The sequence below is a fragment of the Nuphar pumila genome, chromosome 17 (assembly GCF_984573655.1).
Source record: "Nuphar pumila chromosome 17, dmNupPumi1.hap1.1, whole genome shotgun sequence".
Classification (NCBI taxonomy): domain Eukaryota; kingdom Viridiplantae; phylum Streptophyta; class Magnoliopsida; order Nymphaeales; family Nymphaeaceae; genus Nuphar; species Nuphar pumila.
The window spans coordinates 18,063,576-18,207,754 of NC_143265.1; the positions used below are offsets into that span (position 1 = coordinate 18,063,576).

The window sequence follows — 144,179 nt, forward strand, 5'->3', positions numbered from 1 at the left end:
CGCGATACTTAAAAATTTACTTTTTCCGAGGAGGTACATGAAAACTATAAGTATGTTTAATTTTTAAAACATATAAAAATAGAAAAAAACATTAAAAATATATAAATTATGAATGTAGCATTTTTAGGTAAAAAATAACGTGACATTCATATTTCATGTGACTGTCTCTTTCTCTCTCTGTCCCATTCTCCCTTTCCCCTATTTCTCTTCTTCTTATTATTCTCACTAACCCTTTATTGCCTAGTTGGCTCTATTAGTCTCTTCTTCTTCTTCTTGAACAGCCTTCAGTGTCACTTGTAAACCTTCGGATATACTTTGAGGGTTTCCATTGCAAAATGAAATGAATATTTAATTGAATCTTACCTAATTAGATTTTGAAAAAAGTTGTCATATCCAATTCCAATTAAAACATCTAGCTGGTTGCACTTTTAAGTGAGTTGGATTTGGATTACTCAGCCAAAAACAACCACACGGATGCTTGTATGCGAAGGCTACACTTCCAAAATCTGATAGTTAGCAAAACTTTGTTTAAAACATATCTTTTCAGTAAATCTCTGAAAACTAAAAAACAAATGAAACTCCATCTTCTTCAAAAACTTGGTAAAAATAAGATCATGCTTTTAGAAAAAAATGTCTTGAATGTTAAGAATTACATTTACAAAAAAAGGTACTTCAAAAAAACACAATTCTTGATGCAATTGGACATATCTTGGATACGAATCACACTAACTCTTTAATTTGAACTCGTAGTGTGCGTGTTTATAGAGTAATGCTAAGGTGCTCTGGGAGTTCCTACTCCCACATACTAGAAATCATGGTTGTGAGTTGTATCTTCTCAATTAAACCTTATAGATGTATTCAACATAGTTTATTTGATATGAATCATACTTTGGATAATATTTATTGGATATGAAAATATGATTTTTAACTATACATGTATGTTATAATAACATGATCCAAAAACTACATAAGGACTATAGAAGAGATGAAATCTTCTAACGTAAAGAACTAAGTGTAACCATCCAAACTGAGGCCTCTTGAGCTCAGGTTCGTAAACGTCAGTTCTCAAAGAAAAATTATCAAAATAACCTCAAAATCATGCTAGAATTTTTTTCATTGGAACTAAAAGTCTATACACCCATTAATAACAATCGTTACCATCTAAATAAAAGTGTCACAATTACATAAGCAGAATAAACAAAAAATGCAATATGAATAACACTTTAAATGATGTAAAGTTTGGTGGCAGTTGAGTCAAGTACACGGTCAATTCCTTCGATTGTCAGTAATCCCTTAACCTACAGTTGTAATCAAGAGAGAGGGTGAGTCTATAACTCAGTAAGTTTTTATTTACAAATTAGACATGATCGTTACAAGTGTAGTGAGCTCTAAACTCTTAATCTTAGTTTAGTTTGCTAACTAAGCACATTTATTTTTTATAGATTTTACTCTCTTTATTGTTCTCTATCATCATTCTCAAAGTACACATTCACATTTTACTCTAATCAACTATTTCAGAAATAGCCTCCTTGAATGTAGCAATTCATGTAGACGACTTAGAGTTTATGACGTTGGCTAGACATATGAACCACTCACAACAACATAGTCCAAATCAGCCCAGACAATGGTCTCACAAGTGTTGCAGCAGTTCACCGGTTGTAAGCCAGAAGCCATAAAATATTCATCGGTAGCTAGTCGAAGAGCTTGAGAAGCTATACCTGCCCCCAAGGTACTCAAAAAATTATACCTGCCTCCAAGGTGTCGAGGAGATATACTTGCTCCTAAGGTTTTATAGTTTATATTACATCCTACATGTGTCTAGTGGGTAATGTCTTTATCCCCTAAGGATCACTTAGGATTTTTTTAGCAAATCCCAAGGTATAAACGAGGTACACATACCCCAAACAATGCCCTAGACCATGTCTCACCTAATAGAATTTTTTATCATGCTCTGTATTGTTATCCTATATACATTATTCTTTTAACTTTCATTTCTTGATGTTAGAGACTTATAGAATCATCAATGTATGTCTACTAACTAATTTTAACATGTAAAAAAATATCGTATATCTAAGGATAACATCCCATCATAGAGTCAACTCATTAAGTCATGATACTTACAATGCCCCTCGCAAGGTATAAGCATGACATTCTCGGAACATATCCTATCCTGAAACTCTACTCTCATTTATCAAAATCATACATCAACCTTTAATAACATTTTATATGCATCAATGTCATGATTATTTTCATACATGATATATTCATAATATAAATCATGTCACAAATCAAGAAACATGTAATATGTATCATCATATTTAAGCATCATACTGAACATCAAAGATATAGATTCCTAAGCATGCTAAACAATTGTTCTATTCAAAATAAATAAAAACTAGCATACTTATAACACATAGAATCACACTTTAAGATACTCAAACTAATAAGCATGGATTTTATTTAACAAAGGAGAAATTTGCAAATGTTCACTTACCTAGAATGCTTTAATTTTAATTTCTAAGGAATAACCCTAGTCTTTTCACAAATAGTGATCTGAAATAGACAAAAATCCTGTATCATCATTTAGTATAAGACCCGTAATTTTTCAAAAAAAAATCTAAAAAAATCTAAGAGGTATTTTATGTAAAAATAGGATATAAACCCAAAATAAGAAACAAATAGATTTCAATGAACCAATTATACTTATGATGTATATATCCTTACAAATATATGCTCAAATAGTCAGGGAGTCATAACTTCCTCCTTGAGTAAAATTAGGAGATTTCAATGATCCAACTTGCTTAGTTTTCTCGATGCGAAAAAAATGATGTACTCATAATTTTTTGCAAAAAATATCGATGAAACTCTGAAAATATGCGGGATCCACAAAAATATCTAGCGTGTTTCACAAAAATATCTAACCAAAAATATCCTATAGAATCATGAGGTGGGCTTCATAGAGATATAGAAGTTATTTTATTACTTGTCATCAAGTTTGGGTCTTATATCAAGTAAGTGGATTGGATTGGATCCACATCCCATGTGGGTCCAAGATCCAAAAAAAACTATAAATAGAGGTGACCCCCTCTCTTAAAAATTGTCCCTGCCACCTTCTCTTTCTCCTCTCTCTCTCTCTAGCTCCTCTCTTCTCTCTTGGTTCTAGCGTAGACCAAGTCCACTTGCAGTGAGCTTGGACATGTTTAGCTCAGGCTGAGCCCAGTTGGTCAAGATTCACTTGATCTACATGGTTAATTTTTCTCTCTTTTCTTTTGCTTTTGGTCTTAGCCTAAGTCAAACCTACTTGACCTATACTTAGCCTAGTTGAGGTAAGTTTGGACCCACTTGACCTAGACCGAACTCAGTTGAGACAAAACCCCTTGTCCCTGACAGCTTGACCTCCTCTACCATTCCATTGCTTAAGTCCAACCCATTCGACCTAACCTAGCCTAATTGAGGTAGGTTTGAACCCAGTTGGACCTAAACTAAGTCCAAACTAGTTCTTAGTTTAGACTTTGTTGGATCGTCGTTTCATCGAAAGTTGCAAGAGACAGTCCTGGTTGTGACTATATTGGATATAAAGGACATGTCGGTCATGATGTAGGAGTGCCTCAACCACCTCGTTGGAGCACCACCATATAACTTGGTAGGTTTGTATACCAAACAGTGCCAAAGGTATATTATTCTCATATATATGTATTTTCTTATGCTTTTGAGATTGTCGTCGCATCGAACAATGTTAAAGCTCTTATTTTCTGCAATATAAATGTATTTGCTTATGCTTTTGAGATTGTCATTGCATTGAACGATGCCAAGGTTCCTGCTTTTCGTAATATATATGTATTTGCTTATGCTTTTAAGATTGTTGTTGCGTCAAACGATACTAAGGCTTCTACTTTCCGTATATACGTATATATGTATTTGCTTATGCATTTAAGATTACCGTCGCGTCAAACGATGCCAAGGCTCTTACTTTATGCAAATATATATGTATTTGCTTTCTACAAGTTATTTAATTTAATTTTTCTCACCTAATATTAAATATATTTTCATTTATGGTGTCGCACTATATCGCATAGGCTCTTGCATATACTACATATAGTTATGCATAAATAAGCGTTCAAATGGAGATCAACTCTTATCGCCAAACATGATTCCATATACCGCACCTCGATCAAGATTTTGATTGACAAAAGAAGCTCCTATTAAAAAGGTTTCGCTCTTACGCAAAACCATTTTTTTCTTAAAAACCTAAGTCATTTGTGCATGGCCTAAGGTTCTAACAAACCATGATAGATGTGAGGTACGTACAACGATGCACATCTATCTTTGAGTTAAGTGTAGTGTTATCTCTGACAAACAGAAGAAGTACTGCCAAATTTTCTGAAAAGAAGTTCACCGAGCTTAAAAGAACGCAACACTTTCTTTGTCAAAGAGAAGAAGTGTTGTCGAATTTTCTGAAAAAGCTCACCAAGCTTAGAAAGTGTGTAGCATGTACTCCGTCAAAGAGAGGAGATGCTTCCCAATTTCTGACAAGTTACTTTCTATAAGTAAAAATGATCATCACGCTTCCTTCGTCAAGTAGAGAAAGTGCTGCAGAAATATTTGACAAAATGCTTGCCAAAACTAGTTTGAATGGAACGATAATGCCCCTGTTGTTGAAACCCTACCGAAATGGCTCATTCCACTTTTTTCTGTAAGGATACCCTACTCGCAAGGGCTGGTGCACCAGAGCAGTTGTTGCATCTTGACTAGGTCATGTGCTTGTTGCAGCTACATACATCGAGCAGTTGATTTGAAGTGATCATGATATATGCATGCTCATATAAAATACTGTTATACAGCAAGACTCGTAAGGACCGACATGTCGGAATTCGTTGTTCACCTAAAAGGGGTGAAGTGCTCATGAAGGTCGTAGATGCCGAGAGCAGAGTCATGCATGCATATTATGAAAACTTAACGATAGTCCTTTGACTACATGGTTGGACAATGCTTCAAAATACTAGATGGGATTGGGGTACATATTTCTCTTAGTGCAGAATATACTGGTTTGCCCTACTGGCATTTGAATATCCTATAAAGAATAGTTATGTCGTTGAACCCCTTCAGGACTATTGCTCATCGTAGAAGACGAAGATGATACAGTCGTGAGTGACACATATTTCTTATGAACTTCAAGGGACCTCCCTTGTCACTCAGGAGGTTTGGAGGTCAAGTTATCCTTAATATCTAAAGATTGAACCCAACTACTGCAGTAGATGATGCATCTGAAACAACCTAGTGGGTTTATTCTGGTATGAGTTCTACTTTCCCACCATGGATAGGGTTATCAGGCCTCTGGGGTATCTAAAATATATGGAATAATAAACTCTCAAGCATTGATGCTGAAATTCAAGCTTCTCTTATATACCAAGGGGTGAATGGTTAATATCGAAACAATGTATTAATTCTAGGTTCAACGATGTATTAATATATGAATGAATGTGTGTTATTCTGATGAGTCTTGCATAACCTTGTGAAAGGTGTTGAGATCGGTATAGTACTGGACCGATAGGGCAAAGACATGTGTTGTATCTGCATAACTAAACTAAGCTCAAGGAGCTCTCACTTGGATTTGTTAGATATGGCTATGCCAAGTCTTAGAGACTTGAGTTTTGATCATGACCTGAATGAGGTTTTCGTGATATATAAATGAATATTATATATATTTATTTATTTATTTTCTAAAACATGGTCGACCTGGTCTAGACTGAGTCAATCTGTTCCAAAGGCTAGCCCGACTCGGTCTTACAATAGTAGACCCGAGTTAGTCCATAAAAAATAGACCCAACTCGGCCTATCCTGGCCGAGTCGGTATGCCGAAAAAGTAGACATGACTCGATCTATCCAGACCGAGTCAGTCTACCAAAGAAAATAGACCCAACTCGGTCTGTCCAAACCGAGTCGGTCTGCTGAAAAATAGGCCCAGCTCGATCTATCCAGACCGAGCTATTTTTTCATTTTTGCTGGACTCGGTTTGGACCAATACCAGACCGAGTTGGCTTGGTTAGCTACTGACCCAACTCAGTTTGAGTCGTACTTAGACAGAGCGGATTGGCCGACTCGGTCTGCCATTATGTACAGATCGAGTTTGCCCGGTCACTCAGGGTCGAGACAGAGAGTCAACTCTCTCTCTCTCTCTCTCTCTCTCTCTCTCTCTCTCTCTCTCTCTCCCCCCCCTCTCTACAACGACTGCCTTCGGCAACCTCACGGTTGCAAGTGGCTGCTGCAGGATGAACCTGTCTCCTATCTTCCACCATGAACATGGTGGCATTGTCGGCAATCGCTGATTGTTGGCTACTATTCACCTGACATTTTTTTTTCTTCTCCGCAATAGCCGCTCATCGGTAAGCCAATTGTTGATGGTGAGGGCAGAGGGGACAATCCCCTCTGCGCCTCTCTACTAAGAGCAGCAGTCAGCAGGGTTCAACCACTGTCTCTACCATTTTTTTTATTGTCGGCAACCTACTGGTTGTCGATTGTGAGGACAGAGGGAACCCCCTCTATGCCTCGCCATTTTGGGAGTGCAGAGACAGGGCCAACAACTACACGGTTGTCGACTTCTCTTCTTTTTTAAAAAAATGGGACAATCAACATACTTGTTCGCCGACGGTGGCGCTCCTCTCTGCCCCTGCTTCTTCTCCTCTCCTCCTCGTGCTCTTTATCTCAATATTTTCCTCTCTCTCTCTCTCTCTCTTCGCCTCTTTGCTAAAATTGATATGGAGGAGAGAAGGGATCCTGATGGATGGAGTGTGCAGCAGATGAGCGAATCAATAGAAGGACCGAGCAGAGAACTGAAAAAATAAGAGAATGGAGAGAAAAAGAGTATCAGTTGTTTTTGCATTTCATAAGGTTTGCTTCGAGGCTTTTTGCTTGTGCTATATATATGTGTATATTCACATCCAGCACTGAGCTTAATTTATAATTTGGCATCTCTCGAATTCTCCTTATTTTGGGCTTGGTTTGACTTTTGGAATGCAGATTTTTAAAAGATATTTTTCAATGAAAACAAGGGAAAATCGTCAACCAAAGATATAAAAACCGACTTTCCACAAAAGTGGCGAGTACGGGTCGAATCCACAGGGAACGGGATACATTCTGAAATAAATCTAAAATAACACTTTATTAATATAACAAAGTTTACAACTAAGTCAATATTACAATTTAAATTAAATAACAATCTAAACTATGAAAATAAACTAAGCAGGAAGCTAAGTCTTCAGCAGATCTCCAGGGGCAAAATTGTCTTTTCACCACATGTGCAATTGCACTTCATCTTTGAAATACACCTGTAAACTTGTTCTAACTTATCAACCTACACCAATGAAAACACAAAGTCAGTGAACAAATTAATAATTAAACCTAAATTACATTTACAATTAGTTCTAAACTAATTTTACAATTAAACAATAATTAAATAAACATGAAAAACTAAAATTACACTGTCTAACTAAACTAACTAAGAAAATCAATCATAATTAATTTAAATACTGTTAATTCACTAACTACCATACTAGAAAATACGAAAATTACACTAAATCAAACAATTCACTAAATGACTGTTCTGTCCCTAAAGAATGCAAAAGTGTCTCTGACAGATTTTCAAAAATCACAGATTTGAGGAGTCAAACGAATTCCAATTTTTTCGAAACCACTTCTGTTCTGTAACTGACATATCCAAGAATCTGACACATTTTACAGATTTGAAAAATACGTTATGGATCTCTAGATATAAGCGTTTCAAAATCAGGATAATCTTGGAAATCGCAGGACCCAAAATTTGAAAACCCGAAAAAACTGTTTTCACAAAACGCTTAAAAACCAGACCAAATCAACTCGGATTGAGTGAAATTTGGTCTGCAGACAGTTAACACACAGATATGGAGAATAGAAAAATAATTTTCAGAAAACTCGAGAAAAATTCACATGAAATGATGAGTGCATGACAGGGTAAAAATCAGGTTTGAAATTCAGTGCACTATTCATTTATTTAAATCCACAATTCACATTTCAACATTAAACCATGAACAAGAACAGTCCTAAACTAATCTAAATTAATGCTAAACTACATCAAAAGGACAACAATTAAGCTAATTACAACACTAATAAAAGAACTAAACCACGACTGTTAAGACCTAATCTAAACTAATCCATAATTCTAATCTATTCTAAACTAGGTTATCAATCTACTTAAAATATCTACTTAAATGAGACTCACTACTCCTAAGATACTCTATCTAGTGTCACTACGAACTCATTAACTAAGTATCTAACTAACTAACTAAATTATGGTTACTTCTAAAACCGAATTAAAACAAACATCCAAATGTTAATGTAACTGTGGGTAGGAACTAACTAAAATCGACTAAGGTTAGTTGAGGTTAGTAACTAACTAAAATTAAGTAAATCTAAGGCTAATTAACTACCTAGGGTTAATCACTAACTAGGGTCGACTAGGTTAGTTTCTAACTAAGGGGGGTTAGGTATGGTTTAGTTAGAGGTATGGGTAATAACTAACTAGGATTAACTAAGTCTAAAGTTAATTAACTACCTAGGGTTAGTCGACTAACTAAAGTTAATCTAACTAAGACTAGATACTAACTATGGTTAACCTAGTAACTAGGGCTAGCTAATTACCTAGAGTTAGGAACTAATTAACTAGGGTTAGGGGTAGCTAGGTGGCGGTTACTAATTTAGATTAAACTATGGTCGGTTAGAGTAGATAGGATTAACTAAGGTTTTGACTAAGGCTAAATGCTAACTAGGGTTAGTTCCTAACTAATATAACTAGGGTTGAACTATCTATCTAAGTTAGGGGTACGGTTAGGGTTAAATAGGGTTAACTAATTAAGCTACTACTAACTATGGTTAGTTAGGTTAGGTTTACTAATTAGGATCGGTCATTAAGTAGGGTTAGCTTCTAACTAAAGTTAAGAACTAACTAAGGTTAATAACTAACTACCTAGGGTTAGCTAATTAACTAAGGTTAGATAGGGGCGGTTAGGATAGGGCATTGGATTGAGTTCACGCCACCCTCTGAATTATCTATTATAATAATTAATTAAACCTTACTAAAACAATAACGCACACATAATCTAATTCATAAATGAAATTTAACTAAGATCACTACCTACCTAAATGGCATACACGATTTTCTAATCTAAGCCTAATATTATACTTACTAAATTAATTAATACCTAATTAATACTAAATCAAACTATGCAAGTAGTAAATAGGGCTCTCAATGATAGACCACGAATTTGGTAGGGGACTTCCTCTCTCATTATTACCTTAATAACACCTTAGGAAAGTTTAATCTTCAAAAACCGTCCAGCCTTTAGACATACGTTTTTCCATATTTGCATTAAAAACAAGTAAGTCATTTTGAAACCTTTTTAAAATCACCATACACGATTTTGGCTGGTCTTAAAAGAGGATATAACATTTAAATTTTTGCCAAAATAGTGTAGACCAGTTTTAGAAAACTCTTTTGAAATTCAATCCACCTTTGAAAAAGTAACTCCTTGATAATTTGGCTGGATCTCATTGATTACAACCTTCCTTAATTCATTCCCACGAATTGGAGGGTTAGCATCATACCAAAAATGTCTTCTAACCTAAAAGACCACTTTGCCCCTCATCTAATTTACATTAATTAACTACCTATGCTAAAATAAAATTAATCTAACTACATTAATGTATATACATATCAATCAAAGGGCCTATAGGGAAGGATAACAAAAATCACAATCTATCTATATCAACTACTACACGCAACTCACAATACTAAATTAAATCTAAATTAACTAGAATACACATAAAAAATTAATGTACTAATTAACTTATGATTAAATATAAAATTAAAGACACCAAACATTAACTAATATACTATTTCCTACAGAATTTTAACCACATGAAATGAAACAAAACATTACATTAAACCTATACTAAAATATCAACTACACTATAGAAAACGACTAACTCTAATCAATAGCTAAATTACATACTACATTAATATACGTTAAAACTGGAATCTTAAAACTATGAAACACTAGAATAATCTAACTAATATGCAGTCAATGAAATATATAACATAGAACACGCTAAAACATAAATCGACTAACCTAAAATCAAGACAGAATTTCTATATAAAATACATCTGCTACCTGATTATCATCACCTAATCTAACCAGCAATTGAACTAATTTAAACTAACTAAAAGATATTTTATCAAACTAATATGCACAGAAAAACGCTACAACTTAACAACACAAAACTAATGATTTTAAGCAAAGCTACAAGACTCGATCTTCACAATTATAATTTAAATTCAACCAAAGCCAAAACGAAATCAAAATTAACATAAACTCCACACAATCAGACTTAATTGTTACTAAAAAACAGGGGGAAACACGCAGGGCTGAAACAGGAGATTCGATGGCACACGCATATACCCAAAACTCCAAAAGCACAGTGAAAATCATGATTCAATTAAAAGGACAACTCCTAAACACTTCTACATGCTGGTTAATGCACGAAACCACTATATTAAGGCGAACGAAAATATAAAAACACAACATACCACTCATGCACAGAATAGGTTGTAACTAGAAGCAATGGGTGAGAAGACCAACCTCCAAGACGATCTGACGACTGACGGGAAAGGCAGAGCGAACTTTGCAATGATCTCGCGCCACAAAGGACCTCGTTGATGTTGGAAATACACCATGGGACTGCATTAGGCTGCTGCAACACGTTTGAAGTCCACCGAAGATGGAGGATGAAGCCGATTCTCGATCGAGTGGCTTAGAAAACTAGATGGGGGTAGAGCTGGTTCTTCTTGTTGGAGTGTCTCGCACTTCCATGCAAGAGAAGGTGTCTCCAACCTCTGCTGCACCTACAAAACACAGCAAACATGGGATTAGCCAACAGGGAAGAATAAGAACTGAGAAGGTGTGAAAAGAAGGCAAGATAGAAGGCTTGGATCTCAAGCTTTTCTTCATGCTCTAATGGAGATGGCGTGAGGTGAGGGATGAGAAGGAGGGTGGACCAAAATTCATGCCCCTAGGGCATGAAAACCAAAGCAAAGACAAGAGCTCCATGGGTGTGTTCTCCTCTTTTAACGTTTTGGCTTGTTTTAGATTATTTTCAGAAAAGATGTTAAAAAGAAAATATTTGTTGGGCACCTCATGTAGGAGGGGTTTTTAAGAAAATATTTTATGATAAAATGTGAATGATCTGGCTGGAGTGGATCTCTAAGTGTTTTGGTCCAGATCCAAGGTCCAAATGGATGTTTGGATCCAAATCCTCCAAATCGGCTCCGAGGTTTGACCCGCTACACTGTAAATGCATTAATTTCCTCAAATTAAGTCCGATTTTGATGAAATTCTAACCAAAGCACTATAATATCATTATGCACCTAAGTGTATGCTTTAAGCCTATAGATAATGCATTTATGCCATGAAAAAGTGTTAATAAAACGTATAATTTATGCATCATCAGGGCTCAACTATGCATATAGCTTTTGCTAGATTATTGAAACAGGCATTAGAAAATGGTTTTATAAAAAAGAGGCTTATTTGAAAACTCTGTTCTTTTGTAACTGCCCAAGGCATATCCACAAACGGGCCCATGTTCGTGCATATACCGAAATGAGTGGATAATGGCCACTCATCCCAACATCTCCTACTTGACCATATATCTGTCGGCCTTGCTTCCACTATTGTGAACTTTTCATGCAATGATTACGGATTTCCATAAGAATTTGCCTCGTAATCACAAGTATCTTAATCCCATGTGTACCACATGTTTTGTGAACAGATCCTCAGAGATCCCTTTCATAAGAGGATCTGCTACCATGTCTGATGATGGTAGATAATTATCGATTATCTCATTTTGTTCAATCATATCATTTATATAGTGGTATTTTACCATTATATGCTTGCTTTTAGAGCTATCTGCCCCACTTTTCATCAAAGAAATAACAACCTGGTTGTCACAAAAAAAATATGTACAGGTTCAAATTCAAGATCTAATTTTAAATCACAAATGAACCTCTTAATTCATACTGCAAAGGTTGTTACTGCATTACAGGTAATATATTCAGCTTCCTGAGTATGTAGAGCCACATAACCTTGATTTTTACATGACCAGGCTACTGCACCTCTTCCAAAGAGGAAGATATAGCCAAAAGTAGATTTATTGTTATCTTTGCATCCTGCAAAGTCAACATCTAAATATCCGATCAAATCAAGTTTGTCAGATTGAAAACTCAACTGTAATCCTTTTGAGCCTTTCAAATATCGAAAGATTCTTTTGACAGCCTGCCAATGAGGCCAACTAGGATTACTTTGATATCTGCTAACAAGAGCTACTGCAAAACTAATATCAGGTCTTGTACAGAGCATAACGTACATTAAGCTTCCAACAGCCTGAGCATAAGGAACATCTAGCCTTTGTTGGTTTTCTCTTGGACAATCACTTTTACTTAAGTTCACTCCTTTAGCAACCGGAGTACCAATGGGTTTTGAGTCATGCATTCTATATTTCTTCAAAATATAGTCAATATATCTTTCTTGACTCAAGCTGAGAATTTTTAATTCTCGATTTCTGGTAATTTTGATTCCTAGAATGTATGAAGCTCCACCCATATCTTTCATTTCGAAGTTGATATACAACCAACTCTTTGTGTTGATTATCATATTATTATTATTTCCAGTCAACAAAATATCATCAACATAAAGAGATATTATGCAAAAGTGACTCTCACTTTTCCAGACATATACACAGTGGTCTAATTTATTGGCTTCATATCCAATCTTGGTTATTGCTTTATGAAAAGTCAAATACCATTGTCTTGGTGATTGCTTAAGCTCATACAAGGATTTTTTCAATTTGTATACTTTGTCACTATCTGTGACATATCCCTCTGACTGAAACATATAAATAGTTTCTTTTAAGTCATCATTCAAGAAGACAGTTTTTACATCCATCTGCCACGCATCTAGATCATAATGAGATGCTATGGATAATATTATCCTGATGGATGCAAACTTAGCAACTGGTGAGTAGGTTTTAGTGTAATCAACACCTTCCCTTTGGGAAAAACCTTTGGCTACCAACCTTGCTTTGAATTTTTCTATAGACCCATCAGCTTTGTACTTCTTTTTAAGAACTCATTTACAACTGACTGGTTTCCTTCCTTTAGGAAGATTAGTTAATTCCCAGACTTGATTCTTTTTAATGGATTTTATTTCTTCATCCATAGCGCTTTTCCATTCGAATGTTTCATGTGATTTAACAACATCAGAATATGATAAATTGTCAGTCATTTCATCTATATCTATTAAATAGCATAACTCTTCAGTTAGATACACATAATAATCATCCAGATAGGATGAAGGAGATCTAGTCCTCTTATGACCGCTTAAACTTTGAGAGGTAGAGGAGCATAGATCAGTTGGTTCATTGCCTAACTGATCCACAGTTGATTCATTGCCAAACTATTCATCTTGATCATCAAAATCATCCAGTAAATCAAAGGGATCCTCAGTAGGATCATTGGATTCATTGTTGAGTCCTTCTAGGAACTCAACAACTCTACTCTCAATCAGTCCCAACCTTTCGTTGTATAACCTGTAGCCTTTTGATCCTTTAGAATATCTGATAAAAATACCTCTAATAGATCTATTGTCCAACTTATCCATAGTTGGATCCAAGATCTTAGCATGTGCTATAGAACCACATCTCCTAAGATGGCTCAAGTCTTGTTTTCTACCAGTCCAACTTTCATACGGAGTTGTTGGGACAGCTTTGCAGGGCACTCTATTCAGGATATACATTGTTGCATTTACAACTTCACCCCAAAAGACTTTGGGTAATTGTACTCCTGCCAACATGGTTCTAACCATGTTTAAGAGGGTTCTATTGCACCTCTCTGCAACACCATTTTGTTGTGGTGTTCTTGGCATGATTCTTTGCCTGTTAATGCCAAGGTCTCTGCAAAATTCACAGAATTCATTTATGGTGTATTCACCTCCCCTGTCTGACCTAATTATTTTAATACATCTTCCAAGTTGTTTCTCAACTTCACTTTTATATTCTTTAAATTTTTCAAGAGCTTCTAATTTATATTTAATCAAGTACAAGTAGTCATATCTAGAGAAATCATCAATAAATGTTATAAAATATAGCATTCCACTGTAAGTTTGGACTCTAAATGGTCCACAAATATCAGTATGAATTATTTGTAACAATTCTTTAGCACGTTCAACATTTGTTGGAAAGGATTTTGTAGCTATTTTTCCATATATACAAGTTTCAAATTTTTTAAAGTATGTTTCATTAAACGTAGAAATTATTCTCTGTTGAGCTAAGTTTTTTATTTTCTTTATGCTTATATGTCCAAGTCTTTTATGCCATACATTTATATCAATGTTAAAGACACAATCAACATAAGAGGAAACTAATTCTTTATTATCACACAGTTTAAACATACCATGTTCTTTTACAAAAGTTCATTCAAATAAGACTATGTTATGTTTCCCTATTGTGACTTTCTCAGGAATGAATCTGATTTCAAATCCTTTTTTAGTTAATGCCAGGACATAAACTAAGTTCCTCCTCATTGAGGGTACATAAAAAACTTCATTAAGAAGGACACTTGTTTCACTTACATTAAGTCTATAAGACCCAATTCCACATACATCATAGTAGGTGTTATTACCCATATACACCATGTGTTCACCTGGACCTAATTCTTTCATGTTTACAGATCCATTTGTGCTTTTAGCTATGTGTCGGGTTGCTCCAGAATCAACCCGCCATCCTGAGAGTTCCTCATTTGCAAATAGGCATTCAAACACCACGCAGACAACTTCTTTATTATCAGGTCTTCTTTTGTTGTTTTGTTTCCCATGTTGTCCATTGTTCCTGTTGAAGGTCTTCGTCATTCAGTTCCTTTGGATGTGTCCCATCTTCTCACATTTAAAGCACTTTACTTGAGGTTCAGTTCTCTGAGGCCTTCTGGAGTTAATATCTTGTCTTTTATTAAACCTGTCGTTTCCTTTTCCTTTAAAGTTATTGTTGTTCCGTTTAGAGGGTACTTGATTGTTGGACGGGACATCTTGCGCTATCATGAGTTCTGACTTTTTGTCCTTGACCATGTGTTCTTGCTCTATCACCAATTGCAGAGGTAATTCATTAAGGTTTAGACTTTTAGTATTCAGCCTAAGTGTTGTCGTTACCATCCTCCAAGATACAGGCAGACTATTCAAGATGGTTGAGATTTGCATCCTGTCGGGTATCATGTTTTCAGCTATTGCTAAGTCTTTTGCCATGACTAACATACGGTTTACATGATCTACTACGTTGTCTGACTCTTTCATTTTATATGAATTGTATTGTTCTAAGAGTAGTTGAACATGTACTTCGGATGTAGTATCATATTTAGACATGATTGCTTCCATCATTTCATTTGTTGTTTCGTAGTCTTCAAAAACTCTAATCAGGTCCTCATTCATATAAGTCAACATAATAGTAGTAGCTATAAGATCCTCTCTTAAGTATTTTTCATATTTTTCTTTCTCCTTTTTTGACCCTATTTCTCCAGGATTTTCTACTTGTTTGTGTAAAACATATTCTAAACCCTCAAGTGTAATAGCTAATTGTATTCTTCTTTTCCAGATTGAAAAAATTGTTCCATTTAGCTTGTCAGTTTTGGCAAGTTCAGAAGCACACACACGACTAGCCATCCTATCTTGTTTTATTTTGTTTATAGTAATTTATTTAATTTTATTAAATATTATTATTATTATTATTATTATTATTATTAGGAAACAAAAAAATAGACCACAAATCAGTTTCAGTCTATAAAGAATTACATAAAAAAATTTAATAGATGCGGTCTTTAGCAGGAATTATTAAAAAAAAACAAGCACTAAACAGAAAACTTGTTTCTGTAAATTTAAATATTTTCAGACCTTTAAATGGGATTTTGATAAAATCACACGCAACCCTCTTTTAGCAAAAAATAATAAAAAGGGTATGCGGGTTACAATAAATTTTTTTTATAACAGTGTTTATGAATAACCCACAAAAAAGGAGAGGCTTCTGGGTAATTTCGACCACAGGGTATAAATACCTAAAAGTCGACTGAAAAAATTTATTTTTCAGTCGACTTTTCTCTCTCTTATCTCGAGGGTTTGTCGGAGATGCCGAGAGGCGATTTCGCGTTTTCGGCCAGGAATTCTGGCGGAAAACCTTGCCGTGTGTTTGGGTCAGTGCTCCTGGCTCAGATCTATCTCTGAGAGAAGACCCAAACCAAAACGCTGATCGGACTGCCGACTTTCGATGTTTTCTTTTTTTTCGGTGTTTTCTCAGATAAGTTCTCCGGTGTTTTATTTTGATTTTCTTTTTTTAGGAATGCTGGTGGATGTCTTCCCTACCGGTTACAGATTTCGATGAGGTGAGAGAGAAAACAAAAAAATGTCGGACAAAGGTCGGGGTCGCTGATAAAATAGCAACGGTTGCCGAAAAAGAAAACTGGCCACAAAAACAACGGAGGATAGTTTTCCTCTCTTTTTTTTTGATTCGTATTCTTATTACAGATTTCTATAAAAGAAACTATTCTCGCAGATATGATTTTTCAGATATGCAGAGGCAGTACAAAAATAAAAAAAAAATTAAGCAGCACAGTTCGAGCCCCGCTAGGGCCACATGATGTTTTCCTGTTTCGGGTCTCTGCTCTTAGAGTCCCTCAAGCGAGAGAAGAAATTTTTTTTTTGTGAATGTGCAAGTTTACAGTCACAAAAGAATAGAGGGCTTCCTGAAGCCCGACTAACCTTTCTCACTTTCCTTACAGGTTTTGATAGGAGGAAGTAGAAGGATGTTGTAGACTTCAAGGATCTCAACCTTATGCTCTGATACCACTGATGGATGAAGTGCATAGTAGATGAGCGAAGCAACAGAAGGACCAAGCAGAGAACTGAAAAAATAAGAGAATAGAGAAAAGAAGAGTATCGATTGTTTTTGCATTTCATAAGGTTTGCTTCGAGAGGCTTTTTGCTTGTGCTATGTATATGTGTATATTCACATCAAGCACTGAGCTTAATTTATAATTTGGCATCTCTCGAATTATCTTTATTTTAGGCTCAGCTATGCAGATAGCTTTTGCGAGATTATTGAAATGGGCATTAGAAAACGATTTTATAAAAGAGAGGCTTATTTGAAAACTTTGTTCATTTGTAACTGCCCAAGGCATATCCAAGAATGGGCCCATGTTTGTGGATATACCAAAATGAGCGGATAATGGCCACTCGTCCCAACAGATCCATAGCTTTTTATAGCCATGGGTGAGGGGAGTTACCTCTCACCCTCCTCTTGCCTTCTTTGAGAGGTGTTTCTCCCCTCCCTCTTCCCACTTTCCATAAGTGGGAAAGAGAGAGAGAGAGAGGGGGGGGGGAGGTAACCACCTCTCTCCCCTGTGTAAAACCGTCCTAAGTGGGTTACGCCCACCTAGGCAGTTTTACACTAAGAGAGGGGGGGGAGGGTGTCGTAAATGTTACCTGCCCTTAACCAGCAGCCTCAAACGGCTCCTCTGTGGTTGAGCTACGTAAGTGTCAGGTGGGCACCTTAAAATTTTCAATACAATGTTTGGGGCAAACATTATCAAGTTATCTTATAAACTTGTGTCTCTACTTTGTTTTCAAGTGTGTTAATGGGCATGTGGTTACATGAATTAGTTAAAAATCGGTTTTCTTTTACCGAACTTCTCAAGTTCAACCCTCTTTAGTGACAACTTTTTGAAATATGCTAAGGATCATCAGTTTAAAAACCGAATATGAATATGCATCCAATTGGATAAAAACCATATGTGACTCAATTTTTCAATCAGATTAAAAAAAAAATCCAGAACCAGACTAAATGAGTTCAGGTCAGTTGGATATCCGACCCTAACTTCTACTATATACATCCATAGCGTCTATGACCAGAGGTGTCAACCTGTCAGGTATGACTCCATCCTGACCCGTACAATATCTAGTAGGGTCAGAGTTTGGTAACAAACAAAGCCATCCGATTAACTATTTGGGTTGGACCCATGAGGTCCGGTTATTAAACAGGCCAGATATGGTTTATGAAATTTTACACCAAACCCGTATCTGACCCGAGTTACACTTAAAATCCATAAATTTTCAATGTAAAAAACTTTAGAAACAAATTTATTAGTTATGTACTAAGTTTGGTTTATGTAATCTTTATCACCTATGTGTATGTTTTTTTTTACGAAAGATCTGATCAGATCCAGATCCGGATCTGACATTGGCACCTCCTAATTGGATGGCTGGTTTTAGACCCACCCATTTTGGCGACCAATTGACACTCCTATTTGTGCTGACCCTAGTTAAGATTCCTTGTTGTGCCCCTGTTGTAGCCGGTTGGTGTCCATACGCGGTTGGTGCAGTGGAGCAAAGAGCCTCTTTCACCCTTTCTTTCACCTTCTTGTGAGGGTTTTAAGCACAAACCACCATCCGATATGCAATGGTTGATGGTACACAGAGCTTGTTAGGTGTAAGAAGGAAGGGAAGAGAGAATTCAAATATGAAACGTGGGATGTTTTCCTTCTTTTTGGAAAAAGTGGTTTTGATGACGTTGAATAGTCCCACATTGATCGTGTTTGAGTTTGTTGTGGGATTTATAATCCACATGTAAACTCTTACACTTGTTCCTGAGAACAAGAAGTTGGGATGACTACCACACACACACACGCGCGCCCATCCGCCGTGCCGAGCCGGGCCGGGCCGGGCTCGGGCTCGGGCTCGGGCTCGGGTTCGGGCTCGGGCTCGGGTTCGGGTTCGGGTTCGGGTTCTTTAGGGCCATATCCAATCAAGACCAAAGTATCTTTTTGCTCAAAGTTTCTGTGGATATTTGGATTCTTTAACGGATTATGTCCTTCCACGCTTTGTAACCATTTGTGGGTTGTAAAAGTGTGGTTAGGGCTGGGGTTACAACAAATCTGAGACGCACTTATTTCTGAAGAAGAGCTTTGCGGTTTTCTCTTTCCCTATTGCTCCCTCTCTTTCCTGAGTTATCCCGAAAGGGGTTTTTCTGCAACTTCGGTTTGTAGAGGTTGTTTTTGAAGGACGATCCGTCGGAGTGCACCGGTCTGATCGTCGAGGCTATTGTATCCTGGAGGAAGGACGTCGGACCCTGTTTTGCACTGTATGTGGGGGAGAATCTTCTCTAAGAGGAGTATTTTTGTACGCCTTAGCCGTTTATACAGTATTAACATGATTCTGTTGTTTATACTATGTTCTATGCATATGTTTGTTCATTTGCGTATGTCTGGACTTTGGTATATGGTGGAACCCGACATGCCTGCTCCCTGTTTATGTTTCGATCTGTTCAAAATCATGATTTGTATTCTGCTGCATATTATGATTTATATCATGTTTTATATCATGATTATGATTGTGAAACTGTGTGATCCGAAAATTGATCCAACAGAGCTCAGATGATTAAAAACGGCTCTCAATCTCAGCCTTTTATGTCTTTATTTAAAACGTAGGGCACAACTCCCTTGCTGACCCTCTTCTTCTCAAGAAGGGGATATTCACATCAACCGAGCCGAGTAGAGGGTTATAAAATCAGGTAACCCCCTTTTTTAATTATCGATTTTACCTTCCTGATATGCAAAACACCTCTTCTAGTTTTCCACTAACAAGGGTGCTTTATGCAGCGCCTTCGTTGTAAATGGTGGGAGTTTCTCAACCACCAAATCAAGGAAAGAAGAGAGCACACGGTGTGCAGCAACAAGGCTGCACACCAAGTGTTCAGTTAAATGCCTCAAAGAGGCTAAGCATACCTGGGGTTTTTAACCTGCAACGTCCCACCACATGGAGACGTGCACTGACAGCTCCTACTAAACCACGCAGAGCCCGTTTGGTGAAAAAAACAACGCTAAGTTTTGTTACAGAAGATTTGGTTATCGTGTGATCATAAGCACCACAAAACTTGGGTCCACATGGCCACACTAGCCAAAGGTGTGCCATGGCTCACACATTAGCTAACAAATTTTCCTCCTGATATTTGCTTTTGATTAGCTCCCTTCGACTTACTGATCTTCCAACATACCTTATCTTCAAGGCTCTCCCATCTCCAAACAAGCCCCTTCCAGACCCATGACGTTCTTGAAGCTGATATGATAGCCCAAAGACTCTTGTTACACAAAATATTTGCCTCGAACGAACTCAGCTATCTAGAAGGGATGAGTCGAAGGTCTAAGAATGCCAAATTAGCTTTGTTGGTGCCCTCCACTCGCCTAAGCCCAACACCACCTTCATCTTTCGGCCTATAAATCTTGCTCCACTTTCACCAAATGACGCGATGTTGGACACCCACACCATTCTGTAGAAAGTTCCTAAACATATGTTGGATCCAGGGGCGGCTCAAGAGAAGTTGAGGCCCTAGGCATATTTCATTGAAGGCCCAAATTTCTTCATTTTTTTTTTTTGCATTGGAGGCCCTCAACATGTGAGATATAAGCATTATATTTGTTTTTCATTCGAGGCCTAGGCGGTGGCCTCAAATCTCTAAGAGGCCAGCCGGCCCTGCTGGATACTAAAAATGAGAGAAGATGAGAGTTTAAAAGCCAACAACCAATGCAATGGCTGACTAGAAAGAATATGTCTGATTAAGGAAATCCTCTCAGTAATTGAAAGAGAACGAGCTTGACATTAGGGATGGCAGTGGGAAGGGGGACAAGGTCTCCACCCCCGCCCCGCCTCAAAATTTTATCCTCCACCCCCGCCCCGCCTCCCTGGCGGGGATGGATTTTATCCTCCACTCCCGCCTTCATCCCTGTTTCATGTCCTCCATCCCCGATCCAAACGGGGATGAGGCGGGGCGGGGCGGGGATATTGCGGGGAAAAATGGTCGGGGCGGGGATGAGGCGGGGATCGTGGCGGGGACGGAGCGGGGCAGGGAAAAGTGCACGTCCATCCCCGCCTCCACCCCCGGACGGGAATGGATTTTAACCTTCGTCCCCGCCTCCATCCCCGTTTCATAACCTTCATCCCCGGTCCAAACGGGGCGAGGCGGGGCGGGGCCCCGCTTTCCCCCGGTCCACTGCCATCCCTACTTGACATCAATTGATGTGATTTCGCACCTTGGAAAGCAAGATGTGAAAAATAAAATATGTATTGAATAAAAATAAAATCAGAAGATATGAAAGAAAGAAAGAAAGAAAAACACCAAATATATGTAGTTCGGCTAAAGACCTACGTTCACGAGAAAAAGCTCTCTCTCTTTCTTTCTCATTTATCAATCCTTCAAGTCACATATCTATATAGGTTCAAGATCCAAAACAAAAAACTTTATCTACAACTTATATAGTTATTAATCTAAGATAGTGATAGATTGAATCTTGTTTAATTCATCAAATCTTGAGAAAGTTATAACTGCAAATCTTTTATGAATTTAAGGTAAACCTTTCATATCGTCATAGATTTCAATACGCCCCCTCAAGTTTGATGGTGAACAAAGAGAACTTTCAACATGAAACTTAAAAATGAATGGTAGAATTCATGCAAATTGAAGGCATTAATTTTTGAGTGATGATAGAGCAACGAGTTACTATCTAAACCAAAGTCACTAAAAATGCACATGTTCATTGTAGTATAAATTTGCTGATGTAAACAAATTTGCAGCCTTTAAATTGATGAAAATGGATCAAGATCCGATACCATGTGAAAAATAAAATATAGATTGAATAAAAATAAAGTCTGAAAATACGAAGGACAAATGAAAAAAATATTAAATATATGTGGTTCGGCCTACATCTATGGCAAAAAGCTCTCCTACCCTCTTTCTTTATCATTTATTCAATCCCTCAAGTCATATATTTATAAAGGTTCAAAGGTACGCGGGTTAAAAATAAAACTTGTTTAACCCTGTTTTTGAAATATACAGAAATTTCAGGGGCAGCGGGGTCTTTTTATCCCTCGGGCTATATAAGCCCTAACCCTATCGAAACAACATATTATTTTTTTGGGGTTTTTCTTTTTCCTCTTTGGCGAAGCTCTAGAGCGATCGGAGGCGACCGGGGTGTTTTTCGGTCGTTCTCTGGCGGTGATGACCCAACTCTCTGGTTGGGTTTTCTCCTCTCGTTGCAAGCTCTCTTTGTGTGCAAACTCGTTGCCATTCCACTGGTGGAGCTTCCAAAAATGATCGAAAATTGATTTTTTGGCCTGTTTATCGGCGATGATGGCTCAACCCAGTGTTTGGGTTTGCTTCTCTTGACACAGGCTTTCCCTGCACGCAAACTCGAGGCCAAACAGTGGCCCAAAACTAGTTTTCTCGGTAACTTAGGGTTTTGCCCTTTTCTGACTTTCTATTTTAAGATTCTGTGTTCTAGTGAATTTTTTTCAAACAGGGAGCACCAGAAAAATGTCGGAGGTCTTCTGTCCCTGCTCGTTCGGTGGTGTCGAAAAAAATGGCAGTCGACCGATTTTATCCAGCGACAAAAAAAAATTGTCTATTTTTTTTCTTTCTCGGTCTATCTTTCTGTTTTTCCCTTTTTTCGTTTGGTTTGTAGAGACAAACAGGAAAAAGATCGCCTCTTTCGTGAAGAAGTCGAGCCTCTATTTGCCCTTTTGGGTTTTCAGAGACAGATAGGGAGAAGAAACGCTTCTTTCATGAAGAAGCTGAGCCTCTATTTGCCCTTTTGGGTTTTCAGAGACAAAAAATGTAGAGGAGCATACTTACCTATTTAACGCTTTTCCTTTTCCCGCAGGTTGAAGGTAGCACAGTTTGGGGAGCGTCTTCGAACCACGACTCTGATACCAATGTTGGATCTGGGGCAGCGGAAGCAACTTCAGAAGAAGCAACAATAGTTTGAAGTTCCCGAGTTATAGAAGAGAGAAGAAAAGGGGAAGAGGAGAATTGAATATCGACTTTGAGGTTTGCTTCAAAGGCCTTTCTCTTTATAGAGTTAGATTTCTCTGTGTATGTGTTTTAGGGGTCGAGTCTCTTGTATTTATAGCTTTCGGTTTCTCTCTCTCGGCTCAACAGTCAATTGAGAAAATTACGGTGAGTCCAAGGATTTTGATAAAGATAAAATATGAATTTTGAAATGCTTTGTAAAATTGTCTTTGCTTATCCATGAGCAGGCCTACTCATGGATAAGCATAACGTGCAGCACATGGCCACACACACCAATAGTGTCAACATTTCATAATAGATTGGAGAGTTGTAGTAGTCGGGTCCTTTCCATGGGCGGCACATTAGTCCTTATTAAATCTGTCCTTGCCTCTTTCCTTATATACTGGATGTCGTGCTTCCTGCTTCCTAATTTTGTGATTTATTACTTGGAGAAATTGATGAATACATTTTTATGGTTTGATTCTTCTTAGCATCATCATTTCCATTTGCTAGCATGGGATAAAGTTTGGGAGGGTGGTGGCTTTGGTATTAAACCTTTATCCGAACACAATTTTGCATCTCCCAAAGCAGGGATGGCCAGTCTTGTAGGCCCTTTCTAATCCCTGGGTGAACCTTGTTCAGCATAAATACCTCCTCCAGTCTTTTGTATGGTTTCCCAAAGCAAGGAAAGAGGTTCTCATGGTTGGAGAAGTATAATTAAGCATTCATGAAGACATCTCATGGCGTATTGGCAATGGTAACTCTATTAAGTTCTGGGTGGATCCATGAGCTAGTCCTAAACCTTTGATCGAATATCTCGAATGCCCATCACTAAATTTCTTATTCAGTTCCTCTTTCCTCTGACTGTGGCTGATCTTTGCTCCATAGATTCCGTTCAGGAGGTAGGCATTCCTCCTAATGTCCAGTAGGTCATCTATTCCTTGAGAGTTCTGAGATCTGAAGAGGAAGATGTGATTATGCTGGCCAATGAACCATCATTTGTCACCAGCAGGACTTGGCATCTCAATCGTAGACATCATCCGAAGCTCTCTATAATGAAAGTCCATCTGGTGCAAACATCATTTCCCGAGGGCAGTAATTACGCTGCGTCTGGCATTGGAAGGACGTCTCCTCACTCAGGACCGTCTGCAAAGACTTGGCTTTTCGTTGGCCAACATATGTATATTTTGTGGCAAGGAGGAAACAGCAGAACACCTGTTCATAACGTGTTCTCTGTCCCAGTAGGTATGGCAGTTTGTTTGCCGCAAGTTTAGTCGATGGTGTATTCCCACAAGATCCATTGGCCATTCTCTGAAGCATTGGAGCCACCAAAAATTCAGCAACAAACAAATTCATCAGGCCTGGTTAGTGGCTTGGGTGACAATTATCAGTAATCTGCCTACGAACTCGAAAATCATTATTGAAACTACTTGGAAAGCTCAGATTCAATAGCTCAGATTGATTATGGAAAACAGAGGAAGGCTAAGAGAACAACTGAAGCAGACTGTTAATCTCCTAAATTTCAATATGTCAAAGTTTGTTGTCATTCCTAAAGAGAGTAAAATAGTCTGGCTCAGTCCCTTGCCATTTTAGGAGGTGCTTACCATGATCATATTCGGTATGATATAAACACAAAAGACTCCAATCAACTCGATCATAAGCCTTGGTAAGATCCGTTTTAAACATGATAGACAAAATCTTACTGTGAGCAATAGAATCCACGAGTTCATGGGCCAATAGGATACTCTCCAGAATGTTGTGGCCTTTTAAAAAGGCTCTGTGGTTATCAGAAATAATGCGCTAACAAATAGGAGACATACAGGAGACCATTATCTTGATAATTATCTTATAAAATTTTTTACATAAGCTAATAGGTCTAAATTCATAAATAGTATGAGCGCCTTTTTCTTTAAGAATGAGGATAATGTGAGTGACATTAATGTTGGATGATATATGACCTTTCAAGAAGAAGTCACTAACAGCCAGTGTGACAAATATCGCGAGAAATTGCCTGAAAGTTTAAAATGGCAATTTCTCGTGAGATTTTCAAAATATCACAAGATTTATGAAAAAAACACAAATACCGTGATTTAAATGCGATATTTATGTTTTAAATGGCTATTTATCACAAAAAAAATCATGTACTTTTATTTTTAAATAACTTTTATTAATATTTTCTTATAAAAAATATTTTTTATATTTTTTAATTTATTTTTTTATTGCCGAGATTTTGCCAAAAAATGCAAGATTTATGATTTTTTTTCAATTTCTCACGAGTTTTTGAAAAATGAAAAATTGCCGATATAAAAACATTTCTCACTATGCTAACAACTACACATACGTCTTTTGAAATAATATACCAAAACGATGTAAAGAAACTACCTGGAAAGTCGTCCGAACGAGGAGCGCTATCACCATCCAAATCAAAAACCGCCTTCTTGACTTCCTCGATAGAAATAGGTTGCAAAAAGCTTGCATTCTCTTCCTGAAGGTCAGTCAAATAAAGGAGGGAAGCTAGCGGACCCAAAGAAGTGAGGAGAAAAGTATGTTGAAGCTTCCCTGAATATATTCTCACGACCAACCACACTTGAGCCATACTCTTTTTGAAGCCAATGGATTTGTTTGCGTTGATGGTTTCTGTTAGCCATAAGATGAAAGAATCGGGTATTGTGATCCCCTGCTTGAAGCCAGTGGCATAGAGCGAGTTGATGCCAATTGGCTTCTTCCATATGAAGAATATCAGAGAGTTCATCTTGCAGGAGAGATTCCTGTTCAATGGCCCTCTTAAGTCCGTCATCTACCTGAGATTGCAAATTAGTGATTGCTAACTGAATATGATCTTTACGAATCTGCAAATCCCCCACTGCTTGTTTCTTTCAATCTCTCAAATGCCTACAAACATTAGCCAACTTGGACGCCGGACGAAACATCAGGCATCCGTCCACAGGGATGTGCCAAGCCTGATCAACAACCTCCTGGCACCCTGCCATTGTAGATCACGAAGAAAAAAATTTGAAGAGCCTCTGGACTTCAGAATGAGAGATGGCATTGGGCATGATAACATTATGGTCTGACACAAATTTGGGAAGAGAAGTCAAAGTAGAAGCAGGATATCATAAGAGCCGGTAGTCATTAATGAAACACATATCCAATTTACTGGCTCTGAAATTGCTACCCATTTGCTTATTATGCCATATAAATCTGCATGATGGATATGACACCTCCATTTTGAAATCCCCTGAACTAACATGAAACAAGGAGGAGTCTTGATGTTCCGACAAGGAACAAGTGATGTTCCAATCACCCATAGCCAACCACTGCATGGGAGTCACAAGTCTTTATGGTCGACGTGAGAATTCGACCCATAGACTCCTCATACAACAAGCACATCAATCCCATTATCTGCCAAAACAGTAACTGTTAAATTTTGGATTGGATCATATCCAACTTGAATGTGACCCATATTGACATGGGCACATCAAAAGACATTCATTATGAACACATTATGGACCCATTATGGGCCTCCCCCAGATCTCCCTATAAATAGGAGAGATCTATGGTAGCTTGATGAGAACTACCATGAGGGCATAGGTGGTTGGTGAGTACCACAATCGTGTATGATATCTCTCTAGGTTCAAGGGTCTTGCTCACCTCTCGACATTCTGGCTTGAGCTCATTGAGAGTGTCAATTGGCTGAGAAGAACGCCGACTACTCGCATCCACTGAAGTGTCGTTTGAATCATCCAAGGGCACATTCGATAAGTGGCGCTTCCACGATCTATGTTATGCTAACATTGATTTATGAGTCCACACCACGCATCTGCTACGCATATTCAGGGTGTAGGTGTGTCGGCATCCATGTGACGCTTGCCAAAAAATTTTGTCGAAGTTGTTCTCCCTTGTTGGACTCCCATTTAGTTTTGGGATGTCAAACGACAAAGAAAGCATTGACAAGCGACCCACCGCCTGCTATAATCGTTTCAGCCGACCATTCGGTTGGTTGTCCATCAGCGACCGTTGAGGCAACCTTTACTGTATATCCTTAAATTTTGGCCATATCCGACGGAGGATCGACAATCCACCAGTGGATCTGAGTTCATTAACATATGAGGATCTTGTCTGAGTTATTTGAGCATCATTGGAGTTGTGTGAAGGAATTTCGACATGTTTTTTGGCGGCTCTATAGAATTCTAGTATAAATCTGTCTATGCAGAGTCTAGTGCCTTAATTTGCATTTTTCGGTGAACTGACATGGAATTCGGTAACGATGTCAAAATGAAAGTTGCTTGCAATTAACGGTGTCAAAACGAAAGTTGCCCGCAATTAAATTTTGAGCAACTTATGTTCAATCCTTGTTGGCATTTGAAATCTATAGCAGGATGTATTTCAAGAATAGCATTCTCTAACCCATTGGTGGGTCCGGGTGGGTCCGGGTGGATCAGGTCTGCACCCGACTCGACAAAACCTGGTGCAAACCCAAACCCATTCGAAGGACTGGTGGATTGGGTTTGTGCTTGATCCGATGGGATCTGGTCCGGGACCCAAACCTGTTAGGGGTTCCAAGTGGACTGGATCCATGATCGACCATGTCGAACCCGATCTACAACTCAGACCCATTGTGGGTTCTGGGTGGGCCGGGTCTGAGTTCGACCATATCGGTTCTGATCCAAGTCTCGAACCCGTTGTGAGATCCAGGTGGATCAGGTTTGAGTCCGACCAGGTCGAGGCTGGTCGAGGACCTGGACCCGTTGTGGGTTTCGGGTGGACCGAGTCTGAGTCTGACCCTATCAGACCTAGACTCGTTGAGATTCATGGTGGACCGAGTCTGGTCCCGACCCGTTGAAACTGGGTCTAGGACCCATTACAGTTCCTGGGTGGACCAGTTCAGTAACTATGGGTTGGATCAGGTCCAGAACCAACCCATTTAACCCATTAAGGACAAAACTGGTCCAAGAATCAAAATAGACCTTCTAGGACCGGTTCAGGGGTTCTTGAGACAGGTTCAGACATTCCGGAATCAATTTAGTTATCCTGAAAACTAGTTCAGGGTTTTTTTAGAATGGTTCATGCATTTTGTGACCGATTCTGTTTTTTTAGAAATCAGTTCGGGCCTTCTACGATCAGTTCAATGGTTTATGAGACCGGTTCGGGCCTTTTGTGACCGATTCAGGGGTTTTCCTGATCGTTTCAAGGTTTTGTGATCGGTTCAAGGCTTTTTGTGACCAGTTTAGGGTCTTTAAGGACCTATTTAGGTCATTTTAAGATCTCAATCCTGAGTATGACTTTAAATGCATGTCTTTGTCATTGATCTCATACTTTTTGGTAACTTTAACATGATAGAAGGTGTATTTTATGTTATTTTTTGAGTTATTCATGATTATTTAAGCATGAAATTATGAATGAATGCACTTTATTTGTGTGATGACATGCTTTACATGAATTTAAGATAAAAGATTTTGATCAACGTGGTTATCACCAAAGTGATCCGAGTTTTGTTGATTGAGGGTTTCTTGGACCGTGTTAAGATTGAAATTTGGTATTGAGATTGTGTGTGACCTTATGAAACAATGATTCTACCCAAAGGTAGGTTATTGTTTTTCAAATTTACACAGGGTGTAATAGTAGATGTGTATACTAGCCCATGAAGCATATTCGTACCTAAATGTACAATATTGAATTGCCTATGGTTACACAATCTGCTAGTTTAACTAATTGAAGTTAATTCTTTGATAATTGAAGAGGCAAAGCAGCTCAAAGTATTATCGTTTTCTCTAAAGTAAAATTATAATGATTCTTTTATACTTGCCTTAGAAAATGTAAATAATAAAGGGTCTCATATTTACCTTTTCGATATGATTCACACATAGAGCGATTAATCTTCTACTCATAAATAATCTTAGCCTATTGCTTTTGCAATAACGAGTGGTTGAAAATATTTGAGGTATCATCTCTCATTGTAGGACAATGCAGAAAAATTTGAAAGCCATTGAGGCAAAAATTATTGATTTAAACAAGATTTCTTCTCAGGCCATATAGATTAGAAGCTTTATTATGAGTCTTTGTATAACAGACACTATTGGGAGGCCACTAAAGATCTTATGTGCAACAACAAGAGCTCCACCTCATGGAGTTAAAATACTTTGTTGTTAAATAAAGGACTAAGAATCATTTAGTGTGTATTGATACAATCAGTACAAAAGAAATGACTGTGGATCTTTTTAGTAAAGGGCCAACACCGAGATTATATTCTCAACATGTGATGAGGATGGGTATGTTTGATTCCTTTTTATGTATATATGTGATCACATTTATGAAACTAAATTGATTCTCTATGGTTTTGTGCATTGTTGATTCTGTATAAAGTATCTCTTATTTGAGTATAGAGAATAACAAAATAACACTATAAAAATGATCAATAGAATAGGTCAGAGACCAACCCATTCATAAATGTATTCTTAACATGCTAAATACTGAAAATGAATAATGTCGTAGTACATGAAAATATGGCATCTCATATAGAGGCATTCAACGCTATGACTCATAAGGTTCATTCTTGTGATACAAAATAACATGTAAACCCACATGAAAATTAAATTGAGATAATGGTAAAGAACCACGATTATGTGAATTTTCATGTCAATGAGTCAAGTGGGAGAATGTTGAATTTTGGATCGAATCGAATCCAACTTGAATGTGACTCATATTGACATAGGCACATCAAGGGATATATATGAGTGTGGCTCTTGGGTTCTGGAGGTTACAAGACAATTATGAGGTCTCATAACTGTCAATTAATCTCTATTAAGGACCTCTACTAGTACCCATTATGGGGCCCCCTCAGATCTTCCTATAAATAGGATAGATCCATGGTAGCTTGATGAGGACTACCATGAAGAAATATGTAGTTGTTGAGTGCCACATTCATGTGTGATTTTTTTCTCTGGGTTCAAGGGTTCTGCTCACCTCTCGACATGCTGGCTTGGGTTCATTGAGGACGTCGATTGATTGAGAAGAATGCCCACCACCCGCATCTACCGAAACGCCCTTCAGATCGTCGAAGGCCACATCTGATAAGTGACTCTTTCACAATCCATTTTATGCTAACAATAACTACCTGAGTCGAGCTACATAACCCTTCAAACTAAACTTTATGTTTGTGCCATAAACATAAAATCCTACTAGAAGGAGAGGAGTCAAAACTGCCAAGGATTGAGGGAAACTCAATTTTATGACCGGTATTGCTTCCAATTGGAATGGTTTGCTGAACCACAATGTGAATAGAACTGAAACTTCTGTTCATAAATAATCTCTTGTTGAAAGGTATAGTGACCCATGATCGCAATTTCAACGGAAGCTTGGGGAACAAAATTAAGGGTAACAGAAACACAGATTCACGCAAAAGCCACTCGCTCTATGATGTGCCTATGGTCATCAATCCCAAGAAGGCTCTCTTGAAGGTAATCCCCAACATCTTTGAAAATGTCTCGTGTCCAACACTCGCCTGATAGGCCGGGGAGACGGACCCATAGCTGAACTGGGTTGGAAGCCTTCAGTTTCAACTCCATGCTGGGGAACCATTGATGAGCAATGTGTTGGATCATTTTTCGGATCACGCAGTTTCGCAATCATAATCATGATATAAATCATAATATGCGGTAGAATACAAATCATGATTTTCAGCAGATCGAAACAGAAGCAGAGAGCAAGCATGTCGGTTTCCGCATACAACCAAAATCCAGACAGCAGCATACGAACAAACAAATGTAAAGAACATAATGAAAACAGCAGAAACATGTTTAGATTATGTAATAGGCTAAGGCGTACAAAAGTACTCCCCTTAGAGAAGATTTGCCCCCACATACAGTGCAATCAGGGTCCGGCGTCCTTCCCCCAGGATACAATAGCCACGACAATCAGACCGGTGCACTCCGACGAATCGTCCTTCGAAAACAACCTCCAAGAATTGAAGTTGCAGAAAACACCTTTCGAAATAACACAGGAAAGAGAGAGAGCAGCAGGGAAAATGAGAAATAGCAGAGCTCTTCTTCAGAGATTAGACCGTCTTCGATCTGTCGTAACCCCAGCCCTAACCATGCTTTTATAACCCTCGAACAGTTACAAAGCGTGGAAGAAACCCGTTACAGAATCCGAGGAGACGTGACCCTTTAACGGAAATCGAAGAGTCGAGATCCGTTAGAGGAATCCGAAGAGACATAACGGGCACGAACTACGAGGAGTCGTTAAAGGAACCTGTTATCATTTCGCATAACCCGTTAACGAATCCAAATATCCACAGAAACTTTGGGCAAAAAGGTACTTTGGTCTTGATTGGATATGGCCCTAAAGGGCCAATTACCCGAACCCGAGCCCGGCCTGGCTCGGCACGACACGACATGACACGGCAGGCGAGCTCGCGCGTGTGTGTGTGTGTGTGTGTGTGTGGTAGTCATCCCAACCTCTTGTTCTCAGGAACAAATGTAAGAGTTTACATGTTGCTTATAAAGCCCACAACAAACTCAAACACAATCAATATGGGACTATTCAAAACCACTTTCTCTAAAACAGCCCAGTTTCATATTTGAATTCTCTCTTCCCTTCCTTCTTATATCTAACATTTCCTTACAAATTCAAAGAATGAAACGGGAGGAAACCAAGATGAAAGATAAGACAATCTACAACAGGACATATCATGCTTTCAGCAATGGTACCTTCCGGTTTGAACCACTACCTTAGTTGACTAACTTTACCCCCACAGGAACGAAGTGAACTGAAGTCTTGAACTTTTGGTATAGGAGTGTCCATTAGCAACAACATGATAAAGGTTCTGGTTGTAATCTTTAGGGACGGCGTGTTAAAGGCCATGCGCCCGAATCTTGTTTCATGAGTGACTTCAAGAATAACACAATTTCTTATACTGCGGCCACACAGTCATACCCACATAGGTGGGCTTCTCCAGAGATGCACTGCTAACATCTCGCCTAGAAGGCTTTGAACCCATTCAGAGTTTCAACTCTTCCTTAACTAGCAATTACATTACCTTTCCAGAGTAATCAAAGGAACAAACACATATACATAGTATCTCATAAATAAGGTGCTATTTAGTTCACCCTACAGCTTGTTATTACCACATTGAACTTACTTTGTGGGATCTCCTCTCAGATAGGTTGGGTTGCTACTGCAGATGAACTACTGATGGGTTTCAGTCTCATCCCCTCTCTGGATTTCAGGACTAATGACTTATCTAATCCTTTCGTTAATAGATCAGCTGTATTCTCTTTGAATCCAACATAGTCCACAACAACCACTAACTGAGACACCAGTTCTCTTGCAGACTTTATTCTGACTTGGATGTGTCTCCTCTGCTTTTGATTATATTTTGTACTTTTAATCTTAGCTATTGTGGCCATATTATCACAATGCACGGATATCGCAGGAATTGGTTTGCACATTAAAGGAAGTTTCTCAAGAAGTCCCTTTAACCATTTAGCTTTCAATCATGACATCTAAAGCACAGAGTTTAGCCTCAAAAGTAGACCGAGACAAGATGGTTTGCTTTACTAATCTCCAGGCGACTGCGCCGCCACCCAAGGTAAATACATACCCTGTCATGCCATAACTCCCAGAGTTCGTGGCTATCCAGCTCGCATCACTATATCCCTCAAGAACTGCAGGAAATCTCTTGTAATGCAAACTCAAAGAAATAGTGCCTTTCAAGTACCTTAGTACCCTGTCCAATGCTTTCCAATGAGTGCTATTTGAACAACTTGTGTATCTACTTAATTTTGTCACATAGAACGAAATATCTGGTCTCGTACAATTTGCAAGATACATCAAACTTCCAATAATTTGGGAATACCTCAATTGAGACACAGGAACATCAGTCGTATTCTTATGAATAGGAATAGAAGGGTCATATGGAGTTGCTACAGATCTTCCTTGGTTATAGTCAAATTTCACAAGTACTTTCTCAACAAAGTGAGATTGAGAAATAACTATTCCCTCAGCCGAACGAGTCAGCTTTAATCCTAAGATCACATTTATAACACCCATATCCTTCATATCAAACTTACTACTAAGAAACGACTTTGTCTCATTCATAATTCCCATATTGGAACCAAACAATAGAATGTCATCTACATACAGACATAAAATAATACAACCATCACTTTTAATTTTGCAATAAACACATTTATCAGATTCATTGACAATAAAGCCAAATGATAAAATAATATTATCAAACTTCTCATGCCATTGTTTAGGGGCTTGTTTTAGTCCATATAATGACTTAACAAGTCTACAAACTTTATCTTCATTACCAGGAGCCACATAACCCTCAGGTTGATCCATATAGATCTCTTCTTCAAGATCGCCATGCAAAAAAGCGGTCTTCACGTCCATTTGATGGACCGAGAGATCATAAATGGAATCCAGTGCAATAAGCACCCTAATAGTGGTCATTTGGGTAACCGGAGAATAGGTATCAAAATAATCTATTCCCTCTTTTTTGTTTGAACCCCTTGGCAACCAGTCTCGCCTTGTACTTGTCAATGGATCCATCCGGTTTCAACTTCTTCTTAAAGATCCATTTGCACCCAATTGTCGAACTACCACAAGGGAGGTCAATCAGTTCCCAAGTGCCATTAGAGACAATGGAGTCTATTTCACTCTTTATGGCTTCTTTCCAATGCATTGCTTCAGGTGAAGCTATTGCATCTCGGAAAGTGGGAGGATCATCCTCGATAAGGTAAGTGATAAAATCACTTCCCAAATCCTTGGTAATCCGTGGTCTCTTGCTCCTTCTAGGTTCAACCACTTCCTCAGACTCAATGAGTCTAGGATGGGAACAAGATGGTTCTACCCCCACATCTGTCATCATTTCCACATGTTCGGGAATGGAACCAGAAGTTGAAGGTATATCTAAAGAAAGATTCTGAGATACACCAACTTTCATGGGAAATACATCCTCAAAGAATGTAGCTTCTCGAAGCTCAACAATAGAGTTAACATCTATGCAAGATATCTCAGACTTAATTACTAAGAACTTGTAGGCATAGTTGTTCTCTATATAACCCAAAAAGACAACATCTACTGTTTTAGGACCCAACTTCTTCCTATTGTGCTCTGGGACAAGTACCTTATCAAGGCACTCCCACACTTTAAGGTATTTTAAGCTAGCCTTCCTATTTCTTCAGAGTTTAAAAGGGCTATTGTCCTTCTGCTTCTGAGGAACTCTATTCAGAATATGACAATCCGCATTCAGAGCATCCTCCCACATATAGGTAGGTAATTCAGAACTCTCAAGTAGAGCATTTATCACGTCAGTTAGGGTTCTATTCTTTCTTTCTGCAATCTCATTGGATTGAGGAGAATATGGAGCAACAAACTCATGAACTATGCCAACAAACTTGCAATATTCATCGAGTTTATTAGAGGTATATTCTCCCCCTCTATCAAACCTCAATCTTTTAAGTTTTCTACCAGATTGTGTTTCTGCTTCATTCTTAAAAACAAGAAACTTATCAAAAGCTTCATCTTTTGATTTTAGCAGATACACATAGCAGTATTTAGTGTCATCATCTATAAAAGTGATAAAATACTTTTTATGATTTCTGGTTAACAGTCCATTAAACTCACAGATATCTGTGTGCACCAAATCCAAAATTTCAGAATCTCTAACAATTGTATGAAAAGGTTTCTTATATTGTTTTGCTTGCACACAAATTTCATATTTTTTAGTTTTATCAATGGAATGCTCAGGAATCATTTTCAAGTTCATCATGTGTTTTACAAAATTGAAATTCACATGACCTAATCTATTATGCCACAAATCAGATGATTCTATATTATATGCAACATTAGACAATGAATCAAAAGAATCATCATTATCTAATTTATCACTGCAAACATGTTCAACACGAAGTTTAAACAAATCATCATCCAAATACCCCTTGCCAATAAATGTTCCAGAATGTAAAATAACAACTTTATTACATTTAAAGTTAAATTCATAACCCTCTCTAACAAGACATGAACCACTTAGAATGTTCCTTCTAACTATAGGCACATGGTGCACTCTGTGTAAAGATAGAACTCGTTCTGAAGGAAACTTCAGATCCACGCGTCCAATCCCTAACATCTTTGCAGCCGTTGAATTGCCCATAGTCACGGATCTGCCTGCAGCAGCCTGGTATAAGACAAAGACATACTTATCAGCACAAACGTGCACATTAGCCCCAATGTCAACCAGCCACTCAGTTGGCTCATAAACGTGATAGATTTGCGGGTTAACAGAAACATACCCAGCACTGGTCCCAACGACCTCAGTCACCATGTTGACTTGAGGCGTTCCGTCTGTGGTCCCATGAGCTTTGGCTTTCTTGGAAGGGCATTCCTTAGTCGAGTGCCCAACCTGCCCATAGTTCCAGCACGATTTGTTCTTTGTTTTTTTTCTGGATTTTGGCCTTAGGTTTAAACTGGTTTTTCATTGCAGATTTCAGTTTTTGTCCCTTGCCCTTAAAAGATCCGGTCATCATGTTCACCTTAGGCTGTTCAGTTGGCATCACGATCTGTTTTTGGCTTCTATGCTCTTCTTCAATGGCAATGGCTACCATAAGATCATCCATGAAAATCTTCCCTCTACGGTGCTTGAGAAACATATCAAAGTCTACCCAAGACTTAGGAAATTTCTCCACGATGGTCATAACTTGAAACTTCTCAATAAGTTTCTTTTCAGCCTCAGCTAAACTATGGAGCAACAACAGAAACTCGTGTGCCTGTTCAGTGACCGACTTGCCCTCTACCATATGATATTTTAGAAACTTGACAACCGAGTACTTTTCAAGACCTTGGTCTTCGGTATTGTACTTCTTGTCAAGTTGTTCCCATAGGCCCTTAGCAGTGGTAGATGAGGAACAGTACACATCGAACAACGTGTTAGGCAGAGCCAACAATATGCAACCATGACATATATTGTCCTTTTCTTTCCACTCTATAGCCGCAGTGACCGCAACAGGGTTAGGGTCAGTATCAGAAACTGAAGGGCAGTCGAGTTCCAGAACAGACAACAGCCCTGTCGTAGTGAACCATATTTTCATGCGTTGCTGCCAACGCTTAAAATTCTGACCGACAAACTTTTTCGACATACCAGACATGTCCACTTTTGGTACAAAAGTGGAAGAGATCGACATGCTTAGAATCTTCTCTAAGACTGTTGGATCATTTTTCGGATCACGCAGTTTCGCAATCATAATCATGATATAAAACATGATATAAATCATAATATGCAGTAGAATACAAATCATGATTTTCAGCAGATCGAAACTGAAGCAGGGAGCAAGCATGTCGGTTTCCGCATACAACCAAAATTCAGACAACAACATACGAACAAACAGATGCAAAAAACATAATGAAAATAGCAGAAACATATTTAGATTATGTAATAGGCTAAGACGTACGAAAGTACTCCCCTTAGAGAAGGTTCGCCCCCACATGCAATGCAATCAGGGTTCGGCGTCCTTCCCCCAGGATACAATAGCCACGACGATCAGACTGGTGCACTCTAACGGATCGTCCTTCGAAAACAACCTCCAAGAATCGAAGTTGCAAAAAACACCTTTCGGAATAACACAGGAAAGAGAGAGAGAGCAACAAAGAAAATGAGAAATCGCAGAGCTCTTCTTCAGAGATTAGACCGTATCCGATCTATCGTAACCCCAGCCCTAACCACACTTTTATAACCCTCGAACGGTTACAAAGCGTGGAAGAAACCCGTTACAGAATCCGAGGAGACGTGACCCTTTAACGGAAATCGAAGAGTCGAGATTCGTTAAAGGAATCCGAAGAGACATAACGGGCATGAACTACGAGGAGTCGTTAAAGGATATGACCCTAAAGGGCCAACTACCTGAACCGGCTCGACACGACACGGCGGGCGGGCGGGCACGTGTGTGGTAGTCATCCCAACCTCTTATTCTCAAGAACAAGTGTAAGAGTTTACATGTTGCTTATAAAGCCCACAACAAACTCAAACACAATCAATTTGGGACTATTCAAAACCACTTTCTCTAAAACAGCCCAGTTTCATATTTGAATTCTCTCTTCCCTCTACTTTCAAGGCCCACCATGAAGAATGTGAGTCATTTCCTTCATATTGTTCAGCCTAATCATTAACAGGCCCCGAGAGATGGTTGCAAATCTGATTAGAGCAGCAAATTTCCATTTCGCTCGAAGTTCCTGAAAAGCAAACTGGAACTCAATATGCCTAAGCCGATTTCCTCCATAGAATCTTGCCAAAAGGGTCCATTGAAAGGGAGCCAACATCTTTAACATCAACTTGGTGGGCCCATAAGAGCAACGATCACCATGTTATGATGATGCTAACAAACATTCAAACCCCACATTGTGGAATATCTTCAAGCTTTTGTTTACTCTTCATAGGCGATGAAAAGAAGCAATTCTTTTTTCCTTTTCTTGATTGATTGTTTGGACAGTAGATTGCTTCTTTACAGAGCAAAGAATTCATTCTCACTTGGCATATGCTTTTACTTAATTTCCCTAAAAATAAAAGCATATTATTTTTAGTAACCTATCTATTCATGTTACTCAATAGGACAATCTGAGGATGACCACTACACAGGTCGCGAGTATTATCTTGAAAAACCTAGCAACTTCACTCGTGGAGTTGTTCTTACACATCTACGGGCTGTTTTGTGTGATTCCATCTCCCTATGTCATTCGAAATCACATGGTGGACGATGTGATTTCAAACCACATGAGGAATTCCATCTCATGTTTGCTTGCATGTGAGAAATGAGGTAAATGAGAATTGTTCTCTAATGAAATTAAGGTACATTTTTGTGTGATTCCATCTCAAGTGATTTCAAATCACAGGGTGGGTAAAATGACCATTAAGATATGTTTAGTTGCATCTCATGTGATTCACAAATGAGATGGAATTAGAATCACGTGTTTGGAGTCATATAATTCCAAAACCACAAGGTAGATAAAATGACCATTAAGGCATGTTTAGTTGCATCTCTCATGTGATGATTCACATGAGATGGAATTAGAATCACGTTTTTGGAGTCATATAATTCCAAAATCACAAGGTGATTCACATGTGATTCGACACTCAAATGTGATTTCAAATGACATTTTCAAAATTTTCCATGCTTGTTTGCATTTGAGGAAAGGGAAAATGAGAATCGTTCTCTCACAACCGCGAACGGTTCTCACCTGGGGCCAGCCAAATGTGAATTGAAATTACATGGGGAATTCCATTTCATGTTTGGAGAAACGGCACAGACTAAAATCTTTCCCTCGCGACCGTGAGAGCACGATGTCTTTTGGGATCAGCCAAATGTGACAAATTTCGTCTTAAGTTTGACAGTACCTTGCTTTGTGGAGGTGTCCCTTTATAAGGACTTTGATACGGGCAACCATCCCAGCGCTCAGCTATGCTTAATGAAGAAGCTGAAGCTTGTCATCGAATGCAATCCCATCGGTCAGAGAGAGAGAGAAAACAGGATTTCAACATAGCCATAGGAAGGGTCAACAGAGTTGAACCTAAAGAGAACAAAAGCAGAAAACAAAAACAAAGCAAGAGCAAAACAAACAAAAAAACAAGCGGCAGGAGCCGCAAAACCAATATCCGGAAGGAGCGGAGCACCAGCTGGAGGAAACTTAAGATCGGAAAGATGAATACGCAGAATAGCGTAAACGTCCCCTAAGTTTTTTTGCGAGAGAGAGAACCACTCGTCTCTTTGCCCCCCGACAGTAACAGTGACTGCATCAGCATGATTGCGGCAGATCCGTGCCCCTTCTGCTGTTGTTAGTGAGTCTCCTAATTCTGCACTATATTGAAACCCCATCCACCAGAATTTGGAAGGGAGTGGTGCCACCCCTCCAATCCATATCTTCCACGCTTGTACTCGATGCGGTAGGAGCGATGAAAACTACCATTCAACAAAATACTCTGCTCAAAGTTTGATACAACACCTTCAGAGAGAGTGTGTGTTGACCTCCCAACTTTCAACAAATGCTCTGCAGAAATTTGATGGATCCTTTGAGAGAGTGGGAGCAAATTCTGCCAGGAGAGAGGGAATACCCATTTTGAGAGAGAGAGAGAGAGAGAGAGAGAGAGAGAGAGAGAGAGAGAGAGAGAGAGAGAGAGAGAGAGAGAGAGAGAATGTCCGCCCTAGCCTGCGAAGCCCGAGGAGACCAGGTAAAAGAAGAGCAACAGCAACAGGAGCCACCACCAACTTCTTCTCTTCCGGACGAGGAAGACCCCAATGGAACCTCTCTCCTCCTGCACGATTATCTGCTTGACCGCCACCTCCAACGCCTTCTCCTCTTCCTCTCCGTCTTCGGCTTCAACCAGTCCACCGTCCTAAGATGCGTCCTCTCATGGTTGTTTTTCGCCGGCTTCGGCATTGCCCTGCCCATATGTGTTTTCAGCCTCGCTCGTTATAGCCCATTCCACGGCCTCAAATTCCAATACTTCATCCTCATTTTCCAAGCCATCCTTGCTGCCGTGTCTCTCTACTGCATTTCGTGCAAATTGCACAAGCATGGCATCCGCCATTTCCTCTTTGTTGATTGCTACCATGGCCAGATTGAGCGTTTTCGCGACGAATACATCCTCAGGATGAAGGTTAGCCCCTACCACCATCTTCCTTTCTGAGGAATGAGTGATTTTTTCATATGATGATTAGACATGGTTTGGAGAACTTATTTGCCATATGCTGAAAGAGTTTAATTAGTGTCTTCTAACCAACAGGTCATAACCTTTTCAAAGTTTGAATTTTTAGTTTATTTTCTTGCTGACTTGGTAGCAGAGAGGAGCTAGATTTGTTGATTTCCAGTTCTGAGAATATATGATTCCATTTTCTACCAGAGTTGTATAAATTGAAATTTTTGCTATTGGTTTAAGGTGGATTTGTTGTAGGGGAATTATGTAAATCGTCTACTACTCTTTTACTTTTCACCTTTTGTTTGTTCTCTAGTGATCTCCATGGTGGCTAACATAAGGCTAGTATTCGTAATTGATTATAAATTCATTTCTTTGTGATCTAGTCGTGCATGTAGTGCTGAAGCTCCAAAAATAGAATCCCTCTTTGAATTTGGAAGTGAGAACTGAAAAAAAAAGATAATGCATTGAGTTTCAGCCAGTTTTCAACATTGTGTGATCAGTTCTCTTTATTTTCATAGAAAATATAGTTTTTATTCTTTTTTATATTTCAACACATTCACTCCAGAAAACACAAAAGTGTTATCATCATCTACAACATCGACTGTGATGGGAGTTATATCCATGCTAGTCCTCATGATGTGATGGCGGCCTTGACAGTTCTCATTCTTGTTTGAATTTAAGATCTATTCTTTAATTGATGCCTACATGAGAACTTAATAGCAACGTATCCTTGAGGTTGGAAATTGCATTTCATTCTTTTGTTATGAAGATCAAGACGTTGGTTGGAAACGTCTTGGTGTGAATTTGTGGGTTAGAAGCCTGCTCTGTTAATTTTGTCAATTTTCCTGTGATTCCTCATTTCCAATTTGATCATTTGTTTCAGAAGCTAGATTGTTTCAGAACCAATTTTCCTGTGATTCCTCATTTTCAATTTTCCTGTGACGTTGTTTCAGAATCAATTTTCCTGTGAGATAAATTGGAGCGTATTTTTTGTGCATCCACACCAAGTAAAAAATAGGTGTTTTTGTTTTTGTGTGTGGGTCTTACTGTCTTATTTTTTCAAGTTTATGAAGTTTTAATTTTATATCAGTAGACATCGACATACATATTTATTTGCATTTTCCCAACAAATACATAAACAATCCAGGAGACACCAAAAGGGGTTCTATAATCCTATTAGCATTAATTATATACATAGGTTAGATAACTGGGTGCAAGAAGAACTAGATATTTTGAATGATGGTGTTGATTGGAGACAGTTGGAGAGCTGAACTCAAAGCAAAATGGAACAATCACGGAGAACCTAAGCTAGGGAGGAGAGGAGTGATTTAGAAGAAGAAAATCCTTCATTCTATTATTATTCATGTCATGGCTTATGAGCTAGGTAGAATTGAAGGATCGTTTTTCTTTTTCTTTTTTTTTTGCTATTTGATTGATGAATAATTGGTTTGTTTAGTGTTGTATTCAGAGTTTAGAGTTCACACATGTTGATGACTTGATGTGACTGATAGAGTTCATACATCTTAGATCCTTTTGATAGACCCTTCTGATACACCTTTCTATACGGTTTTACAACATTGTTCTTTGCAAAATCCAAAAATCTGTGAGTTCATCTTTGGAAAAATCCCCAGAAACAATAATACACTGGATCATGTTGGTTTTCTTTTCCTAAACTAAATGAACCATAAAAGGCAAGTTTGAAGGATAAGGAGAGAGTGTGCACTACCTCGGTGGCCTCAATCATGACATGTGGAAACGGCATTTCTTGTTGGCCCAAATTGACTTCTAATTAGGAGTTCAAAATGTTAACGGAACAGGACTATATCAGTAGACAAGGCTTAAAGTCTGTGGGTAAGATGCTCTGTGGCAAATATCGCGAGATTTATAAAAATCTTGCCGATATATCGCAAGAAATTGCCTGAAAGTTTAAAATGGCAATTTCTCACGAGATTTTCAAACTGTGACAAATATCGTGATATTTATATTTTTAAAAGAAATTTATCATGAAAACACCCAAGATTTTTACTTTTGAATGTGTTTTATTTATATTTTCTTATAGTTTTTTTTTTATATTTTTTAATTTACTTTTTATTCCCAAGATTTTGCCAACAAAAATGCTAGATTTATGAAAAATTTCAAAATCTCCCAAATTTTGTTCCAGCGGAGATTTTTCCATTTTTAACTTTTGTCACTATGGTAAGATGTGATATGTGATCATGCTTTGCCACAATGGGAGACAGAGCTTAAGACAATGAACTGTGGGGCTCTATGTCACATGGGTGCGGGTGCGGGTGCGGGTGCGGGTGCGGGGGTGCGACACTTGCTGTCTCAACCCACTATTTAAAAAAAAAAATCGGACTCGGACCGGAACCGAGTCCAGGGTTTTCCCTTAAAAAAAACTTTTTAACGCCCGTGCAGCCGCGGGCCTTCGTTCCCCCCCCCCCCCGCCCCTCTGCTGATAAGGAAAACCCCTTTAGGGTTTCCCGATTTGCGTCCTCTCATGCCCTTTAAATCACACAAGGGTGAGGGGGAAGCCCTCACTCCTGCGCTCCTCCTCCTCTCCCTCTCGATTATGCACTCTCTCTCGCTCTCGGCGCTGACGACGACGCTGGCTCTCTCTCAGGTACGCATCTCCTTCTTCTCTTCTTCTTCGTCTCCTTCTTCTTCTGTTTGCCGAAGGGCCGACAGGAGGCCGGCAACTCCCTGCCGTGCCCTCCCCCTTTCTCTCTGCGTTCGTCGGAAGGTCGGCGGCCCCCTGCCGCGTCCTTCCCCTCTCTCTCTGCGTTTGCCGGAAGAAAAGTCGGGACTAGGGAGCATTTTTTTGTTAAAAAATTAGACACAAATGACCCTGGGTGCATTGACCGCATCTAGGATCCTGTTGACCGCACCGGGTGCCGCACCCGCGTCGACGCGGGTGCGGCACCTAGTTTGCCGAGTCCCTGTGACATAGGTGGGGCTCTTCCTACTGTATGGTGATGCTAGTTAATTTTTAAAGTGTTTTGCCTAGAATCTCAGTTTCGGTTTAAAGGCAGGTCTCTTCAAGGAAAGCTAGTGGATCTTCTTCTGTTTGGGTTTTCTAAAAGGTGTAATGGGTAGAGATAAAGAAAGACTTCCTTTTCAAATTTGAACCTAGTTGTAGTTACCAGATCTGATTGCACTCATACTGATCCTACATATCCAACTCAATGTTTGAAAATTTGCCAAGTCAACTTGGTGACTAGGTTAACTCGGCTCGACTCGCCCATTCACCTGGTCAAAAATCTTGTTTGACCAGGTTTTCCACAAGACTCGGCCAAGTCACCTGAGTTTTCATATGTCTCGGTCTATGTTGTCGAAAGCGCTAGGCGGGGCTAGTCGGCGGACCTTCGAAAAGGCCTAGGCGGCCGACTAGGCGGGCAAAAAAAATTAAGAACAAACAATTCTGTAGATTCTGCCGTTATATGTATTTTTGCACAGATCACATGTCACTGAATTCAAATTTGCCCCATCCTTGCCAATGCCCAATTCCATGTTGGATCCCCAGAGTTTCTAATTTTCCTTTTTGTTGAAGATTCTGTGCTAGGGTTGGAACAAGAGCCACTTGCACTTGCATTTAGAGGAGCCAATCCACAATCAGTTGAAGAACTTGGGTTTGCATCTTCCATTGTTCTAATTAAACATTTCAAAACAAACAATTATTAATCAATAAAGTAGATAAACAAAACATACACAATATATATATATATATATATATATATAAAGAATACATATATAAAATAGGTAGCTCGCCTAATCGAGCTGGGTGGCGCCCAATGCCTAGGCTATGACTCGGTTGGGTCAACTTATGGCTCAGCCGAGTCATATGTATATGTACATTATTTATGTATTTATTTATATTTTGTATGAGTTACAATGTATATATTTTGCATAATGTATATATAACTATACTTATGTAACTGTAAATCATATATATTTATATATGAAATTACCTATATATCTATTTGATGTAGTACATTAAATAGTTAACATAACTTGGCTGAGTCACTGAGTTGACTCGCCGAGTCACGAGTCAGGTACTGTCGAGTCGAGTCTCAAGTCACTTGGTTTTAAAACATTGATCCAACTAGAGCTAAGTTTGGATTAAAATATGATTAAAATTAATTATAGGTAGACTAAAATAGCATTAAATTTAGAATCTTGGTTTGTATTAGGTTTCTGTTACTAGGTTTGTTAAGGAAACTGATTGGTGTCTCGAGGAGGATTCAGAATCAATGTAGAATAAGATAGCGGGTGGCATGAGAAAGGTGGCTAAGGAGGTATTGGGTGAGTCTAAAGGTGGTGCATCACTAGGTAAGGATACATCATGGTGGAACGAGGATGTCAAATTAGCTATTAAGGTTAAAAGAGAGTGTTATAGAAATCTAAGTAAGAGTCGTGATAATAAGAATTTGGAGAAGTATATGATAGCAAAGAAGGAAGTTAAAAAAGTAGTTTGAAACGCAAGGGATAAGGTATATAAGGAGGTTTATGACAAGTTGGATACCAAAGAGGGCGAGAAGGATATTTATAGGCTTGCAAAGATGAGAGATAGGAAATCGAAGGATCTGGGTATAGTTAGATGTATCAAAGATGAAACGCAAAGGGTTTTAGTCAAAGATGAGGAGATTAAGGAGAGATGGAAAGATTATTTTGATAAGCTATTTAATGGTAGACATGCTCAAGATCTTGGAGACTTCTCCATTCCTTTTCATGAGATGAATCGTGACTTCATGCGCAAGATTCAAAAGAAAGAAATTGCAGAGGCTTTGAAGAAAATGAAATCAAGAAGGGCAGTTGGCCCAGATGGTATACCTATCGAGGCTTGAAAATGCTTGGGCGAGAAAGGTTTAGAATGGTTGACAAATCTTTTTAACAAGATTTGGCGGACAAATAAGATGTCTAATGAGTGGAGGAAGAGTACTTTGGTGCATCTATATAAGAATAAGGGTGATATACAAGATTGCACAAACTATCGTGGTATAAAACTCATGAGTCATACTATGAAACTTTGGGAGAGGGTGATTGAGTATAGGTTGAGGAAGGTTGTCATGATATCGGAGAATCAATTTGGTTTTATGCCTGGAAGATCAACTATAGAAGCTATACATCTTCTTAGACAACTTATTGAGAGATATAAAGAGAGGAACAAAGATTTGCATATGGTTTTTATTGATTTGGAGAAGGCATACGATAGAGTACTTAAGGACGTTCTCTGGTGGACAATGATGAAGAAAGGTGTTTCTCTCAAGTACATTAGTATAATTAAATATATGCATGAAGGAGTAGTAACCAATGTCACCATGTGTAGAGGGGTGACAACCAATTTTCCTGTAACGGTTGGGTTACATCAAGGATCTGCATTAAGCCCTTTCCTATTTGCTATAGTGATGGATGAGCTTACGAGATCAATTCAAGAAAATGTGTCGTGGTGTATGTTGTTTGCTGATATATTGTTTTGATTGATGAGTCTAGAGCTGGGGTTAATGCTAAGTTAGAATTATGGAGACAGACATTGGAAGCAAGAGGTTTTAAGTTGAGATCTATCATTCAAAAGTATGGAGAAATTGATGGAGATGTAAATCATAGGATAAAGGTGAAAGAAGGAAACCCTAATCGACAGTGAGAGAAGAGAAGAGAGGGAGAGGGAGAGAGAGATTCCAGATGAAGGAGGGTTCAGTCAATCATGACTGCCCTCTCATTCTATTTAAAATAAAGTGTAAAACACTAGGGTACGAAAATTTCCCTTTACAAAATGTTAATTTACAATACATGAATTGGATCTGGACCCGATCCATTACATAAATGGATCGGGTCAGATATACACAATGAAGATAACGATGCCTTCTTTTCAGCCTCCCTCAAGTTGTGCATGGTGTTGGACCATGAACAACTTGTTCTTCAAAAACCAAAATCTATCCTTTGTTAACCCTTTAGTGAGGATATCAGCAACTTGTTCTTTAGTTGACACATACATGGGCTCAATCTCTTTGTCTTCAACCTTTTTCCTAATAAAATGTTGATCTATTTCAATGTGCTTTGCTCGACTATGGTGAATGGGATTGAATGACATGTTGATGGCACTTTGATTGTCACACAACAACAGTGACCGAGCAATCGGCTCTCCCATTTCAGTCAGAAGATGTCTTATCCATGTACCCTCGGCCGTGGCAGTGGCCATCGATCTGTATTTAGCCTCAGTGCTCGATCGAGCAACCGCCTTTTGTTTTCTACTGCTCCAGGATACCAAGTTTGGTCCAATGAAGCTGCAGTAACCAGATACTGATCGTCGTTCGTCTGGATCACCCTCCCAATCAGCATCAGCATAAGTAACAATCTCATGGCCCCCGCCTGGATCTAATTCTTCCTTGCCTTTGTATACCAGCCCATCACCCACTGTACCCTTTAGGTAGTGAAGTATACGTTTGACTGCCTCCATATGTAACACACGAGGTTCATGCATAAACTGGGATACCTGATTTACCGAATATACTATGTCGGGTCTAGTAAAAGTCAGGTATTGCAACATGCCAACTAAACTGCGATACTTAGTGGGATCTCTATATATATCCCCTTCTTGTGAACTCAATTTCTGATGAATGACACTTGGAGTTGTTAACGACTTACAATCTGTCATGCCTGCTCTGCCGAGAATGTCCAGTGTATATTTGTGTTGAGTAAGGGTAAGTGTATCATTCTTGTTATCAACTTCTACCCCAAGAAAATATCGCAGCTCTCCCAAATCTTTCATCTTAAATCTATGATTTAATAACTTCTTCACCTGCTCAATGTGGCTTTTATAATTCCCTGTGATGATGATATCATCTACATATATCAACAGAAGAGTAGTAACTCCTTGTTTATTGTGAATGAATAATGAGTGATCCAAAAGAGACCTAGAAAAGCCATGCCGTTGTATTTCTAGAGAAAAACTGTCGAACCAGGAACGAGAAGCTTGTTTCAAACCATAGAGTGCTCTCTTTAATTTGCATACATATTTTTTGGCGTCTCGTTCTGCATATCCAGTGGGTTGTTCCATGTAGACCTCTTCTTTTAAATCCCCGTGCAGAAAAGCATTTTTTACATCCAGCTGGCTCAATGTCCATCCATGTTTAATGGCTAGACTCAACACAATACGAATAGTCCCCATCTTAACTACAGGACTAAAAGTTTCATCAAAGTCTTGGCCTTCCTCTTGTGTGAATCCCTTGGCTACAAGTCGAGCCTTGTACCTTTCGATGCTCCCATCTGGTTTATATTTTATTTTGTACACCCATTTTGACCCAACGACATTTCTGTTCAGTGGTCTAGGCACAATCTCCCATGTGCCACATTCATGTAAGGCCTCCATTTCTTCATTCATTGCTTCTACCCATCTTCTAGAGCTCGCAGCTTGATAGAACATAAGAGGCTCATCCTCTTTACTTATGGATGTCAAGAATAACTGAAAATCCAATGAAATTTTTTTATAACTTACCCACCTGTCAAGCGGATGTCGAATCCGTGAAGATCTTCTGATATCCATTTGCTGCGAAACGGATGATCCAGATGGATCCGTGTTCGTACAAGGAATGAATGAGGGCTCTTTCTCTCGCCGAGTGTACACAATTCCCTTATACCTTGTTGGCTCCAAGTCATATGTGACAGTTTTCTCCGTTTGAGTTTCATTGGCTGAATCCTCATGTGGCTCATTCTGACTGCAATTTTCTGGACAGTCTACTGTACCGTTGGAGAAGAGTTCTGAATTTAACCATGGGTAGTATACCTCAATGCTGGAGCTTGAGTTATTAGTATCCACCATAGTTGAATTAGTATCCTGATCAGCAAAGTTCATTTCATCGAAAATAACATTCCTTGATATTTTGACACGCTTACTCAGGGGATCATAACACCTGTACCCTTTGTAATCTTCTGCACATCCTATAAACCTGCATTTCAAAGCCTTATCTTGGAACTTGTGCCTGAGTGAGCTATCAACGTGCACATAACAAACAGACCCAAACACACGTAATTCATGATAATCAGGTTGTATGCCAAAAAGCGAGAAGTATGGTGACTTATTTTCTAAGATATTCATGGGCAAGCGATTTATCACATGAACTGTGGAGTGGAATGCCTCAGTCCATAATGATATAGGGAGATTGCTCCCGTGCATCATGCTCATTGCAGTCTCAACAATATGTCGATGCTTCCTCTCAGCAATCCCATTTTGTTGAGGTGTATGAGGGCAAGACACTCTTCTCTTTATCCCATTATGTTGAAGAAAATTAACAAAATCACTCGAGGAGAATTCACCTCCTCCATCACACTGGAAATTAAGAATGTTGGTAGAGAAATGATTTTGAACGAAAGAGTGAAATTTCTGGAACAATCCAAAAACTTCTGATTTGTGCTTCATAAAGAATATCCAAGTATAACGTGAGTAACTATCAATGAAAATAAGATAGTATTTACTGCCAGAAAAAGAAGTAATTGGAGCAGGACCCCAGACATCTGAACAAATAACCTCAAATGGCCTTGAAGCTCTTTTATTAATGGAAGCAAAAGGTAAAACATGACTCTTACATAGATGACAGCTAGAACATTTTGTATCAACGACTTCTGAACTCAGACTGGACTTAGGAATAAGATTATTCATGACAAGTTTTTCAATGAAATGACGACCACAATGGCCAAGACGACTATGCCAAAGTCTTGGCTTATTACTTTCAGAAACAGTAAATATAAAATCAGAATCAAAGACTTGACGTTGGTGAGGCTTCAAGGATGAATAGTTGGAATGAAGGAAGGAAGGATCTTCTTGGAAGATGTACATGTTGCCCCATCGTTTTCCTTCAGTGAATATCCTCCTCGTGCGAAGATCCTTGACATAAACAGAAGAGGGAGTAAATTCAACTGAAGCATTAGCATCATCAACAAGTTTTGAGACAGAAACAATGTTCTTTTGAATATTAGGAGCATGGATGACACTTGGAAGTTTAAGAGAGGATTTTGACATGTGTATAATGGCATTTCCAGTATGTGAGATGGCATGATGGGATTCATCTCCTGTGACTATGCTATTCTTTCCAACATAAGGTGTAAGAGTCAAGAGCTTACCTACATCACCTGAAACATGAGTAGCTGCTCTGGAGTCGACATACCAAATTCCTTTGTCATTTTGCTTCATATTTAATCCTGCCAAGGCTGCCAACAGTAACTCTTTTACTTCTCCATCCTTTTTAGTCTCTGCTTGTGGAGCTTTCCCTTTGTTTTGGGGATTAAAGCAACAATTCGCTTTAATGTGCCCTTTCTTGTTGCATAGGAAGCAAGTGGGAATGGGTCGTTGTCCCTGGACATTGGGTGTTGGAAGTATGCCACGACCTCCATAGTTATTTCTCCCTTGGCCTCCTTTTCCTCGAAAAGAACTTCCTCTACCCCGACCATAACTCATTCCCATAGCCAGCACATCTTGTGTTCCGGAATTCCCATGAGAGGTTTTAGAGGAACCATTCAGATTCATCTCATATTGCAATAATTTTGCACGAAGATCTTCAAACTTTGGAAGTTCTGGTAGACATAGTAAGGTTGTCGTCATAACATGGTAGTCTGGCCTTTATCTTTTTTACTGACAAGACACCCAACAACTGCCAACTGATCTGTGATGCCTTTCATTTTATTCAGGTATTCCATAATAGACATGGAATCTTTCTTCAGCATTTGAAATTCTCGCTTAAGAAACATAATTCTTGCCTCAGAAATTTGTGAATATGTTTGAACTAACGTATCCCACAGTTCCTTTGCCGAACAATCATCAGGAAGAGCAATAAGGACCTCCTGTGAAAGAGTTGAAGTGATGTATGCCACTAGTGATTGATCTCTCTTCATCCAAGCAACATAATCTGGATTCCTGTGAAGAACAACAGATTGTTCTCCTTTATCGTCCGCCTTTTCTTGCGAAAGGAATTCTGGAGGCGGTGGGACCGATCCATCCAGATGACCAGAGAGGTCCTGACTTTTTATAAACGGAATAATCTGTCTTTTCCAGGTTAAGAAATTGCAGTTATTCAATTTTTCAGAGACTAGTTAACCAAGAAAACTTGAGGACAGACATGATTGCCCGTGAGTAAATTCCATTTGATGAATATGCTTGAACTGACACTTAGGTATGAAAAACAAAGGACTCGGCTAACAGAAAAAAAAAATTTCAGATGAGGAAAGACAGATGGCTACTAGCAGGCAGTTCTCTTTAGAATCAACAAAAAATACAGATCAGCAGAAAAAGGAAATCACAGATTGACAGTGATTAGCAGGAAGCAGGGAAACACATATTCAATGCAGGGGAAAACAGCAGAAAAAAAACAGCAGGAAGGAAATCACAGATCAAGAGAGGCATATTGACAATGATTAGTAGGTAGCAGGGAAAAACACAGATTAAACGTAGGAAAAAACAAGAAAACAGCAGGGATTAAACCACAGATCGAAAGAGGATCGAATCTTCACAAAGGAAAGGGAGAACCTGATTTTATTAGACACAGATTTTGTAGGTAGAAGCACACTGATGCTGTGATTCTTTGAGATTCACGGCTGATAGGATGAAAGTCACACAGATTGACCCTGATGGATTCACGCTGGGATTTGCTCCCAGATTTTGGCTCACGCAGATTCACGTTGGGCTTTCTTCACACAGATTCACGGTTGGGCTTTCTTCACAATAATTCACGGCTGTGATTCTGTGATTCACGGCTGATAGGATGAAAGGCACACAGATTGACGCTGATGGATTCACGCTGGGATTTGCTCTCAGATTTTGGCTCATGCAGATTCACGCTGGGCTTTCTTCACACAGATTCACGGCTGGGCTTTCTTCACACAGATTCACGGCTGATAAATCTGGGCTTTCTTCACACAGATTCACGTTGGGCTTTCTTCACACAGATTCACGGCTCACGCAGATCCACGATGGGCTTTCTTCACGCAGATTCACCCTGGGCTCTGATACCATGAAAGAAGGAAACCCTAATCGACAGTGAGAGAAGAGAAGAGAGGGAGAGAGAGATTCCAGATGAAGGAGGGTTCAGTCAATCGTGACTGCCCTCTCATTCTATTTAAAATAAAGTGTAAAACACTAGGGTACGAAAATACCCCTTTACAAAATGTTAATTTACAATACATGAACTGGATCTGGACCCGATCCATTACATAAATGGATCGGGTCAAACATACACAATGAAGATAACGATGCCTTCTTTTCAAAAGGTTGGGTGGATGAAATGAAAAAGTGCAACTGGAGTGTTGTGCGATCGTAGAATGCCATTGCGGTTGAAGGGAAAGTTTTATAGAACGACAATTAGGCCTACTTTACTATATGGTACGAAATGTTGGGCTGCCAAGAGACATCATATTCAAAAAATGAGTGTAGCTGAGATGCGTATTGATTATGCATTTATTTTAGCATTTTATCATATTAATTCATGCATGATCCGATAATAATTGCATTAAATTTCCACATTTATCATTAGTTTCGAGAAAATGCGCGAAAAAGATAAATATCGGAAAAGGCATAAATTGCAAGTTAATTTGGCAATTTAAGTCGTTTAGGAATTAGTTAGGGACATTTTCTTTAGGATTTAGATTTTAAATAGTTTAGATTCGAAAAAAAATAAAAATAAAAATAAATCAGCGTTATAGTTTTTAGGAAGTTTAAATAGATTAGGCAAAATGTAGTTTTTTTAGAGTTTTTTAGAAATTATTTTGTTTTTAATCTTCTTGTTGAAATTTTGTAATAAATGTGGGTTGAAATTTTAAAAGGAGCCAAAAGCCCCTCTCTTTAAATACCCTACGTAGGGTTTGAGAGGGGTTGTCTTCCCTTTGAGAAAAAAACGTATCCTCCTCTCCTCTCTAAATCCCTCTCCTCCACTGGCTCTTCTTCCCCCTTCTTCTCCTTCCTCTCTCTCTTCTCTCAACCTGTCTATCTCACCGGTGTGAGCCTTCTATAACGAGGAGCGTCGATTCCGGGGAAAGGCCGCTTCTCTCCTCAACCCAATCCAAATCACGGAAAGCGCGGAGCGGAGGCACGAGCACAAAAGACTCTTTTACTTTTCTTTTAGAATTAGGAATTAAATTCAATTTTTGGGTTTGTAATAAAACCATTTTAAGCCCTCTGCGTAGGGTATTCATTCATTGTAATAGCCAAGTAGTTTACTTTTCTTCGTACTTCTCATTTTCGGCAATAAAGAATAGTTTAGTTGTTTGTTTGAATACAAAATATTCCCGTTCCCTGAGTTCGACCCAGTCTCTATCACTAGTGAGAACCAGTTTTTATTATTTGATGTCTGGTTTTCACATGCTTTTCATATAAAAATCTTTTCAAAACTACAATTTCTTCAAAAAGACATCACGTATGCTTAGATGGATGTGTGAAAATACAATAAAAGATAAGATTCAGAACAATGAGATACATAAGAAGGTAGGTGTTGCATCCATTGAAAATAAGATGAGAGAAAATCATTTACGGTGATTTGGACCAGAGTTACCGGAAATGCCTATAGAATAGGGGAAGCGCGCTTCCTCGGGACGCGCTTCGGAAGCGCGAAACACAGCGCTTCCGAAACACGAGGGGAAGCGCAGGTTCAATTGAGGAAGCGCGTCCCCTTTAAAGGGAAGCACGTACCTCTTTAAAGGGGTATGCGTACCCCTTTAAAGGGGGACGCGTACCCCAATAAAGGGAGACACGTACCTCTTTAATGGGAGACACGTACCTCTTTAAAGGGGTACGCGTACCCCTTTAAAGGGGGACGCTATTATGGAAAGGTCGAATTTGCCCTTAAATTTTTTTTTTACACATGAATATATTTTTTACTGAGGATAAAATGGGTATTTTACAAAACCCATGAAAAAATAAAATCGAAAGGGGCTTAGGCTTTTGTTTTTTCACGCGTATCTTCCGACTCCTCTCTCTCTCTCTCTCTCTCGAGTTTTCGGCGAGCTCTGAGTTCCGGCGACCTCAAAAAATTCCGGTGGCCTCACCGACTTCCGACGATGAAGATGTTCAGGACCTTCAGATACGCTATCTTCTCTCACCCCCCTCTCTAACACTCTGTCACTCTCTCTATCTCGAATCTGGATCGGTCGGGTCCTTAGTGAAAAGGGGATGGCAAGAAGCAAGGGTTTGTAACTTCGGTTGGAGGGGTTGATGGCGGTTGGGTTCTGCCAACTGCGAGCCCTAGGGAGAGGAGGACCTCTGTCTGACCACCTGTGCATGGCAAGTGGCTTGGGCATGGGGGGGGGTGGCTCGACAGAGACACACAGAGGGAGAAGGTTGGGGAAGGAGGCTCCAACAGGGAGCACCACCGGCAGTGGCGTAGATAGGATTCATGTGAGGGGAGGGGGGGGGGCAAATAGGGGTGTAGCAAGAAAAAAAATTTGGTGTGATAGGGGTTCGGGGGCAGCGTCCTCATTTTTTTTTGAGATAAAATAAAAATGGCTACAATTATTAATAAAAATCTATTTCATATGGATAAATCAAACTATTTGCTGCAGTCAGGGTTGGGCTACAAAAATGGATAAAAATCTATTTCATATGAAATCGGAGTTGGGCTAGGACTGAGCTTTTAATTTTTTTTTTTAACTGGACCGGGAGGCCCATATTTTGCTTTGATGAAGAGTTTTTGAGTGATATAGGGCTGGTGTCTGACTTGTGTGGTGTGAGGTTCAGCTCGTGAGTAGAGGTTTGATTCCTTCATTCTCTCTAGAAAGTACATTTAGGGAACAGGGGATTGTTAAAGACTATTTGTTTCATTTTTCCGTTACAATAACATGATGGTCTTTATCTTTTGTGTTATCAATATGATGATCATTTATATTCTTATTTGAGTCCCATGAATGAACAATATATTGGTTGAGAAACATTTCACATTTTGTGGTTTAAGTGAGTTTATTTGGTCATCTTTTTTAGAAATAAGGGTTAATGCAGTATTTTTTTATCATTCTTGTAGGTTTTAACTTTTAAGTCATTTTGACGATTGCTTGAATCCTGATTCCTGATCAGATTGACTGGATCACTTTTATTATTCTTTTACTGTTGGATATATATGGATTATTGATTTATTGTTTTCAATTTCAAAGTCAATGAAAAACATGTTCTGCCTCCACAAGTTGTCTTATGGTTTCATTATGGTGTTTGATCTTGCAGACTTCTATTCTCTCCTTGATCTCTTGAAGTGATTTTGCTTTATATGAATTCTGAACTTACATGTTGATCAAGTGAACCAAGCATGATAAAAGAAACAAAACAAAAGAGATACTTATAAGTATCCTATAATATATAAAAAATATATTATAGGAAAATTCTTGAATTCATATTATAAAAACATATTATACAAAATGTATACCAAGCATGATTGAGCTTATCATCCCTATTAAGTATGAATTCTTTGATATACCGAGCGTGGGCACACCCAGGCTCGGCTTATTTACTCTATCAGAAGAGTGGGGCAACTAGTATGCTGCAACTAGTTGTTTAAAATTTTAAATAAATATCATTATTGCTAGTAACAGTCGGCCAATATGAATTTTGTTTTTCTTCGTTGTTATGTTATCTTATTTTGACATTTTTTCATAAATGCAAACTTTTGAAAGAACTTTTTTTTTAAAATTTTGTTTGCTTTATCATAGTATATTATAGAATCATAGATCTTTCACCTCCTTAAATGATGTTTATTTATTTGTTTAAGTAATTGGTAAATTATAAGTAATGATTTGTGTTCTTCACTCTCCATCATTTACTGTTAATAATAGCTTTTTTAAAGTGTTTTAGGCTGATTCTTATACTTTTATGATGCAAATATATTTGCATGTTCTTTGCTTCATTAATGACCATCTCAAGCTATGATCACGATAATTCTGATGACGATGACGATTCTTTGTACAATTTGGTGCATGAATCATCTAGTGGTGTTGTGAAGGGCAAGAAGAGGTCTTCTGCTTGTCCATATCAGTTTTAGGACAAAAACGAAAATTGTTTTGATGAGGAAGATGAAGAAGAATATGACTTGGATGACTACTATTCTGAAGATGACCAAGATGATGAACCACCTAGCATGCATAAAACAACAGTGCTATGGTGCCATGTATTGAAACAAAAGAAGAGTGGGCAAGGAAAGCAATGTGGAACCCAAGTTTTTATGTGCAGGCACTGCAAAAATATTTATCATGGGTCATATACTCGAGTTTTTGCACATCTCATGGGATCTCCAAAGGGACAAAGTGTTGGGATTGCCTTTTGCCCTGTAGTTGCAAAAATTATAGAATTGGCAAAAAAAATTAAGAGGCAAGTTCGTCGAGTGGAGGTTTCATCAAGTGCATTTGAGTTGAGGAGATCAAGAATTGATACTCCGAAGAGGCCTATTAGTATGACTACATCATCTAGTGGAAGCCGAAAAACAATTGATATTCGTGATACCTTTAAAAAGGTAGAAAGAGATGATGTAGATCACAAAATTATCAGATTTTTGTGTGCAAATGGCATACCTTTCAATGTGCTTCGATCACCATATTGGGAAGAGATGATATCTGCAGTTAGTAAAGTGCCCGGATATAAACCCCCATCATATGAAAAAGCGCGAACAACGTTGTTTGACAGTGAGAAAGAGTGTGTTCACAGGGAGTTAAATGAATTTCGAGAAAAGTTTGAGGATTTTGGAGTTTCCATTGTCTCAGACGGTTGGACAAATATCAAGAACAAACAGTTGATAAATATACTTGCCTCAAACTGTTTTGACTCGATGTTCTTATATGCAAGCGATTTTTCTAATGTGCAACAGTCAGCTGCAAACATTGTCGAGTTTTTGAAGACGGAATTTAAACTTGTGGGGCCTTCTAATGTAGTGCAAGTGATTACAGACAATGCATCAAATTGCAAGTTAGCAGGTGAAGAATTAAAATAAACGTACAAGTATATTTTTTGGTCACCTTGTGTTGTGCACACACTTAATTTGATCTTCAAGGATTTGACACATGAGTTTCATTGGTTGGGAGAAACATATTTGCAGAGTAAAGAAATTGTGAAGTATATCACAAATCATTCAAAAGCACTAGCAATCTTTAGAAGCAATGAAAAATTAGAATTAATAAAGATTGCAAAAACAATGTTTGCTTCACATTATACTACTTTGAAACGCTTGCTTGATGTGAGGGAGAGCTTAAGGCTCACAGTAATTTCAGATAGATGGAGCGATTGGAAGCAATCATGCACGGATGAAACTATGAAAAAAAGGGTTGTTACAACAAAAACAACTGTTCTTGATGAAGAATATTGGGATTCTGTACGTTTAACATTATTGATTACAAAACCCATCTATAAGATGATTAAATTTTGTGATCAGGAAGGCCCTATAATTGGTGAAGTGTATGAAGGCATGGACAACATGTTGGGGGAAATCAAAGACAATCTAAAAGGACAATCAGATTTATATGAAAAGATTCATAAGATTGTCTCAAATAGATGAGATAGAATGAATGTGCCTCTCCATAGTCTAGCCCACATGCTTACTCCAAAATATTACGAGTCAGAGTATCTCAAAATCCCAGCAGCAGGAGGGGTCAAACAAGTTTCTCCTGGTAAAAATTGAATTGTATCTATTTAATAAAGTTTAAAGTTAAATGATTTAATTATTTTATTATTTCATTTGCATTTTCTTGTTATAGTTACTAAATATTTTTTTTTTTACAGAAAAGGATAATGATATCTTAGACGGTGCAATGCTCGCGCTTGAAGTCATATCTTCTGGAAATGAAGAGTTATATACACTTTATAGGTCACAACTTGTGGCTTTTGCATCAAGAAGTGGAAGATTTAGCCGAAATGCAGCAAGAATAGATGCACTGAATCCTACAATGTCAGTGCTTAATTGGTGACATTTTTATGGTGGTGATACACTGGAGTTGAGAGCATTAGCCATTAAGGTTTTATCTCAACCTATTAGCACATTTTCTGTAGAAAGAGTGTGGAGCACCTATAGTTACATTCACAATGTTAAAAGAAATATGCTCAATGAAGATCGTGCTGATACCTTAGTGTCTATGTCACATGGGTGCGGGTGTGGGCGCGGGTGTGGGTGCAGGGATTCGGCACTTCCAAAAAACCCGGGTGCGGGGGTGCGACAGGGGCAAAAATGTCAATATATATATATATAGGGGGTCGGGGTTCCCCTCCCTTACGAAAAAAAGATCAGCTGTCAGCTGCTGCTGTTAGCAGCTGACAGACAGCTTCTGTCAGCCAGCTGACAGAGCTGCTTTTTAAAAAAAAAATCGAGCAGCTGACAGCTGCTGTCAGCCAGCTGACAGACAGCTGCTGTCAACAATTTTTTTTTTTTAAAAAAAAATTCGCAGCATAGGGCAAATTTTTTAAAAAGAAAAATCCAAAAAAAAAAAATGGACCTAAATGATCCTGGGTGCGATCAACGCACCCAGGATCGGGTTGACCGCACCCGGTGCCGCACCCGCGTCGAGTCGCGTCGACGCGGGTGCGGCACCCTGCTAGCCGAATCCCTGTGACATAGCTTAGTGTATATTCATTCCAATCTTCAATTGATTGACAGGTATAATTAAACTGTGTTGTACTTTTGTTTTGGTATTTTTTTTCTCTTTTTCTATCATTGATTGTTTATTAGCATTCATATTTTATATTCTTGTTATAAAAGGTGCAACAATCACTATAAAGAAGGGCCTAGTCGAAAATGGGATATCAATCCAGAACTTCTTATTGTAGAAGAAAATACGTTGAGATTAGAGGATATGCGATGGAGAGATTTGGATGATAGTGCACAACAATCAAACACTATTTCCAAATCCAAACATAAAGATGCACAACCAAGAGCTCCATTACCTCCAATAATTATACGTATAAATGAAGTTGAAGATGATACAAATCAATCCATCAGAGCTAGTAGAACTGCAGATATACAAGAGCGACCATCAGTTCCTCATGGTCGGATTGATTGTTTCTTTAACTGGAGACCTAGGCAAGGTATGTTGATATTGTGTTTTTTATATTTTAAATTATGGTTTTTGAACATTTTAATTTTTTAACGTATTCATTATAGAAAATGAAGGAAGGAGCAGAAGACATGGTCGTGGAGGATAAGAAGCACGTGATGATGTAGAAAGTTCACGATCTATTGCTGACTTGAAGGGGAAGAGAAAGATGACAGATTAATGAACTCTTGAATTATTGTTTTTTTTTTATGATGTAGTTGAAGTAGTCCAACTTAAAAACTTTTATATTACTTTTTTGACATGGTCTTATAATCTTTTTTTGGTATACTTTTATTTTGAATCTTGCATAATGAAGTAAAGTAGTGGATTATGTTAATTTTAAGTTTAGAGTTTAGAACTTTGTAGCTTATAATTTACAATTTAGAAATTTATAGCTTAAAAATTTAACCATATCTCTATGTAATCTTTGAGTTTATTGATTTCTCATTTTCTATGTTGCAGAGATGACAAGATTTACAACATCAAATAACAAGTCATTTGATTCTTTCGTTGAAAAATGTACGTTTTTTAATCAAATTTATTTGTTTTCTTAATGCATTATTTAGTGTTTGCATGCATTTGTTAAATGGTTGCAACAAGAATGTGAATTATGATCTTCTTTTGATGTATAATTTTTTAAATGCTTGACAGTTGCAATATGATGCATTTGTTAGATAATTACAACTTATATTATTTATTGTCTATATATATGTTTTATTTTGTCAATGATGACATAAATCTTAGTTTTTGATAAAATAAAAATATATAATTACATTTTCGCTTCCCTTTCGATTCTTATTCACTTCTCTTTCGCTTCTCACTCGAATCCTATGTCGCTTCCTTCTTCGCTTCTTAGGCCGCTTCCGGTTTGCTCCCTAGGTCGCTTCCGAGACGCTTCCTAGGTCACTTCCGAGACGCTTCCTGGTTCGCTCCTAAGTCGTCCCGCGCTTCCCGCTTCCTAAAATTTTAGAAGTGCCTCGCTTTCCGCTTCCGCTTCCCGTATCGCTTCCCGCTCCCGCTTCCTCGACTGACAACTCTGGTTTGGACATATTCGGCGAAGGCCTAATGATGCTCCAGTTAGAAGGATGGAGAAATGGGAAAATATATTAGTTAAAAGAGGTCGGGGTAGGCCTAAGAAGACTTGGATGGAGATGATAGGAAAGGATATGAATGCTTTGAACCTCTCCGAGGGCATGGCATTGGATAAAAATGATTGGAGGAGAAGGATTCATGTGGAAGACCCAGAATGATTTTCTTTTTTGGTTCATATCGCCGACCCCAATTGTTTTGGGATGAAGGCGTAGTAGTTGTTGTTGATGATTGACATCACCGGCCGTGGACATTTTGCTTTTCACTGGTGATGGAGGACCTGGCGCAACAGTTGCAGGGTGGGACAGTGTGTGAATGTCTAACTAACTATTGGATACTTACTTGAAGAAAACAATTTCTCACACTAAGTATATTTTAATTCTTAAAGCCTGAAAAGGGTATTAATCTATTAGCATATGCATGGACAGGTTCGTAAACAAGTGAAGCTTTTCATTCCTTAGGCTTGGCTAATTGAGGGTGAAGTAAATTAATCAGGCATATTTGCTTGTTTATGGAAACAGTGTTTATTTATAGTTATTAATTTAAGAGCTCATGCTGGTTATGCTGGACAACTGGCGTATGTCTTTTGCATTGACATGGCACAAGACAGACACAGACACAGTGCACACCATGGCACACCATGAACCCAAGTAGACTTATGTTGGTGCTGTCAACATCTTGTCTAAACTTCAATACAGGCAGTATCTATGAGGCCAGGAACAAAGTCACCACCATATGGCTGACCAACAATCAACGAGTGGTTCATCCTAGCAATCCCCCAGGACCCAAATAACTCAATTTCCGCCCATGAACTATTTGTGTCAATGGATATTTGATCCAAGACTGACCACTGGCCAAGGAGGCGTCAACGAGTTCCTTGTCACTGCGGGATCTTCTCTGATTGAAAGATTAATGTCTTATTCCATTGATTCAAGGGAACAAGAGAACAATAGCCTAACAAGTATTAGGATGTTTTTCCTCTGATGTTCATCCCTTTGTTTTGTTATTTTTTCTCTTTTTATTATGTGCATATCAATTTTGATTATAATTGCTTAGAATTGTTGTCCAAGAAGTTGCACTTTTAAAACCAACATTGATGCTTAGTACAATCATAGACACCTCATTGTTTTATTGTCTTTGTTCTACAAAATTCCTATGTCTTTACTGTAGTATTCATGTCCTGTCCCACATCCATGTGTGTCTATGTCATGTACGATGCTGGATTCCAATTTACTGCTTGCATTGAATTTAACTTTTGCCTTTTTTGAATTTCATTGTTCAGACTAGATAAGTTTCAGTGTTGCTTCCTTTCCAGGGTTTTTTTCCAATACTGATCTGGTGGATACTGCCATGCTTTTTTATTAAGTGTATATGTGGATTTGTCTGGATAATTTGCAACTATAGAAGGCCATGGTGGGTGGACATTGCCTTTTTATTGAGTCATATTGCACCGTGGATGTATTTGGCCACCATCTACCTGTCCGCATGTCTTTTGTTCAATCTAGTATGCAACCTTCTGGTTATCCACTTTGAAGAGTATGGAAGGTTCTTAGAAAGCAGCTCAGATGTATTTATTCTCTTGAAGGAACACATGCACTTGCGTCATCAGTTATCCAGAATCAGCCATAGGTTTCGAATGTTTCTCCTTCTGATACTACTGTTTGTAACTGCCAGTCAATTCATTACACTCTTACAGACAACAGGATACAGTGGAACCATCAATCTTATCAATGCTGGTGACTTTATTGTAAGTCAACTACCTCAAGTTCACATAGTTTGTTCATTAAGAATAAAGAAAACTTCACCTTGAAAGAGCCAGTGATCTCTTTGGGCGGATTTCTGTTTATTTTGACTGGATATAGAATTGCAAATAGGACTTCTGGTAGAATTTAAACAACTGAATAGATTTGCAATTTAGGGGTACGTTTGGTTCGATCACATGCGATTCACTTCCTCATACACTTTAGAAAGTGAATCTCATTTGCCTTTGCGAATGTGCGAATGAGTCATTTTAGAAACTGAATCTCATTTGTGTGAGAACTCGGATCTCATGAGACTTCATGAGATTCGAGTTCTCATGAGATTTAGAAAGTGAGTCTCATTTGCACAGTACCCCACAAGCAACCAAACGTACCCTAGGTGTTCAGTGATATTTCAGTGTTCATAAGATTTTGAATGCTATTATTATCAGGTGGCATCAGTTGTTCAAGTAGTTGGAATCAGTCTTTGCTTACATGCAGCTACTAAAATTACTCATAGAGCCCAAGGGTTAGCATCTATTGCAAGTAAGTGGCATGCGATGGTGACATGTTGTTCAAGAGATGGAGATGAACAGAGATCCTCTGATGGTGCCACAAATATGGATGCAGTTCAAGATTTTATGCTGGTACCAAATGAATCTGAGAGTGACTTGGAATCCTTGAGCAGTATAAAATTTCCAAACACACGGTTTACATCTTATGTCTCTTCATACCAAAAAAGAGAAGCTCTAGGTATGCAACTTGTATCCATCTTTTTATACTGTCCTAGCCATTCTTGATTTCCCTATCATCTTTGCCCTATCAAGCACTGCTTAACATTTACGTGCTCAAGGCAATGCACTTGTTAAAAGCAGCCTCTGTGTCACAAAGATATGGGTACGGCCCAACACTCGACACAGGTTCAGCACGTAAGTTGGAAATTTTCTTTTAAAATAGGACACAAGGCCATGGTTTTTAAAATTTTTATTAAAAATTATTTTTGATATTTTATGTAACGCCCCAAAATTTCGAACCTTATAATTTCCTTGAAATAGTTGGAAAATTCCTTTTCTTTACAGAGTTTATTTCTAAAATCAGCGAAAACGATTTCTTTTAAAAGAAAGAGGACAGGTTTGACAACCTTGGGTACGTTAGCGAGAAAAACAAAGATTTACCATGGACGATCTGCAATAATACTTAGGAAACCATTTCTTCTATTTAAAGAGAGTATCAAGTTTGTACAAAATTTGGATTTCCTCAAGGGAAAACCGTATCAAAAACCAAAATGTCCAGGAGAAGAACTACGAGCAGAAACAGTGGATTCTTAAATCATCTCGAGTCGCGTCATCGCCTGATGCACCTAATCGTCACCTGTACCCATGAAATGGGTTAGTTTTGCGAAAAACTAGTAGGAGAGTACAAAGACAGAAAGAACTAAATTAGGCATAGATAATTTATGCAGCAGGTAGTAACGAGCAAACTAAGCAGATAGACTGGAGGAATAAGCTAAGTACAACAAACTGAAAAGGGTGTGCATGCTCAATTTAGTTATTACTTGATAACCGGCCATACAGGTACATACATGGCACGTGAGTCGAAACAGTCGAGTCCAAGCCGAGTGTTCATTATGTTAAGTATTTTAATATACCTCGGTTGTCTGACTGAATCCTATTCCTATGGAGACGACCGATGGTCGAGATAGTAAGTCCCCAAGGCCTGATAGGGATGCATCCAACTTCTGCAGAAGTGTTAGGCTAACTTATGTAGCCCCTATCCCCCCCCCTAACCTCCGATGACTGGGGAAAAACGGGTCTTTTGCCCTTTTAAAAAGCCATAAATGGTTTGTCCATCGGAGTTGGTACCCTTCGTCATCTCTCTTGACGAAGTCAAGTTGAATTGAGCGCGACGGGGTTTCTTAGCCGTTGCCTCATTCTTCATGCTCTGGTCCATTAGACCGAAACCAACATCTTGCCTATGAAGGCGATCCCATTTTTTTTATATGTGTTTTCAACAATGTGCATTAAACATCAATCGAGGTCATAAGACTCTCTCATCCAATCGTCGTAGTACTAACATGTCTCGCATGTTCAAGAGGTACACTTACGAGGAAAGGGATACAGGTCCTTAATAGGAGCCTCGGGAGCGTGTTTCGCAAAGATATAATGTTTTTAAAAGCTATTTTAACATTTCAAATCTTTCGAAACGACACACAACTTGCCAACATATGACATGTGATTTTCTCGAATCTGACATCCGATGACGCAGTGTCTGGGTGCTATGTAAGTCACGACACTGGTTTTGGTAAATGAGTTTCACAAATGAACCTATCACCCAACAACTTGGTCTTGCCCCAGATCAAGGGTTTTCCCAAAACATATTGGGTAGAAAGAGGAATAGGTATTCCTCCCGAATACACTGAGTCTATGGCAAGGCAAAAACAAAAGACAATAATGCGAAAAGGAAGTGCCTGGGCGCGACGCGCGACGGCAAACAGGAACTGTGAAAGCAAGGGACAAGGATCGCGAAACCGCGTCCTTGAATTAAAAGACAGTAAGTAGTAAATACGCAAGTAAAAGCCTGGGCGCAAAGCGCAACGACAAACTGAAATAGGAAATGCGAAAGCAAATGACAAGGATCGCGAAACCGCGTCCTTGATTTAAAAGACAATAAGCAGTAAATACGAAAGTAAAAGCCTGGGCGCAAAGTACGACGGCAAACTGAAATAGGAAATGCGAAAGCAAAGGACAAGGATTGCGAAACCGCGTCCTTGATTTAAAAGTGTACTTATATACGTATAAGTATATAAATATATCATTAAGTCCTTTCGATTATTAATTATTTAAGCTTGATTTAATTATTTAAGTCATTGTGCAACTTCTCCTACCTTGGGGTATTGCGAGAAAGTCGTCTACGAATGTAGGTGATTGTTGGTTTAGCTTGCGGGGCGCGAACGGGCTCCGTTGCGTAACACTGCACAGGTACGTAGTTTAACATACATAAAATGAATATAGGTAGGGAGAAAACTCGGTTTCTCCGCAACTTAATGCAGGGGTCATCGGCCCCTACCGTTACGAAAGAGAATGGGGTAGGGTTCAATGACCCATGCCGTTAAAGGAGATGGGTGCAGGGGCCATCGGCTCCTGCCGGATACCTAAAGGAGGGCAGGGGCCATTGGCCCCTGCCGTGATAACAGTAAGAGGGGCAGGGGCCTTTGGCCCCTGCGGAGTCTTCAAAAGGAGGGGCAAGGGCCTTCGAGGCCCTTGCTGTTTTTTAAAAGAAGGAGGGGCAGGAGCCTTCGGCTCCTGCCAGCCTTTTTAAAAGAAAGGGGCAGGGGCCGAAGGCCCCTGCCAAGGAAATGAATAGGGTGGGGGAGAGTGCAGGGGCCAAAGGCCCCTGCCTAGCCCTTGCTCGACAGAAAAAGAGACAGGGGCCTCAGGCCCCTGTCGGTTAAAAGAGGGGCAAGGGCCATTGGCCCCTGCTCGGTTTCCGAGTGGTGAGGCAGGAGCCTTCGGGGAGGCTCGTAAGCCCTCCCCTTTCACCCTTTTTAAAGGGAGGTGCGCACACAGGGCCCGCCCCCTGTGTCGCCGGAGACCCTCCCCTTCCGTGGGCTGCCAGTCCCCTCGAAAACCCTTTTCGAGGGGCTGTGCACGAGTTGGATCCGGGTCGGGTCTGGACCCGACCCGGGTACAAAACTTTTTAATTTTTTTTATTTTTTTACTGGTTTTTACATCCAACCCTCCTTAAAATAATTTCGTCCTCGAAATTAAATTGAACTTAACGATCAAAGTACAAGTCAGGGTATTTCTCCCTAATAGCAGAGTCAGGCTCCCAAGTACATTCCTCTATTCCATGGTGCTTCCAACGCACCTTTACAAGAGATATTGTCTTTGATCTAAGCACTTGCTCTCGACGATCAACGATCTCGACTGGTCTTTCCTCGAAAGACAAATCCTTCTGAATGTCTACATCATCATAATGGATGATGTGTGATGGGTCGTGAACGTATTTTCGAAGCATGGATACGTGAAAAACATTATGGATCTGAGCGTACTGAGGAGGTAAAGCCACACGATAAGCTGCTTCACCAATCCGTTCCAGGATCTCGAACGGTCCGACAAATCTAGGGCTTAACTTTCCCTTTTTCCCAAAACGAAAAACGCTCTTTGTGGGAGATACCTTAACAAAAACCATATCTCCTATCGAGAAGGTGAGCTCTCGACGACGACGATCCGCGTAACTTTTCTGCCGACTCTGTGCAGTACGGAGTCGCTCTCGTATCATCTGCACCTGCTGAGTGTAGTGTTGTAGCACTACAGGAGATTCCATCCTTCGGTCGCCAACCTCATCCCAGTAGAGAGGCGAACGACAGGGCTTTCCATACAAGGCCTCGTAAGGGGCCATCCCGATGCTAGCATGATAACTGTTATTGTACGCGAATTCGGCCAGACTGGTATGAGAATCCCATTCTCCCTTCCAGTCCATCATGCACGCACGCAGCATGTCCTCCAAAGTCTGAATTGTGCGTTCAGACTGTCCGTCAGTCTGAGGGTGAAAAGCGGTACTGAACTTTAAATTCGTACCCAACGCGATTTGAAGTTGTCCCCAAAACCTCGAGGTAAACCTCGGATCACGATCGGAGATGATAGATACCGGAACACCGTGCAACCTCACAATCTCACGAATGTAGAGATCCGCCAAACTGTCTAAGGACTGACTAATACGGATAGGAAGGAAATGAGCCGATTTGGTGAGTCGGTCAACGATCACCCAAATCGCATCGTTCTTTCTTCGTGTCCTTGGCAAACCGACGATAAAGTCCATAGTGATGTCTTCCCACTTCCATTGTGGGATCTCCATTTGCTGCATCACTCCGCCAGGTCGTTGATGCTCGATCTTAATCTGTTGGCAAGTCAAACACTTAGAGATGTATTCGGCCACGTCTCGCTTCATTCCGCTCCACCAATATCTGCGCTGCAGGTCTTTGAACATCTTCGTGACTCCCGGGTGAATCGTATATTTGGATTTATGGGCCTCTCCGAGAATTTCGTCTCTCAAAACGGGATCATTTGGGACTCAAAGACGATTTTTGAGCCAAATGCTTCCATCGTCCTTAAGTCGGAAAGGAGTATCGGTCTGCTGTGTACGAGCCTTCAGCTTCTCGTACTGCGCATCAGTCTTTTGCCCAGCAAGGATCTTGGCTAATAGCTCAGGTTGAGCTATCAGATTAGAAAGACTGATGGAATTTGATGAGACTGCAAACGGTTTCCATGAAACCAAATCCTCAATCAACTTCCAACCTACGTATAATAGGTTGACGGAAATGCTAGAAGCCTTACGGCTGAGAGCATCAGCTACCACGTTCGCCTTTCCTGGATAGTAGGAAAGGGTGAAATCGTAATCCTTGAGAAATTCTAACCATCGTCGTTGCCTCATATTTAGCTCCTTCTGTGAAAACAAGTACTTGAGGCTCTTATGATCCGTAAAAGCCTCGAATTGTTCCCCGTACAAGTAGTGTCGCCAAATCTTCAATGCGAATACCACAACCGCTAATTCCAAATCGTGAGTCGGATAATTCTTCTCATGAATCTTAAGTTGACGTGATGCGTAGGCAATTACCTTACCGTTCTGCATTAGGACGCAGCCCAAGCCTGTCCCGGAAGCGTCAGTATAAATCACGAAGCCGCCTTGTCCTGAAGGCAAGGCCAAGATAGGAGCGGTAGTAAGTCGTTCCTTCAGCAACTGAAAACTGTTTTCGCACGAATCGTCCCACACGAACTTAGCCTCCTTCTTTAGCAGCTTTGTTATAGGCAGAGAGATTTTGGAAAAGTCTTGGATAAATCTTTGATAATATCCAGCTAATCCAAGGAAACTTCTGATGTCACGAACATTCCTCGGTTGTTGCCAATTTAGTACGGCCTCCACCTTGGCAGGATCTACGAATACGCCTTTCTCGGATATAACATGTCCCAAAAACATAACCTCCTTGAGCCAAAACTCGCTTTTAGAGAATTTAGCGAACAAACGCTCATTCCGCAAGATTTCCAAAATGATGATCAGGTGTTTGCGATGTTGATCTCAGGTCTCCGAGTACACCAGGATGTCATCGATAAACACGATGACGAAGGTGTCTAAAAAGGGTTTAAACACACGGTTCATGAGGTCCATGAAGGCTGCAGGAGCGTTAGTGAGTCCGAAAGGCATGACAGTAAACTCGAAATGCCCATACCTGGTTCGAAAAGCCGTCTTGGAGATATCATCTTCCTTAATTTTGAGTTGATGGTATCCTGACCTAAGGTCGATCTTTGAGAAAATCTTGGCATTCCGCAGTTGATCGAACAGATCTTCGATACGCGGTAACGGATACTTATTCTTTATCGTGGCCTAGTTGAGCATTCGATAGTCGATGCACAACCGCAATGATCCGTCCTTCTTTTTAACGAATAAAACATGAGCTCCCCAAGGCGAGACACTGGGGCGAATGAATCCTAGATCCATCAACTCCTGTAGCTGCTTCTTGAGTTCCTCGAGCTCGGCTGACGCCATACGGTATGGAGCTTTAGAAATTGGCGCAGTACCTGGTAGCAACTCGATGTTGAATTCAACCTCTCGTGGTGGGGGAAGTCCTGGCAGCTCCTCTGGGAAGACGTCCGGAAAATCCCGAACCACCTCCAGATCTCTAATCGAAACTTGCGTTGGCTCGGACTGGACGACACTGACTAAAAAGGCAGTGCATCCCCTTCTCAGGTAATGTTGTGCCTTTAGCGAAGAAATCATCTTGCTTGCACGGACCGCCTTCACGAACTTGAATTCCACCTTAGGCATCTCTGGTGGAGATAACACAATCTTGCTTTCATGGCAAAAGATTTTGGCATGGTACTTGTGCAGCCAATCCATGCCTAGGATAACGTCAAATTCGGTCATATCTAGAAGGATAGTGCAGGCCGGATAATGTCGATCTGCCAAGACTACGTCCAAAGCTGGCACGTAGGTCGTACAAATAGTGTTCTTCCCAATCGGGTTATAGACGTTGAGAGCATTATCTAACGAACTTACAGGTACGTGCAAGAGTTCAACAAATTTTACAGAAATAAAAGAATGAGTGGCACCGCAATCAAAGAGTACGAAAGCTGCTTGGTTAGCAATCAAGATGGTACCTTGCACAAGCTCGCCTTTGGTCAACTGTTCGACCGTGGCAGTGTAAACGCGTCCCGGTGCTTTCTTCTGGCCGCTGGACTGTGGTTGTTGCGCCTGGTAAGAATGTTGTTGTTGTTGCGGTTGCGGCGGTGGTCGGGGGAGCAGAGGTGCTCCACTATTCCGTCTGAGGTCGTCAGCCGCCTTCTTGCGGCACTCGCGTGCAAAGTGGCTCATCTTGCCACAGTACAGGCATCCGCATGTAAGAATAGGGCATGCTTGCCCGGGGTGAGGTCGTTCGCATGCTGCCGGACAGGAGGGTTGCCCTGAGGACGTTGACGTTTGGAAGGAGGATATGACTTTCTTCCACCTTCCTTGTTTACGAAAGAGGGCGGTCGCTTGGTTTGACTGCCAGAGGGATATCTCTTTTGATCGTTACCCGCAACGGGTGGCTTCTTGCTTTGGGTGCTCTTGGAGCGTTCCCAATCCTCTGTCAGGAGAGTGGCTGCAGCAACAGCTGCGGAGAGAGTCGATGGCATGCTGTTTAGGACCCTTGGTCGGAGTCCTTCCTTTAATCCGCGGATGAATTTCCCCGCCCGCTCCCGATCATCTGCGAATAAGTTGGGGCAATGACGCTCCAACTCCTGGAACCTGGACATGTAGTCTACCAGACTTGACGTGCCTTGGCAAAGTTCCAAGAACTCCATTTTTTTCCTCTCCCTAGCATGAGGAGGAAAATAGTTCTCTAAGAAAGTCTTTTTGAAGGACTCCCAAGGAATAAGTGAATCTGTTGAGAACTGGATGTTCCGAGTCGTGTCCCACCAATGGCGAGCGGCACCCAAAAGTCTGAAGGTACCAAAAATAGTCTTCTTGTCTTCTGGGTCTGTCAAAACTTGGAAAACTCGCTCTACTTCCAAAATCCAGTTTTCAGCTGCATCGGGGTCGGGCTTGCCTGTGAAGGTTGGAGGATCGAGCTTTAAGAACTTTTCATACGATACTGCTACAGGGTGGCTTGGTTCTAGGGTAGGTACTTGGTTGTGCGCTTGATTTCGCATGACGCTAGCCAATGCGCTCAAGGAATCCATGATGAATCCCCGTTGATCTGACCATTCGTCAGACGAACTCTCGTTCGACCCTCGAACCATCCTTAAAATACCCAGATGATACATAAGTCAAAACTTGAAGGATAAGAATAATATCAAAAAGTTTATCGTATTGCCGAGTAATAAAGATTACAAAAGCCCAGCAGTGCTGGTATAAGAGGGCACTTAGAAAAAGTCAAAAACAAAAAGTTGTCCACGGGTACAAAAACCAACGAGTTTTATATCCTTTAGGGATGATGAGAGTACTTCCTCAAGTACCCTCTTGCGATACCCGTGCGCCTTAACCCGCGCAGAGGGGGAAAATGATGTAAATCCTCATTCGGGACTCCTTGCCCGTGAAGAGTAGTAGTGGGGGAGTAATGTGGCGAGGCATCCGGTGCATAGGGCGGCGAAGCCGGAGTGTACACCGGAGAATCCGGTATGTACTGCGGTGGAGCTGGTGTGTACACCGGGGAATCCGATATGTACAGCGGTGAAGCCGGAGTGTTTACCGGAGTATCTGATATGTACTGCGGTGAGTCTGGGGTTGGTGTGTATATTGGTGAGTTGGGGGAAGGTATATGAGTGGGTGGAGCAACGTCCTGAGCACTCTCTAGGGGTAATATTTGTCCATCACACGATGGTGTGTCATAAGTACCATGGACTGAGGATGCTGTGTCCTCCAGATCTTGTGCTGCAGTTGCCCTTCTATCGTATGCTTCCCTGAGTTGACAATAATCTATCGTATGTCCTTCTTCACCACAGAATTCGCACCCCATCTGGGCTTGCCAGGGGGATTCTACTTCAGAGGATTCCAGAGAAGTGTGCCGATTAACTAGGACATGGTTCGGTATACGACTTCCTTCCCGAAAGTGCACTGCTGCCCATGTCGCGGCTAGCGGTGCTTGGCAGGCATCTGGAAGCGTAAAGCCCTATGAATCCGCAAAAGTGGGAGGGGGCGGCCTGTTGGTCCAATGATCTGAACCGGTAGTCGAACGCTCAAGTCTTTCTACCACAGAACTTCTGCCCCTTACAGAACGACAGCGCGTTCTTCTTGCGCCTCTTCTGCGTCCCAATCTCTCACCATTCGGAGGGTTCATTTTCTTTAAACAAGAAAAACCCCAAATACTCATGTAAGGTATACTCTAATCTAATAGTATAAAAAAAGAGAAATTAAATTACTTACAGTGCGATGCGGATGCTCGATGACCAAGAATCACTGTTTCGATCTGCTCTGATACCAAGTTGTAACGCCCCAAAATTTCGAACCTTATAATTTCCTTGAAATAGTTGGACAATTCCTTTTCTTTATAAAGTTTATTTCTAAAATCAGCGGAAATGATTTCTTTTAAAAAAAAGAGGACAGGTTTGACAACCTTGGGCACGTTAGCGAGAAAAACAAAGATTTACCATGGACGATCTCCAATAATACTTAGGAAACAATTTCTTCTATTTAAAGAGAGTATCAAGTTTGTACAAAATTTGGGTTTCCTTAAGGGAAAACCGTATCAAAAACCAAAATGTCCAGGAGAAGAACTACGAGCAGAAACACTGGATTCTTAAATCATCTCGCAGTCGCGCCATCGCCTGATGCACCTAATCGTCACCTGTACCCATGAAATGGGTTAGTTTTGCGAAAAACTAGTAGGAGAGTACAAAGACAGAAAGAACTAAATTAGGCATAGATAATTTATGGAGCAGGTAGTAACGAGCAAACTAAGTAGATAGACTGGAGGAATAAGCTAAGTACAACAAACTGAAAAGGGTGTGCATGCTCAATTTAGTTATTACTTGATAACCGGCCATGCTGGTACATACATGGCACGTGAGTCGAAACAGTCGAGTCCAAGCCGAGTGTTCATTATGTTAAGTATTTTAATATACCTCGGTTGTCTGACTGAATCCTATTCCTATAGAGACGACCGATGGTCGAGATAGTAAGTCCCCAAGGCCTGATAGGGATGCATCCAACTTCTGCAGAAGTGTTAGGCTAACTTATGTAGCCCCTATCCCCCCCCCTAACCTCCGATGACTGGGGAAAAACGGGTCTTTTGCCCTTTTAAAAAGCCATAAATGGTTTGTCCATCGGAGTTGGTACCCTTCGTCCTCTCTCTTGACGAAGCCAAGTTGAATTGAGCGCGACGGGGTTTCTTAGCCGTTGCCTCATTCTTCATGCTCTGGTCCATTAGACCGAAACCAACATCTTGCCTATGAAGGCGATCCCATTTTTTTATATGTGTTTTCAACAATGTGCATTAAACATCAATCGAGGTCATAAGACTCTCTCATCCAATCGTCGTAGTACTAACATGTCTCGCATGTTCAAGAGGTACACTTACGAGGAAAGGGATACAGGTCCTTAATAGGAGCCTCGGGAGCGTGTTTCGCAAAGATATAATGTTTTTAAAAGCTATTTTAACATTTCAAATCTTTCGAAACGACACACAACTTGCCAACATATGACATGTGATTTTCTCGAATCTGACATCCGATGACGCAGTGTCTGGGTGCTATGTAAGTCACGACACTGGTTTTGGTAAATGGGTTTCACAAATGAACCTATCACCCAACAACTTGGTCTTGCCCCAGATCAAGGGTTTTCCCAAAACATATTGGGTAGAAAGAGGAATAGGTATTCCTCCCGAATACACTGAGTCTATGGCAAGGCAAAAACAAAAGACAATAATGCGAAAAGGAAGTGCCTGGGCGCGACGCGCGACGGCAAACAGGAACTGTGAAAGCAAGGGACAAGGATCGCGAAACCGCGTCCTTGAATTAAACGACAGTAAGTAGTAAATACGCAAGTAAAAGCCTGGGCGCAAAGCGCGACGGCAAACTGAAATAGGAAATGCGAAAGCAAATGACAAGGATCGCGAAACCGCGTCCTTGATTTAAAAGACAATAAGCAGTAAATACGAAAGTAAAAGCATGGGCGCAAAGCACGACGACAAACTGAAATAGGAAATGCGAAAGCAAAGGACAAGGATTGCGAAACCGCGTCCTTGATTTAAAAGTGTACTTATATACGTATAAGTATATACATATATCATTAAGTCCTTTCGATTATTAATTATTTAAGCTTGATTTAATTATTTAAGTCCTTGTGCAACTTCTCCTACCTTGGGGTATTGCGAGGAAGTCGTCTACGAATGTAGGTGATTGTTGGTTTAGCTTGCGGGGCGCGAACGGGCTTCGTTGCGTAACACTGCACAGGTACGTAGTTTAACATACATAAAATAAATATAGGTAGGGAGAAAACTCGGTTTCTCCGCAACTTAATGCAGGGGTCATCGGCCCCTACCGTTACGAAAGAGAATGGGGTAGGGTTCAATGACCCATGCCGTTAAAGGAGATGGGTGCAGGGGCCATCGGCCTCTGCCAGATACCTAAAGGAGGGCAGGGGCCATCGGCCCCTGCCGTGATAACAGTAAGAGGGGCAGGGGCCTTTGGCCCCTGCAGAGTCTTCAAAAGGAGGGGCAAGGGCCTTCGAGGCCCTTGCTGGTTTTTAAAAGAAGGAGGGGCAGGAGCCTTAGGCTCCTGCCAGCCTTTTTAAAAGAAAGGGGCAGGGGCCTCCCCTGCCAAGGAAATGAATAGGGTGGGGGAGAGTGCAGGGGCCATCGGCCCCTACATGAAAGGGAAGGGCCCCTGCCGGAATGGAGGAAAGGGCAGGGGGCGGAGTCCCCTGCCTGCTAAGAAGATGAGGGCAAGGGGGGCGAGCCCCCTTGCCTGTCAAAAAAAAAAAGAGGAAGGCAAGGGGGCGGAGCCCCTTGCCTGTCGAAAAAGAGGAGGAGGAAGGCTCGGCAGGGGCTGCCGGCCACCTTCCGGCGAACCAACGGAAGAAGAGAAGGGGGGGGGGGTGTTTACCTGGGCTGCCGAGGAGAAAGGAGGTCTCCGGGGAAGGGCTCGCCGACGAGTGGATGCCGTGAAGGGGAGTGAGGGAACGAGGGGGAGAAGGAGTCGGGGAGAGAGAGGGCAGAGACAGAGGGATGAGAGAGAGAGTCGGGGTTGGGGGAGGCTCGTAAGCACTCCCCTTTCACCCTTTTTAAAGGGAGGGGCGCACACAGGGCCCGCCCCCTGTGTCGCCGGAGACCCTTCCCTTCCGTGGGCTGCCAGTCCCCTCGAAAACCCTTTTCGAGGGGCTGTGCACGAGTTGGATCCGGGTCGGGTCTAGACCCGAGCCGGGTACGAAACTTTTTAAAAAAAATTTTATTGGTTTTTACATTTTAATATTTAGAATATATTTATGTCGAAATATTATTAAAAATATGAAAGATAATTAAAACATTAAAATAATAAAGTTGTACACATGAGTGTCTATATTGCCATGCAGCGTGTCCTCTTGAGTAATCAGGGCAGGAAAACAGGGACAAAATGGTGTGTCCCTATCACATAAGCTGGCCTTTGCTTTTCTCTAGCTATATTTGGCAGTATAATGATAGAAATAGTTGGTAAGGTTATGTTGCTGTAAATCATTGTTAGGATGCACATGTTACAGCTAACTATCAAATAAATGAATTATTTAGTCGTTTATGTTATATTATAATTTTATAAAATTAGATCCTTTTACCTTGCATATTATTAATAATATGCTTCTATAGTTGAGAAAAAAGGACATTGAATGCTAATGAAGGATGTCCATTATCGTGATGAGCATATAAGACTCTAGTGATTGTGCTATTGTAATATCGCACATTTCGGTACTTAGTCATTTTATAGTTTTGACAAAAATTTGGCGAAGTCTGGGAGAAAAATCTTTTGAGGCTCGATTTTTAGATTGATGTCTTTGAGTCCGGGCTTGGCCCAGGTCCCATCGACAAGGTCGCAATGAGCCAATTGAAACGAGATAAAGAGTTTTATTTTTAACTTTTAAATTTAATCGAAATTTGAGCAAAATTTGGGTTATTTTCAGGCAAAATCCAGAATTTGGTATTCGTGTAATATATCGTTGGATGCGTCTTAAAATTTTGAGCGCAACGATATTTTGTTTTTTTTGATTTCGAGTTCCGGTTTGCTCGGAAATCACGTTTTTCTAAAAATTGAGCAGTTTGTCGATATGGATCCGGAGTTGGATCAGATTGGATCCAAGGCCTACGATCCAAACTAATATGGATTTGGGTCTTATTTAAGTCCTACTTAAATTTGGATTTGATCCAGATCTTGATCCATTTTTGTTTTGGGTATGGGTTTGAATCTTGGATCCGGATCCAAATCCAAGTCATCCAAGTCCACCGTTTTTCAGCTTTAAACTCAATTTAAAACCTTAATTTGGGTTTATTAAGGCTAAGAAGCCGTTAGGATTAATTTGGTTATTTTTAGAAGTTTTTAGATAATTTTAATTAATTAAGAATTAATTAATTAATTAAATAATATCAATTCCGAATTTTTATTTTTGGGCTGAGTGAGACTCTCTAAAAGAGTCCCTATTCTTACCTAAGAGAGGTTAAGAAAGAGTTTTATAAAAAGTGGAAGTTTAAAAAAAAATAGAAAAGTCAACTTTTTGAAGAGTTTCAAAAAGTTTGGAAACTAGGTAGAGAAAGTGTAATACCTATAATTTTTAGGCATTTATTTAAACATATTATACTATATATTTCATAACAGAGGAATTTGGGCCTGGGATACAAATTGCAGATCCAGGACCCATAAAGGGGTTTTTCGAATAAATTTACCTCATAAATTTGATATGTATGTATAAGTACAATAATTTTTAATGTATTAAACAATTCGGGGAATAATTATTTAAAAAGGGGTGCGTGGATGGGTCTGGGATCCACATACCGGATCCATATACCTATATATATATACATCCGTGTATAATCATAAATAAATAAAATTTTAAATTTTTTAAAATTTATCCAAGGACCTACAGTTGGATCCATTTGGATCCAACTTGTGGATCCATAGGGTTTGGAGTCGGGTTACGGGTCCGGACCCGAGCCCCACCCTGTGTAACAACCTTTTTAAAGAAAGAAAGGGCAACCTGATAAGGGTTGCTCGATAATGCTGTAACTGAAAACAAGAAAGGCGCAGAGGGGGGGGGGGGGGGGTTACGCAGGGCGTAACCAACCCCGCACCTCTTGGTAGAGGAGGGGTTTTGGGGTCGATAAAAGGAGGAGTGGAGAGGGGGGTTTTCCCTCTTCACTCAGTGGCTCTCTCTCTTCCCCCGTCTCTCTCTCTCTGTCAGTTTACGCACGTCGGAGGAAGGTCCGGTCGTCGGCAAAGCTCCGGCCATCCACAACCAACAGGGGCTTCGTCTGTCACGGCAGTGAGTGGAGCAACACCAACCGGCCCTACCCACGCGATTGCAGCCTTCGATCGCTGGAAAAGCTTCAAAAAAGGTACGGTTCTTCTAACGAATTTGGGTGAGTGATCGAACATGGGTGCGATCTCGTGTGAGGGGTTTGAGGGGAGCATCCATGGAAGGCTGTTGATGGAGGTATTCTCTATTTTCAAAAATAAAGCAAAAAAAAAGGGGAAGAAAATTCGGTTAAACCCTAGATGTGCGATTTGGAGGTTTCTTGTTTTTATGCAAGAAGGGGAACCGAAGGCCATCACGAACCGTGGGGTTACAGGGGAAGCTCTAACTCGGACGAAAATAAGGGTTTAACTTGTAAATGCAAATTCTTGATTCTAAATGCGTGATCTACACAGATTTTGGTTCGGCATGTATTAATTTAGGAAATCAGTATAGAAGCACCTGATTAGCCTAATTTGGTGTTTGATCTGTCGATTTTAGGGGTAATCACGATTCTCTTAAAGAAATTCGATTCACGTGTACGTGAAGGTTGATAGATTTAAACCCATGAACTTTAGGTTATTTTATGTATAGTGTTTCTTTTACAGTTTTCATTTGACTACAGTATTCTTGATCATGGTTTTTATACTAAGTTGCAACAGTTGGGTCAAATTTCTGTTTATGTATGATAAAGTTTCATATCAACAGCTTGGTTCATCATAACTTCAGGACCATGAAGTGTCATTTTATAGCATGGTTTTCTTAATTGTATTAAGGTGATTAGGATTGGACTGGCCATCAAGACTCAGAAACCTGTTTAATTACTTTGAAGTTTCATACTATAAAGGTCGGTGTATTAGGTGCACATGCATATCCCTGTGTGCGGTAAACAGAACATGGATTGATTTTATTTTAAATATTGGTTTAGATATGTTGTGTGTGTTAAATCCACAGGGGCTGATTTTATTTTTAACCTCGGTTTAGGTAGGCTGTGTTCTATGGACATGATTGAGTTTTATCAATCTGTGTTCTGAAAGTTACGTCTTGATACTGTTATTCACCTGAAATAGGGTTATCTGAACTTGAGTGCTTGTATTCTTGAAACCGAATACTTAAGGACTGTTTGGAATCTGAAGTTGCTGTTGATAATGGGGATGCAGATTTAAAATAGCCAAAAGATTGCAAACCCCCATCCTTGATCTGCCCCATTTGCATCCCTAGTTGGATTTGGGCTATGAACCCGACATGGCTGACCCGAGTGTGCTGTATGCATTTTTTTTTGTAAAAACATATATATTAGATGCTCTTAAAACTATATGGGTTAAGTTCAGGCTTGCTATTAGCTGAACCATGTACCATCAATGCCTTTGATATCCATCCAAAGTGTTGTTGTGTATGTTTTGTTAATGAACTATTAGTGCCTACGTTGATTTGATATTTTCCTAGTTCAAGTGTTACTATGTGATACATTAGGCTTTGATTAATGAACTGTTAGTATTGTTACTCGTAAGGAAACTGTTTCCCATCTTCAGCAGGCAGATTTCAATTGAAACTGCATCTATGTAAAAAGAGATAAGAGGCTATTCTATCTTGAATTAAGACAAATGAAATTGTGTCTCAGTGCCAAATAGAAATTAAACTCTTGTTATAGGACTGAAGGGAAGTGTTGGTTTTCAATATGTTACTTATGTTTGCCATGGAGGTGTATGATCTCACTTGACTGTTATGAATCAGATTTAATGGAAATATGTTCCATTTTTTTATAAATACTGTGTATGATATAAGTCTTGATATGAATAAAGGGAAATCTTAGAACATATGCACACCTATATATAGGTGTCAAGAACAGGTTGAAATGTTATTTCTAAGAAGGTTATATAACTGTTATTGTTATGATTATGGTACTCATGAGTGTGAGCATGATTCAGTTATTAGTAATTCTTCTTGAACATGTACGCTTGATTAATATGTGAAATGGTACATGTACACTCACACACTTAAAGAAACCATGGATTGGTTAATACCCGTATGTGATGTAGGTAACACACACATAGTGAAAATGCATATGTTGGGTGTATGATTGCATGAGTGCACATGCTTTTGGGCACTTTGGCCTAGTGTTATGAATGAAACACTAATTTGGTTTTATTATGTGGTGCATCGATGGCCTAAATGGACCATCACCGGCCTGGAGAGCCGTGAGTTTGGTTTTCTTTCACATATGTTTTTAAACTGCATCACTTGAACCACATAAGATGGTTTGACACATTACTACACTGTTCTAGTGGTTTATACGGGCTGGAGTCCCGAATGGGTCCCCGCAAGGGTGGATGCGGTTTTTCACTTTACTTTTGCATATGGTATTGCAAACTTAAAGAATTAACTTTAATAAAAATATAATGAATAAGAACAGTGTAATATACATTCTAGGATATCTCTTCTAGAGTATGAGAATCTTGGAGATCCGGTCTTGGGGAGACTGTGAGAATACAAAAACTCTGTGTGCTGTAATTTTGTCCCCTGAACCCGATATTGAGGTTCTTTCTCCTGGCCACGGTTTTAGGGAGAGTCCGTCACTTTACCCGGGAGTGGTGTGTTTGACACAACTGTTGTTTATGGTACCAAGAAAGTGACACTTGTGAGCGTGGGGTGTCCCTTGTGTCCCCGACATTAGATGTGGAGGTCTAATGTTCCGAAGGTGATTCGGTCGAGGGCTAAGTTGAAACCCAGTAATAAAATACAAATTGTGTGCTAAACTACCCTGAAAACCTACTTGACCTCGGGGATTGTACCCGTTTGGTGTATCCGCGGGCAACAGTAATTAAAAAGAGGAACTTAAAGCTGCATGCATTTAATAGGGCATGCATATGGAAAGATGAAACTTAAATGAAAGATAACAAAAGAAATCATGCATTGCACATAATCATGCATTTTCCTGTTATGCATTAGATCATGCATGTTTGAATCATTCTCTATATCATGACATGATTTGGTGGTAGCATATGATTTACTTATTGAAATCATGCTGCAAGGTTTGGTTATTTAGTTCTTAATATATGGTACTGCTTTATTGTTCTTGACTGGTGAGCATATGTAATTGTTGGTAGGTATGGATATTTGAATGCTGTAAATTTTATATCTGCACTCACTCGAATCATTACATGAAATCTTATCCATGTTCTTTGTCTCACCTGGTTTCTTTAGAAGTAGCTGTGCTCAGAATTTCGGTTCTGACACCCTACTTTGTTGGTTTTTCACAGGACATGTTGAACAGTGAGGCTGGACTGGCTACTGGGGATGGATGAGAGTCATACTTGCGCTTGTCAGTTTCAGTAAGAGACAAAGTGACTCTATTTTTGTTTCTTTTAGTTTTTTTTACTTTCTGCAGTGGTTACTTCACTTTTGAGTTGTGTATGACTCTTATTGGTTCATTAATAAAAGAGTTTTAGTTGGTTCTTATGGATGAAGATGACAACTTTGTTTGTGGTAGTTGGGCTATCCAATGGAAATTGGAACTGTGAAGACCTCGGATCTCTGGGAAGGTTTTCGCAACTCTTAGAAAAAAAAATATTCCGCATTTTCAAAAGGTATGGATTAGGGTCGTTACAGAAAGAGTCCCTTTTTGGGAACTCTTTTACAAAAGGTCGGAGAAGGGGGAGACGTCCCCCCCTCTCCCTCACTTTATAAAAGAAAAAAAGGAGAGAGAGAAAGAGGAGAAGGTACCCACGTTTTTTGCACCTCGGCCCCAATTTTTCTTCGTTTTTCGCACAAGGTACGGGTCTCTTCTTTTGACATAAGTGAGAAATCGAATACCGATTCGATTCTCATGCTTTACCATGGTAAAAAACCATGATAAAAAAGTAGATCTATGTGAGGTGTCATATGAAAGGAAGCACCCGAATAAAAAATCCATGTACCTGGAGGAGATGAGGAAGATGCAATGGAGACACCCAAAGTGGAGGATGATTTGAGAAGTTGAAGTGCCTTTAATATTTAGTTAAGTGTGTCTTTAATATTTCTTCTATTTTTGCTTGCTTCTTCTTTCTTAGGTGTGATTTCTCCAACGAAAGCAATTTTACCTTTAAGCTTTGGACATACCGGTCTAATGTATCCCGGTTCATTACAATGATGACAATTGACACGCTTCCTATATCCACTATTATAGTTGATCCCATTACTATAGTTATTTTTTTTTACAAAGTGGGGTGGCTTATAGGTTTTTACATTGGAACTGACCTAGTAACGGCCAAAGCATCATCATTCTTATTGGTCATGACAAGACAAGTTTCTTCTTAATATACCTCGACAAGAGCATCTTCAAGAAGCATAACTTTGGTTCTATGAAGAAGAGAAGATCTCACTTGTTCAAATTCCGGTCTTAGACCATGAAGAAATTGAAAAAAGTGTTCATTCTCAATTTACTCTCTTCTAATTTCAATATCTTCGGGAGCCACCCATTTAGGCTCAAGATTTGCTAATTCATCCAAAAAAAGGGACAAAATGCTAAAATAATCTCGAACACATATGTCCCCTTGCTTAGTGGATCTAATTTTGTCTAGCAAATTCCTTTTGGTTATACATACCCTTAAGAAAGAACCAAGCTTCATTGGCTCTTCTAAATTTAGCAATGTTAGCAGATATTTTTATGTCAACATTGTTCATAAACCATGCCTAATGAGTGGAGGAAGAGTACTTTGGTGCCTCTATATAAGAATAAGGGTGATATACAAGATTGCACAAACTAGCGTGGTATAAAACTCATGAGTCATACTATGAAACTTTGGGAGAGGGTGATTAAGTATAGGTTGAGGAAGGTTGTCATGATATCGGAGAATCAATTTGGTTTTATGCCTGGAAGATCAACTATGAAAGCTATACATCTTTTTAGACAACTTATGAGAGATATAAAGAGATGAACAAAGATTTGCATATGGTTTTTATTGATTTGGAGAAGGCATACAATAGAGTACCTAGGGATGTTCTCTAGTGGACAATGATGAAGAAAGGTGTTTCTCTCAAGTACATTAGTATAATTAAAGATATGTACGAAGGAGTAGTAACCAATGTCTGCACGTGTGGAGGGGTGACAACCAATTTTCCTATAATGGTTGGGTTACATCAAGGATCTGCATTAAGCCCTTTCCTATTTGCTATAGTGATGGATGAGCTTACGAGATCAATTCAAGAAAATGTGCCGTGGTGTATGTTGTTTGCTGATGATATTGTTTTGATTGATGAGTCTAGAGCTGGGGTTAATGCTAAGTTAGAATTATGGAGACAAACATTGGAAGCAAGAGGTTTTAAGTTGAGTAAGAGTAAGACAAAATATATGGAATGTCGGTTTAGTAAGCAACAAAGTAGTGATGGGAGTGTAGTGAAGCTTGGTGAGCTAGAAATACCGGTGGATGATTGTTTCAAATATTTGGGATCTATCATTCAAAAGTATGGAGAAATTGATGGAGATGTAAATCATAGGATAAAGGTTGGGTGGATGAAATGAAAAAGTGCAACTGGAGTGTTGTGCGATTGTAGAATGCCATTGCGGTTGAAGGGAAAGTTTTATAGGACGACAATTAGGCCCGCTTTACTATATTGTACGGAATGTTGGGCTGCCAAGAAATACCATATTCAAAAAATGAGTGTAGCTTAGATGCGTATGCTTAGATGGATGTGTGGAAATACAATAAAAGATAAGATTCGGAACAACGAGATACGGAAGAAGGTAGGTGTTGCATCCATTGAAAATAAGATGAGAAAATCGTTTATGGTGGTTTGGACATATTCGGCGAAGGTCTAATGATGCTCCAGTTAGAAGGATGGAGAAATGAAAAAATATATTAGTTAAAAGAGGTCGTGTAGGACTAAGAAGACTTGGATGGAGATGATAGGAAAGCATATGAATGCTTTGAACCTCACCGAGGACATGGCATTGGATAGAAATGATTGAAGGAGAAGGATTCATGTGGAAGACCCAGAATGATTTTCTTTTTTGGTTCATATCACCAACCCCAATTGTTTTGGGATGAAGGCGTAGTTGTTGTTGTTGTATTGTTCATAAACCATGCCAAAATTTTGGCATGGTTACTTTCCCAATCCTCTACCTTTATTTAATGTTCATTGATGGCTTTAAGACGATCATCCCCAATGAGAGATTTTTCAACACCTCCTTCAACTTTGGTGAGCTTTAACGATGGTTCAAGAGAGGTTCCCATTACAAAACCTCAAAGTTTCTTCCCTCTAAAATGGTTTTTCATGGTTGACGCCCACATCAAGTAGTTGGATCCATTAAGTTTGAAGGAGAACTCTACTCTTGATTCATGCTCCATGATGACTAGAGAAAGATAAAGATGATGAAAGTGATAGCACATTTGTCACGATCTTCAATCACCACAAGAAATGCTTCCAAGATCAAGAAAACCTAATGGGCTCTGATATCATGTAATGAAGTATGCAGAATTATAAATAACAAAGTGCAAAGCACATACAAGTCCAATAATGGACAATTACAAAGAAAATAGACAAGCACTCAAGTGCACACACAAAAGTCCACTAAGGGACAATGCCAAAGGCTAACAAAAAGTGAGTATTATTGAATAGTGAAGGAAAAGGAATACCATACATGTGGGGGGACACCCCTATTTGTATACAAAAGTGAGAGAGAGACCCTTGGGAGCTCCCCTTTCATAGTCATTGGGGAACTCCCAACGGTCATATTTATGACCGTTGGGGCCCCAATGACTCCATGAAGTGGGGGCCTCAATACACATAAAAGAAAAAAATAAAAGAAAACGGAAAAATAAGGAAAAAAACAAAAAATAGTTGTTTCTAATAAACAACTATTAATACACATAGAAAGATAAAAATGCCCTTATCATGCAATATATTATAATACAAATTCATATATATATATATATATATATATATATATATATATATATATATATATATTTAACAGGGCGATCTTCACATCCCATGCCTAGGGATGACCACGGAGAACTCGCTGGAGAGAGGGGGATAGCTTCCACGCCCTTAGGGTTTCTTTCATTTACAAAAACAAAGTTACTTTCCTCTTTTCCTTAGGGTTTCTTTTAGAGAGGGAAGGAAAAATGTGAATCAAGAGGGAGGGGTCTAGGGTTGCTGCCCCCTAGGCCCAATGAGAGAGGACCTACCTTTCTTATGTTCAATAAAAGAAAACTAGGCTCTTCCACCACATTTTGGGCTAATGGGTCTCCTTGGTTCCCAACAACCATATTTGGAAACACAAGGAGATCCAAAAATTCAAATTTAAAATTCAAACCCATATTAAAGAAAATCCAAACTCAAAAATTTAAAAGAAAACTACCCAAAAACCCCATACACCTTCTAATAGCCTTAAAAAGATCCTAACCGGCTATTGGACCTCGATCCAGTTTTGATTCAGAAAAATCCTAAAAGTAAAAATCAAAATCAAAATAATTCATAAATGCTAACAAATTGCATTTCCAGATAAAATCTTAATACAAAAAAATTCGGAAACTCAAAAATATTATAATTTTTTATCTCATGTTGGTGATGGATCGAATTTGTGTGTTCGGGTCTGATGATATATCTTTCCCGAACGTGTTTTCAACTTGTTTGCAGTAGTGTCATCCTGCTGCTCTGCATCAGTATGAGTCTACTTCCTCAATCTTAAATCAGATGTCTTTTCCTTCTTTAAAGAATTTCACATGATAGTTAAAATCAATTTCAAAGCAACATTTTCATATTTAGATCTAATTCAGGTCGAAAATATTTATCTAATGAATTTCAAAATTATTTAAAATAAAATGGAATTTGCCATCAAAATTCTTATCTTAGGACTCCTCAACAAAATGGGTTAGTGGGGAGAAAACATTGCCATATTATGGATATAGATAAAACCCTACTTATTTCTAAAGACATTCCAAAAAGTTTTTGAACTGAGGTCATTCTAACATCAATCTATTTGATAAATAGAATGCCCTCATCACCCTTACAAAATATTTCTCCATATGAGAAATTATTTAAAATGACACCCGACTTCAAGTGATTGCGTATTTTTTGTCGTAAATGTTTTGTGTTATTGCATAAAAGAGAGAAGTTATCACCGAAAGCCATTGAATGTATTTTTATTGGTTATGGGAAAAATAAAAAAGGTTATAGATGTTTTGATTTAAAAAATAACAAACTTTATGTTTTTAAGGATGTGACCATCCTAGAAAATGAAAATGGTCTTGATAAAGATAATAGGAAAGAGGAAGTAGATTATTATTTTTTATTTAATCTCTCTCCATGAGAAGTTAGTTCTACTTGTGATAATTCTTTGAATAATAATGATGAAGCCTTGGTTAGTAGTGATCATGAACATTCTAATGATGGAATTCAGGACCTTTATTAGGAAATGATGATATAATTGATAAATCTACTAAAGATACACATGTTTATACTTGGCATGATAAAAAAAATCCTCTAATTGCATTAGAAAAATACTTACATAATTCTCCTATAGAAGAGACCTCTCTTAGGAGATCTAGCCGAGTCTCTATTCTTCCCAATAGGTTTGTATCATATAACTCTTTGTCACCAAACTATAGAGCCTATCTGATAGCTCTACATTCCTATCATCTAATTATAATGAAGCCAATTTTTTTTTACATTGGATTGAAGCTATGAATATAGAATTAGATGCCCTTAAAAAGGCCAAAACCTGAGAAGTTGTTACCATACCTTTAGGAAAGAAAACCATAGGCTGTAGATGGGTATTTAAAGTCAAAACCAAGAGTGATGGAACCTTAGAAATATATAAAGCTAGGTTAGTAGCTAAATGATATTATCAAGAATACAAATTTGACTATGAAGAGACTTTAGTACTTGTAACTAGGATGACTAGTGTTAGGATTCTCATAGCCATTATTTTTATCCAAAAAATGGTTTATCTATCAACTTGATGTCAAAAATGCATTTCTTAATAGAGAATTAAATAAGGAAGTTTATATGGATCCTCCGTCAGGATTTGATATCAAATAAGGTAAAACTCTTAAACTTATGAAGGCCCTATATGGTCTTAAACAGACCCCGAAGCCCTGGTATGATACATTTAGTAATGTTATGACTCATTTGGGATTTCATTCTTGTTATACTGACACTGCTCTCTTTGTCAAAAGAACATGTACTAATGTTGTTATACTTCTACTGTACGTAGATGACATGATAATAACCGGAAATGACAAACAGGGAGTTAGTAATATTAAAAATGTTTTAAAAGAAAATTTTGATATGTCTAATCTGGAATTTTTAAGGTATTGATGTTGCTTTCTCCTTCAGAAGGTATATTATTTTTCAAATGAAGCTTGCTACAAATATTTGTACTAAGTCTGAGATTTCAGATGACAAGAAAGTGGAAACCCCAGAAGTGGTCAATGCAAAATTATGGCTCGAAGATGTGACACTTCTCGAAGATCCCACACTTTATAGACAACTAATTGGGTCTCTCACCTACTTGTCTATCGCCAGACCAGATATAGCTCATGTCATTCATTCAACTAGTCAATTTCAGCATGCTCCGACTACTGTGCATATGAGTGTTGCATTAAGGATAGTCAAATAAAGAACACCATAAATAAAGGGTTTTTTTTATCCTCATCTTCATCCTTTGATCGACTTGCTTATACTAGTGTAGATTGAGGAGAAAATCCAAATGATAGAGTTTCAACCATTGGTTTTTGTGTTTTTTTTAAGAGATTCATTGATTTCTTGGAGATGTAAGAAATAAGAGGTCTCATTGTCATCAATTGTATCTGACTATAAAGCTATGAGTACCAAGGTTTTAAAACCCGTGACTCGGAACTCGACTCGTTCTTTATTGACTCGTGACTCGGCGGGTCAACTCGGTGACTCGGATCAGGTTTTGTTAACTTTTGATTTTAAAAGAAAAACAATATATAATTTGTCTCAAACCATGTTTTTGAGTAAACATATAGTTTCCAAATCGTGACTTAATGAGAATTTGGAGAAGTATATGATAGCAAAGAAGGAAGCTAAAAAAGTTGTTCGAAACGCGAGGGCTAAGGTATATAAGGAGGTTTATGACAAGTTGGATACCAAAGAAGGCGAGAAGGATATTTATAGGCTTGCAAAGATGAGAGATAGGAAATCGAAGGATTTGGGTATGGTTAGATGTATCAAAGATGAAACGCAAAGGGTTTTAGTCAAAGATGAGGAGATTAAGGAGAGATGGAAAGATTATTTTGATAAGCTATTTAATGATAGTCATGCTCAAGATCTTGGAGACTTCTCCATTCCTTTTTATGAGATAAATCGTGACTTCATGCGCAAGATTCAAAAGAAAGAAATTGCAGAGGCTTTGAAGAAAATGAAATCAAGAAGGGCAGTTGGCCCAGATGGTATACCTATCGAGGCTTGGAAATGCTTGGGAGAGAAAGGTTTAGAATGCTTGACAAATCTTTTTAACTTGATTTGGCGAACAAATAAGATGCCTAATGAGTGGAGGAAGAGTACTTTGGTGCCTTTATATAAGAATAAGGGTGATATACAAGATTGCACAAACTATCGTGGTATAAAACTCATGAGTCATACTATGAAACTTTGGGAGAGGGTGATTGAGTCTAGGTTGAGGAAGGTTGTCATGATATCGGAGAATCAATTTGGTTTTATGCCTGGAAGATCAACTATGGAAGCTATACATCTTCTTAGACAACTTATTGAAAGATATAGAGAGAGGAACAAAGATTTGCATATGGTTTTTATTGATTTAGAGAAGGCATACGATAGAGTACCTAGGGACGTTCTCTGGTGGACAATGATGAAGAAAGGTGTTTCTCTCAAGTACATTAGTATAATTAAAGATATGTATGAAGGAGTAGTAACCAATGTCCGCACTTGTGGAGGGGTGACAACCAATTTCCCGATAACGGTTGGGTTACATCAAGGATCTGCTTTAAGCCCTTTCCTATTTGCAATAGTGATGGATGAGCTTACGAGATCAATTCAAGAAAATGTACCGTGGTGTATGTTGTTTGCTGATGATATTGTTTTGATTGATGAGTCTAGAGCTGGGGTTAATGCTAAGTTAGAATTATGGAGACAGACATTGGAAGCTAGAGGTTTTAAGTTGAGTAAGAGTAAGACTGAATATATGGAATGTCGGTTTAGTAAGCAACGAAGTAGTGATGGGAGTGTAGTGAAGCTTGGTGAGCAAAATATACCGGTGAATGATTATTTCAAATATTTGGGATCCATCATTCAAAAGTATGGAGAAATTGATGGAGATGTAAATCATAGGATAAAGGTTGGGTGGATGAAATGGAAAAGTGCTACTGGAGTGCTGTGCGATCGTAGAATGCCATTGCGGTTGAAGGGAAAGTTTTATAGGACGACTATTAGACCCGCTTTACTATATGGTACGGAATGTTGGGCTGCCAAGAGACATCATATTCAAAAAATGAGTGTAGCTGAGATGCGGATGCTTAGATGGATGTGTGGAAATACAATAAAAGATAAGATTCGGAACGAAGAGATACGTAAGAAGGTAGGTGTTGCACCCATTGAAAATAAGATGCGAGAGAATCGTTTACGGTGGTTTGGACATATTCGGCGAAGGCCTAATGATGCTCCAGTTAGAAGGTTGGAGAAATGGGAAAATATATTAGTTAAAAGAGGTCGGGGTAGGCCTAGGAAGACTTGGATGGAGATGATAGGAAAGGATATGAATGCTTTGAACCTCACCGAGGACATGGCGTTGGATAGAAATGATTGGAGGAAAAGGATTCATGTGGAAGACCCAAAATGAATTTCTTTTTTGGTTCATATCGCTGACCCCAATTGTTTTGGGATGAAGGCGTAGTTGTTGTTGTTGTTGTATATAGTATCCAAATGTTTGTAAGAATATAAAAACTGCAAAGAGCTATAGAAGTTTGCTTGAATTTGATATCTATACAAGCACTTTGACTAATTCATGACTTGAATTAGAGGATGTGGTCACCATGAGTTCAGTCTGCTACTACCTACGATTCCTAAAATGGCCAATCATATATGCTAGCTTGTTTTAAAAGTTTCAATTCCTTCTCTAACAAATCCATAAATGTAAAATAGGGATATATGTGCATATTGAAAGTTTACATAATGCCCAATATCAACATAAATAAGCAATTTTCTCATGTATGAAAACTATGCCATTAATGTATTAATGGCACAACTATAAAAAGACTACTAATATTTGAATCTGTACAATGCTTGTTCACATAACAAATGGATGATGAAACCTAAATGTGACTTCCTATAGGCACATTTGACCCTCCATATATAGTGAGAATCATTTCTTTAAAATATTTTGCTAGAATAAGTTGATAGCACAGGGTGAACAGTAGTTCGAAGTTTGAACAACATGGCAATATTATTCTATGGATTTAAATGATTTTTTATCTTTAAATGATTTTTATTTTCTTTTTTATACAAAATCTAGGGGTAACCCTTGTTAAAATATATGTACTTATATATTTTGAAACTGTAATTTGAAACTCAAAAATCAAATTTCAAACATCCCAGAACTCGCCCGAGTCAGGCCGAGTCAAGCCCGAGTTTGCCTTGCCGGGTTGACTCGCTGGAGGGCCGAGTTGACTCGGCGAGTTTTAAAACACTGATGAGTACGACAACCATGGAACTTGTGTGGCTAAGGAATCTTCTCAAAGATATGGGGTTAGCCATCTTCAACCCTTCGAAGATGTGTTGCGATAACAAAAGTGCAATTTATATGTCACAAACAAAGCTTCAGGGAAGTTCGGCCGTACAAGTCCGGGTCCACAGATCAGGGTAGGGGTGAATCCGGTGGTTGACGAGCACATAACTTGCGTGCAGCAGGGAAGCAGACGTACGGCCTAGTGCGGATACAGTGGCCTTGAAGCTGATAGGTCGTGAGGCGTGTCCGACTTTGGAGAACACACTGCAACGGATCAGCGTGAGGGGGTTCATGTTGTTTAGTGTGTCCGTGTCAGAGGGCAGGTGACATGGTCGTATAAACCGTGAAGGGGGGTGGGTGTGTCCTAGGCAGGGACACGTCTAACCGACAAAACGCAAGGAATGAGAGAGAGGTCTCTCTTCAGTTGATAGGCGGAGGCAGGATGAAGGGGGCACGACTAGAAGGAGGAAATATATCCCTAGCTGGCTGACAGTGGAAGCGAAGATGCACACGTGAGGAAGAAGATCCTTCCCTCAAAACCAAGCACAAAACCTTGAATGAAACTTAGAGAAAAACTCTAAAATATCTCATTGAAAAATTAAGGAACCTTACACATGTATTTATAGAACAGAAAGCTAACTAGAATAAACTGTACACAGTTCCTCCTTGGATGGGATTCCAGGGAGGGTCATCCCACCTTGAGGGAGTCCCGGTGTGAAGGGGACTCTTCTCTCTCTTATCAACACAAGTCCGAGTTGGGCAGTGGGACTTGGGGTGAATCTGGGTCTAATGGGACGGATCCGAGGTGCAGTCTATAACATTATATTGCCAGCAACCACACCTTCCATGAGCGCACAAAATACATTGAAATGGAGATGAATTCTTAAGAACTATTCAGTTGTTGTATGTCACCTCAAAATATCAGTTTGCAGATTTCTTTACTTAATCTCTTCTTGTACCTCATTTTTTGTTTCTTCTCAACAAGCTTTTGGTGATAACACTGTAAGTTTGAAGGAAGTGTTAAAATAGGTTTGTATATATATATATATATATATATATATATATATATATATATATATATATATATATATGTATATATATATATATATATATATGAAGTAGATATAGTCATGTAATAGGTAATTCTCATCAGGGGAATTTTTGTCTTTTTACCAGTGTAATTAGGACTGTCCATTAGAGACAGTTGTCATTTTTTGTTTTATATTTTTGGTCTTTGTGTAGATCATTAAGGGCTCTATGGTCATTGGACCATAGAGTCTTTGGGAGCTCTCAATGGCCCTTGATGCTTGCATATAAAGGGTCTCTTGTCCCCATTCTTTGTAATGCTTTTTCTCAAGCATTATTATCAATAAAAGAATATTTTTTATTTTGTGCTCTCTTGTTAGCCCTTGTTGGCTCTTTGTACTGACCCATAGTAGACTTATGCTTGTGCACATTGTATTTGTGCTATTGTATGCCCTTAGTGACTCTTGTTCTTGTATCACTTACTTCATTACACACGAGTCAATTAGGGTTTACAATCCTTCATTCTTGTTTTGGTGAGCAGATCAACTGTAACCTAGTGGTTGCTCTATATATACCTCCTCCAAATCTTCATGTAAAAACACATTTTTGACATCTAGCTGACTTAGTTTCTATCCATGATCAAACTGCCGAAGATAAGATAATGTGTATTGTCTTCATCTTTACCACATGATTGAATGTTTCTTCGTAGTCCTTAAATCCCTTCGCAACCAGCCTTTATATCTCTCAATGCTACCATCTGGTTTATACTTTATCTTATAAACCCATTTTGATCAAAGTCATGTAGGCTCCTGAAAACTTTCCAGGTTTGACACTCATGTAAAGCCTCTTTTCTTGTTCATAGCCTTAATCCATATGTTGGATTTCACAACCTGATGGAATGTTTTAGGTTCCTCGTCTCTCAATTTGAGTCAAAAAGTCTTGAAAATCAATGCTGAAATTCTCGAAACTCACTAGGGTGCCTCATTCTAGCCGATCTTTTCAAGGTGATTGGCTGATTTCTCTCACTAACCTGTGTGCTCATAAATGATGTCATCTCCATGAGTGATGCCTTCTTTGCTTCTTGAATAAACACAACCCTCTTTGAATCTACCAGCATTACGTTCCACACTATTAGTTTCATTTTGCACATTAAATCCCGTGTGTGAGGTTTCTTCTATCACCTCATCATGTGCTGACTGTAATGGTGACATGATCTGCTGATTTATCATTCACACATGGAAAAAGATCTGCACTTAACCAGGGCTGATAAACTTCAAGCACTTTGTTGTTCTGCAATGAAGAGCTATGTGTATCACTCAAAAAAATGACCTTATCCAAAACGGCATTTCTTGATATCTCAATCTTCCCTGTTTTAACATCATAACACCTGAAACCTTTATAGTTATCAGCATAGCCGACAAAAAGTTGGGATTTCATAAAAATTCTGAGCTGTATCTCCATGCTTGTTAAACAATTGGCATGTAACAACTTGATTTCTCATGATATTTATAGCATGTTCTTTAGAAAAAGTGACAGCAAACCATGACCCCCAATTATACTGTTTCTGTCCTGCCCTATCCTCCTCGTTGGAAATTTGATATTTTTGCAAGCATTCAAAAAGGATAAAATTTAGTGCATCACCATGGCACTAATCTTTTTGTTTGGTAGATGCTCTTGTAGGAGGATCAATCGAAAAACCTTCCAAAGTGGTAAATTGTGGCTGACATGCAAGTTTGGTTACTAGCACTTGGTAATTCATGCCCAATCCTGTAAGAATTTGTCTTATTTGAACCGAGTATTGGTCACAAAACCTTTCAAAGTGGGCAATTTTGGCTGACATGCAAGTGAGATTGCTAGCATTTGGTAATTCATCCCCACTCCTACAAAATTGTCTTGTTCTTTTCTGAGATTGGTTGCCTTATAAGAGCCAACCAATCAACAATATAAAGTTACTTCTTTTAGTGGTTTGAAATTCTTTCTTGAGATGCATACCTCGACAATAGCAATGTCAGATCTTGTCAGATCAGAGCATATCTGAGGGTCCAAGGCATGCCAGGATGAGAACAGTTCATGTCTGAATGGATTCTGCATATGGCTGCTGAAACCAGATCTATGAATTCTGGCAAGAGGGCAAGATGAAAGGCAAGGGATTGATGGTAGCTGGAAGAAGAGAAGAAACTAAAAAAAGATGGGATTACCTAGACTATGGCTCTGATGCAATGTAAAAGAGTACAATATATGGTGAAATAGCAGCAGCAGAGAGAACACATTGAATGAGAGAAGACACACTTAGAATAATGACCAAGGGGTGGCACCTTGGTATTCTTTTTAGTTCTTTCACTAGGGTCAGTAATTAACGAACTCTTTTTTACACTGTTATTGCAATTGTGACACCAATGGATGGTGCCACTTTTGTACTAAATATTACAAGAATTCCACCTATAGGTGGTGTCAACTACTGCATGCATATTACAATTGCACCACTGTATCATGGTATGAACATTATATTTTCATCTGCATTTCCGTTGCAAGTCAACAAGGTTTGAACTTTTACATCAAGTTCTAAGTGAAGTAGTGTCACTTATGCTCTTCTGATTCCAAGGACAACAAAGTAAAAATGAACAGAAAAAAAGATTTATTTTAGCATTTGACCTAATCCTTGCAAAGCATACAAACTAACTAAATTGATTTACCTCACTTTTATGTCTGCAATCTGCTGCCTTGTTATTTTTTGTCATTCACCATTTTTTTGCTGACTGGAACTTCCAGTGCACTAGGAAGCTGCAGATTGTATAGGAGGTTGATCTTAGCATCTCTATTTTGAATGAGAACTAATCCTACCTTTCTCATGTATGCAGTTCTATATTTGCAAGCAAATCCTGGTGGAATCACTCTTTTTGGTTGGAGTATCGATCGTGGACTAATCAACACAATCTTTTTCGTTGAGCTCTCACTGGTTACTTTTGTCCTTGGGAAAACAGTATCCCTTGCTTCAACATGAAACTTTCTGGGGCCAATCTGGCATTCATGTTTGATAAATTCAGTATCAAGATAAAAGCTGTTGGTTGTATGACTTCTATAAGTGTTTTGTATGGAGTGATCCTCCATTACCTCCTGCAGCATGGAAATTCAACCAGCAACCCCAGTTTGAACATCAATCATTGAGGTCCAACTTTAAGGTCATTCTGGGAATGTGGAGTCTGATTGGCTGATATTGATGTATGTATGATTATCGTGTAAATTGTGTCATGTGTTCAATGCATTGGACCAAATTGTCCGATACTGTACAGCCTGCATGCTATTGAAATGCTTGTTCTAGTTATCAGAGCTCTATTTATAGATGTTTATTGAATGACTTGCTGTGATAATTGTAATTCCAGCTGGGGCACCATATGCCTCTATATAATTCAATCTGATTAAATTTAGTTCATCTCAAATTATCAATAAAAAAAGCCAGGATTCTTATGGTTGTTGTAATGCTTTTCTAGGGAGAACTCAGAAAGCTGAGGACCATCTAATATTTTATTATTCTAAACCTATTGTCTGCTTACTTTGTGTAATTGGCTGATTGGATTTCTTATTTTTCTTCTTAAATAATGTGCCACGGTTTTTTTTGTCTTGTGAAAACCTTTCTTCTAGGATATGCAGTTCTATGTTTCTCGTGAATTGAAATCTTAATGCCCAACTTGCATAAACTAGGATTTCTTGATCCTTGAGTTATTACAACAGCATTCCCATCAGCTGTTACAACCATCGATGGCCTTAATTGGCCGGATTTTCCAACCTTTTCACGCCAACTCTGCATTTTGCACCATTTGCCATTAGCAGCTGCCACGTGAAAGGACAACAAAGATTCACAATCTCTGACTATGTCGCCAAACATACACAAGCTTGTTTTTTCTTTTTTTTTTGAAAGAATACACAAGCTTGTTAGAAAATGCCTAATAAAATAATTAGTTGATAGTAAAGTTTGTGAACTACAAAGATATTGCTTATTCTTTTCCCTTAATCTTTTATAAACTTTTAAAAATTTTGTGTAGCCAAGATGGGGGATAGCCCCTGGTAAGCTTTGAAGCTGAGACCCCTTGGTTAAGACTTAAGACAGTGGTGTGACTATCCAGTGCATCTATCTTGTTCATCCCCTATTCTGTTGATGGTTAGAAAATAAAAGATATTTGAGGTTTTGTTGAGCTTGGAGATGGACATACGATAGGATTAGATGTAAAAGGTTCAGATTCAGATCGGATGTGGCTAATACCAGATACTACTGATGGAATGTTGGCTAAATGGATTCAGGTTTGGATTCTAATTCGGATAGTGAAAACTCATACTGTATCATGTTTTTTACAAGTCGACGGATTCAGATATCAAACAAATCCGGATATCTGTTGGATTCGGTAGCGAAAAATCAAAACATATCTGCATCTGATTATAATCCGTTATGGTTTTGGCTTATCAAATCCGACTAAAAGGAGTCGGTTTCGGTTGAATATCAAATAAAATTCGACCCATTGACATCCCTATATAGGACATGCTGTATGGTAGGAAAAGGGGGGCCATGGATTCTTATGGCAAATTTTGTGGTCAAGAAGTTAAGTTTTGGAGAAAAAGAGCTGAAGAATGTGCTGATTGCTGCTGTAAGCAACCCTCCGAGTTACATCAGTACAAAAAGTTTTTAAACTACTTAAAAAGGCTATAGATGGCACCTCATAGAACAGTGGACATAAGGAGCTTTAGATCCATGGAGGGGGAAATGATGGAAATATAAAAGGCTGTGTTTGAAAGTCTTGGATCTCAAATCCTTCAATTTCAGATCCGAGGATTTGAGAACAGGCCCCTCCCCATCTGTGCTCAAATCCAGGTATCTGGCCGTCATCCCCTTTATATACTAAGTGGATATTTAGCGGCATGTCCATATGGCCAGGCCAAGATAAATCATGTTTATATTAAAAATTTTATGACAAATAGATAAATAATGACGTAGAAATATGTATACATTTAAAACACATTATAATTTATTTTTAAAATATACAACTAAATAACTAAAGAAAATAAATACCCTTTTAAATGGCTTAATATATATTTAAATTGAAATATAACATAGAAATATATATGTTTTACAAACACATTTTGTTGAGGACATTATTCATGGGGCTGGCCAATCTCTTGTATTAAGTTTTTTTTATGGCCAATGAGAAAGAAGAGGCACGATTTGTTAAGATATTTTAGGGGAGAGAGAGAGAGAGAGTCTTTTTTTTTTTTACGGGGGAACCCATTTTATTATGGCAATCAAGAGGGAGAGGGAGAGTTATATATGGTAACTCAAGAATTTTTGAAAAGATTACAAGATGTCATGTAATACTTAAAAAAACTGTATAAAAAGAATAGGCAAACAAAATTTTAACAGAAAATGATTGTATTGTATGACAAAAATGATGCATTTTCAAAAATGCCTCGCAATTTATCAAATCCTCTGAATGGACAATACCACCTGAATGGACAATACCACAGACTCCCAAATTTTTTTGGACACTTTTAACCCTTGCAAATGCGAATTTTTGATATTCGCTTGTCATGATGCTAAAATAATACACACCATGAAACTTATCAACAAAATCAAATGGGAGGATGCAATATTCCAAAAAAGATTGCGAAATTTTAAAAAATTTGTGAAACTCTTGATGAGTTTCACATGAAGTATTGCGAAATTCTGAATTATTTATGAAAGTCTGATATTGCGAAATTGTGATGATCATCACACATCCTGTTGCGAAAATACCTTTGAGTGTGCAAACTCCCACTTAAAAGGAGGTTTGCATGTTTTTTTTTTAAAGTGCACATAGTAGTATTTGCGAACATCGTATTAAATTCAAACCTCGAAACTTCGTAAATACTTAACTAAGTTGGCATATATAATACAAAATTCACACAAAAAAAGTGTGAACCTCCTATTAAACTAAACCTCATAACCTCACAAATATCCTACTTAACTTGCATATGCCTCATGAAGTTTGCATAAAAATATATGTGAAGTTAAACGGAACCACACAACTTTGCAAATACTAGACTAAAGTCGCATATATGTAACTATCAACACATATACCTCATGAAGGTTGCACTCCTAAACGATTGAGTATAAAAACCTATTGTTTGTACCTTAGGGCTATTTTCACATAAACTAGGGTTCTTTGTGATCCTCAACCAGTAGGCTTCAACCTGCTTCCCGTCGGTGACTTTTTCAACAAATATTTTTGATGATTCATTGGCGATACTTCATCCTCGAGTAATTCAAAAGCATCGACAGTGATGTGTGATGCAATCACACGATGTGGACTCGATGAACACCGATTTGCGATTCAAGATCCAAACGGATCTTAACACGCGTGGAAGCTTATACGATAATGAGTCTGAATAGGACTCTGAGAAACAAAATTTCAGAACCCGAACACTTTGCTTCGACAGATGCGGTCCAAATAAAAGTTGTGCGCAACTCGCACAACTTTCCAATGAATCCAAAATCATTGGATTTAGATTTGCGGTGTCCGTTCCATGGACTCAAGACTGAGACAAACACACAACTCTATGACAGACTTCCAGACTTTGCAGACAGTCTGTTCAAAGTGCTTTTTGACCCATCAGAAAGTGAAGTTTGCGAAAAACACCAATTGAGAAAACGTAGGTCAGATTCAGACCTTTCCAACGAACTAATATTTGGATTTTTCTGAGTTTCCTATGAGTCACTACAAATTTTTGAATTTTAGAAATGGTGTGAGTTATTGATAAAGAACTAAATTTTCCACTATTCGATAGCAGCAATAAAGATATTTTTGAAACCCCTAAACGAAGATTCATCTATAACTCAGAACATAAAAGTTTTAGATCTAGATTCTAAATTTCCATAAAATCAAACAAAATAATTTTTTATGCAGGGAATCTCGAGATAATCAAGAAAATACCGAACACCACTAGGAGTGTTTTTAAACAAACAAGTGACAGTTGATTCCTGTCAGTCTGACACATTAACATCACTTTTCGGGGACTCAAACAGCCGATTCAAGAAATGGCTTCAACTATAAAGTTGTAGGAAATCGTCTTAGCTTTTTGAGAAGCTAAAGAACGCCAGAAACCAACTAGTATCGGGGCTGATACGATTTTTTCTTTGGAGTCATTTTTGACAACTCGGGATTCGAGAATCCGGGTTTGACAAAAAATCTGAGTTATATAACAACCAATAGAACTGAATATTTTGTGAACAATAGAATCACTTCTTAATGAAAATACTTCAAACATTCATTTCAATCAAACAGCAAATGGTTTACTTGCAACTTTCAAACAGTAATCTTCAAGAAAATCATAGGAAAATATCAATGTAGTATAACAAAAAAAAGGAACTAGCGATTTTATTCGAAAGATATTAACAATGGGATGTCGTTGAGAAGCAACCAACATCAAACAGAGATTCACGAATAGCAGATCGAACACCCCCTTTGTAGATCAACAATCACGAACAAAAAATGCCAACACGCCAAGGTCGATCTTCACCAAAGGGATTCTAAAAAAAAAACTCACAAACTCGAGCTTTCCACCAACAAAAGGGTTTGATGCTGTCAGCAAAAAAATTGCTAGGGATTTTAGCAGCTTAACCTAGTCAAATTACGCAAAATGATAAACAAAAAACTTGTAGGGCAAGATCTTAGATTTCCAACAAGCTAAAGATCATGCAATTTGGACCGGTATCTAGGGAGATACAGTCAAATTACTGAGTCAGTCTTCACCCTTCAAACACTTCTTCTCCAACAAAAAAAAATTAAAATTTCCAAAACAAATTCCTCCTTCTCTTGGTCGACCTCCCTTGATTAATAAGCTTTGGAGCTTAGAGCTTGGGGAAGAGCCACCATAAAGATGGTATGGCCTTCCCAAGCCTTGCCTCAAAATTTGAATTTGACTAGCCTATTTTTGGCTATGGACCATTAAGAGGTCCAACAACCATATTGACTTGGAATAGTCAAGGCTGAATTTGAATGAAGGCTATAAAGGTCCATACCAAGTGGCTCTAACTAGTGCCCCTTGGGTATGGATCTTGATCCAAATCCAAAACATGTAGCGAACTGGATCCTGCACAAAAATGCATTAGAAAATACAAATGCAAAAAAAAATAAAAATTATCCACATTCCCCATACACCCTCTAGTGCCACAAAAGAATCCTACAGGGCTCCAAAACTATCCGAATCCGTAGAATCTAGCTCCTAAAAAAAAAATTACAAATAACAAACATATTTAACGCGATTCCTCACATGCCAAAATAGAATCAAATAATAAAAATGCAATCTCTGAGAAAGATGCAAAATATCTCAAATATTGTAACACGATAATCAAAATGGGTCTGGGTTGGCAGAGATCCAATTAGACCCTAATAGTCCTACACAATTTGATCTGCCCTGGATCGCATCTTGGATTGGATCTTGGGAATTGGATTGTGGATCAAATTCGTCTTCAAAGCTCGGATCTTCAGGATGCTCTGCATCAATGTGTTTTGGAAAACACATCTTTAGCAGTTGAAACAACGGCTTGAATCAATTAGTTTTTGCACAATTGGCATGAGTTAGTTATTTTGTAAAAGAATTGCATAGTTTTCAAGTTATTTTTGCATGTTCAATAGCCTATTCCATTTGTTTCAATGATTCCTATGCCTCTATCCTCTAATTTGATTGTTTATATATTGTATATCTTGTATGATAAACATGGTATATTGGGAACACTATTTGTTGTCTTTCCTTAACGGTTTTAGTTTTTGCATTGTTAATAGGATATTCTATTTATTTTTTGCAATGCTTTTTTAATAGCCTATGTCCTGTGTTTTTGTTGCCCACCTGTTTACCTATATTTCATGTCTTGTTATTGTAAAAAGTTTTGAATTTGTTTAATACAATATAGTCACTGAGAAGACGGTGACAGAAGAGTATATATATATATATATATATATATATATATATATATATATATATATATATATATATATATATAAAGCATGAACTATTGTTTTCTTGTCGAATCAATAATAGTGTATATTAACATTTCTTCACACTTAAAAAGTGAATGAACAATTTGGTTTTGTTCATAAGCATTATGTTAAGTTCTAGAGAAATTGGCTCAAGTTACTTGGTAGCCCTAATTTTATATTAAACTGTTTATGTTAATTGGTTATTTAAATAATTTAAATGTTAAAAGTAAAAGTGTCTAATGTGACTAATTGAATTATTTATTCATTTTAATTAGTTGAATGTTGCTAAGGTTACCACTAATCATTTTAACTAGTTTGAATATTGCAATTGATTGATTAGTTTGTCATGTATACGTGAAACATGTTTTTAGAATAATTAGATTGTTAAAACGTTATATTTATGTGTGCAATTCAATGATTAATTGGACTGATTCCAGCAAAATTAATTATGATTGCAGGATCCGCAACCAAAAGATTAAGAAGATTCAATATCCCACATGCACTGATTCTAATGGTTTCATGCACACCAGTGGTTCTTAACACTAACGAAATAAACAAAGGAGTGGCTGCATCAAATGCATTTTCAACATTTCTTAGATATCACACCATGGAACGTTGGTCACTTTCTCTTAGAGGTCATTATGCAGTTCTAAAATCTGACAACCAACACATTCCAGTTTGAAGATCTTGAGATAATATTATATTGAAGGGTGTGACACGAATCATCAAATTTAAGGGTTATGAAGAGCCAGTGAATGGACACCCATAGAGAGATTTCAAGCACTTGTATGATCTTTATTTGGAAGTCAAAGATAATGTGTTCAAAGGAGAAATGTTTAAGTTATCATGACTGAGGAACCACTATGACTCCAATAAGGGGAGGAGGATGAAGAAAAAGTTACAGTGTGTTGGAGGGAAGGGTGGTCATAGAGTAAAGAAGGAGGTGAGAGCATTTTTGTTCTACTTCTTTAGCACATGTTTATTCATCGACATTGATATAAAGTTAATCTATAGATCGTACATTGAATTGTTCATATACTTGGATCACGTCAATCCATATGCATGAGCAACAACCTCACTTGCACACCAGTATGCAAGTTTGAAAGAAAAATGTAGTCAGAATGTTGGTATTGTTGAAGGTATTTATTCATTCATTATACCTAAACTTTTGATTTATACTAAAACATTATTTAATATTATTGATGTACTATAATGTGTATTAACCTTTTTCAATCCTTATAATAAACATTGCAGGTTTGGATATGAGAGCACATATCCATTGCAAGGCCCCATATGTGTGATTGTCTCCATGAATTTTCATGTATTACAATATGGAGTTGTGATCGTTGCAAAAATTTTCTTCTTTTTAGAAAGAAAAACTCTCGCAAGGTTCACTTGACCTTTTGAAAAAAAAAATTAAAAATAACTCGCCTCTGTTTTGAATAATGCAGGAAAATTTGGGAGACGGGGCTCGCTCGTCGGTACGAGGTTCAACCGTTCTTGACGCTTTTACCAAGGGTAATTGAACCAAAAATCAAATTTATGCCTTTACTTTGCTCAAATTTATCTAAGAAATTATTCTAAGTCCTAAAATGCATGAAGAATCATGCTTGTGCTATGAATTTTTAGAAAATGTTAATTTTGAAAATATAGTGCATGCTTTAAAAAATTGCTTTGATAATAAAATGCTTTGAAAATAATTCAAAATTGAACTTCCAAGTGATTTCAAAATTGATACGAAAGCATACTTTGAAAAATTGTTTAAAAATAACTTGAGATTGACTTGAAAGGATTTTGAAATTGAAAGTTGAATATGAAATTGAATTGAAAGTATTTGTGAAATTGAATTTGAAATTGAGATTCAGAGTCGAAATTGAAATTATTTTGAAACTGGATTAAAATTGAAGTTGGAACTGAAATTGGAATTGAAATTATTTTTTTGAAATTGAATCTGAATTGAAATTGAAGTTGAATTTAAAATTCCTTGGAAATTAAAAATGAAAGTGAAATTAAATTTGAAATTGGAATTGAAATTATTTTGAAAAATGTTTGAAACATCATTTAGAATAATCTTGAAAATGGCTTTGAAATTATCTTGAAAATATTAACAAAAATGATTTGAAATTATTTCAAAAATAACTAGGAAAATGCTTTGAAGTATTTTCAAAAATAACTTGGAAATTGTTTTAAAAATATTTAGAAAATAACTTTGAAAATATTTCAAAAATAACTTGAAATAAAATTGAAAATGTTTTAAACTAAAATCGGAAATGTTTTGAAAATGATTTGAAATAAACTTGAAAATGATTTGGAAATAAATCGGGATAAACTTGAAAATGTTTTGAAAATAAATTGAAATAAAGTTGAGAAAGAAAAAAAATATTTCAAAAATCACTTTGATATTCATCTTGAAATAGAAAATATTTTGAGAATTCAGATTTTAAAAAAATGAAATGATGCAATTCTATCATAAATGATGAATGCATTATTTTATAAAAGTTTTGAAGAAATTTAATTGAAAATTATTCAAATTTGTATTTTAAAAGAGAGTTTTGTGCCTTTATAGAATTTAAACAGGATTAAGTCTTTTATATATTCATGAATATGGACATAAATATACTTTGAATTATAATAAAGGAAGAAAATGAATGAATTTGAAAATATGAAGATTTTTTAAAATGACCTAAGAGCGTAGGTCAATTTTTTTCTTAATAAAGAATAATAATTCTAAGTATGTATTCTAACTATTGCCACAAATATGAACTTTACTTAGTTTTATTATCCTCTATTAAAGTGGTGCAAGTGCCATTCGTATTTCACCATGGTGTAATTGAAAAAAATAAGAAAAATAAAACAAATTAATTCTGAAAATAGAAATAAAACTATATGCTCATTCATTTCTAAACTAAGCATAAAGTAAAATTCTCATTAATGGTTCAATTACAACCCTTGAATTGCTACAACAATTGATAAAATGAAAAAAGAAAAATTCTGCAAAATTAGCAAACTTGTTAGAAATAAATGTAGGCTTTTATGGATTTTCCTTCAATTATTTGAAGAAAATAGCCAAAATTAGTCTTTTATGCCCAAAATAAAGAAAAATTGAACAAAATAAATGCAAATGATGCATGACTTGGCAAAAGCATTTGAAAAGATATTTTGGAGCAAAAATTTTCAAAATATAATCTTGAAATATGTAAATTCATTTTAAAATTTGAATTTAAAATGAATATAACCTTGAAATTGAAGTTTTCATGAGAGAGATATTAAAAATCATTAAAATAAAAAACAAATGGACTTCAAAACTTGTTAAAATGAAGCTAAGGCATTTTAAGTTGATAAAAAACATTTTTAATTTATGAAATATATAAATTATGTTTGAAAATTAAATTTTAAAATGTTAAAATACCCAATTTAATTTCATTTTAACAAAGAAAATGCTTTTCATAAAATTGGTTTTGAAAAATGCAATGAATGAAGGGTCAAATGACCATATAAATTTATGAAAAATGATATGGAGACTCATAACAACCTTAAAAACACTATAGAATTGAAAAATTTCAGAAAAGTTTGGAGAAAAATCTGAATTAGGGTTTTTTATCCAATTAAAACAGGAATTTGTAAAATCAGGCTTTACAAAAAAACTGCCAGTTAATTTCAGATGAATGAGGGTCTAAAACAACTAAAACAATATCAAAATAAATTCATGGATTCATAACACATCATAAAAGTTTCTCTTTTTTACAGATCATAAAAATCATTTTTGAAACTTGAGATATGACTGAAACATTAAAGAATTAATTTTAGAAGAAGGAAATTAGATTTTAGCAGACAAGCTTATGTAATTTGGGTGTTTCAGAAGCTAAACCGACTTAATTTCTCTCAAATTTGTGGGATACGTTACTCAACACAATCAATAAACAACTCCAATTTACAGAAATGGAAAATCAATCCTATTTGGAAAATGGTGACTTCGGAAAGTCACTATTCTATCTTAGGAAATAAACTGATGCAGTAAGAGTGTCGGCTACGCAACACGAGATGGTTGAAGAGGATGGTCTGACCTTCACGATCGTGTGATGCGCAGAGACTGGAAAGAATGCCCACCAATAATCGGTGAGGCCTGTTTTCTTTATTTCAATATTAACTCCAAAGGGACAATAAACAATGAACTGACGACAAATGAATAATGCAATGAAAAATTTTAAAAAGGGAAACTGGCAATAGAAGAGAAAGAAAATAGAAAAGGCTACTACAAAATCAATCTTATGTGTCTTCACGCAACCCTAGGAGAGGGTTTTAAAGGTTGCTGGTGGACCCGGGTCGCGGATCCAGTCTTGGATCTGAGTCGTGATCCGGGTCATCCTCAGGTTGCTGCTGGATCTGGGGCATTCGGACTGCTCCTTGCCTGGAGTAGGCACCCAGGGGAACATCCCTGCGGTGTGGCATTGTACCTGTGATCAGATCGGACCCATGGGTTCGATCGTTCGTCCCCTATGGTGGTTCAAGCTCCCTGCCCATGCCTGGGTCACGAGGTACAGGACCAGTCGGGTCCAGCTTTGCATCATTCTCCCCTGGTTGGGAAGAAGTCGGCTCTGACGACTTGTTGTCGCCACAATAAGCATATAGATCAAACACATTGAAGATAAACAAAATGTTCCAATCTTCGGGTAGTTCAAGGAGATAGGCATTCAGACCTAAGAATCTTGAAAGGACCATATTTCTTAGGGCTCAACTTACCATAAGTACCGATTGGGAAACGCTCAGGACGTAGGTAAACCCAAACTAAATGATCAACTTGGAACTGAACATCTCGACAACCTTGGTCTACGAAAGCTTTGTAAGCTTCGTAACTCTCAACGAGTTTGGCTCAGACTTGCTTATGTATATCACGCATATATTCAACGACATCAAAAGCATCTGGGACTGGGTCTGGGAGGCTAGACACAGGTGCTAAATCTACTACATGGGTTGGTGACTGCCTATAAACAACTTGAAATAGAGACTTTCCCGTGGACCGGTTGATGGCACTATTATACGCGAACTCAGCTTGCGACAAGACTAGGTCCCATGTTTTGACATTCTCTCCAACTAGACTCCGTAACAAGTTCCCTAGGGTGCGGTTCACGACTTCGGTTTGACCATCGGTTTGCGGGTGATATGCACTGCTAAACTGGAGCTTGGTTTTCAATAAGGCCCATAACGATTTCCAAAAATGGCTTATAAAATGAGTGTCACGATCTGAGGTGATCATGTGAGGCAAGCCATGAAAATGGGCCACATCCTTGAAATAGTACGAGGCTACTAACGAGGCGTCAGTGGTCCGCTTACACAAGACAAAGATAGCCATCTTGGAAAATTGATCAATCACAACTAAGATAGAATCAAAACGATGCGAGGTTCTGGGAAGACCCACAATAAAATCCATAGACATATGTTCCCAAGGTCGCTCAGGAATGGGCAACGGGGTATACAGACCACTATTTTGACGACAACCCTTGGACACCTGACACACTCAGCAACTTTGAACAAACTTGACAACATCTTTATGCATTTTAGGCCAAAAGTACCGATCATCCAACAGTGCAAACGTCTTATCGTGTCCAAAATGCCCAGCTAGTCCCCCTTCATGCAACTCGGAAATCAATTATAGTCTAAGGGAGAAGGCAAACACACATAACTTATTACCTCGAAAAAGATAACTGTTATGAATAGTAAATCCTGGGTCAGTTGTGCTATCAGAGGAGAGGCATATTTCCCAGACCTACTGGAAATCCGAGTCAGTCAGGTACAACTCATTGCACTGCTCAAACCCAATGACCTGCACTGACATAGTCATCAGAAGGCTATTCTTCATACTAAGAGCGCCAGCCACCTTGTTCAGAGTACCAGATTGATGGTGAATCGTAAAGGTGTACTCTTGCAAGAAGCTGACCCACTTGGCATGACGAGCACTCAGTTTCTTTTGACTATTCAGATACTTCAAGGCCTCATGATCCGTGTAAAAGACAAACTCTTTATAAATGAGATAATGCCTCTAATAACAAAGGGCTTGTACAACGGCATAAAACTCAACATCATAGTGGAATACTGGCACCGGGTCTGAGTCAGTTTCTCCCTAAAGAAAGAAACAGATTGACGGTTTTGACTCAAGACGGCGCCAAACCCCACTTTAGAGGCATCACACTCCACCTCAAAGACTGCACTAAAATCAGGAAGGGCTAAGATAGGGGTACTAGTCATTTTTTCTTTGATGACCGTAAAGGCCTTTCCTGTCGCAGATGTCCAATGAAAACTAGTATCCTTTAGGCACTCCGTGATAGGAGCCATGAGGGTGCTGAAGTTTCTCACAAAACGTCGGTAGAAGATGGCTAACCTATGGAAACTACGGACCTCTCCTATAGTCTTTGGGGTAGGCCGATCTACGATCGCACGGACTTTTGCAAGATCTGCCTTAACTCCATCGGATGACACAATAAAACCTAGGAACACGACACTGGATGTCATAAATTCACACTTCTTGGCATTGACATACAACTTTTCATTCCTTAAAATCTCTAGGACCTAACTCAGGTGACTTAAATGATCTGACAAAGATGAGCTATAAATCAAGATATCATCAAAATACACAATGACAAACTTTCCTATGCAGGGATGCAACACTTGGGTCATCATATTCATGAAAGTACTTGGGGCATTAGATAACCCAAATGGCATGACTAACCACTCGTACAACCCATCACGTGTCTTAAGTACCATTTTTCACTCATCCCCCTCTCGGATACGGATTTGGTGGTACCCACTTTTTAAATCAATTTTGGAAAAGATAGAGGCACCAACTAGCATGTCAAACATATCATCCAAGCTAGGAATGGGAAAATGGTACTTGACAGTGATGCGATTGATCACTCTACTATCAACACACATGCGCATGGACCCATCCTTCTTAGGTGTGAGCAGGGCGGGTACGATCCAAGGGCTCACACTCTCATGAATAAAACCCTTTTGCAGTAACTCATGGACCTGTCTGAGCAACTCAGCATGTTCGAATGGGTTCATGTGGTACGCGGGGAGGTTAGGAAGGCTAGACCCTGGGACAAAATTAATTGCATGCTGAACCACCCTCATCGAAGGTAGACCATCAGGGAGGTCGTTTGGCATAATGTCGCAAAACTCCTCCACAAGGGGGGTGACGTCCGCGAGAACGGGCAACAACGTACTCATAGGCAGCTTAGCCACCAGGGTATAGCAATAACCATCCTCTTGACAATGACTCAGAAAAGACCGGTAAGATAGGCCAACAAGCTTGGGAACCCGCTCAGGCTTATCCACAGTGGGAAACCCGGTCTCCTTGACAGGGAGAAGGACTATTTGATGGCCCTTAAAGATAAATGAGTATGTGTTCCTACAGACATCATGGATGGTCTTGCGATCAAACTACAAGGAACGTCCCAAAAGAATGTGGCACACGCTCATAGGGGCTACATCACACCACACCTCATCGTGCTAATGTTCCTCCATGGAGAACTGAACTAAACAACGCTGGGTGATGGGAACCTCGTTTCCTTTCTTGAACCACGTCATCTTGTATGGTTGGGACAATTTCTCAGTTTTCAGGTTCAAGGTAGACACAATGCTCTCGGACACCATATTCTCGCAAACACCGGTGTCGATAATGACATCACACGCGTGACTCTCACAGTTGCACCGAGTTCTAAAAATGTTGTTTCACAACCATTTTGTCGGGGTCGACTCGCGTGGTGCGATCAAAACATGACGAATGGATAATAAATTTTTGACATTGTCGTCGAACTCTACGACTTTCCTCTCATCCTCATCCTCGACCAATGACTCACTCTCACTCTCGGATGCTGACTCTACAATTCCTTCGACGAGATGGGTGCTCTTACCCATAGTGGGGCATTTAGATGCGACATGTCTTAATTCCTGACACCTAAAACAACGAATGGTAGGCTCACTAGGTTTGGCTTTGGACCTAGTATTGTATGTGGGTCCGGATGGGTCAGGTTTGCTAGGGTCTGCTCTAGGAGTAAACTTTGAGTCCTCCTTCCTAGGGGAGCTTGCTCCCCTGGTTGGTAAACTCGATTTAGGTCGACTCGACTGGTTACTACGGGATGTCCTATATTCCTGCCTCCTCTTTAACTTTTCCTCAACGTTCATGGCATAACTGCTTGCCTGATCTAATATTTCAACTGTGACACAACTAAAATTGTCAGAGATAGCAAGACGAAGACCAAAGATATATGTCGTGACCTGCTGGCAGGCGGTCTCCTCGATCTGCACTCACATGGAAAGATGATGGAACTCAGCAGTGTACTCTGCCACAGTATTGGTGCCTTGACGTAGGGTCAGGTACTCCTTGTAGGCTCTCTCAGTGTGATCTGACGGCACGAACTTAGACTGCATCTCTTCCCATGACTGCACGTGCTCTAGTCCCTGCCGCTCTTGCGACTTCTGCAACTCAACCCACCACGTCTGTGCTAGGCCTCTCAACCGAGTGGAGGCTAGGGAGACACGACAGTGCTCAGCTACATCATGGTAGTCAAAGGAGAATTGAACGACATAAGACCAGTCGAAGAATTGCTCCGCATCGAACTGGCCTGCGAACTCTGGAAGCTCTAGCTTCACCCAGTACATGGAGGGGTGCTCTGGTGCTCTCTGCCGATGGACCTCCACCATGCCTGCAGGGTACTCATTCCAAAAAGCATCATCGTCCCACATTGCTCCCTCATCGCGGTTATGCTCGTCTGGCTGCTAGTGCTTATGTACTCTGACGACATGTGGTCAGCGCTCAGGTCGCACCAACCCCTGCTGAATCTGCCTCGGTCTGGTAGGCTTATGGGATGGAGCTATTTGTGGCCGACGTTGTGGCACCAATGTGCAAGGAGGTCCTGTTATGAGTGGAAAGACTGGTCGGGTCTCGAGCTCTAGGTGGGTAGGAAAGGGATAATATGGGTTTAGGTTATGGGTCAGGCTAGGATGGTGGTGTGGGATCGGATACAATATTGGATTCTGGATCGGGATTGAGTTAATGGGTTGGTTCGGGTTCAAGTATTGGGTCGGATTGGTATAATATTGGGTTGATTCGCCCGATTGGATGTGGATCGGGTCTATCCCTAAACTACTCGTCGGACCCAGATTTGGATAGGTTGGATCAAGGATCGAGTTGTGGGGATAAAAGGCTTGGTTTGAACTTGATCCATGATCCATATGATTATGGGCCTAGCTTCGACCCGGCTCAAATTCAAACTAGAGCTCCATCCGGGTCTGATATGGGTTTGGGTCAGCATTGGATCCATTTTGGGGTTGAAACATAACAGGTTGGGTCTGATTCAAGGTGAACAGCGAACCAAACCCAACTGGGTTGGTCGGGTGTGGGGCTTCGAGACTCGAACCCGCCTCTGGGGACCCAAAGGATGGCCCACGGGACTCGGGTTCGAGCCCAAATAGTGTCGGATCCTAGCTGGACACGGTCAGGTTTGGTCTAACCCACGGGGGATGATCCTCAGTTGCTTGTTGATGGGCTGCAATCGATCCCTCGTGCACAGAAGCCGGGAGGGTTTTCAGGATCGTGTCGACTCGGGCTGGCGTAGGCATGCCTGCAGCCTGACCCTGCGTCACGCTCAGGCTTTGTAGGTCACATCTGGCCTGCAGCCTCTGGGTCGTGATTTGGTACCCAGCCTGCGCACCCAAGCTCACAACGGGAGGGTCTCCCATGGGCTCGGGGGTCGGCTGGACAGCCACGACCCCCCCCCCCCCGACTGACATTTGGGCTTTGGTTCAGGATCGGTACCCCTGGTTGGAGTGCCTTGTGACTGGCATTCTGGTGCAGATCCCCCCCCGATGTTCCCTGGCTGCACGGCAAGTTGTCCGTTCAATTAGGCTGGATCATTTGCTGTCACGTTAAGGAGGTCGACTGCACCATCGCCCACCATTATACCCATTTTTTGAGTTGTCGTAGGGCATGGTTCTGTTGGTGATTCTAGGGTGACAAGATGGACCTCAATCCCGTCCAGCCGTTTTGATACCCTAGCAACCTCTTTACTCATGCGCAATATATTCTCCTGCAGTTTTGTCATCATTTCCATCAGGCACATCATTGAGTCTCCGGTACCGATCTCCTCCCATTCATCGCCACTCGCCGGATCGGTCCTCGCTTCAAGAGACATCACGCTGATGAAGGTGGATGCCCACACTCTGATACCACTTTGATGCAGTGGGAGTGTCGGCTACGCAACACGAGATGGCTGAAGAGGATGGTTCGACCTTCACGGTCATGTGATGCGCAGAGACTGGAAAGAATGCCCACCGATAATCGAGGAGACTTGTTTTCTTTATTTCAATATTAACTCCAAATGGACAATAAACAATGAACCGACGACAAATGAATAACACAATGAAAAAATGTAAAGAGGGAAACTGGCAATAGAAGAGAAAAAAAAAAGAAAACATAAAAGGCTGCTGCAAAATCAATCTTTTGTGTCTTCATGCAACCCTAGAAGAGGGTTTTAAAGGCTGCTTGTGGACTCGAGTCACGAGTCCAGACTTGGACCCGAATCATGATCCAGGTCATCCTCAGGTTGTTGCTGGATCCGGGGGCGTCCGGACTGCTCCTCGCTTGGAGTAGGTACGTAGGGGCACATCCCTGTGGTGTGGCACCGTACCTGTGATCGGATCGGACCCATGGGTTCGATCATCCATCCCCTGTGGTGGTTCAAGCTCCCTGTCCGTGCCTGGGTCATGGGGTACAGGACCAGTAGGGTCCAGCTCTGCATCATAAACCTATTACAGAACCTGAGGTTCTATAACCAATCCTGGTTTTTAGCAGAATTGAAATATCAAATGAGCATGAAAATTTATAAAAATTGATTGAAATAAACTAGACATAAAATGGAAGAAAACCTTTTTTACATATTTTAAAAATGATCTCCCATTAGGTAGAGCTATTCTAAACAAGATGAGATAAGATCTAAGCAATGCTCAATGATATAAAGTAATAGGGTTCTGATTTTTTATCAAAATAAAATATGAAATGCCCATAGAAATTACTAAACATTTGCAGAGGTAAACTAGACATACAAAAAAAATTCAATTTACAGATCTTGAAAATGATCTCCCATTAGGGAGATCTGATCCCAGCAAGTTGGCTCAAAACCTGTGCAAAGCCTAACAAAGAAAAATGATAGGGTTCAGGTTTTTTATCCGAATGAAATATGAAATTGTAACAAAAATTTATGAAAATTGCCATTCACAAACTAGACATTTCAAGGAAAAAAGTCTCTTTTACAGATTTAGAAAATAATCTCCCATTGGAGAGATATAACTGCAACAAGTTAACCCTACGTCTGAGCAACACCTAGGATTGCAAATAGATAGGCTATTGATTTTAAATGCAAATTAAATATGAATACACCATATACATTGCTGAAATATTTCAGGGATGAACTAGATAGATAGATGAAAAAAACCCTTTTTACAGATCTAGAAAACAATCTCCCATTAAAGAGATATGACTCTCACAAAATGGACAAAAAATTGAGCCATTAAAATGACACAGAGTGATGGGATTGTGGTTTCTGACCAAAAAAAGGTATAAAATGACTATGAAAATTGATAAAAATTGACATGAACAAATTAGATTTAATGATGGAGACACCATATTTTACGGATTGGAAATATCAACTCCGGTTAGAGAGAAATCACTCCGGCAAATCGGTCCTGATTCTGGACATCATTGTAATGATGCAGAAAACAAGTTCCGAATCCCGATTTTTAAAGTGAATCAAATGACCTCATAATGCAATGAATTTTGGTGGAGATCCCAAAAACATATGCATAAAATTTTAGTAAAAGTTTAGATCAAAGTGACCCCTAATTATATGTTAATTAACAAATCTAAAAATAGGCCAGAATTAAAAATGTTATCTAAAGGCAATTGAATATGATAAAAGCAAATTACATATGCATAAATGCTCAAACGTGCGATCTAATGTTTTAGATCATGAATGAATGCATGGATGATAAAATTTAAGATGAAATGCATTCATAAACATAATCAAAGTGCTGGAGCATAAATTGAGATTGATTTGGTCAATTGAATATGAGATTTGATCTATAGAAGATCAAATCTCATAACTCTAATGGCCAAAATGAAATTGCATGAATCAAATAGCAAATTGAATGGATCAAAAAGCATAAAATAAAAATTGATACATAAATAAAATAGATCTACATTGCTACTAATGAAATTAGAAAGAAATTAAAAGAAGAAAAAGAGAGGATAGCGGGGGGGGGGGGGGGGGCGCACTTGGAAAATTTTAAGAAAAATGAAAAATTAATTGAAAGAGAGGAAGAGGACTCACCTTGGCTGAAAAGGGCTGAATGAGAGGGGCTGAGAGAGAGGGTTTGGCGCCACTTTGATAGAGCAAGAGAGAGGGCTCCAAGAGATGGTTGACCCCCCCCCCCCCCCCCCCCCCCCGTTTTGGCCTCTATTTATAGCCTAAGGTGAGGGTAGTTTAGGTATTGAATTCTCAAAGTTGGTTAGGCTTAGGACTGAGGTGGCAAGGGTTTAGAAAGCCCTTGCTACATGTCATCTTGAGAGGCTACATTGGGGGGGGGGGGGGGGAGGGGGGGCATGTGGGTATTTTTTTTTTCAAATCGGTAAAATGGGTAAATTGCTAAAAAGTGGACATATGGAATCTTTTTTAAGTGCATGCACATGTGGTTTTTTAAAAACAAAAGAGAAAGTTAAAAACAAGTGGAAAAGAGGTTTTTAAACTAAAGAAAAAGTTTAAGGTGAAAATCATTTTTGAAATTGAAAGAAAATGCCAAGTGGCGTCGCGCCCCCTTTAGAAATAATTTTTCCTTTTTTTAAAATTTTAAAACTAAAAATGAGAGATTTGAAAATAAAAGGGGAATAAAATGGTGGAAAATAAAGGAGATTTGGAAATTAAAGATAATTGATCTCAATTGGATCTAAGATCCATTTGGATTTTTTTACAACCCAAATTGAATTGAAACTGGATCCAGATTGAATTTTGGAATTTAGATTTGAAATTCAAGGATTGTTTTCAAATATGAGACAAAAATTGGATTTTGAATTTGGATATGGATCCATTTTGGTATTTGAAATCCAAATGGAGTTAAAATTTGGATCTAGGTTGATTTTTTAAAGTTTTTTCTCAAAACATTGGATTTGAATTTTAAAATGCAAGGATTGATTTTGAAAATTAGATAGAAATTGGGTTTTTTAATCTAGATCTGGATCCGTTTTGGTTTTTAAAATCTAAATCAAAGTTTAAAAGTGAATCCAACTTTGAAATATCAATTTTTGAAAGAAGGAGAATACTTGATTTATTTTGAAATAAGAGGATTGATTTGGAAATTGAATTTTGAAAAGGATCTGGATCTGAGGTTTCGAATAAAGTGGATTTGGATCCCGATTGAAGATAAAAATGAAAGAAATTGGTTCAAAACGATGTTCGAACCCTAGATATGGGTTTTATGAAATGAATTTGAAATGAAAGATCCAAGCTCATGATGGAATTTGGATTTGGATCAAGCTTGGAAATGGAATTGGATCTTGGATCTTGGATCTAGATCAGAATCCAAGAAGTAAAATTGAATCTCAGATGTTAGATGAATCTGAGTTCAAATTCAAAAATTGATTCAACTGTCCTTCTGAATGGATAAGAAGGTGGATCTAGATAGAAATAGATCTGAAATGATTAATTGGATCTTGAATATCTAATAAGATATTTCAGGTTCAAAAGGATAAATTGGATTTTGGATATGGATTATAGAATGAATTTGATGAAGAATCCAAGTCCAGAATGAAAATAAACATCAGATCCAATATCCGTTTTGAAATACAGATTGGATCTCGGATATTGATAAAATATCAAATAAAGGAATTGATTCGAGTCTAAATTGGGACTTTTCCCAATTTGCAAAAATGATAAAAACAATGTTCTGAAGAAATTTTTATTTTTTTGTTTTTGCCATTCAGAGGTAGAAAACATGATACTGAACTAGTATGAACTAATTTGAACTGGATAAGATTGAAATGAATTGAATTGGAAGTCAGTTATACTCAGGTGAACTAAATTTGAAGCTAAAACACTAGCTCACCCGACTGCGATCAGCTCAATTTTGACTAAAATTGAGCTAAAATGAAGGTCCCGGTTTGTGAAGAGTAACTTTGAACTAAAATTGGACCATTCAAACTCCTAATGAACTTAGATTAGATTCATGTGGATAGGATCTACTGGGTTTGACTGACTCAAAGACAATTTGGCTAAAATTTGAGTTAGAAATGAGCTCATTTCGCCTGAAATGAACTAAATTTAGCTCGAGGAAACTGGCACAGCTCATCGTGAGCTCAGTAGAGCTAGAAATGACTGATATTCTAACTTCTATGAACTTAAAGTGAGTTTGACTAAGTCTAACTGACGAAGAGCTAAGGGTAGCTTAGGGGTAAAATGGTAATTTTATTGACCAAATATGGGTAAATTGACCTCTAGACCAGGATAAACCTAGAAGTGAAACTCTTACATCGCCCTGCAGAAGGTTGGCATCTGTAAAAGAGGGTATCTGGAACGGACCTGGAAAATTTGAGGTGTTTACACATGCTCCTCTTTGCTGCTAAGCCGATTGAAAGCCGAGCTTAGTAGCAAAGAAAAACACAACAATTTTTTAAAAACAAAAGAAAAATGCCCCAATCAGAAAAATCCGAATTGAGTGTGAAATAATTGATCTTGAATGAGGTTCAGGTTTAATACCTTATCCTGAATGGCTTTAAGAAGGATGAAATCCTCAAAAATGAAGTGATTGGATAAAAGGAATAAGGAAACCGTGATGGGACTTTCGAATTTTGCAAAGAAAACTCGAAAGAGATTGCAAAAGGCAAGGAAAATGGAGTCTCTGAAGCTTTGAAAAGGGAAGATTTGATCATAAGAGAGGTCTCGTGACTGAGACAAAATAAGCTTTTGAAATGGCCTTTTTACAGAAATTCAGGTTTAGCCTTTATCTTGGATGGGGCAAAAAATGCATCATCAGAATGAGACTCATGTTTAACCCTTACCTGAATGGGGACAAAAAATACTTTATCGAAATGAGGATGAAGATACCTCAACAGAATGAGGCTGAAGATATCTCATCGAAATGAGGACGCCTCATCGAAATGAGGACGCCTCATCGAAATGAGGCTCAGGTTTAACCCTTACCTGAATGGGGATGAAAAATACATCATCGGAATGAGTTGCAGATACCTCATCAGAATGAGGCTCATGTTTAACCCTTACCTGAATAGGGACAAAGACATGGGATTGCAGGAGGCAATTTAAAAAAATGAACAAAGCAATTCTTTCGAAGAAGTATAAGGCAAATCTTTCGTCAATGCGAAAGATAAATAAGGCAACTCTTTTAAAGAAGCAAGCAACACCAGGATGTATCAAAATAGACATCAAGTCCTTATTTCATGTCAGGATAACCATAAAATATCGCCAATAAGATAAAACTTTATTGATTCAAATGTTTAAAAATGTGCACATATGTACAACAGATATTCTCTCTTCTACCTAGAGTATTTCCTCCAACAAGATTAACTCCACAGGTTCCAGAGTAAAATTCAAGTTTTAATGTTATTGGATCTCCTTTCAAGGAAGCTATCCATTTTCTTGATATGATGAGAGAAGAAATATTCTTAGTCTCATGAAAGTAAGTGATGAAAAGACATTGAAAGTAAAATTTCACATAGATAAAGATGATTCTTTGGCAGTTTGATATTTGGGTTTTACTCATGATGATCTTTTTGCACTCTTTAAGACATAAAATTGAGCTCTCTTGGGGTTTGACGATAAGTTCATCACATCAGCCTTCAAATTGGAGATGTTTTGATCCTCCCTAGAAGAACATATCACATGCTCCTTTAACTTGGAGATGATTAGGGTCTTCCTTGTCCCCATGAATTAGATTGATGATATTGTCTCTTTAATTAGAGATCTTTTATGATAACATGAATCAAATATCTTTTAGGGTTTGTCGGGAGGTTCATTGCATCAGCCTTCAACTTGGCAATGATTTGAACTTTCCCTAGAAGCACGTCACATCCTCCTTCAACTTGGAGGTGATCCGAGTCTTCTTTGTTCCCAAGGGTCTAACTCGCCTATCAACCTTTTTATCGTGCGAGATATTTCTATTGCCTTATTGCCAGAAGAATGGTCTTTAAAAATGTGTCATGGTTGTGATCAATATTCGTTCATTTATGGCTTTTCAACATCATTGAATTTCTCTTTTGCAGACCATATCGAGGTTTTTTCTTCATCCTTTTGGTTGACCAACAGAAAAAACTTTGAATTTTGATCCTTTCTTCCCAAGAGATTCACCTTTTTAGAACGGAATACAGAAGGTAATTTGAGGTAAAATCTTTGTGCAGTAAAATTTTTGAGATCAACAAATGGTTTGGTAACAAATTGGTGAAATATTCTTGAGATCCTTTGTGAAAGAGATTACTTGACACCCGATTGACATATCCTTGGCTAAAGATTGGACTTTGAAAAAGATCAACTTAAGAGTTGAATTTAGGAAAGACTAGCACAAAACTAGATTTGAAGGGAGGACCAACACGACAACTGAATTTGGTAAAAGACCAACGCTAGGCTGGATCAGGTAAAAGGACCAACACAAAGCTGGATTTTGATAAAGGACCAACGTAAAGCTGGATTTGGTAAAAGGACCAGCGCAAAGCTGGATTTGGTAAAAGGACCAACGCAAAGTTGGATATGGAAGGACGAGTGAAAAAACTGGATTTGGAAGGACTAACTCGAAAGTTGGATTTGGAAGGACCAGTGTAAAAACTGGATTTTGAAAGACCAGCAGAAAACTAGATTTTGGAAGACCAACACAAAACTGGATTTTAAAAGACCAGCATAAAATTGGGTTTTGGAAGACCAACACAAAATTGGATTTTGGAATACCAACACGAAACTGGATTTTGGAAGACCAGCATAAAACTGGATTTTGGAAGACCAACACAAAACTGGATTTTAGAATACTAGTATAAAACTGGATTTTGAAAGACCAGCATAAAACTGGATTTTGGAAGACCAGTACAAAACTGGATTTTAAAAGACCAGTACAAAACTGGATTTTGAAAGACCAACACAAAACTGGATTTTGAAAGATGATCATTACAAGAACTTGATTTGACGAGTGCTCGATTTGATGAAAAAACCAGATTTGATGAAAAGATCAGCATGAGTGCTTGGTTTGATGAAAAGACCAGTACAAAAACTGGATTTGATGAAAAGACCAGCATGAGAGCTAGATTTGATGAAAAGACTAGTATAAAAACTGGATTTGATGAAAGACCAACATGAGAGCCAGTTTTGATGAAAAGACCAGTATAACAATTGGATTTGATGAAAGACCAGCATGAGAGCTGGATTTGATAAAAAGACCAGCCCGAAAGCTGCCTTTGAAAAGGTGATCAACCGAGGGTCAAATTTGAAAAGAATTGGTTTTGATAAAAGGATGATTGACACGAGGGTCAAATTTTGAAAAAGATCGGTGAAAAAGAAGTTTGACCAAAAGATCAAATTTTTGAAAATAACCGGTGAGAAGAAATTTTGACAAAGGGAAGTTCAATCCAATGGTCAAATTTTGGAAAAAGATTGGCGAAAAAAAAATTTTGATAACAAGGAAGTTTAACCTGAGGATTGGTTTTGAAAAAGAGCTGGTGAAAGCTAATTTTTGAAAAGAAGTTCAACCCGAGGGTTGGGTTTGAAAAAGGCTTGTTTGAAGCTAGTTTTGGTAAACATAAGATCAACACGAGGGTTGATTTGAAAAGATCGGTTCAAAACCAGTTTTGATAAATAGAAGATCAACATGAGGGTTGATTTGAAAAGACCGGTTCGAAACCAGTTCTGATAAATAGAAGATTAACACAAGGGTTGATTTGAAAAGATCGGTTCAAAACCAGTTTTGGTAAGAGAAGATCAACGCGAGGGTTGATTTAAAAAGATTGGTTCAAAACCAGTTTTGGTAAAAGGAAGATCAACATAGGAGTTGATTTGAAAAGCCTGATTCAAAACCAGTTTTGGTAAGAGAAGATCAACATGAGGGTTGATTTGAAAAGACTGGTTCAAAACTAATTTTTATAGAAGACTCAACCCGAGGGTTGATTTGAAAAGATCGGTTCAAAACTACTTTTTGTAAAAGACTCAACTCAAGGGTTGATTTGAAAAGACCGGTTCGAAACCAGTTTTTGTAAAAGACTCAACTAGAGGGTTGATTAGAAAAGACCGGTTTGAAACCAGTTTTTATAAAAGACTCAATCCGAGGGTTGATTTGAAAAGACTGGTTCAAAACCAGTTTTTGTAAAAGACTCAACCCGAGGGTTTATTAGAAAAGACTGGTTTGAAACTAGATTTTGTAAAAGACTCAACCTGAGGGTTGATTTGAAAAGACTGGTTCGAAACCAGTTTTTGTAAAAGACTCAACCCGAGGGTTGATTTGAAAAGACTGGTTCAAAACCAGTTTTTGTAAAAGACTCAACCTGAGGGTTGATTAGAAAAGACTGGTTTGAAACTAGATTTTGTAAAAGACTCAACTCGAGGGTTGATTTGAAAAGACTGGTTCGAAACCAATTTTTGTAAAAGACTCAACCCAAGGGTTGATCCTGAAAAAGATTGGTAAGACTTTATTTTTTACAAAAAAACTCAACTTGAAGGTTGAATTTTAAAAAGAGACAAGTAAGACCTGGTTTTGACGAAAAGACACAACTTGAAGGTTGAATTTTGAAAAGAGACAAGTAAGACCTGGTTTTGACAAAAATACTCAACTTGAAGGTTGAATTTTGAAAAGAGACTAGTAAGAACTAGTTTTGACAAAAAGACCCAACCCAAGATTTTGAAAAGGACCGTTGCTTTGAAAGCTTTCGGTGATCCTGATGGAGATTTTTGCAAAAGAATTTTTTTGAAAGGATTTACGATTTTGGACAAACCCCTACAGGTAGCCCTATCGCTCTTATGAGTGATCTCAAGATTGTCCTTTATCCTGAATGGAAAGAAAATTGATGGAAATTGATAAAAGTTTGATAATGAAAGATTTTGTTTGGTCCTGCTTGCATACAAAATGTTTGGAGTGAAAACATAGTTTCAAAAAGATGCCCCGGTATAACAAAAGAAAAGAGATAGTGAATATCAAAGATATGAAGAAAATTGATACTTCATTGATGAAATATTAACAAGTGACTGAGAATTGGAATGACAAACTAAGGAGGACATAAAAATAGAATTGGGACTACACTGTCCCTACAAAATGACAAAAGGAGGAGAAAAGAACAAGAAAACATTGGTATAGTAGCTTTTACTTTGTCCTCTTAACAAAAGCAGTTCCTTTGTTGGATCCTTTGCCTGTGAACCCCAATCTTGATGTAGACTGGGTTTGGTGAAAAACCATGACCTGATGCTTAAAATCTTTGTTGGAACATGGTCGGATATAATCTTACGGCTGAAAGGGTTGCTTGGTAGTGACCACAGCTGCATGCTCAGGGAAAGGGTTGGAGAGGATACCTGGCTAGTTTTTCTCTTCATCTTCTACCAAAAGATTCTTATTAATGCAGTCTTGGACGATGTTATTGAAGATGAAACAGTTTTCGGTGTCATGTCCCATTGCCCAGTGGAATCTGCAAAATCGATCTTTCCATTTGCCCTTGGCGACAGGAGGATCCGCAACTCTTGGGAGTTTAATCATTCTCTTGACCAGCATATATTCAAAGACCTTTTTGAGGGGCTGATCTAGAGGCGTAAATTTGTTATTGTAACCCCAATCATCTTGCTTTATCTTTTTGTGACCTTGCTGGAAGGGCTCGCCATTTTGTTTGAAGGCATTCCTCATTTTCCCCTCATTATTGTTTTTTTTGGATTCAGCACTTTCCAAATTGCCACTCTTATTGCCATCGTTATTGCCACTGGCGGTGTTCATTGAGAAAGTAACGGGTGCCTTTTTCTTGGTGTCTTGACAACTCTTTGAGAGTATGAGGCTCTCATATACACCATTTTTTATCCCCATTTTGAGTCATTCGACTCATTCTATCAATTTGATAAAGGATCGTGATGGAGAGGTAGAGATCATGCCCCTTAGAGGTTGGGAGAAATTATTCAGGATTACTAACAATGCATGACCTTCTGATATCAGATCCCTCATTCAATTGTAAGTGGATCTCCACCTGTGAATAAAGTCTTTGGCCTTTTCACCTTCTTTCTGCCTGAGGTTGCAGAGATGGTTCAAGGTGGGCAATGCCTCGGTATTGAATAAGAATTGTTCAATAAACAAGTTGACCACCTTATCGAACTCTCGTAGCTCGATTGGATTGATATGCTTGGAGTACCACTTGGTTCTTGTGCCTTCTAAGCTGCACGAAAAACACCTGAATAAGGCTCTGTTATCCTTCTTGAAGCGGTTGCATTTTGCGAAAAACATGGCCAGATGGGCCTTGGGATCGTCAGTCCTATAGAATTTGATAAATTTTCTAGGAAGATCCTCCAAAGTGTCATCCCCTTCAAGGTCATCGTAAAAGTTCTCGCTGGTGTAGACTATTTTTCCCTTATCTCGAGCCTGCAAATCTCTGACCATGCGGGTCATTTCTTTGAGTTGCTGCTGAATTGGACCCTCGGTCGCTGCAGTCTGACCCTTCAACTGATTAACATATTCGGGTTCTTGAATTTGAATAATCTTTTTAAATGGTGGAGGAGTTTATAGAAATATTTTTTGCTCCTCTTCGGATACTTCTTCTGTTGAATCTCCTCCTTCTGAAGAGCTATCATGTTGGATCCTTTTCTTGGCAATCTTGATGTGCTTCTTCACCGATTTGCCCTTAACTTTCTTCTTGAATGGCCTCTTTCCAGAACCTACCTCAGCTTGCTCTGATTGTATCTTGATCATCATCTTTTGAAATAAATTGTACATGGTGGGATCAATGTCATCTCCACCATGCTGATCTTGTCCTCTGGCCGACCTTGGGGAGTCCATCTCTTCTGTGTTGCTGATATCGCTGATGTGATGGTATGGTTCAGTCTTTTTGCCTGATTTGGTCTGAACCATTTGATGATGCCAAAGCTCTCTACAGAAAAAAGGGGATGGTTTAGACTGAAAGAAGGTTTATGATGAGAAAGAGACATTTGAGAATCAGGTTGACAATTTGGAAAAGATATCCCATTACCAAGGATTGGGTCATCGCTGGAATGACGACAATTGCGTTGTTATTCCGTGAGAGGAAATAAACAATTTGATGATGCCAAAGCTCTCTACAGAACAAAGGGGATGGTTTAGATTGAAAGAAGGTTTATGATGAGAAAGATACATTTGAAAATCAGGTTGACAATTTGGAAAAGATATCCCATTACCAGGGATTGGATCATCGCTGGAATGACAACAATTGCATTGCTATTCCGTGAGAGGAAATAAATAATTGAAGGATGACTTGTTACCTAGGTGAGGTCGTTGATCATAAGAAAAATGCTAAAACAGCAAGCAGGACCGGATTGATTGAAGAATTGAGATCCGGAAGGGAAGGAAAAAAGGTATACACCTGGAGTTTTAGAAAACAAAGGAAAATTTAGAAAAGATTTTCAGGGTTTTGAAAAATCGTTCTGAAGAAAGAGAAGAGATGATATATAAAATAAGGAATGAAGAAAATATATACCTGGATTTTCAAAAATAAAGGAAAATTTTGGAAAGGCTATCCAGGGTTTTGAGAAAATTATTCTGAAACTGCAAGAAAATATAGAAAAATAAAGAAATAAGAATTGCAGAATCATAAAGTTATACAAACAAGGATGCGCAAACAACAATCCCTAAAGGCTGACTCTATTAAGTAAATTTTGAAAGAGCTTATAGGACCCTAATCCTAACTCTAAGATTTAGATAATCTGAATCCAATCAAGATATGTCAATATACTTGAGCCGAAGCTCGAAGTACGTGGCATAAAAATAATTTATCTAGTTCTAAGGTAATGGTTTTCCAACATCCTTAAGCGCTTGCCGATAAACTTTGGACTATGGCCCTTAGTACGTGACAGGGGGGTTTAGCTCAAATAAGTGGCCCAGTTGTGAGGTTTTGTCCCGAACTATGGTTCAATGAGAAAGCCCAGCAATGTGAAGACCGGGACAATATAGGTAGGGCAGGTTTTTGAAATATGATCAACATGCAAGAAAATCAGAAGTCTTTAATGCAAAGTCCTAAAAAGATAGGATTTTGAAAATTTATAAGAAGCATACACTTGCATACAATGTTTGCATTCAAACCCTAGATTGAGGAGGGTTGTATTTAGAACTAAGTCTAAGTGAACATGAAGAAAATCTCCTTAATTTGGTCCAACCAAACCATGCCAAGTTCTATATGCATCATGTCAACTGGGTTTGATTCTAGGCCTCTAAGTTTGCAAGAAATGAAGCTGACATTTAAAGAATAGTAACTTAGACAAATTTAATCAAGGCAAAGGCATTAATTCGATCATATTGAAGACGAGTCTCATCACGGTCGCCACTTCTGTGATCGTTGCAAAAATTTTCTTCTTTTTAGGAAGAAAAACTCTCTCAAGGTCCACTTGACCTTTTGAAAAAGATTTTTAAAAATAACTCACCACCGTTTTGAAATATGCAAGAAATTTTGGGAGACGGGGCTCACTCGTCGATACAAAGTTCAATCATTCTTGATGCCTTTACCAGGGGTAATTGAACCAAGAATCAAATTTATGCCTTTATTTTGCTCAAATTTGTCTAAGAAATTATTCTAAGTCCTAAAATGCACGAAGAATCATGCTTGTGCTATAAATTTTTAGAAAATGTTAATTTTGAAAATATGGTGCATGCTTTGGAAAATTGCTTTGATTCACAAATGCTTTGAAAATAATTCAAAATCAAACTTCCAAGTGATTTTGAAATTGATTCGAAAGCATACTTTGAAAAATTATTTAAAAATAACTTTAGATTGACTTGAAATGATTTTGAAATTGAAAGTTGAATTTGAATTTGAAATTGAAAGTATTTGTGAAATTGAAATTGAGATTCAGAGTCGAAATTGAAATTATGTTGAATCTAGGCTAAAATTGAAGTTGGAATTCAAATTATTTTTTTGAAATTGAAGTTGAATTTAAAATTGCTTAGAAATTAAAATTGAAGTTGGAATTGAAATTGGAATTGAAATTATTTTGAAAATGTTTGAAAATTTATTTAGAATAATCTTGAAAATGGCTTTGAAATTATCTTGAAAATATTTAGAGAAATGATTTGAAATTATTTCAAAAATAACTAGGAAAATGCTTTGAAGTATTTTAAAAAATAACTGGGAAATTGTTTTGAAAATAACTTTAAAAATATTTCACAAATAACTTGAAATAAAATTGAAAATGATTTGAAAATGTTTTTTAAACTAAAATAAAAAATGTTTTGAAAATGATTTGAAATAAACTTGAAAATGATTGGGAAATAAATCGGGATAAACTTGAAAATGTTTTGAAAATAAATTGAAATAAACTTGAGAAAGAAAAAAAATATTTCGAAAAGCACTTTGATATTCATCTTGAAATAGAAAATATTTTGCGAATTCAGATTTTAAAAAATAAAATGATGCAATTCTATGATAAATGATGAATGCATTATTTTATAAAAGTTTTGAAGAAATTTAATTGAAAATTATTCAAAATTGTATTTTAAAAGTGAGTTTTGTGCCTTTATAGAATTTAAACAAGATTAAGTTTTTTATATATTCATGACTATGACCATAAATATTCTTTCAATCAATCTTTATTTGAATTTTAATAAAGGAAGAAAATGAATGAATTTGAAAATATGATGAATTTTTAAAATGACTTTAGAGAGTAGGTCAATTTTTTTCTTAATAAAGAATAATAATTCTAAGTATTATTCGTATTCTGACTATTGCCACAAATATAAACTTTACTTAGTTTTATTATCCTCTATTGAAGTGGTGCAAGTGTCATTCGTATTTCACCATAGTGTAATTGAAAAAAAGAAAAAAATAAAACAAAATAATTCTAAAAATAGAAATAAAACTATATGCTCATTCATTTCTAAACTAAGCATAAAGTAAAATTCTCATTAATTGTTCAATTACAACCCTTTAATTGATACAACAATTGATAAAAGGAAAAAATAAAAGCAAAACTTCTACAAAATTAGCAAACTTGTTAGAAATAAATACAGGTTTTTATGGATTTTCCTTCAATTATTTGAAGAAAATAGCCAAAATTAGACTTTTATGCCCCAAAAATAAAGAAAAATTAAACAAAATAAATGCAAATGATGCATGACTTGGCAAAAGCATTTAAAAAGATGTTTTGAAGTTCAAATTTTTAAAATTTAATCTTGAAATATGTAAATTCATTTTAAAATTTGAATTTAAAATGAATATAACCTTGAAATTAAAGTTTTTATGAGAGTGGTATTGAAAATCATTGAAATAAAAGGCAAATGGACTCCAAAACTTGTTAAAATGAAGTTGAGGCATTTTAAGTTGATGAAAAATATTTTTAATTTATGAAATATATGAATTATCTTTGAAAATTGAGTTTTAAAATGTTAAAATGCTCAATTTGACTTTATTTTAACAAAGAAAATGTTTTTTATAAAATCGATTTTGAAAAATGCAATGAATGAAGGGTCAAATGACCATATAAATTTATGAAAATTGATATGGAGACTCCTAACAATCTTAGGAACACTCTAGAATTGAAAAATTCTGGAAAAAATTAGAGAAAAACCCGAATTAAGACTTCTTATCCAATTAAAATAGGAATTTGCAAAATCAGGATTTACAAGAAAACCTGTAAGATAATTTCAGGTGAATGAGGGTCTAAAACAACTAAAAACAATCTCAAAATGAATTCATGGATTCAGAACACATCAAAAAAGCTTCTCCTTTTTGTGGATCATCAAATTCATTTTTAAAACTTGAGATATGACTGAAACATTGAAGAATTAATTTAAGAAGCAGGAAATTAGATTTTAGCAAACAAGCTTCTGTAATTTGAATGTTTCAGAGGCTAAACTGACTCACTCTCAAATTTGTGGGAGACCTTGCTCAACACAATCAAATAACAACTTCAATTTCAAGAAATGGAAAATCAATCCTAGTTTGAAAATGGTGACTTTGGAAAGTCATTATTCCATCTCAAAAAATAAACATGTTACAGAACCTCATGTTGTGTAACCATTCTTAGTTTTTAGCGAAATTGAAATATCAAATAAGCATGAAAGTTTATAAAAATTGACTGGTATAAACTAGACACAAAATTAAATAAAACCCTTTTACATATTTTGAAAATGATCTCCCATTAGGTAGAACTATTCTAAACAAAATGAGATAAGATCTAAGAAATGTTGAATGATGCAAAATAACAGGGTTCTGATTTTTTATTCAAATGAAACATGAAATGCTCATAGAAATTGCTAAACATTTGTAGAGGTAAACTAGACATGCAAAGGAGAAAATTTCATTTACAGATTTTAAAAATGATCTCCCATTAAGGAGATTTGATCCAAACATGTTCGCTCAAAACCTGTGCAAAGCTTGACAAAAAAAAATGACAGGGTTCTGTTTTTTTATTTGAATCAAATATGAAATGAAAATAAAAATTTATGAAAATTGGCATGCATAACTAGACATTTCAAGAAAAAAACTCTCATTTACAGATCTGGAAAATGATCTCCCATTGAGGAGATATGACTGCAACAAGTCAACCATGGGTCTGAGCAATGCCTGGGATTGCAAACAGACAGGGTCTCGATTTCAAATACAAATTAAATATGAATACACCATATAAATTGTTGAACATTTTTAGGGATAAACTAGACATGCAGATGACAATTACCCATTTTACAAATTTAGAAAATAATCTTTCATTAGGGAGATATGACTCTTATAAAAAGAATAAAAATTTGAGCCATTAAAATGACACATAGTGATAGGATTGTGGTTTTTGACCAAAACCAGGTATTAAATGACCATAAAAATTGGTAAAAATTGACATGAACAAACTAGATTCAATGATAAAGACACCACTTTTAATGGATCAGAGAGATCATCTCCGGTTAAGGAGAAATCACTCCAGCAAGTTGATCCTGATTTTGGACACCATTGTAATGATGCCGAAAATAGGTTCCGAATCTCGATTTTTAAAGTAGATCAAACGACCTCAAAATGCAATGAATTTTGGTGGAGATAACAAAAACATATGCATGAAGTTGCAGTAAAAAATTTAGATCAAATCGACCCCTAATTATATGTGAATTAAAAGATCTAAAAATAGGCCAGAATTAAAAATGCTATCTAAAGGCAATTGAACATGATAAAAGCAAATTACATATGCATGGATGCTCAAACTTGAGATCTAATGTTTTAGATTATGAATGAATGCATAGATGATGAAAGTTTAAGATGAAATGCATTTACAAATATAATCAAAGTGTTGGAGCATAAATTGAGATTGATTTGGCCAATTGAATATGAGATTTGATATATAGAAGATCAAATCTCATAACTCTAATGGCTAAAATGAAATTGCATGGATCAAATAGCAAATTGAATGAATCAAAAAGCATAAAATGAAAATTAATACATAAATGAAATAGATCTGCGTTGCCACTTATGAAATTAGAAAGAAAATGAAAGAAGAAGAAGAAGAGAGGGGGGGGGGGCGCACTTAGAAAATTTTAAGAAAAATGAAAAATTAATTGAAAGAGAGAAAGAGGACTCACCTTGGCTGAAGAGGGCTGAGAGAGAGGGTTTGGCGCCACTTTGAGAGGGCAAGAGAGAGGGCTCCAAGAGATTGTCGACCCCCCCCCCCCCCCCGTTTTGGCCTCTATTTATAGCCTAAGGTGGGGGTAGTTTAGGTATTGAATTCTCAAAGTTGGTTAGGCTTAGGGCTGAGGTGGCAAGGGTCTAGAAAGCCCTTGCCACATGTCATCTTGAGAGGCCACATGCCCCCCCCCCCCCCCATGTGGGTATTTTTTATTTTTTCAAATGGGTAAAATGAGTAATTTGCTAAAAAACGGACATGTGGCATCCTTTTCAAGGGTGTACACATGTGGGTTTTTAAAAACAAAAGGAAAAGTTAAAAACAAGTGGAAATAGGTTTCTAAACTAAAGAAAAAGTTTAAGGTGAAAATCATTTTTGAAATTGAAAGAAATGCCAAGTGGCGCCTCCTTTAGAAATATTTTTTTCTTTTTTTGTAATTTTAAAACTAAAAATTAGAGATTTGAAAATAAAAGGGGAATGAAATGGTGAAAATAAAGGAGATTTGAAAATTAAAGATAATGGATCTCAATTGGATCTAAGATCCATTTGGATTTTTTTTAACCCAAATTGAATTAAAACTAGATCCAGATTGAATTTTGGAATTTGGATTTGAAATTCAATGATTGTTTTCAAAATTGAGATAAAAATTGGATTTTAAATTTGGATATGGATCCATTTTGGTATTTGAAATCCAAATGGAGTTAAAAATTGGTTCTAGGTTGATTTTTGAAAGTTTTTTTCTCAAAACATTGGATTTGAATTTTAAAATGCAAGGATTGATTTTGAAAATTAGATAGAAATTGGATTTTTGAATCTAGATCTGGATCCGTTTTGGTTTTTGAAATCTAAATCAAAGTTTAAAAGTGAATCCAACTTTGAAATATCAATTTTTGAAAGAAGGAGAATACTGAATTTATTTTGAAATAAGAGGATTGATTTGGAAATTGAATTTTGAAAAGGATCTGGATCTAAGGTTTTGAATAAAGTGGATTTGGATCCCGATTGAAGATAAAAATGAAAGAAATTAGTTCAAAATGATGTTCGAACCCTAGATATGGGTTTTATGAAATGAATTTGAAATGAAAGATCCAAGCTCATGATGGAATTTGGATTTGGATCAAGCCTGGAAATGGAATTGGATCTTGGATCTAGATCAAAATCCAAGAAGTGAAATTGATATCAGATGTTATATGAATTTGAGTTCAAATTCAGAAATTGATTCAACTGTCCTTCTGAATGGATCAGAAGGTGGATCCAGATGGAAATGGATCTAAAATTATTAATTGGATCTTGAATATCCAATGAGATATTTCAGGTTCAAAAGGATAAATTAGACTCTAGATATTGATTATAGAATGAATTTGATGAAAAATCCAGGTTTAGATTAAAAATGGACATCAGATCCAACATTGGATCCAATATCCATTTTGGAATGCGGATTAGATCTCAAATATTGATAAAATATCAAATAAAGGAATTGATCCGAGCCTGAATTGGGACTTATCCCAGTTTGCAAAATTGATAGAAACGATGTTCTGAAGAAATTTTTAATTTTTTATTTTTGCCCTTCAGGGGTAGAAAACGCGGCACTAAACTAGTCTGAATTAATTTGAACTGTATAGGATTTAAATGAACTAAATTGGAAGTCAATTATATTCAAGTGAACTAAATTCAAAGCTAAAACACTAGCTCACCCGACTACGGTTAGCTCAATTTTGACTGAAATGAGCTAAAACGAACTAAAATGAGCTAAAATGAAGGTCCCCGGATATGGAGAATGACTTTGAACTAGAACTGAACCATTCAAACTCCTGATGAACTCATATTAGACTAATGGGGATAGGATCTACTGCGTTTGACTAACTCAAAGACAATTTAGCTAAAATTTGAGTTAGAAATGAGATCATTTTGCCTGAAATGAACTAAATTTAGCTTGAGGGAACTGACACAGCTCATCGTGAGCTCAATGGAGCTAGAAATAACTGATATTCTAACTTCTCTAAACTTAAGGTGAGTTTGGCTAAGTCTGACTGACGAAGGGCTAAGGGTAGCTCAGAGGTAAAATGGTAATTTTATTAACCAAATGGGGGTAAATTGACCTCTAGACCAGGATAAACCTATGGGGTGAGACTCTTACATTGCCCTGCAGGGGGTTGGCATATGTAAAAAGGGTGTCCAAAATGGACCCAGAAAATTTGGGGTGTTTACAGGAGTCGGTCACACAACGAAGAGGTGATTGATCGAAGAGTGGTGGGTCCTCACTTGGGACGTGCCCAATGCGCTACATCGTTGTGCAGGCTGACCAGAGCATATAAGTATTGTTGATGATATTTCTTATATTTTTATAAATAATGTGATATATGACTAACCATGAATGAAACTTCATTTTGTAGGTAAAGTGGTGCACTTATAAAGACAGAGGAGAAAGAGGAGAATGTCGACGCGGTTATGGGGGCGAAGGACATCGCGATGATGAACATTTGGTTGCATAACATGATAAAGTTGAGCGCCAATGACCAATTGAATGGTTTAGCAGCTTAGGTTTGTTCAACAACCTCATTGCCCTCATGCAATTAACAAATCTGTTTTGCTGCAAATAAAAGATCGAACGAAGGATTACCCCAAGATATTTCTATCCGAACTTGAAGACTGACACGACAATGACAAAGTCATTGAGTTATCATTCATGGTACATGCCAGCGATGACGAAGATATAACTGTTGTATTGTGAACACCCCAAATTTTCCAAAAAATCCAAAAATTCCCTTTTTGCCCCTAGGCTCCATTTTCTGAATAAATTGAGTCGGTTTCGAACTTAAATTCCAGTTATTTCTTGGATTCTCTGGAATCCAATTCTATTTTATGTATCTGACTCTATTTTGGATCCATGTCTCGTGCCAAAAATCTAAATCTGAGCCTCGTTATCAAAATTTCAAATTAAAATTACAAAAACACCAAAAATAGTTTTGAATGGCTCAATCCATCCGGTATCCGTTTGGATCCATTACTCTATATTTCTTGATTCGAGGTGCAAAACTCGAATATTTCCTCAAGTTTCGGATCCAAACCTATTTTCTGAAGGATTTTCAAAGAACAACTTTAAAACTCTCGAAAAACCCTTCCTTTGTAGATATTTTCAAATTTTAAAAAATATTTCAAAAATCCTTTTGTTTTCTCGTAAGTTTCAGAGTTTTATCTTAAAAACACCAAAAAAATGTAGAAAACGCCAAAAGAAAACAACAAAAAAATCCAAAAACTCAGAAAATATGCAGTTCAAACCCTTTATGAAACTTGTTTTGCTAAAAACCTCATTTGAAAAACCATTTTATGAAAAATCCTTTTTGAGGGAGCCCCTTTTTGGAATTTGGGGAAAATTGTAACGGCACCCTCCTGCTCTCGAACTCTCTTCCTCTCTCCCTCCATCGCACCTTCTTCATCCTCCGCTCATCTCCAACTAACCCATCCTCCAGATCCTTCCTCCTCCTCTTTAAAAGGGATATGCAGGGGAACCCTCAAACCATCGTCTTCACCCCTCCATACGCATCTTCTCCTTCTTCCTCTTCTTTCTTCTCTGGATATTTGTGGTTTCCTCTTCCGATCTGCTGAAGGACGCCCACCATCCTACAACGCCAAAGCTAAGGTAAGCGACTCTCCCCTTCTTTTTCTTTTTCTTGTTTGTTTTCTTCTTTCATCTTGTTTTTCTGATTTTTCCCTTTTTTTTGTCTTTCTTTCAATCAAAGCACCCACGTAGAATCGATCTGTTTGCAACAAGATCGACCTACGTATGTGCAACAACAAAGAAATACTTATGTTTCAACACTTTCTTTCTTATTTATTTATAATTTTTTTTTTTAATTCTGATTCGTGCCATTCTTCTTTCCGTCTTGATTATAGTTTGCATTGGGATTTCTCCTCTGATTTTGATTTCCTATTTTCTTTTATTTTGATTGTCTTTTAACCCTGACCCTTCGTTTATATTTCTACTTCTTGTTTTCATCCTGATTCTTTTTTGTATCTTTAATTTCCTATTCGCATTCTTCATTTTTATTCTTTCACTTGTTCATGTTGTCGATTTCCTGTTTTCACTTCTCGTTTTACACTATAGCTGCTCCTCTGTAGCCGTGTTGATGTGGACATCAGCCTGATGCCACCCATTTGATCCATCCTATCATGATAATTTTGCTTACTTGCTATCATCGACTGTTATGTCCTCTTTTATTTCTCTTTCTTTTCTTTTTTTTCTTATATTATCCTTGATTTTCTATTTCTCGTTTTGATTATCTTTTTTTTTCATTATCTTCTATTTGTGTTATCAATTTTTTGTCTTCGTTTTTTTTTTATCACAATCGATTCCTGTATTATATCTCATTTTCATTTTTTTTCTTTTACATCTGATCTGAAGGCACGTTTCATGTTTTCAACAACTTACATTTCGTCTATATCAGTAACTTGATTGTCCTTTTCTTTTCCATACGTCTTCTGCTTAAATTTAATATCGTGATTGTGAATACTCTGGTTCAGTATGCGTCAGTTTTTGTATATTTGACCCCCCCCCCTTTTTTCCATCTCTTTTGGTTCAGCTCTCTATTTTATTTGTTTGATTCCTTCACTGGTTCTGTTCTGGTAGATCCACTCGTCCAGATTATTTCATTTTGAGTCATTTATTTCGATATGTGTATTGTTGGGATCTATTAGTATTACTTGTCCTTCGTTTTCTTTCACTGATCTTGCTTACTAATTTTTTTTGCTCAATACCATCTTGTTCATCCATAGCATTTCGTTGCATCTAATCATTCATTTTGCATAACACCGTCGGCATCTGCATCTTCCTGTTGAACTCCTCCACCCTTTTTAAATCTATTTTGTAGTCACCATTGTTATCCACATTTTCTGTATTCTTGAGTTGCATTATCGTTATTTTATTTTTAACATTCTGATTGATTTTTGTTGATGATACTTTGTTGTTTCTGAAATCCTGTTTTATCGTTAGTATGCATATAACAGTTATTCATCCTTCACCTGTCTCGAGCCAAAAATTTTACTGGGCATTAGAGCCCATTTTCCATCATAATTCCTGTAATGGGTAATAGTACAGATCGTTGGTGCTGGGCATTTCTTCTTCTTTTTTCATTTACAGCATCACCGACAGTTTGGTATTAACATCTAGCGACAATCCTTCACCTGTCTCAATAAGTTGTAGTCATCACACAGCGCCTAGAGTGATGCCTGTAGAAATAGTGGAATGGAATTCTTATTGGAAATGATAGATGCAAACAAGGTATATAGTTATGTCTCTTGCACGCCTGCACATATGTGCATACATGCCAATGATCAGTTGTGTGAACCAATTTCAGATTAACTTAACCTAAACTCAAAGTCTAGCAACTGGGGATAACAATTCAGTCGATCAGATGCCTTGAACTAAGCTCAATATCGGCTTGTACTCGCTTGACCCATGAGAATTAGCATCTTTCGTTTCATTCTTCACTATATATCCATATAGTCTCATTTGCTTTTTCAGATTTCTGAAAGCAGAGATTGTTATCTGTAGAATGTTCATATCTTCATACAAAAAATATATATATATAAACATGTGATCACTCATTTTATATTTTACATTCAAAAAATTTCTTTAGCTCTCACATACCAGGAATTTTGTTAAACCTGGCACACTCAGCTCGTTGCAGACATCGGCGAGCACCTCTATTCATTGAAATATCTATTTTTATCTTGTGAAGTCAATAAGGTTTTATGAGACTGAATCTGCACAACAGAATGAAGGATGTTCGTGGTGTTTAGTTTGGGATGTAATCCTGACCTTACTATATTTTTCCAGCAATAACAAAAAAACATCTTCACAGCAACTGAAGGTGTTTTGCAAAAAAAGAATTCTATGTTGTACTCACCTTATCTGTTATACTTCCTACCTTCCATCAATACCGCATACACCAGCCCAGTATAGGCACTAATACCTATTGCAAAAACTCCTGAGCCCCAGTCCTTGCCTTATTACCCACACTCTCCTTTACATTTGCTGCAACCTTCACATCTACCTACTGTAACTATATATTCAATAACCTACCTCATCTACTATATCTTCCTGCTAAACCCCTTTCAGCCCCTTTACGCCTTCAACATCCACCCATCTTCACATCCTCCAGCCTAATACAGCTACTCACAGCATACATGCATTTCACAACATTTTTCATTGCAGCATCATTATACCTATTGCCTTCACTATAAACCTGTGCATCCTACAACATGGTGTGTTCACCTACACTCACAACTCCACTACATTTGTCCTCTTATTAGTTGCATTTACTTCCTGTACTCTTCACTTATGTTTATGCATTTTGCTTCAGCATCCATAACTACACCACTAACCCCCTCATTGTCCTTCATGACATTTTTTGTGACATTTTTTGTGCTGTACTCGTGCTATCACTTACAACAGCACCTATACTCATTTCCAACCCCAATCTCACCACAACAGCACCTATACTCATTTCCAACCCCAATCTCACCACCTCACTGCACTACACACAACACACCATCTGCAGCACACCACTTGCATTTCCACTGTCACACTTCCTCACCTCACTGCTGCACTTGTGTATTGCACTCACCCTTTCACCATTTCACTGCATCTTCACATCCTCACCTTACCTACAACACCCCCACAAGCATCCCATACATAGTGCCATCACCTTTCATCACTTGTTGTCATTACAGCACACCAACCCCTGCACTTCACCAATGCACTTCACCAATGCACAGTACATATGTATCACCCAACACCACTGCCCCTCCTGTCTCGCACCTCCATGCTTCCAGCATGCCACTTGTTGCATTCATCACAGCCCCACACTGCACTTACAATATCATTTGCATATTGTTCCTACACCACCTATAGTACACTGCTAAATTGTTGTAGTTTTATGTGAATTTCACAACAGTCCAATGTATTGATGTGACCTTGCATGCGTTCGTAGTATATCACAGTGAGCATTTCACAGCAGTCCAATACAGTGTTGTGACCTCATATTACAGTAAATGTTCAAAGCAACTTATGTACTGTTGTGATCTCCCACGTTCATAGCATGTTATCATAATGCACCCCATGGTTGCTATGAATTCACAAAAAAAATCTCCTTTGCATTTATTTTTGGTGGCATTTGCACTCCCAACTTCATTTCTTCATCAGCCATATGTAGCATCCCTACCACAACATTGTTTTCACTTGCATCCTCACTTCATAACTACCTTCCTCTGTATACACTTCATCACTTCACTACATATTGTCCCTACACACACCAGCACCCAGCTGACATACATTTCCTGCATTTCTCCTGTGCACAGCTCCCTTTTCAGCCTTTATATATATATATATATATATATATATATATATATATATATATATATATATATATATATATATATATATAGTTTGCTTAACTTTCCATTTAGGATTAGCTGTAAAGTTTTATTTTCTCTAGTATAAAGTTTCTTTCAATTTGCTGGGAAAATGTCAGTTTCGTTAAAAACATCAAGTAAATACTTGTCATAGGATCCAATTGAGCCTTTCCCAACCAACATGTGCGTTCTTTGGCTTTGTATCATGACTCGAATTTGTATCATTGTGTGTAATTTATATTTCATTCTTTTGTCGCGTTTTCATAAATCAATCTATACCCCACCAATCTTTTGCAGTATGTAGAAATCACCTAAGATATAGTTTATAGCAATACAACTCCCCTTTATATCATGTCAGTTTATGTGCATTTAGTGCTAGGCCTAAGCACACCTCTTCAGGCATATACATTGTATCCCTTTAAAATTACATGCATTTCCTTGTAAAGCACTTGCATTCCACTTAGGCTAATCCACGAGTATTTCTTTATCAATATGGGTGGGGTCATATATGTTCTCCATTTGCTCTCACATTTGGCATTTTTTTCTATAATAACCCTGTTTTTGCAGAGATATGTAAAAGTTGTTCTCTCAGACTAGGACTTTATCATTTTAAATTCAATTTAATAAATTGTAATAGATCTAATGAGAATTCTTTACATTTCAGTCCTAGATTAGAATGTATGAGCATATATTTTTCTAGAACTACTTGTTTTCATATTATTTTCATCTTATTTTTCAAAAATTTCACATGATGGAAACACGAATGGCACGTGCACCATTCTAATAGAAGGTGATTAAATCCAAAGTTGATGATTCACATCAATGGCCATAGTCAGGATGTGAACAAAACTTAGGATTTTCATCTTTTATGGAATAACACTGGATCCACATTGGATCTCTTTTCAGAAAATCATCATATTTTTTTTATATTTTTCTCCTTTATCCGAGTTTAACTTAAAATTAACTCAAAATATATATCAATGGCCATAGTCAAGATATATTAAGAGTTAATTTCATTTTAAATTCTATAAAGCCACCAAAATATATTTTATTCTTCACTTGAAATTAAATATGATTGCTATATAATACATCCAATGACCATAGTCAGGGGTGTGTTATATCTTCAATCTTATTTTAAATTCACTTAAAGAATTAAATATGATTTTCTAAACCAAATTTCAAATTCTTTCATTCATTTCATCATTTAGAATAGAATTATATCATATTTTCAAAATTCTTTTCCAAAATCAAGTGATTTTGAGATATATTCTTCAAATATCTTCCTCATTTCTCAAACAAATCTTCAACTTCTATTTCAATTCATTGTTCTATCTTATTTCAAAGATTCAAAATTCAATATCAAAGTCCAATTTGACTTTGATATTTCAAAATTCATTCATATATTCTAAATTGAATTTCCAATCCAAATCCAATTTCAAAGTTCAATTCAACTTTGAAAGTTCAAAATTCATTTTCATTCTCATTTTTAAACTTCAAAAATCAAACTTATTCTTCATCTTCAAAGTTTCACCTGAAGATTGAGTCTTGGTACTCAATTCAAAATCAAAGCTTTGAGATTGATTCTAAATCTCAAAATTCGATGTTTCCTAAATTTTAAATTCAATCTGGGTTTTTCAAAAACCCAGGTCCATCTTCAAAAGTCTCATTTGGACTTTCAAAATCCAATTCTAAAATTAGAACCCAATCCCACTTTGGATCCAGATTTCCAAAATCCAACTCAATCTTGGATCTCAGACTTCGGATCCAATTCCATTAAGGATTCCAGAATTCAATCTCATCTTGAATCCCAGACTTCGGATCCAATTCCATTTAGAATCCAGACTTTGTATTCAAATTTCATCTTGTATCCCAGATTTCAAGTCCAATTCCATTCCCAATTCCAGATTTCAAATCCAAATCTATCTTGATTTTCAGATTTCAAGTCCAATTCCATTTTTTCATATTTGGACCTCTTAAACCCCATTCTATTTTCAAAACTCCATTTGGATTTCTCAAATCCAAATTCTATCCTGATTTCAAAACTTTAAATCTGGAATTCAATTCCATTTTAAATTCCATCTCTGTTCAAAATTCAAATTCAAAATCCATTTCTGACTCTAAAAACTTCATTTCTTTTCCTCTTTCTCTTCATTCTTTTTGAATCGAGATTTATCTTCCCAACTCTGATTATTTCAAAAACTTAGAACTTCAAACATCATTCCAAGATCTATCTCAAGTTCTAAGTTAGAAAACATTTCTTCGCTCTATTCATCTCAAAAACACTTGAGATTAATCATTTTTCAAAAAAAGCATACATCTGTTGCATTTACACAAGTATGATTCTTTGTGCATTTTTAGACTTAGAATAAATTCTTAGATAATGTTTTATCAAAGCAAAAGGCATAAATTCGATCATTGGTTCGATTACCCCTGGTAAAGGCGCCAGGAACGGTTGAACCTCGTACCAACGAGCGAATCTCATCTCTCCATTTTTCCCGTAGATTTTTCAAAACGGAGGCGAGTAATCTTTTTAAAATCTTTTCAAAATTAAGGTCAAGTGAGACCTTCGACCTTCGCAGAAGATTTTCTCTCTCTCTTCTTTCTTTTCTTTTCTCTTCTCTCTTCTTTTCTGTCTTTTATTTTTTCCTTCAAAAAGGAGAAAATAGAGGCTGGAAAGGAAAAGAGAAGGAAGAGAAAGAAATATCAAGAGAGGAAAATTTTTGCGATGATCACATGTATCCCAACAGGTTGCAGGCAGTTCCTCCGCAAAGAGTGCCATTGAGGATGAGGAAGAAAAAGTTGGGCGAAGCAAAGAAAGACTACAAGTGGAGCAGAAACAGAGTTGACTCTTGCACTAGATGAAATCTACATGCTAAAGGATATTATACGGACTCAAGATGGCCTTCTCGATAGCACAAATAAGCGAGGAGCTATGAGTGCGCCTAAAGCATCCACAATAATGACTTTTGTCTTCGATTGTTTTGTAAATTTGAGTGTAATTGAGATTCATTGTAAATCAATGTAATTGTAAATTATTAAATCATTAAATTGTCTTCTATTGAATTATATATATAATTCTAAATTTGAATTGTAAATCATAACAGTGATTCATTGCAAAGCCATAAATCATTGAATTGTGTATATGTTGTAAATTTGAATTATAAGTGTTGTAAATTTAAATTATAAACATGCGAATAGTAAGTATTGTGAATTTGAATGTAACAGGTGAATTATGTAAATGTTGAAGATTTTTATGAAATTGTAATTATAGATTTTACATATATAAATTGTAATTGTAAGTAGGTGAATTATGTAAATGTTGTCAATTTGATTTGAGTAGATAAAATTATATATTTGTGAGGATGCGGAAGTTCATAAAAATGATCAATAATTATGAGGATGAGAAAGTCTACATAAAATAATAGGCAAAAAATGATAAATATTTGTGAGGATGAGGAAGTTTGTATTCATTATTAGTGAACCATGATCAATATTTATGAGAAAGTGAAAGTCCGTAAAATGAATTTGCGAATAGTTGATCAATACATTTTTGAATTCATCCTAGTATGTGATTTTCTTCCTACAAAGAGTTGCAAGGAACGGGTCTTTTGCAACAAAAAATATGTGATTTTCATATATACGATTTCAACCTAAATCTTTTGCAACAAAGAGTTATAAGGATAGGGAATTTCACAACATAGTTTTAAGAAAATAAAAAATTTTAAGACTTTATGCATTTTTCGTCCAAAATATGTGGATTTTCTCTATATATGTGAATTTAAGCCTAAATATATGGTTTTCTTGAATATGGGATTTTTCTCCAAAATATGTGAATTTACATGTGTGAATGGTCAGGATTGTATGAGCTTTTATTTATTTTTCCTCTTGCCTACGTAGATTTAAAGGTAAAGACATGATATATTATTCATCAATCATCAAGTGATAGACAACGGGATAACATCTCATAAGTCATTTATTCAAGCATTTAAACAGAAAGCATTTAAAAGCATTTCATCACTTAATATTTCATTCAACATGAAGTCACATCATAAAGCATAATTCATATGCATTCAAAACATACAAGTCTTTGCATATATATATATATATATATATATATATATATATATATATGTGTGTGTGTGTGTGTGTGCATATATATGCATTTAAGACATTCAAATCATTGCATCATTTTTACATGTATTCATAATTTTTATAAACAGTAGGTCAAATCATATTTGACCATTTTAGCTTGAAACACACACACATACTTTCTAAGTAAATCAGTTAGATATTCATGATACACATCAATCATGATACATAGGTATGATGTATTCACTTGAACAATCATAATGCAATCATTTGCAACAAAATTATATATGAGTGATGTGTCATTCACATGATAAGTCAAAACTAATCATTTGTAGGCGTGATATGTCATTCACCTATACACTAACACGAGCATTACAATCATAACCTCATATCAAAATCTAAAATTGATAAATATCTGATTCTCACATCTGAATTCAGCATATAATCATGATACAACAGAAAAGCCAAATCTATAGATTCATAACTGACTATCTCAATCAACTCAAAAGATCATCCTAATTCATCATAACATTTTATTTAATCATAATAAAGATTTACAAGATCCACGACGGATCACCTGGTCTGAGAAGTGTACAACCTCATAAGGAGTTACCGCCCTAAATGGATGATTTGTCTGGTCTTGGACAATACACTTCCTCACAGGAATATATCGTCTTCGTTGGCTACCCACTCTTGGACAATGCACTTCCTCACAGAGACTTACCGCTCTAACTGGATTATCTGATCTAGTCATGCATACCCCTCACAGCGAATCCTTTAAGAACAGTTTCTCAACGGGTACCATATCAAGTGAAGACTATTGTCATACATGCATCCATACAATTGACTACTCTCAGGGTCGATAGCCACCAACACGAGCACAAACATGTGTATAATCAATAAGCATCACATCATACATCACTTCATATGACATTTAAATCATAAAATCACACATTTAATTAATAAGGTTCTATGAACCATAGTTCACTATTGAACTTAAACATTTCTCGCATGCATTCATAATTTCACATCACGTGACATTTAAATTATATCATACAGAAGCATATTATCTTACACATCATATCATTGCCACAAGGAACATTGCATTTCATAAATTGAACCTCGAAGCATACGTAAACAAAACATGGGTTTTATGCATGCATACGTGAACATGCATATTTCATAATACGAAGCAATTAAACTTCAACATATGTAACTCATATATAGTTCAAGCACACAGGATAAAAGTCATAAATATATTTTTCACCACATGAATCAATATATCACCTTAGATATAATTGCATAAGAAAGGTAGGTCAAAATCTCATTAATCATCCCACCGTCCATCATACACACATATTTCTCAAGCAAACAAGACAATATATGTTCAAAATAATTTACAACATTTGCATGTAAAATAATAAATGAGTTCATCATATGACATGATAATATATATAACATTCACAATATGCATCGAACACGGCTTACATGTATCCATAGTAGTTATATGTTCATTATGTATCAAATTCATACAAACACACAAAATAACATAGTATGGGCAAACCAAAGTATGATGACACACATTACGTATATATTATATACTCATAAGTGAACAACATTCAAACCCATACACACAAGTATATCTATAGCAAATACACTTTCTATTCTGTTAACTACAATCATGACAAGCATGATCTCCGAACTACAATCACAAGAGTCCTAAATATCCACAACTAAGTAAAGTGTGTGAGCATGAAAGTGTTGCATACAATAAAATAAATTTATTGGGTGATGCATTTGCACCACGTCCTTACTACAGACATTTACCCGATTTGCCTTTCGTATTGCATTGCATTCAATGCACACTAACTTATAGTTGTTGTTTTGATACTTAACATAAGTATCATATTTTTTGTATATCCTGCACTCAACTCAGTTAAATATATAAGCAACCATGACATCTCTAGATATCTATAACTAAGTATGTGTATGCACGTAATGAGGTTGAAACAAAATATAGACAGTTAAGCATATATAACAACCTTAGATATACACAATTATGTGTGGTGTGTGCGCATAATTTTTATTTGCAATTATCTTAAGAATTTAATGTCATACCACAAGATTATAAGAATAATGCCTAAACATGCTCTATACAAATTCAATTAAGGTATCTTACTTTAATAATGTGAAGACCAACAAATCGAAACGACTAAAGGGTTTCGAAATTCACAAAGACCGCTCAAGTAACAATACACCGAACTCTCGGTGCCAGCAGTTAAATTGGGCATTTAAAAAAAATAAATTTTATAATGTTGAGCAAATAAGAGTCTCGCAGATTATACTTAAATCCACAACTATTCAAGTGTGCAGCAAGTTCTTCACCCAACTGTAGTCTCTGTCGCAAGGTTGACACTAGCAGAGGACACCTGTGGCTGACTTTCCAATATGTGTTTCACGCTTGCCACGCAGCCTCCACAAGACATACCCCCAACGTCCAGCACTATAACGTTAGAAGACATAGCCAGAACCACATCTGAATCCCCGGCAGGGACCATCAGTCCACTAAAAGCCATCTACACGAATATGGTGAATGCATAACCAACTCCATCTGATTGTCGCAAACCAACAGATACCTACTCAATCACTTCTCTACTGAGTCAGTACCGACCTTCCGCCCGTCAGCAAAGCAATTCCTTCTATCTCACCCACCAATAGCCAACCGATCCAAAAAAAAAAAAATTTACGGTAAACCCGTTTTCTTCAGATGAAGCATCATCTTCTTCACGTAACAACCAACCAACATATCCATCATCAAACCCGTTCAATTAAAAAACATGGCAGCTTTCAAAAGGGACGTTCCAGACATCAAGAAAACACTGCATCACCACTCACTCTCATCCCCTGTCGACGAAAAACATGAAACCCTGACTCCGCGTTCAATCACGAAACCACCAAAAGAAAACCGTAACGCAGCAAACACCCAGCACCGAAAAACACTCGAATCAGGTTTTTTGGTCAACCAATTTTTTCAGTTTTCACACCATCACTCGCATCTGAGCAACGAAAAATGACAACAACGCACATATTCAGAATAAAGGAACAATAAAGCCATCGTAGAGAGAGAGAGAGAGCACCTTGGTGGCCGATGGCCGAAATCTGACCCACCGGCTACAAAAATGGTAGACGGGGAGCGTAGTTCCCTCCCTTGCAGCTATACAAGCGAGAGGAGATGGCTCTTGGGAGGGGGAGGATGCTGGGAGTGGCAAGGAGGAGAGGGGATCCAGGCGGTGACTGAGGAAAAATGAGGAAAGAAGAGGGGTTCGACTTTGGGTAGAATAGAAACGGGAAGAAGAGGGTTTTCGGCTGGTAAAATGAGGGGAGGAAAGAGAGACAAGGTCGAGTGCCCTAGTGGGCCCCACCCATGAGTCACCCTTTCCTACTTGTGCGCCCAAACAAAGGGGTCCAGTTTGGGTCCAAAAAGCCCAAATCCCAAACCTAGCGATTTCTAAAAAATAAAATCACCAACTAAAAATAACCAACTATTCTATTTATAAAAATATTGTCTAAAGTTGAATCTAGAATTTAATATCATTTTACTTAATTATTCAAAAACCCAAAAAAATACCATAAGTTTGGGGTCAATCCATTAGGCTCTAACCGGTATGTATTTAGGGTCCATTTTAAAATCCATAATTTTTTTCAAATTTAGTTTCTCACATTTTATTCGCATTAATTACTCATCTAATTTTAAATAGTTCAAGGGATTTGGTACTTTCTAAAATAGTCAATTATTAATTAGAGTATTTCCCATAAATTATTTTATGACCAAAATACCCTTTTTAAGAATTTTTTTTAGAACCATTCAAATGTGTCTTGTTAAGTTCAAAACACCTCGAAAACACCTAAATGAGTTGTGACTCAATAAAATAATAAATTTGAATAATAATTTAAATATTTAAATCAATATTTTGTTTGAAATAATACTTGAAATAACTATTTCACCCTTATTGATTCAGTAAAGAGTAATTAAGCATTTAAACACCAATAAATGAAATTTAAAAGATAGAAACACATTTCTAACTCGAAGATAAAGTTGAATTCTTTATTTATTAATAATATCCAAAATTTACAGGTTTTATAGTGGGTCTCTCTCTAGAGTCGTGCCTCACGTCCAGTTCAGCGAAATTTGTAGGATCATTCTTCATGAGAGTTCGGATCCTAACATAGCTACTATTTTTGGAGATGATTTGATGCAGAGCATATTAAAGATCCGAGCTTTGAAGATGAATTAGATCTAAATCCAATTCCCAAGATCCAATGTAGGATGTGATCCAAGGCAAATCCAATCGTGCAGGACTATTAGGGTCCAATTGGATCTCTACCAACCCAGACCCATTTTGATTATCGTGCTACAATATCTGAGATATTTTGCATCTTTCTCAGAGATTGTATTTTTATTATTCGATTACATTTTGGCATGTGAGGAATCGCGTTAAATATGTTTTTATTTGTATTTTTATTGTTTTAGGAGCCAGATTCTACGGATCTGAAAAGTTCTAGTGCCATGTAGGATTATTTTGTGGTACTAGAGATTGTATGAAGAATGTGGGTAGTTTTTATTTTTCGTATTTGCATTTTTTAATATGTTTTTGGTGCAGGATCCAATTCGTTGCACGATCTGAATCTGGATCTCGATCCATCTTAGTGGAGCCCTAGTTGATGCCACTTTGGGTTGGACCAATTTGGGCCTAGTTCAAATTCAGTTTTGACTATTTCAAGTCAAAAATAGTTGTTAGCCCCAGTTAATGCTTATGGCCAAAAATAGGCTAGTCAAGTCATTTTTTTAGCATGGCTTGGGAAGGCCATTTGGCTCTTTAATGTGGCCATTTCTCAAGCCCCAAGCCTTTAAATATGTGGAGGTCGACCAAGGGGAGAAGAGCTTCTTTATTTTTGGAATTGGCTGGTGGTTGGTTCTGGAGAGAGAAAAATCTGTTTTGGTGGCTGGTTTTGAGAAAAAATGACTCCTTTGGTGAAGGTAGAACTAAAAATTGTTTTTGGTGTGAAGGTGATCTTGTCAAGATCGACCTTGCGAGTTGATGCTAATGTTCGTGGTTAGAGTTGGTGGCTGATTCAAGTGGTTGTTCGAGAATCATTTCGGTGTCGGCTACTTTCCTGTGACATCTATTGTCTTCTTCATCCGGATATCATATTCCCGGGTTCATTTGTTCTTACATTGTCGTTAGTTTATCATTTGTGTTTTTTTTTTGTTGTTTCTATCAAAGTATATTGCTTGTGAGTTGTAATAGGTTATGTATTGTTTTTCTAGTGAATGAATAGAAGTCTTTTATGCTACGAAGTGATTCTATTGTTCACAAATATTCAGTTTTATTGGTTAATACATAACTCGGATTTTCCTGACAAAACTGAATTCCTGAATCCTGAATTCTCTGGAATGACTCTAAAGAATCATCTATATCGACTTATATATTGCTCGAATTCTTGCATTTTTTAGCTTCCCGAAAATCTAAAACATTTTCCTATAACTTTGTAGTTGAGATCAATTTATGAATCAACCATATGAGTCCCTGAAACGTGTTGTCAACGTCTCGGAGTGACAGGACTCCACTGTTACCAGTTTGGTTCAGAACACTCCTAGTGGTGTTCAGTATTTCTTCGTTATCTGGAGATTACCTACATAAAAATTCAATTTTTTTGATTCTGTGGAAATCTAGAACCTAGATCTACAATGTTCATGTTTTGAGTTTTACTTGAATATTCGTTTAAGTACCACAAAATATCAATCTTTGTTGTTGTCGAATAATGGAAAATTTAGTTCTTTATTCAATAACTCATACCATTTTAACAAAATTCAAAAATTCATAGTCTTGTAAAAAACTCAGAAAATTGTGAATGTTTATTCGTTGAAAAGGTCTAGATCTGACCTTCGATTTCTCAGTTGGGAGTTTTTGCAAACTTCATTGTTTCCAGGGTCAAAAACTCTATCAAACAGACTCTCCGCAGAATCTGGAAGTCTATCATAACCTTGTTCATCAATCTCAGTTTTGAGTCCGTAGAACGAACACCGCTGATCCAAATCCAGTGATTTTAGATTCGTTAGAAAGTTGTATAAGTTTCTCACAACTTTTATTTGGGTTGCATCTGTCTAAGCAAAGTGCACGGGTCCCAAAATTCTATTTCTCAGAGTCCTATTCAGACTCATTATCGTATACGCTTTCACGCGTATCAAGATCTGTTTGGATCTTGGGTCATAGATCAGTGTGTACCGAATCCACATCATGTTATTGCATCATTTTGGTATCAAAACGAGGGTTGCCAAATTTTTTAATTCAACACGATTCCTGCTGTTGTGGGGAGTCTAATTTTTTTTTAGGTACCATTCACCATAGTGGGTCGAATGGGCGGGCGAAGTCAAAATAGCTTTAATAGAGGAAATGATGAACATGATCATCGTTATGAGTTGCGCGATTTGCAAAGACAACTTGTCGAGGCTAATCACCGAGTTAAAGATTTAACTCATCAAATGGCTAAAAATGCTAGAGTTAACGAATAGTGAGCTGAGCGGAGTCCACACAGTTCTCGAGGAACTCGTGAGACTCATTCATATGATTTTGATAAAGATTTTGAGTCACGTCGATGAAGTCCAGAGAGAAGAAATAACCTACAACCTAAGAGATCCCATTGGATTTGGGCTTGCATTTTGATATCCTAGAATTCAAGAGAACTGTAACTCCTAAAAAATTCCTTGATTGGATTAGTGAAGTTCGTGAAATCCTTGAATTTAAGGAAGTCCCTGAGGATCGATGTGTAGGATTAATCTCCATCAAATTAAAGGGTCGAGCTGCATCTTGGTGGCGACAACTCAAGCAAACACGCAAACATCAGGGTCGTACCCCAATTGAGCGTTGGGAGCACATGGAGCAGAAACTTCGTGCTCAATTCCTTTCTTTGAACTATCACCCAGAACTTTATCAGAAATACCAAAGCCTTAAGCAAGGAACCCATTCGATGGATCAATACACCAAAGATTTTCATGATCTCATTGCTCGGAATGACATCCATGAAAGTGAAGAACAGTTAGTATCAAAATATATTGGAGGTCTGAACTTCCAATTACAGGATGTGCTTAACTTCGTTGAGTGTTGGACTGTGTCCGAGGCTCATCAGAAAGTGCATCAATGAGAAATGTCTACTCAGCGAAAGACCTTGGCAAAATCTAGTTAGACTACTAGACCCTCAATGCGGACCTCAGTAGTCTCAAGTGGAAAAGTTGACCCACCCTACCGACACCCCAATGTGTCAAACCCACCTAGGGTTATAAGCCAAAATGGCCCGGTAGGAAACCAGGTTAGGACCTCGAGTTTGAGCACCCCCATCAAGTGCTATACTTGTGGAAAACCCTGTCATAAGTCCACAAAGTGTCATAGCAAGGCCCTCTTCATCGAAGGATCGCAAATGAAGGATGATTCGAGATTGGATCCATAATCCAATCCTATTTATGATGAAGAACAAGAAGATTTTGAGGAAAATCACAAAGAAGAGTATGTGGAAGAAGTGTTATTGCCTGATAGAAGCAAAGCACTCATTTTTAGGCGGATTTGTTTAGCCCCACGACAAGAAACGAATGACTGATGGCTAAAAACTCACATCTTTGAGTCTGCTTAGACCATCAATGGAAAAGTATGTAGATTCATCATAGACTCTGGTTATTGTGAGAACGTGATTTCGGTCGAAGCCATGACCAAGTTAGGTTTGAGTTGTAAGACTCATCCCCATCCATATCAGATGTCTTTGCTCTAAAAGAGCATCGATATTCGTGTTGATCGACAATGCTTGGTCAAGTTTTTTATTGGAAATACCTACTTCGATCAAGTCTGGTGTGATGTGCTCCCTATGGATACGAGCCATCTTATTCTCGAAAGACCTTGGCAATATGACCAAAATATCATACATCATGGTAAGTCCAATGTTTATTCCTTCACTTTTGAGGGTAGAAAGATCAAGTTGCTTCCTTCAAAAGATTTGCCTCCTTTGTTTTTCACTTCATCATTCGTGGTCTAATCCACCATTCTTGTTATGGTTCCTCAATCTTCTTCTATCATCCCCATTTCTCCTCATGAGTCCCTTAAGATTGTTGCATCTCAAATC

At 37.9% G+C, this 144,179-nt stretch overlaps 1 protein-coding gene across 1 annotated transcript; it reads left to right on the forward strand.

Moving 5' to 3' along the window:
* The first annotated feature begins 38,570 nt into the window (after positions 1-38,570).
* On the forward strand, positions 38,571-92,010 carry LOC149811746 (zinc finger CONSTANS-like protein (DUF3537)). Its single transcript, XM_089993224.1, has 4 exons — positions 38,571-39,604; positions 60,078-60,509; positions 60,954-61,254; positions 91,522-92,010. Exons 1-4 carry the CDS (start codon positions 39,140-39,142, stop codon positions 91,662-91,664), a joined length of 1,341 nt encoding a protein of 446 aa, XP_089849350.1. The 5' UTR covers positions 38,571-39,139; the 3' UTR covers positions 91,665-92,010.
* Positions 92,011-144,179: the final 52,169 nt, after the last annotated feature.

Coding starts and splice junctions, on each gene's coding strand:
- LOC149811746 (XM_089993224.1), top strand. CDS start 39,140: ATGTCCGCCCTAGCCTGCGAAGCCCGAGGAGACCAGGTAAAAGAAGAG. Junction 39,605..60,077: donor AATACATCCTCAGGATGAAG/GTTAGCCCCTAC, acceptor CTTCCTTTCCAG/GGTTTTTTTCCAATACTGAT. Junction 60,510..60,953: donor TCAATGCTGGTGACTTTATT/GTAAGTCAACTA, acceptor TATTATTATCAG/GTGGCATCAGTTGTTCAAGT.